Here is a 142,331-nt window from a genome sequence, read left to right as displayed (position 1 = left end):
CAGAGGCAGGCTTCCTTTAATCTTTGTGTGCTTATCAGGCCAAAAGCAAATGGAGCGTCCACAGAAAACGCTGAGACTGTAGAAAATCCCACGGAAAGGAAGGGAGAAAGAAACCAAAGAAGAGAATGAGCGACAATCTGGATCGGCCATCGTATTTTCCACCCGTTTTCTCTCATGCATGGAGATGCAGTACTCGTTATTTCACTTCCATGTCCCCATGTTAGTAACATCTGTTGCAGTAAGGACATCTTGCAGTAAAGAGTCTTGTGGCACTTTAAAAAAATCAAAACATTATTATTATTATTATTATTATTATTATTATTATTATTATTATTATTATTATTATTATTACCCCACCCATCTGGCTGGGTTTCCTCAGCCAAACTGGGCAGCTCCCAACAGATTATTAAAAACACAATAAAACATCAAATATTAAAAACTTCCCTGAACAGAATAAAATAAAAAATTCCTTCCAGTAGCACCTTAGAGACCAAGTAAGTTTGTTCTTGGTATGAGCGTACGTGTGCATGCACACTTCTTCAGATACCAATGCATGCACACGAAAGCTCATACCAAGAACAAACTTACTTGGTCTCTAAGGTGCTACTGGAAGGAATTTTTTATTTTATTTTGTTTTGACTATGGCAGACCAACACGGCTACCTACCTGTTCCCTGAACAGGGCTGCCTTCAGATGTCTTCTAAAAGTCAGGTAGTTGTTTATTTCCTTGACATCTGCTGGGAGGGCGTTCCACAGGGTGGGCGCCACCACCGAGAAGGCCCTCTGCCTGGTTCCCTGTAACCTCGCTTCTCACAGGGAGGGAACCACCAGAAGGCCCTCAGAGCTGGACCTCAGTGTCTGGGCTGAGTGATGGGGGTGAAGATGCTCCTTCAGGTACATTATGGCATAAGCTTTTGCGGACTAGAGTTCACTTGATCTGCGTGTGATGAAAAACTGAATAATTTGTTAGTTTTTTAAGTTGTTCTCTGTGCCAGTTTGATTCATTCGTTATCTGCTTTCCCCGAATTAATGTTAAAGGAGTGTGACATATGCAGAGGACAAAATGCTCCTCTTGGAGGGAGCGGTTTGAATCTAAACTGCTTCCTCCAGAGGCTTCCTTTAACCGTCAATCAGCTGATTGACAGTTACAGTGACCTCCTTTACATATCAGCAGATGTGAATGACCAAACATCATTATAATGTAAGGTTATTGGCAGGTGGGTGGTCCCACTCACCTGTCACAGTTGGTCTGTGGGGAAATTAGGGATATTGCGGACCAGGAATATTGACAAAGGAGTGTCTCAGATTTACCACCCAACAATTCCTTGTTGAGTATTGTCAACTAATTTTAGATGTGCTGAAACTTGCCATTCTGGGAGGTGGTTTCGGTCCTCCTTCTAGCAGATGTTAAGGTGAGATTCTGATGTGGAGGTAGCAGCACCAAGAAACTATTGCTAGTTTAACTGTCATGGCTTCTCCTAAAGAATTATGGGAATTCTAGTGTGGTGAGGCTGCTGATAACAAGGCTGCAGTTTCTTCAGAGAGAGGGAATGGTTTGTTGACCACTTCCAGTCTGTAGTTTACATATGACCAGTGCTTTTTTTCCTGGGGGGATGCAGGGGCACACATCCCCCTAAACATTTTGTGAATCTTTGTACTTTTGTCCATTTATTGTATTTATTTTCCATGATTTGAACTATAAAATGGTGATTTTCTTGAGTCAAAAGGAGAGTACCCCTAAACATTTTTATTTTTAAAAAAACAAAAAATAGCACTACATATGACTGCCCTGGTTACTCCACCTGGTACAAATCACAGCCAGGAGACTTGCGAGGAAGGTTTCAGCTCTGGCATTTCTCTCCTTCAAAAAAATAATATATATATATATAGATTAACCACAGCTCATAGACCCAGCACCTTTTTACCAGCTGGACACCACACTTCTTCTTGAGGGAGCAGAAAACAATAGCACTTTGTACCTGCCCATCACTACCCAGCATGCAAAGGGTTTCAGGTCAGGCTTTCTCCCATCACCTTCCTTAGTCACTTCTGGCCACAAGCCCATCTGCAAAACTGTGCGATTCGATTAGCGTCTACATGTTTTGGGCAAGAGAGAGCTACTGCAACATTTCACACCTGAGGGTGAAATATTTCTGAGTCGTTCTTTGCAGACACTCTCCCCAACCACTCCTCCCAAGGTGCATGGCCGTTTTCATCCTGTTTCTGAGGGCCTTGCAGGGCACCTGGGTTCTCCTGGAGCCGAGAGGTCTCTGGCTGATTAGGACCACTTCCCGGGCTCCATCTCTCCCTCTTTTCCAAAGAAGGTTGTTGTTTTCTAGTATCTATCCTTGAAAATCTGCCCCTACTGTTTCCTTTTGGAAAAAGCGATGGGGGATAACTTTGAACACTGTCACTGTTTCATAACTGCGAAACTGCCTTGGAAAAAAACAGGATATCCTGTTTTGTTTTTTTGCATGAGGTTGTGGTAGCCATTTTAGGTGCTGTGCTCTTGCACCCTTTCTTGCTGTGCTGCTGTCCCCCCCCCCCCAGCGCTTTTTCTGGGGCCACGATCTCACACATCAGCCCAAAAGGTGTGTTTTGGGCTGCCACAAGAGATCACACGCTGAAAAAAGCACTTGGGGGTGGCAGGTTGAGAGCACAACGTGGGTCACGTGATTCGCCCAGGAGCATGTCCCAGAAGACCCACGTCCCGGTTTCCGATCTGAAAAAGTTGGACAATATGCTGTTTGTTAGATTCCATAGTCTTCAAGGTGTCCAAGCTACTTACATTTAAAAAAAACATTGAGTGGTCATATATAGGGCTAGGTGATCCTACAAGTAAACAAGTACTAAGCTGTTAGGGACTTTATATACTAATCCTAACACATTGGACTTGGGTTACAAACACTTCGGGTTACAGACTCCGCTAACCCGGTAGTAGTACCTTGGGTCAATAACTTTACCTCAGGGTGAGAACAGAAATTGTGTGGCGGCAGCGGGAGGCCCCATTAGCTAAAGTGGTACCTCAGGTTAAGGACGGTTTCAGGTTAAGAACGGACCTCCAGAACGAATTAAGTTCTTAACCAGAGGTGCCACTGTAGCCTACTAGAACCAATAAGCGGGAATTGAAGAGAAGCAGATTTCTGGTAAACTGTGAAAGGATGAGCTGACAGCACGAGCTGTTTGATAGCAGAAAAGACTGCCTTGGGCTCATTTAATGTCCAGACTTTGGCTGTGTACACACCATATCTTTGAAGCTAGGGTCACCATACGTCTGGACATATCCGGGATTTGGCTGTCGGAAATAACATATGGACGGAATTTCCAAAAATCGGTACAAATGTCCGGGAAAAACTGGGCATAAGGCAACCCATATCGGAATTGTCGATTTTGGGGGGCGAATTTCCTTTAAAATAGCTTTAAAACTTCCAGTTTTTGGGAGATTTTGTAACAACTTTGCCCCCCCCCCCCAGCTCAACTTTTGTCTCCGGATTTTCACTTTTTGAAATACGGCAACCTGATTCGAAGCACACTCGAAACACATTATTTTGCTCAAATTCAATTCCCTGCAGCTCTTAACAAACTACAGTGCCCAGAATTCTGTGGCGGCGGGAAATGTTTCTCAAATGTGCTTTAAAAGTTTAGTGTGTGTGTAAGAAATGAGCCAGCCATATTTCAAGAGGTAGGAATCGGGAAACAAAAAGTTGTTGAGCTTTTTTAGGGCAATTGCCCCTTAGCCCCTCGGCCCGAGCCTGAACCAGAGCAGCCCGTGCAGACACACACACAAAAAATTTAAATCCCAAACCCAGGACATCAGCTTTAAAATATAAAATTCCTCCCAGATGGGCATGTAGGACTCCCAAAAGAGGACGTGTACAGGAATTCCAGGACGTATGGCAACCCTAATTTCTGTGTTCCTTGAGAAGGGAAGGGCAAATGAGCCAAGATTCCTGGATTCTGTGTTTGAAGCCTGATAAGGCCCAGAGTGACGCAGACTGATAAGACCCGGGGTGTGTGCGCGTGTGTGCAGATTGTATAGGATTAGAAAGCGGCACCATGACAGTGATACATTGGTGTCTCCTGGCCACCCCCCCCCCCCCCGCGTATTAATATGGCAGGGGGGCATCTGAGCAATATGTGAATAATTCAATAGCAGGTTCTCTCCCCGGACACCGAGCTGTGCTGCAGTCGTGCCAGATGGGCCGAGAGGGTTTTGAAACCCCGGTGGTGAATAATGAATGAATAAGCCCCTGATAATGAGGACGCCATCGGCCCCGTGGGAGGAGAGAAGGGGAGAGCAGGAGACAAAGGCAGATGAGGCAGTTGGTGCCTCTGAATCAGGGGGAATAATGAGGGAAAGCGAGGCCGCTCCTTCTTTCTCCCTTGCGCAAATCCTGCACCCAGCACCCTTCTCTCCGCCTAAGCCTGGGAACGAAATCAAGACTTGCTTCACCCAGAATCTGCTATAGCTGAGAAATGCTCGTTCCCAAGCAAAGAGAGTCACAGTCCGATCCTCTCAGAGGGTTGTGTCTGACTAAGGCAGGGGTCAGCAAACTTTTTCAGCAGGGGGCCAGTCCACTGTCCCTCAGACGTTGTGGAGGCCTGGACTATATTTTTTTGGGGGGGGGGATTCCTATTCCCCACAAATAACCCAGAGATGCATTTTAAATAAAAAGCATGCATTTTATGTTAAAAACACCAGGCAAGCCCCACAAATAACCCAGAGATGCATTTTAAATAAAAGGACACATTCTACTCATGTTAAAAACACCAGGCAAGCCCCACAAATAACCCAGAGATGCATTTTAAATAAAAGGACACATTCTACTCATGTTAAAAACACCAGGCAAGCCCCACAAATAACCCAGAGATGCATTTTAAATAAAAGGACACATTCTACTCATGTAAAAACACACTGATTCCCGGACCATGTGCGGGCCGGATTGAGAAGGTGATTGGGCCAGATCCGGTCCCTGGGCCTTAGTTTGCCTACCCATAGACTAAGCCAGTGTTCCCCAACCTTGGGCCTCCAGCTGTTTTTGGCCTACAACTCCCATCATCCCTGACCACTGGCCTTGCTAGCTAGGGATGATGGGAGCTGTAGTCCAAAAACAGCTGGAGGCCCAAGGTTGGGGAACACTGGACTAAGCTAAGGCTATGCAGAGACTGTACCTTTAAACCACATTCTTACCCACAAAGAATTCTGGACATTGTAGTCCATCCTTTGCAGAGTTACAATTCCCAGGTGCCCTTAACGAACTACAGTGCCCAGAACATATAGATCTTCAAAGCCTTTCCCAAGGCCCAAATTGAGAAGGATAGAATTTCACAAACATGGGGGCCATGGCAGAGAAGGCCCTGCCCCCTGTTCCTGCCCACCTAATTTCTCTCACATGAGCAGAGCCTCCAAGGCTGATCCCAAAGCGCAGGCAGGTGCTGAAGGTGATTCTTCTGGTATCCTGTCCCCATACCATTTAACGTCATCTAAGTGTCACCATGTGTAAATCAATGGTTTTTGATACTGGATCCGCCCCCAACTTACAGCTTCCCATGCCAACCCCTCACCTGACCTCCCAGGTTTTGACTCCCAAGCTCTTGAGTTTTAAGGTCTGAGTTCTGTTATTGTAGTTTAGTATGCAGACTGGGCCTTAGAGCTTTAGATTTCTGGCAAAGTTATGTGACTTTTCTTATATTTATACTGTATACATGCACAAAACAAAACCAGCTTTCAAACTGCTAGGTTGGAAGGAGCTGGGACCGAGCAACGGGAGCTCACCCCGCCGCGGGGATTCAAACCGCCGACCTTCCGATCGGCAAGCCCTCGGCTCAGTGGTTTACACCACAGTCTTATACACAGAAAATTACGGCAATTCTTTATTGTGGTTGATAAGTGCAAACTGTTTAATTATTATTTGCTGATGTGTAGTTTTACTGTTCACTGATTCTGATGGATTGTTGAATGTTGCTTTGTTTGATACAAGTTGTTTATTTTAAAGTTATTGTGACTTTTTATATTGGATCAGATTGTTATTGTTTGATGTTTTATTATGTTTTTATATGTGTTGGAAGCCGCCCAGAGTGGCTGGGGCAACCCAGCCAGATGGGCGGGGTATAAATAAATATTATTATTATCATTATCATTAGTATTATTAGTATTAGTATTATTAAATCAGCACTTTGAATTTCGCTTAGGATCACGGTGGTAAGCTTACACTCCAATCTACAGTATCTCTCTTTTTTTCTCTTCTATTATTATTACAGTGGTACCTTGGTTGTCGAAATTAATCCATTCTGGGAGTCCAGTTGACTCCCGAAACTGTTCAAAAACCAAGGCATGGCTTCTGATTGGCTGCAGCAGCTTCCTGCACTCAATCGGAAGCCACGTCGGACGTTTGGCTTCCAAAAAACGTTCGCAAACTGGAACACTTACTTCTGAGTTTGCGGTGTTCGGGAGCCAATTTGTTCGGGACCCAAGCCGTTCGGCAACCAAGGTACCACTGCATTATTATTTATTGAATTTATATATTGCCCTATGCCCGGAAGTCTCAGGGCGGTTCACAGAACAGAATCAGAATTGTTGTTGTTGTTGTTGTTCAGTCGTTCAGTCGTGTCCGACTCTTCGTGACCCCATGGACCAGAGCACGCCAGGCACGCCTATCCTTCACTGCCTCCCGCAGTTTGGCCAAACTCATGATAGTAGCTTCGAGAACACTGTCCAACCATCTCATCCTCTGTCGTCCCCTTCTCCTTGTGCCCTCCATCTTTCCCAACATCAGGGTCTTTTCCAGGGAATCTTCTCTTCTCATGAGGTGGCCAAAGTACTGAAGCCTCAACTTCAGGATCTGTCCTTCCAGTGAGCACTCAGGGCTGATTTCTTTGAGAATGGATAGGTTTGATCTTCTTGCAGTCCATGGGACTCTCAAGAGTCTCCTCCAGCACCATAATTCAAAAGCATCAATTCTTCGGCGACCAGCCTTCTTGATGGTCCAGCTCTTGCTTCCGTACATTACTACTGGGAAAACCATAGCTTTAACTATACGGACCTTTGTCGGCAAGGTGATGTCTTTGATTTTTAAGATGCTGTCTAGGTTTGTCATTGCTTTCCTCCCAAGAAGCAGGCGTCTTCTGATTTCGTGACTGCTGTCACCGTCTGCAGTGATCATGGAACCCAAGAAAGTGAAATCTCTCACTGCCTCCATTTCTTCCCCTTCTATTTGCCAGGAGGTGATGGGACCAGTGGCCATGATCTTAGGTTTTTTTGATGTTGAACTTCAGACCATATTTTGCGCTCTCCTCTTTCACCCTCATTAACCAAGGTGCCACTGTATTATTATTTATTGAATTTATATATTGCCCTATGCCCGGAAGTCTCAGGGCGGTTCACAGAACAGAATCAGAATATAAAGCCACAAAATATATAATCAAAATCAGAACCACACACACACACACTGCTGGAGTGGTTTGAGCAGCACAGACCATGCAATTTTGTTTTCCGTCTGTTGGAAAACCATTAAATGTACCTGACTTGTCTGCGTTTCTCAAGAAGCTGAATGTGTATGATTCATGGGGATTTGTTGGGGCCTGCAATAGCTCTAGCATTCAGCTATACCCAGGCAGAAAAACTGGACAAGCAAGAAACATGAGACTCAGATGAAATGGAATAAAATCAGAGACAGAAGGAAAACAACTAAGAATTTTGAAACGCTTTAAGAACTCAGGCCGTGTACACATCATCACACTTTCAAGTCCCTTTTAAACCACATCGCCCTCCTTCACAGAGCTACAGTTCTCAGCACCCACAAGAAACTACAGTTACCGGGATTCTTTGGCGGGGTGTCCTTTCAATGTATCTACTCAGAAGACCCACTAAATTAGGACTAAGCCCCACTGAACTCAATGGGGGTTTACTCTCAGGTAAGTGGAGCAGCTATAGCCTAATCTGAGCAACGTCTTCAACACAAATGCAAGAATGGGAGCCAGTTTCATGGAAACCAGTGAAATTTCCTTCCAAGGAAAAGTGCTCCATCTCCAGGTTGCAAGGTTTCAATTCTTTTTGCAAACGAAAATGTGAATTTCACTTCCAGTGATTTCAGTCAGGCCGGACAACAGCCTACCGGAATAGAAATTAATTTGCTCCTCAAAATTATAATTTGCAAATGTTGCTGATTCTCAGTCTGAATGATCAACTCTTGCGCTAGGTTTGCATGTCTTTGACACCCAGTTCTGCCTGAATTGCATATTTGACACCTGACAATAGGGGTTTGAAACTCGAGAGGAGGCATGCAATAGCAATTAGTATTTGACAGGGGTGATAGCTTGGGGGGGGGGGGGGAGGCAGTGCGTGCTGACATATCATAAACCAAACAACCGGCTAAGCATGATTTCTAGTTTAACAAGAGGACACACATTTCTAGTGGTTGTCAGAAGGGACACAAAAGTTGTTGAGCTTTTTAAAGTTTTCCCCAAAGTTGTTGAGCTGTTTTTAAGCAAATTTGACGGCCGAATCCTGGCAATGTCCGGAAAATTCCTTTGGTTTAGCCAGTGCTTTTTCCTGGGGGCACGCAGGGGTACGCATACCCCTAAACATTTTGTGAATATTTGTACTTTTTGTCCATTTACTGTATTTGTTTTTCCCAATTCAAACTATAAAATGGTGATTTTTTTCTTGAGTCAAAATGAGAGTACCAATAGATAGATAGATAGATAGATAGATAGATAGCAGTGGGTTTAGCAAAACCAGACTGAATTTTGCAAAGATATATTTTAAAGAAATGGCAGGGGGAAAATTAGTCAAAATAGAAAATATGCGGATATTCTTCATCTGGCTAATTTGATCCAGCTTTTCTTCTTCACACAGAATTTGAAATACCTTGGCGCGGAATTCTGATTTCTTTAGCGTGCAGTGTGAATACAAGAGCCATCAGATTGTCGTCCCATCTGCCTCCCCCTGTTCTGCCGTTTTCTTTGCTTGTCTGACTCCGCTTCTTCCTCCCCTCTCGCCCCCTCTCTCTGCAACTATATTTAACCACATGAAGCCTCCTGGAATCACAGTAGACAAAGCCCGTCCCTCTCCCAGAGGCGCCTGGGCTTTGATCCCTGCCAAACCTTGAACAAGAGGTCCAGTTAGTGACATCTAAGTGGCTGGGACAGAACAAAGCAGGAGGAGTGGGTGGGCTGCCTGGGCCAAGGCTTCCAGCAGAACTGTAGCAGGATGGTAGTAGTAGCAGCAGTGTCTCTTCTGCCTGGGGTGCTTTCTCCCTCTCCTCTCTCAGGAGATAATCTCCCTGGGAAATCAGAATCTCCCTTCTGCAGCCAGAAAAAAAAAAACTCTCCTGGCTGGCAACCCAGAGCCCAGACGGTTTGGGAGGGGCCGGGTCACGCGTTGTCACATTTATGCACTTAGAGAGACGGGCAGAGACGCCAGCGGGGAAACTAATGGGCATGACTGTAGCTGCGGCTCGGAGGTGTGCGTGTTCTGTCCTCCATCCCAAGGCCTCCCCGGCTGTTTCCAGCGCCCCACTGTATCAAGTTCTTCCGATGCTCTGTGCCACAACGATGCTTGCAACTGCTTGTACCCCAAATAACAGGCAGATTTAGAATATATAAAAAAATTCCTTCCAGTAACACCTTAGAGACCAACTGCTGCTCCAGGAGTGTGGTGGAGTCTCCTTCTTTGGAGGTCTTTAAGCGGAGGCTTGACAGCCATCTGTCAGGAATGCTTTGATGGTGTTTCCTGCTTGGCAGGGGGTTGGACTGGATGGCCCTTGTGGTCTCTTCCAACTCTATGATTCTATGAACTAAGTTTGTTATTGGTATGAGCTTTCGTGTGCATGCACACTACTTCAGATACACTGAAACGGAAGTCACCAGATTTAGACAACTCCTGCACTGGGTAGATTTAGGCAACTGGGAGCAGCAGAAGTTGCAGGTGCCATGTTTGGCCAGTTCTGTTTTGCAATTTAAAATACTCATTTTACATCCTTAAGATATCAGTGACTTCCCTTATTCTCTTTCCAAGGCTCATTTTACACATCATAAATCCCTGCGTATTTTACAAAAACTATTCCATTATTGCATCCATCAAAACTTGTTTACACTGTTGAATTTATCTTAATGCTGCCAGCGTTTCCAGCTGTACACAATTATTTCCCATATATTCAATAGACGTTTTCCAATCTTCTTTAAACGTATGTTCTTCTTGTTCTTTTATTCTATATGTTAAGTCTGCGAGTTGTGCATATTCTGTCAACTTAAGTTGCCATTCTTCTTTAGTTGGGACCTCGCTTGTTTTCCACTTTTGGGCTAACAAAACACGGGCCGCAGTGGTAGCATACATAAATAACCTTTTTTGGACACCTGGGAATTTCAGCCTGAGTTATCCCCAACAGAAAGGACTCTAGGGTTTTTTGGGAAAGTACTTTTAAACATTTCCCCCCCCCCCAATTCATTCCATAAATGAAAGAACGTTCCCTCCACCTCTTTGCATCTCCAGCACTTATCTGGTTCAGTCTTATACATCTTAGCAAACCTAAAAGGTAAAGGTAAAGGGACCCCTGACCATTAAGTCCAGTCGTGACCAACTCCGTGGTTGCGGTGCTCATCTCGCATTATTGGCTGAAGGAGCCGGCGTACAGCTTCCAGGTCATGTGGCCAGCATGACTAAGCCGCTTCTGGCGAACCAGAGCAGCGCACGGAAATGCCGTTTACCTTCCTGCTGCAGCGGTACCTATTTATCTACTTGCACTTTGACGTGCTTTCGAACTGCTAGGTTGGCAGGAGCAGGGACCGAGCAACGGGAGCTCACCCCGCCGCAGGGATTCGAGCTGCCGACCTTCTGATTGGCAACCCCTAAGCTATGTGGTTTAACCCACAGCGCCACCCGCAAGCCTACTCCGAGTTAAATACCATCTGTGAATCATTTTCAGGTACTGTAGTTCTCCTTCATGGCCAGTTACTGTCTTGCTCTCATTTTGGTGATGCCGCCTGTCGCTTTCCCCGATCCTGCGCTGTTGTTTCCCGCACAGTGCCAAGAACATAAGCAGCATCTGCCGGGCGCAGGCCAAAGGCCCATCTGGTCCAGCATCCTGTTCTCACAGTGGCCAGCCAGATGACTGGGGGAAGGCTGCTAGCAGGACCTGAGTACAATAGCACTCTCCCCACAAGGGATATTTCAGGAGCAAACCAGCCCTAAATCACTCAGAATAAGTGGGGTTAACTATTAGGGGGAAAAACCAGGATCTGCATAGGAGTGCCAGGCCTAATGAGCACGACATCTCTCCTTCTGCAGTTCTTCTCCATGAGGCAGTTGCTGAAACTGGGGGTCCCTGCCTCCCCACAGCTGCCTAAGTCCTCTACTCTCCTGGGTCTTTCCCATGCAAGCTGGTGTGCTTAACAACAACAACAACAACAACAACAACAACAACACACTTTATTATTTATACACCACCATCTGCTTTCCCCAGCCACACTGGGCGGCTCCCAACAGAATATTAAAAACACGATAAAACATCAAACATTAAAAACTTCCCTAAACAGGGCTGCCTTCAGATGTCTTCTAAAAGTCAGGTAGTTGTTTATTTCCTTGACATCTGATGGGAGGGTGTTCCACAGGGCGGGTGCCACTGCCAAGAAGGCCCCGCCAGAAGGCCTTTGTTTGTCTTTGCTTCTTCCACTTCATGCTTCTCCAGGTTCTGGGAGACCAGTGGGAAGGAGAGCATGTCACAGAAGGAGGGGGAATCACCCGTGACTCTTCACCAGCCTGACTCATCCCTGCCTCTTGGCCTCCCTCATCCTATTCTCCTGGTGCGGCTTCTAGCTCTGATTCTGAACTGCTCTCTGCCACACACTCCCCACCACTCAATAAGCCCTGTTACCGCTTCAGCTTCCAGCACCTCCTCCCAGTCTTCTCCCTCTGACCACTCATTGCCGCCCCACCACCACTCATAGAATCATAGAGTTGGTAGGGGACCCTAAGGGTCCTCTAGTCCAACCCCCCCTGTGATGCAAGAATCTCAGCTAAAGCATCCAAGACAGGTGGCCACCCAACCTCTGCTTTAAAACCTCCAAGGAAGGAGAGAAGGAAGGAGCTCTGAGCTTTCTTCTCTTGGGGGTTCCCAAGCTGGTCCTCCCATCAGATGGGAGGGGTACCTGGACAGTTGCTGCCAGTCAGTGTAGACAATACTGAGCAAGAGGGACCAATGGTCCGACTTAGCATAAGCACTTTTCCTAAGATGCAGCTGCCATTCTGGCCAGCTTCTGCACACAGAATTGTTGTGTGTGTGTGTGTGTGTGTGTGTGTGTGTGTAAGAAAGCAATCTTGTCCGTTGCTTTAGGCAGCAAAACGTCTTGGGCCAGCCCTGACTTTTGATCCATTGCTCTTGGAACAGCGTCCCTTGTGTGGCATTGTCGTGCTGCCCTCTCTCCGTCTACCTTCCCAAACCTAGAATTAGTCACACGCCCCCAAGCCAAACCCAAGCCAACAATGGCCTCCATTGTCCCTTCCACCCTCCTCCCCTTCCCTCTTGCAGACTTCTCCCACAGCCATCCCTTGGCAGTGCCCTCTGCAGGATGCTCCCCCCCCCCGCCATGGTTCTCTATGTGCCAAACGGTGCGGGTAAGGGAGGGGGCGTGCCAGGCTCAGAAGCTGGGCAAAGGAACGCCAGTCAGGGAGTGGCTGGTACAGGCCTAAGGCAAACGGGGCAATTTGCCATTCAAGTTAACACTCTTCGTGCTGGAGAACGTGTAAGGGGAGGGGGGATGGCTGGATCTGCCCATTTTGGGCCTCTCCATTTCTCATTTACCCCCCCCCCCAATCTTAAATCCAGGTTCTCCACATTTCAGCAGGAATCTCTGTGTTGTTGCGACTCGTGAAACTGCCCTACAAATGCAGTTTTCTCCCAATAAACTTACGTTTGCATGCAGTTTTGACTAATACGTATGTGCTCGCAAACAATTCCCTCCTAATGTAATGCATTATTTTTGGTATGTTATTTTCATGAATAGAAGCATTCCCCCCCCCCTGCACACTTCCTCCTAGTACATGCGCTTCTGCAGACGCTGGTCGGTTGCAGAATTGCATCGCAAGATTTGGGTAAGTGTGGATTTTCGAAGTTGGCGTTCCTTTGTTTTGGAAAGTGCGATGATTTGTGTAGGTTTGCCTTTAGATGGAAACTGAATCAGATCCCACCCCCATCACTAGTAGCAGGGCACCAACTCTGACCCAGGGCATGTCGTTCAAGGAGGGGGAGGGGCCATGACTGTGGAAAAGCATATGTTCTGCATGCAAAAAACAACCATAAAAAACAACAACAAAAACCCTGGGTTTGCTCTGTGGCACCCCCTTTTTAAAAGATCCAGGTAAGCAGAGATAGCTCAGTCCATAGAGCACGCGGCTCTTAATTTCAGGGTCATGGTTTTGAGGCCCACGTTGGCCAAAAGATTCCTGTACTGCATGGGGCTGGACTAGATGACCCCCATGGTCCCCTTAAACTGTACAATTCCTGTGATCTAAGATCTCTGCCTGAGACTGGGAAATGGTTGCAGTCAGAGGAGACGTCAGAGATAATGAGGGCCACATTCTTGCATGGCTTTAAAAGAGGACTAGACAATTTCAATGAAGAAAAAGTGACTTTCAGTGGTGTGTTGTGGTTAGAGTTGCTGGGCTGGGAGCCAGGAGACAAGGGTTCAAATCCTCACGCAGCTTGCAATGAAACTCACTGGGTGGCCTTGGGCTAGTCCCTGTCACATAAAAAGGTAAAGGGACCCCTGACCATTAGGTCCAGTCACGGATGACTCTGGGGTTGCGGCGCTCATCTCGCTTTATTGGCTGAGGGAGCCGGCGTACAGCTTCTGGGTCATGTGGCCAGCATGACTAAGCCGCTTCTGCATAGCAGTCAACTTTCAGATCTGAAAATAAGGGATCAGCAGCCTCACCTGACTGTCACATGGCAGTGGTGGGCGGAGCCAGAAGCAAAAGTGGGCGGAGCAGCTAGAACGCGCCTCGGCCATCGCTTTTGTGTGGCAGGCTGGCGCTCCAGCGTCGGCGCTGCGCCCATCCCATCTGCTCGCCGCTCCCTCGCCCGGCTGGCTCAGCGGAATGCTCCAAGCCCCGCCCGCCCGCCCCGTTGCACCCTGCACTGGGCTGGGCTTGTGGCGACCGCCGCAGGCAGGCAGGCAAGCAAGCAGTCCCTCCGGCTAGTAGAGGAGGGCAAAGCAGGCCAGCCCGCCCCCCCCCCGCCCGGCGAGAGGCGCACCCGGCCCCTGGAAGTGCTGCCGGTTTCAGCGCAGCAACCAGCCAGGGAGGAGAGAGAGAGAGAGCGCTTGGCCGGGCTGCTGACGGAGCACTCCCCCTAGCGGCTTCTCGCTCACTCTCCTGGCTCTCCTGCTCCGCTTGCAGCCGAGGGAAGCGCCGACGGCTTGTCTCTCCTCCCCCCGGGCATTCCCGGCCCTCCTCCACCTCCACACAACCCGGGAATATACGGGTTTTTGAGGCATCCGGGAGAGGAGCGGGAAACACCTGTAAAAACGGGGGAATCCCGGCCAATACGGGATACTTGACAGCTATGGCTTCTGGCAAACCAGAGCGGCGCACGGAAACGCCGTTTACCTTCCCACCGGAGCGGTACCTATTTATCTACTTGCACTTTGACGTGCTTTCAAACTGCTAGGTTGGCAGGAGCAGGGACTGAGCAATGGGAGCTCACCCCGTCGCAGGGATTTGAACCGCCGACCTTCTGATCAGCAAGCCCTGGGCTCTGTGGTTTAACCCACAGCGCCACCCGCATCCCTTGTCACAAAAACATCCACAAGCCTTTCTTTATAATGGATGTTCAGGAAGGAAAAGCACTCTGCACATGGTCTGAAACACTTTCCCTGCATTGAGCTTCACGTCTTCTACAGGTGGTTGTGTTGTAAACAAAATCTGCTCCCTTTCCCTTATGGGGTACCCTAGAGCCCTTATAGAGTCCTTAAGTGGGTTCCCTATTGGTAGGAGAAAATAGCAGAGGCCAACCAGAGAATATTGAGAAGCAAAGCAGCTAGTAAGCCTGATCTTTATTAAAGCTGTTGCAACAGGGTGCTCTCCCCACACGCAGGAGGGAGGAGGAGGAGGACCCCCGAACCACATAGACTTTTGAACTGCCCACCCTGGAGCCCAAGACCACCCCTCCATACATCATACATACATCACAGAAGGTGTGTAGCCCAAGACCCCCCCCCAATACATCATAAGTACATCAGAGAAATCTGAGTGTGTTGTTTTTTTATCCTGTTTGCCAGGTTACCTGATTGGATTACCTGGGCATCCTGGCCACTCTTTTGTTATGATAACTACTCAATTCCTGAATCCTGGTCGCAGGTCACTGGCTCACCCTATTCATATCTTAAATGTGCCCTTGAGACAGGATTTGTGAGCCAGGAGACAAGGGGGAGGTTCCTTTGACCTTGCAGAGAAATATTTGAGGTCATTTGGGAGAGACAAAATGGTTTCAGGGTTTTTCCTGTACTGATTCAGACTATGTGGTTTATATATTTATGTATGTGTTTGCCTGGTACATTTATTTTATACCTTAGACTTTTTACAATTCTCATAACAGTTGAAACAAAGGCCACTGTTGCCACCAGTTCATACTTCTGAGAGTGGGTGGCTTGGGGCAAGAGGGCATGAGAGAAAAGTTATGCCAATTGCTAGGAGTCTTGCCTTTTTTTCTGAGGAGGTTTCAAGCTGGCAGACCGTTCCCTTTCAGGAGAGAACGGGTTTTTTAAATTTTAATAATATTTATTAAAGATTTTCCTCCTTTACAAAAGCACATGCACTGCCTCTTTCTTAAGGTTGCGTTTTCTACAGAGCAGTTGCATTTGTTGTGAGACGTTGGTGTTTCCTTTTGATTAATGACATCGCAGCTTGCAGCAACCCAACTGGAACCAGCAGCTCTTATCTTTGGTGTCTGGGATTTGAAGAGGAGGAAGAGCCTGTCTGAAGATAAGAGCAGGGGGAGCCGCAGGTGCTGCACTGCTATGCAGCTGAGTTCCAGTCAATAACAGCCACTCGATTCGCCTTTACCCTTTTATACTTGTCTATCCAAGCCCTTGGGATACAAAAGCACCTCTAATTGCAAAATGAAAAGGAGAAAGAGAGAGAGAGAGAGAGAGAGAGAGAGAGAGAGAGAGAGAGAAAGAGAGAGAGTTTGTGTAACCTGTTTAGCTACAGTTTCAAAGTTTAAATCATTTCACATTAAAATTACAGGTAGGTAGCCGTGTTCGTCTGCCATAATCAAAACAAAATAAAAAATTAAAAAATTCCTTCCAGTAGCACCTTAGAGACCAACTAAGTTTGTTCTTGGTATGCCATCAAATGCCAACAGTGCCCTTCAGCTCTCTATATTGGACAAACAGGCCAAACCCTACGCCAAAGGATTGTTGTTGTTGTTGTTCAGTCGTTCAGTCATGTCCGACTCTTCGTGACCCCATGGACCAGAGCACGCCAGGCATGCCTATCTTTCACTGCCTCCCACAGTTTGGCCAAACTCATGCCAGTCGCTCTGAGAACACTGTCCAACCATCTCGTCCTCTGTCGTCCCCTTCTCCTTGTGCCCTCCATCTTTCCAACATCAGGGTCTTTTCCAGGGAGTCTTCTCCTCTCTTGAGGTGGCCAAAGTATTGGAGCCTCAACTTCAGGATCTGCCCTTCCAGTGAGCACTCAGGGCTGATTTCTTTAAGGATGGATAAGTTTGATCTTTTGGCAGTCCATGGGACTCTCAAGAGTCTCCTCCAGCACCATAATTCAAAAGCATCAATTCTTCGGCGATCAGTCTTCTTTATGGTCCAGCTCTCACGCCAAAGGATAAATGGACATAAATCTGACATCAGGAATCACAAGACAGAGAAACTAGCATGAGAACACTTCAATCTCCCAGGACATTCTATACAAGATCTCAAAGTAGCTGTCTTATTACAAAGGAATTTCAGAAATAGACTGGAAAGAGAAGTTGCTGAATTACCAAAGTCATTACCAAACTTAAAACCAAGGAGAGACCTGGTCTGAACAAAGACAATGGATTCTTATCTCATTATACATGACAAAGCTATCTTTAGCCATCTCACCCCTTGCTTTTTCTTATAAGACCAATTGCAGTCGTAAACAGTCGTCAACAGGTTTTCCACACCTATCAGCCAATCACCCATTCCCACCACCCTTCTGAGTAATACCCCTCCCCACTCTCTCACTATATATAAGGGTCTGGTGACTTCTGTTTCAGTGTATCTGAAGAAGTGTGCATGCACACGAAAGCTCATACCAAGAACAAACTTAGTTGGTCTCTAAGGTGCTACTGGAATGAATTTTTTAATTTTTAATTTTGTTTTCACATTAAAATGTCCAGTTGACTGTTTGCCCCAGACGGGTGGGTGAGGAATCCTGTGAACCGCAGCTTTTAAGAGTTTCTAGTCCTCATTGTTTAGGAGAAAATCATTACCAGCAGCTGTGTGCTGTGGAGCCTATCTATTTAAGGTTTTCCAAAATGCAAACGCATCTAACCACATGGTTCTCAAGGGCTGGTGTGGCAGGAGAGGACGGCAAGATTCAAGGACAATCAATAATATATTTCGGGGGGAAATAATAATATATTTCGGGAATAATTCATGTTCTTATGTAGCTGCATTTCCTGGGTGTCCTATGGTCGTATTATAAAGGAGCTGTGTTCTGTGTTATAAATCAAGCAGTGCTGGGAGTTGTTTCTTTTTGTTTTCCAATGTATTTCTTATCAATAAGAAATCTGGTGTGCCACGAGCAAATTTTTAACTTGAAGGTGTGGTCTGGAGGAAAAATGTTTGAGAACCACTGATCTAACCATTCACCCTGATTTCCTGTGGGGCATTTGCAAGTCTCCCCGTTAGTCATGCCTCCATCCCATATCTCAGTTGCTTTTAAAAGATGTCTGTTTTTTAAACACGGTTTTAACAATGAGTCTGTAAGTGACTGTGGAGGCCAATTCTGGATCCACACATCCTTCCACAGTGGGGACATAGGTTTCCGGGCGGGCGGGAGTTGATCACGGTGTGGATTTGCCAAGCGTGCCTTCCTCTTAGCGTGTTTCTCCCTTTCGTCCTGAGTTTGGGCGTCTTCAAAGCCCATTAGGGTAAAGGTAAATGGACTCCTGACCATTAGGTCCAGTTGCAGATGACTCTGGGGTTGCGGAGCACATCTCGCTCTATAGGCCGAGGGAGACGGCGTTTGTCCACAGACAGCTTCCAGGTCATGTGGCCAGCATGACAAAGCCGCTTCCGGCGAACCAGAGCAGCACACGGAAATGCCGTTTACCTTCCCGCCGGAGCGGTACCTATTTATCTACTTGCACTCTGATGTGCTTTCAAACTGCTAGGTGGGCAGGAGCTGGGACCGAGCAATGGGAGCTCACCCCGTCGCGGGGATTCGAACCGCCGACCTTCTGATCGGCAAGCCCTAGGCTCTGTGGTATTCTCCAATTGGAGCGCTCTCAGGCCAGAGTGTCCCATTTGTTGTTGTTTATACATTTTTGAGAGAGTCTTTTGTTGACCACCGGCATTACGCTTTCCATTTTTAAGTTCAGAATAGAGTAGTTGCTTTGGAAGACGATAATCGGGCATCCGAACAACATGACCAGTCCAACGAAGTTGATGTTGTCGAATGATTGCTTCGACACTGGTGATCTTTGCTTCTTCTAGTACACTGACATTGGTTCGCTTGTCTTCCCAAGCGATGCGTAAATTTTTTCGGAGATGCCGTTGATGGAATCTTTCGAGGAGTTTGAGATGGCGTTTATAAGCGGTCCATGTTTCACAAGCATACAGTGAGGTTGTGGTACTATAGCTTTTTAAACAAGCATTCGGATGTCCTGGTCCTCAAACACTCTGCACTTCAATACTATATGTCTGCTTCCTGCAATCTAACTGTTAGGACGCCAACAAGTTGGCGTGCTGTAGCGCAGCAGTCAGTCAGATAAGCCAAAGTCGAACAGTCCGGGTCAGAAGCCAGCCAAAGTCAGGTATCAGTATGGGGTCAGGAGAAGCCGAAGTCAGAACAGTCCAAGTCAGGAACCAGCCAAGTCGGTCAGGGAAAAGCCAGGAACCAGGAACAAGCCAAGGGTCAGGAACAAGCCAAGGGTCAGGAACAAGCCAGGAGCCAGGAACAAGCCGAGGACCAGGAACAAGCCGAGGACCAGGAACAAGCCAGGAGCCAGGAACAGAACGAGCAAGAGCAACCACGCACTCAGCATGTCAGTTGCAGGTGCTAGTGAAGGGAGGAGCTAGCCTTTGTTAAGTAGCTGGCCTGCAACCACGTCTCTTACGAGATGCAGCTGCCTCTAATTGTTCCCTGCGCCTCTCAGCTCTACGCTCTACAGCTGAGAAGGGAGGAGGGGAAGGGCTGTTTCTCTCCTCACAAGGGCCTGATTTTGGCTCGACTTCCTCCTCCTCCTGTTCTGGTCTTTCCCCCTCTCCATCTGACTCTTCCTCTTCCGAGGAGTGCCGCCACCAGTCTTCTCCAGGTATGAACTCCTCCACTTCCCCAGGTTCTTCCATGGGTGCAGCCTCACCAGGGGGGGCTTGCCACCACTCCTCCTCATCTGGCTCAACCCTGACACTAACAATGGCTATTAAACCAGTTCGCATTTTTGGTGTGGATAATGCCCATATATAGTCAATCCAATGTCTGTCTTCCTGCTCCTTCCACAATTTAATTGGTCTAACGGCCATTGTTCTGTAGACTCTACAGAAAGGCGAGGACCTTGCTGGGAGCCGACTGCCTGTCAGAGGCACTGGACCCTGGTTGCTTGATTCGACTCATTGAAGTCTCAACACAAAGGGGGCACATCCTGACCCTCAAGCTGCCCTCCCCCCCCCCCGCTCTCCCCCACCCCCAGCTTTTCATAGTGTTCTTGCTGGCAGACTAATTCTTCCAGGCAGGCTAGTCCCACCCATCCCCAGATTATTCTAAAGCACCATCCATGGGAATCTATTGATTCCTAAGAGTAGCTCAGCTGTGCTGTGTGCATGGACACGGGGAGTCAAAGTCCATTTATTTTTCCTTTAGGAGAGGCGGAAGAAAATGAGAGAATGATAATAATAATAATAATTCATTACTTATACCCCGCCCATCTGGCTGGGCATCCCCAGCCACTCTGGGCCTCCCAACAGAATATTAAAAACACGCTAAAACATCAAACATTAAATACTTCCCTAAACAGGGCTGCCTTCAGGTGTTTTCTAAACGTCAGATAGTTGTTTATTTTCTTGACATCTGGTGGGAAGGCGTTCCACAGGGCGGGTGCCACTACCGAGAAGGCCCTCTGCCTGGTTCCCTGTAACTTGGCTTCTCGCAGTGAGGGAACCACCAGAAGGCCCTCGGCGCTGGACCTCAGTGTCCGGGCTGAACCATGGGGCTGGAGATGCTCCTTCAGGTATACAGGACCAAGGCCGTTTAGGGCTTCAAAGGTCAGCACCAACACTTTGAATTGTGCTTGGAAACGTACTGGGAGCCAATGTAGGTCGTTGAGGACCAGTGTTATGTGGTCTCTGCGGCCACCCCCAGTCACCAGTCTAGCTGCCGCATTCTGGATTAGTTGTAGTTTTCGGGTCACCTTCAAAGCAGAAAACTAAGGCTGTGCACACACAAACACCCCCCCATGTTTTAGAGCACCCCCAAAGAATTCTGGGAACTGTAGTTTGTTAAAGGTATACACAACAGCTAGAGAGCAGTTGGGTGTGGAAAGTTCCATAGCTATAATCCCAAACCACAAGGAACCTTTGCAGTTCACCCCAGGACAAATGGAAAAGGAGGAAAGAGAGAAAGGCAACACACACAACCCAAGAGCCAAGGAAGGAGGAGACGTACCAACCTGTCTTGCCCAACCATTTGAGCAAGGCAGGTTGATACAGTTCCTCCCCCCTCCCCCTTCTCTTATCCCTTTTGTCATTTGTTTTCTTCCTAGCCAACGTTTCTTAGGTGTTTCCCCCTTAGCTTGAGTGGTATTCTGGCAAACGTAAGAATCAGCCCCCGGACTGATTCAGCTAACCAGACTTTCCTAAGCAGAAGCAACGCATTCCCAGAGCTTCCTAGTTTTGAACTTTATATCCCTCAGAGAAAGTCCTGCCATAGGTGGAGACATGCTGGGAACGTAGTGACTGATCAGCCTCTACAAAAGGGAAGGGGGAGGGCTTTTTATTTTGTTTGCATTTTAACGAGAAACTCCCCAATTCACACTTTTGAACCTGTGTGCAAACCGAAACGCAGCTAGCCTTCAAAAGTCATACTTCTCTGGATTATTTTTTTCAATGCAGTTCTCCAACCAAAGTTTACAAAAAATGCATATATTGAGGAAAGTGAGTGCAAAAAAACGAAAATGGCATACCTTACGGAAATGCATTGTACTATGAGAAACGGCGCATACCAACACGTGCTAATTAGGACAAATTTGCATAAAAATGCTGGAGACTTCCATATATATATATATATATATATATATATATATATATATATATAATAGCAAATTGCTGCAGAGACATTTAGAACCAAATTAAAGATGGGAAAAATGAGAAACCGAGAGAACCAAGCCTGGCTGTTCTGTCCATTCCTATCTGTCCATAACCTCCTGAAGTTTGTTGCTGTTCCTTATGCTGTAAGACAGCTGATCTTTCGACTCCACTTGCAGGCAGTATCTCTCTTAAAACCACAGACAAAGATATTTTCAGAAAGAGCACATCTGCCCAAGATCCTTTAACTAGAGAGATCGGAAGTCCAATCGGGGATTTTATAAGGCAAATCATTGCTCTCGCCTTTCTCCTGCAATCTCTCTTGAACCAGGCAGGCTCAGAATGTTTTGTTCATTTGGAAGGATGAGTCAGAAATACCAGGGCGCTGGGACAGCTACCATTCCTCACAAACACCGCCACCTAATTTTAACCCAGACCATAGTCTAGGGATAGGGAATCTGTGGCCAAGGGCGGGGCGGGGGGGATGCTCTGCCCCGGGTACCACCCGGGGGGGGGGGGTTTGACACTCGGGGATGCGCCCCGCCCCCTGCGATCGGCGCTGCTGGCGCATGTGGGGCGCAGCAACTCTTAAGGCTGCAGCGTGCGAATAACAGCACAGCGTCTATTCAGCTGTTTGCACACTGCAGCCTTAAAACTTGCCGTGCCGCCGCACAGAAGGGGTGCCGGCAGCTTGCGCCCGCCATCTTGGGTGGACTGCGCATGTCTGCACATGCGCAGTCCACTTGGGATGCTGCGTGCGCGCTAGGGAGCGGCACCCCGCCCCCAGGGGGGTGCCCCTGCGTTCGCCGCCCTGGGCAGCAAAGTGGCTCCCTACGCCCCTGTCTGTGGCCCTCCATGCACTGTTGGACTCCCAACTCTCACCAGCAGGGCCGTCTTTAGCATATGCGCCGTTGAGGTGCAAAGATCCGCCCAGCGCCCCAAAATTTAGTTTAGCCCCCAAATTAACTTTTATTATGCTTATGTCAGACACCACACTTACGCCTTAGGGCAGGGGGCAGAGGAGTTCGCCAACCACCCCTTTTTTGCCACGCCGGTGAGTAGAAGTGACCCTCAGCCCGCCAGCCCTGAAGCCGGCCAAGAGGTGCCTGTCTCAGGGTCCAGGAAGGGCAGGCAGCCGTGCACATTTCCCCTTCCCCGGCGCAGCTCTCCGTCGGCGCTTAAGCCGGCTCGTCAGAGCGCGGCGTCGGGGGAGCGAGAGAAGGAGGGTCCCTGGCTGGGAGGGGGGTGCATTGAGGAACTTCTCACCTTTGCGGGTCTGGGCGCCCTGGAGCAGGACCAGGAGGTGGACGAGGAGAGGGGCACCCCCCCCATGGAGGCTGCCCACAATGCGTCTTTGGTAAATGAGCGCACAAAGTCGAAATTCTTTTAGTGAAACAGTAGGTATACATTTCGGTAATGCCTCGGTATATATGTATTTTGTTTTCCTAGATTGATCAAAATTATTTATTCTTTCATAACAGGTAGATAGTGAAGAGCTTAGGCGGCTTCAGCGGTGGGCACCAGGTGCCCCCCAGAATTTGGTGCCCAAGTGCCCCGCACCCCTTACACCCCCGGGTAAGGAAAGCCCTGCTCATCAGGCCCAGCCAACATGCTCAGTGGTCAGGGATGATGGCAGCTGGGCAGTGCAACATCATCTAAAAGGCCAGTTTCTCCACCCAGGGCTTAATCCACACGATTCCTGACTTTGGGAACCTTTCATTATCAGACTGCTTGTTTGTCTAATGGCGCGGTGTCTCTCCAGCATCTCAGGCAGAGATATTTCCCATCAGTTGCTACCTAAAACCTTTAAACAAGAGATGCCAAGATAGGAACCTTGGACATGTACAAAACTACTGAGCTCCTGAGCGATGGCCTCTCCGCAAAGGGGATTAGACTTACTGTTGTTGGATAATCAGATAGGGCTGCTTCTCAGTTCACCTGAAGTGGCCCACTTGGCAGGGGCGTAGGAAGGGGGGCGTAGGGGGCGGTTTGCCCCAGGTGCCACTCTGTGTGTGTGTGTGACAAGATGGCCCCTGCCTCCCCCCAGCTGTAGAGCAGCTGAGGGTGCATGCAGTCCGTATGGGCGCCGCTTGTGCAGCGTCCATACGGGCTGCTGCTCTCGCATGCCATTCGTACGGGCGTCTGTACGGGCTGCCTCACACGGCAACCATACAGGCTGCTGCGTGTGTGCACTCTGTATGGGATGCCACATGTGTGCAGTCTGTACGTGCTACCGCACATGCGCACTCCGTACGGGCTGCCCTGCCCCGGGTGCCCGAGAGGGTTCCTCCGCCACTGCCACATGGAAGTGGCTGGGTCCTGCAAATCTGCTTTGAACCAGCAACAATCTGCACTTTGACCACCTTTCTCCATGTGGTCTGGTCACACTGGCTTGCCACAAACATTGAGTTGTCCGCTCTCAGAAACTTGGTGGCAGCTTTGATCTGACCCTCGGGGCATGCCTTAACATTTCTCAACCTGAGAAACATATCTGAACTTCTGCACGGGTATTTTAATCAGGGCCTGGGGCAGGAAACCCAAATTGCACTCCTCCTACCATGTGCTCTTGCGCAGCTCCTGCCCTTTCCAGTGTGTCTTGCTGTGCAAGAGGACGACCTGTGCTCTGTGTGGCCCAGAGCTATATTTGAAACACACTCTGCCGTCCTTAATGGCATCCGACATAGGAAGCTGCGTTCTACCAAGTCAGGCCACTGGACCATAAACCCCAGTGTTCTCTCTATGCTGACTGGCAGCAGTTCTCTGGGGTTTCAGACAGGGAACCCTCTTGTCATGGACTGGCTGGGGGGCAGAGGAGCAGTGGGAGGCACCAGTTGGGGAAACCCCAAGGGAAGAAGATTCAGAACCAGGAGATTGGGGGTGGGGACGACGAGTGATCAGAGGGAGGAGAAGAAGAAGACTGGGAGGAGGAGGAGGAGTCAGAAGCTGACAGAGGCTTAGTGAGCAGGAAGACGTGGCAGGGGAGAGCAGTCCAGAAGTGGCAGCTGGAGAGGAGATGGGCAAAGAGACAGAGATGAGTCAAGCTGCTGAACAAGCCAGGTGGCCTCCCCCCTCCTACTGTGACCAGCTCCCCTCCCCACTGGCCTCCCAGAACCAGTAGAGGTATGAAGCAGGCTGGAGCAAAGACAGACGCACCGGCATAGTCTCAGATTGCTTGGGAAGGCCCCAGGACAGGAGGAGCCTTAGGTTGTTGTGGGAGGGCAGAGACCAACAGTCCCTGCAACTGCCTCATAGGGGCAAGTTCTACCAGGACGAGTTGTTGTGCCCACTAGGCCTGGCCTCCTAAGTTGGCCTTCTTCCCTGCAAAAAATGAGTTCACTGGTGCCGTGTGCTTTATTACTGCTCCAGGTTCCCACGTTGCCACCCAGCTACAGCCCTTCCCTTAAACTAGCACGTCACAGAGAAATGCTTCGGAACATAGGAAGCTGCCTTATGCCGATTCAGTGCTGGTCCATGTAGCCCAGAGGCTCTCCAGGATTTCAGGGGTGCGTGTCTCTCCCAGCACCGACCTGGAGGTGCCGGGAACTGAACTTTGAACTCCCAGCCTGCAAAGTGAGTGCTCTGCCACTGAGCCACGGCCCTTCCTAAGAAACGTGGCTTGAGGCAGCCTCCTCCGCTTGCCTCCTAACAGGGCCGGCACATTCCCTTCGCCGCCTCCTCCCAGAGAACGGGAGAGCCCTGCTTCCAGGATCCCATGATGCTGCCTTCCTGAACTATGTGTGTAGACAGGCAGACAGCTCTGTTTCCTCTCCCCAGCCCCAAGGGGCTCCGTTGCCCCAGCTGGGCTCCAACTCCCCTCTCAGAAAACCCGTCAGCTACCTTCCACGGCTAACCCCACGCTCTCCCTTGAATATTCAGGCCCAGAGAGAGAGTCACCCTGGCCTTCCCCCACTTGCATTGAATGTGCTGGATTCCACCCTTGGGAACCCAGGGGGGTTCCGTCTCCCTGCCTCTCTCTCCCCCCCAAAACCCGCTGCGTAACCCACATGAAATTCCAGCTTCCGTGTGTCTCCCTCTCCCCTTCCAGCTGTTCTCTGAGTCATTTCAGCTAATCCAACAGGAGCCGTCTAGACCTGCCCTGCTCAAGCCTTTGCCGCTATTAGGCAAGTTGTTTAGGGTTGATGTTTTACCTGCCTGGGCCTGCAGCAGCCAATGCCTGGGTGGCAGACAGCAGGCAGGCAATCTGAAAAGGACCCGGAGGAGCTCAAAATCTCTCCTTGAGAGCCTATTATTCGAAGGCCATACCTAGATGTGTCACATGGCAGGTCCAGGATTGCATCACAGGGGGAACAGGTTTTGCCTTTGTTTAAAAGCTTCCCAGTGGGGAGGGCAGGCTGGATCAGGGCTGTAAAGTGGAAGGAGAATTCAGTTAACCCTTTGCGCCGGCTCTTTGCTCCCAATTCTTCTGTTTCAGTGTATCTGAAGAAGTGTGCATGCACACGAAAGCTCATACCAAGAACAAACTCAGCTGGTCTCTAAGGTGCTACAGGAAAGAATTTTCTATTTTGTTTCGACTATGGCAGACCAACACGGCTACCCACCTGTAATTTAAATTATGACACACACAAACACAAAGCTGGTCTTAGCTGCAGATGGTAGTGCATATGAGACTTTCGCTCCATCTGCACTATGCATTTAAAGCGGTATGATACCACTTTAAACAGTCATGGCTTCCTGGGAACTGTAGTTTGTTAAGGGGGCAGAAAATTGTTGGGAGAGATCTACAGTTCCTAGAGTTCCCTGGGAAGAGGGATTGATAGCTCAGTCAGTAGAGCATGAGACTTTTGATCTCGGGGTTGTGGGTTTGATCCCCATGTTGGGCAAAAGATTCCTGCATTGCAGGGGGTGGATGAGATGAACTCTCATGGTCCCTTGCAACTCTACAATTCTATGATTCCATAAAACACTCTGGCAATTGCAGCTCTGTGAGGGGAATAGGTGTCTCCAAGCAACTCTTAACAACAGCGGAGGAGGAAGCCACTCAGGCGCCTGGGGTGGCACGCTCAGGGGCGGCGTAAGGGCTGGGCAAGCCGCCCACAGGGGCAGGGTACACCGTGGGGCCTCCAGAATCTGCCCGCCTCCTCCCGCTCAGCCGACTTTACAACTGGGGGTGGGGGGAGGCAGCGGTTGGACCATTTGGGTAGCGCGGAGAGACGCATGGCTCAGGCGTGCTGCAGGCCCTGCAGTGAGTGCCGCCCGGCATTTTGTGAGCCCCCCTCAGTGGTGACACCCGGGGCGGACCACACACCCCGCACCCCCTTCCTCCACCCTTGCTTCACAAAGCACAGTCCCCATGATGCTTTGGGGGAAGCCATGGGTGTTCATCTAGTCCACTGTAGTCCAACCAATTGCAATGCAGGAATCTCAACACGCAGTCTCCCATCCAATTTGGAACCATACCGGACTCTGCTTAGCTTTGCAAACATTCCAGGTGTTTTCTTGCGGCTACCACTAGGAGGTAAGGGCTGTATTAGTGGTCTGTGGACCTGATTCAGCCCATGGGGCTGCCAGCACCTAAATGCTATTTGGTGGTGGAGGAAGATTGCAGAACACTAGCAGGAGGGCTCAGCACCAGCTGGAATAATAATAATAATAATAATAATAATAATAATACCCCACCCATCTGACTGGGTTACCCCAGCCACTCTGGGCGGCTTACAGCATGGCACTGAGCCAAATGGGAAAGTTGAGATCACGCTGCCTAACACGGGACAGAGATGTAGAGCAACTCTCCCTTCCTTTGGTTTCCAGCAACATACAATATGCAAAAATGTCCCCCTCCCCTTCGAGCAATAATGTGGTAACACTGGAGAAGAACTGCAGAACAAAACAGAACAAAGCATATATGCTTCAGCCTAACTCCACTGGTTATAAGCTGTTACTGCATCGCTGGGGTCCAGATCCCTTCATTGCGAGAAGTGATGTTACAGGGAACCAGGCAGAGAGAGCCTTCTCTGTAGTGGCGCCCGCCCTGTGGAACGCCCTCCCATCGGATGTCAAGGAAACAAACAACTATCTTTTAGAAGACATCTGAAGGCAGCCCAGTTTAGGGAAGTTTTTAATGTTTGGTCTTGTATCGTGTTTTTAATATCCTGTTGGGAGCCACCCAGAGTGGCTGGGGAAACCCAGCTAGATGGGCAGGGTAGAAATAAATTAATGATGATGATGAAATGTGGCAAAATGCAGCCGCGAAGAGAACCCCTAGTCTGGAAGGGCCCTTTTTCTGTGTCCTTGTGATTCTTGATGTTGCCAAACCTGAACCTGCCCGTCTGCACAGAAAACCCTTGCCTTGCTACTTGTCCCATCCCTCAAGGTCTCGGTCTTCTTCTTGTTTACAACAGTCTTTCTGATTCTTGGAAAATCACTGCCCATGTTCTCCTTAATCCTCCTTCACGCGAGGCTACACCTGCCCCGTTTCTTCAGCTTTTCCTCCAGCGTTAAATCATGCATTCCAAACCAGCAATCATCTATGCTGCTCTCCTCCGAATCTTTTCCGGTTTTTTAAGGGCCAAATTAGACATGACACAGGAGATCTGTGCAGACAGGACCTCTCTCTCGCCTGCTCTTTAATTTAAAAGTAGCTGAGCGGCAGAGAAAAGCAAAGGCCTTGCTGAAATGCTAACTGCTCCCTTTGTCTTACCCAAATCTTGGGGAATTTACTCAAGCATACCAGCAAAAGCACATAAGGATAGCCGGCTGGATCAGGCCCCATCTAGTCCAGCATCCTGTTCTCACAGTAGCCAACCAGATGCAACTTCAGGTAGTGCGATTAAAGTGGATTTTGGGTGCTCTGCCTTGCACAACAAACCCATTCTGCGCCCCCCGCCCAGAACTTTTTGCAATAGAGAAAGTAATGGCAAAATGCACCAGAAGTTTTTAATATTTGATGTTCTGGTGTGTTTTTGTAAATTCTGTTGGAAGCTGCCCAGAGTGGCTGGGGCAACCCAATCAGACGGGCTGGATAGCTCAGTTTGTTAGAATTGGTGCCGATAAAGCCACGGTTGCAGGTTCGATTCCCGGATGGTACAGCTGCATATTCCTGGATTGCAGGCAGTTGGACTAGACGACCCCCCAGGGTCCTTTCCAGCTCTACAATCCTATGATTCTATGATTATTATTATTACTAGAAAGCATGGGGCGGCAATCATTTGACACAATGTCCTATAATCTCCCTGCAAAACTGTCACGGCAAATGTGCTGCAGTAAATAACCAGTGCTGTCTAACCTCCTGCAAACTTTGTGCAGCAGAGATCAGGGTGAATCCTCAGATAAACTGGTTCTATGGAAGTGTCCCGAGTGCTCTGAACCCTGCGCACGTTGGGGCAGGCTTTGAAGTGGACAGCAAACAGCAGTTATTCAGAGACACAAACCGCTCCCTTCCTTTATGCGGTACTAGCAGTGAGAGATTTCACTTTCTTGGGTTCCATGATCACTGCAGATGGTGACAGCAGTCACGAAATCAGAAGACGCCTGCTTCTTGGGAGAAAAGCAATGACAAACCTAGACAGCATCTTAAAAAGCAAAGACATCACCTTGCCGACAAAGGTTCGTATAGTTAAAGCTATGGTTTTCCCAGTAGTGATGTACGGAAGTGAGAGCTGGACCATAAAGAAGGCTGATCGCCGTAGAATTGATGCTTTTGAATTATGGTGCTGGAGGAGACTCTTGAGAGTCCCGTGGACTGCAAGAAGATCAAACCTATCCATTCTCAAAGAAATCAGCCCTGAGTGCTCACTAGAAGGACAGATCCTGAAGTTGAGGCTCCTGTACTTTGGCCACCTCATGAGAAGAGAAGACTCCCTGGAAAAGACCCTGATGTTGGGAAAGATGGAGGGCACAAGGAGAAGGGGACGACAGAGGATGAGATGGTTGGACAGTGTTCTCGAAGCGACTGGCATGAGTTTGGCCAAACTGCGGGAGGCAGTGAAGGATAGGCGTGCCTGGCGTGCTCTGGTCCATGGGGTCACGAAGAGTCGGACACGACTGAACGACTGAACGACAACAACAAGCATTCCCTGCTAGAAATTCCTAGAGTACCCTGGCAGGAACCTCCCTTTCCCTCTCCTTAAGAGCTCTCAAAGCAACTCGCAGCATAAAACCATGCAAACAGGATCGTAAAAATAATCAATCGATCATACATCTCAAGTCGTCATGAAATGCAATAAATAGTGGTAAAAAAAAAGCAGTAAAAGCATCCAGCGAGCGGCAGGAAAGCAAAAAATAAGACCACCTCAATTCCCAACAGGGAGGCCTTATGCCATAGTAAGTCATTCTGTTGGTCCCTCTTACTGAGATCATCTGTATGTCAGGCTCTTCATAAGTTCTTAAAAGAAGATCAGACAACATCATGGGGGCAAAGGCTATCGATGACTAACAGCCATGATGGTTACGTTAGAGGCAGTGAGCTTCTGTAGGATTCCCAAATATCAAAAAGTAAAAACGAGGACACCCCGGAAGTTGTTTTTACAAAAATGCCCCCCCCCCCAAGAAACCTGTGATTTATCAATTGACTTGCCTCCAAGATCTAAGACAAAGCAATTTCGCCTTTCAGAAATTACTCCCGGACGTCAATTGCACCTTTGAAATCCTGGTAATGTCCGGGGAAATCTGGACATATGGCAGTCCTAGTTTCTGAATGCCACAGGGGAAGACGGCTCTTGTGCTCGGGCCCAGCTTGCTGCTTTCTCACAGGATGCTGGACTGGATGGGTCTCTGGCCTGATTCAGAAGGCTCTTCTCATGTTCTTATGTCAAGGTCAGATAGCAATGGTGCAGTCAGAGGCATTTGGGTGTCCCTCCCCTCCTGCTGCGTTATGAGGATCTCCCTCTCTCCTATTATGGCTATCCAAATTGTGAGCCAAAGGGGTCTATTCCCTCAATGTCTTCAGGGCCAGCCCACCCATAAGGCAAGGTCAGGCGACCACCGCCTCGGGCAGCAGGATCTGCAGGGGCAGCAGATCCTGCCTCCAAGAAATGCCAAGGAATGCATTGCCTGCTGCATCCAACTTCTCTGCCAACTAATATTCTGCTCTGGTCAGACCTCACCTGGAATACTGTGTACAGTTCTGGGCACCACAGTTCAAGAAGGATACTGACAAGCTGGAACGTGTCCAGAGGAGGGCAACCAAAATGGTCAAAGGCCTGGAAACGATGCCTTATGAGGAACGGCTTAGGGAGCTGGGTATGTTTAGCCTGGAGAAGATAAGGTTAAGGGGTGATCTGATAGCCATGTTCAAATATATAAAAGGATGTCATATAGAGGAGGGCGAAAGGTTGTTTTCTGCTGCTCCAGAGAAGCGGACACGGGGCAATGGATTCAAACTACAAGAAAGAAGATTCCACCTAAACATTAGGAAGAACTTCCTGACAGTGAGAGCTGTTCGACAGTGGAATTTGCTGCCAAGGAGTGTGGTGGAGTCTCCTTCTTTGGAGGTCTTTAAGCAGAGGCTTGACAGCCATCTGTCAGGCATGCTTTGATGGTGTTTCCTGCTTGGCAGGGGGTTGGACTGGATGGCCCTTGTGGTCTCTTCCAACTCTTCTATGATTCTATGATTCTATGATAATCAGGATGAATGCTTAATACACACCCATGGAAGCACCCATAGAGTGATTTAAAATAAAAATACCCTCTTTCCTAATTTGAACCAGGGCTTCTTGGGACATATCTGCAGAACCTCTCTCAGTGCTACGGCACAGCTCTAAAAGATGTGACTTAATTGCAACCGCGCACACAGGAGAAAGTTCTGTGGCTCCTTGTAGACTTACAGATTTATTGGGGCATAAACGTTTGTAGACTAGATCCCACTTCATCTGATGGTGCGAAAGCATATGTCACAATAAATCTGTTCGTTTTTAAGACGCCACAGCCCTTTCTCCCTCTCTCCTCTCGTGTGTGTGTGTGTGTGTGTTTTGTTGTAACAGACAAACGCGGCTACTCTTCTGGTTGTAATAAGAGCGGCTGTGAGAATATGGAGGTGAAGAGAGGGAGGAGATCAGCACCCACCAATTAAGAGCAGGGACCTTCCATGCCCTGGCATTTAGATCTGCTCCCCAGGTTTCCCTTCAAAAACTTGGCTGGCTCCTAAGTTCTGCAAAATGCCCCCCCCATACATAAAATGAAATAACTCGCTTCCACATGTATTAATCGGTTTCTCATTCTGGCTCGTCCATAATCAAAGGGGAAACCTTTGATCCTGGGAAATGGTTTTCTATTGTCACGCTCTGCCCTTGTGTCAGCTTTCACTCTCAGCAGTTCTGTAATTTCCAGTCCGGAGAGAGGGGGTGCATTGTGGAAAGCCCACAGGCAGCACAGAAGCAGGATCTAAGTCATTCCTGAAGCCAGGAAATCCTGGGTTTGATAATGGCATGATTCACACACACCCCTCCGCTGCAATGTCCAGGAAAGTTGAGGACACCACCAAATACCTTGGATGGCCTCTAGTGTCACATATCTTTCTCAAAACAAATCCTGGAGTTGTGATATTTAGAACTCTTCTCACTCTTCCCTGCTCAGTAATTTTCACCTTTTCAGATCCAACCTACTGGGATCCATTTGGGGACCTCCTCCATCTCCTTCGTGCATTTGCAAGGTGATAATGTTGCTATTGCAACCTACCTTAGATCAGGTTGCAAGCCAGCTGTGCAAGGATGGGGCACCTGTGGATTCTACTTCTGACCCACCAGCAAGGTTAGCTGCTGATACCCTACCCTACACTTTCAGGGGTGCCAACATGAATAAAAACATTTTTTTGGGACTTGGGAGGAGGCTGGTAAGTGCCACCTTCGTACACTGTTGTGCCATGTTAGAAAGCGAGAGCCGCCGTGGTGTCACAGTTCTTCAAGATCTCGATGAGTGACCTTGAGTTGCCACTCTCCCTTAGTCTACCTTCCTCAAAAGCTTGTTGTGAGGATAAAATTGGGGACGGGGGGGGGAGCCTGAGCTCCTTGGAGGAAGGACAGTGTTGTTTATTCAAAGGAAATAATTATCATTCTATTATACAAAGTTCGTTACATATTAATAAATAATAATAACACTCCCACAACAAATTACCTGTGGTTCAAACAACCACATACATATCTCTGCCTGTGTTTTCATTTTCTTCCTCCGTTTCCCACCGTCTCAAATTCTAGAGGCTAGAGGACCCTGGGGGATCCCTTCCGACTTTACATTTCTATGATTCTATAAAAGCACCTCCTGCCTCTTGTTTTTTTTTTTTTCCTCCACAGCAGCGCCACGCATGCCATGGCATAGCAAACAGCTACAATAAAAGAAAAAAGATCTGGAACACTGATTGCTGCAGAGAAACTTTCCTCTCCCTCCTGAGCAGGCTGGAGAAGTGGCGCTTTAAGAACACTTGGCTTTATCTTATCTCTCACAAAGAAATTACAGAGAGATCCTTCCCAGGCTGCCCTTTTCTATCCAGACAAAAAGCCAGAGGGAGGAGAGACCTTTGCCCGACGACTTTCGGAGCTCAGCTTCGCCTTGGGGTACAGCAGCCCAGGAGGAGCCGCTGCTGCCTCCAACCCCACCCCCCTCTCTCCTCTTTTGCAGGCGCAATCCAAGCGCCACCAAACTAGGCGAGGGGGGCCTCTCTTGGGAGAGAGAGAGAGAAAAAAAAACTGGCCGCCAACAGCTGAGCAAAAAAGGCGTGAGTTAATTTCAGAGAGGCTGGCGCGGTGGCGATGCGAAGCGAGAGGGGGCCGGGCAGGAGAGGTGGGTGTAAGAAAGGAAAGGAAAGGAAAGAGGAGGGAGAGAAGGAGGGAGGGAAGTGCGCGCGTTGCAACGCCTCCTGAGCCAGCCGGCCGCTGGCATCAGCCGAGTCCCCGCCCCGCCAAGGACGGCCAAGGCGGGGAGGGGAAAAGAGACAGCGCTATGCAAATCGGGCTGGATGAGATCAGCCGGGAGCAACTGGCTGTGCAACTTCGGAGCAGGACTCTTTTTTCCCCCCTCGCCAGTTGCAAGACGGCTCGGCTCCGGCTCGCGCTTTTGCGCACGGCAGACGCGCCTTCTCTCCGCGCCCTGGTTCCCGGCTGGATTATTCCTTTTACCAAGTGAGCTCCGGGCTGGAATTTCTATCTTTCTGTCTTGGCGGAGTTAATTCTCTCTTTTCTTTCCGCCGCATTTTACCCGGTTCTGTAACCGGGTGGATTTAAGCGCTGTTTGAGTTTGAAGAGGAGAATCGAGAAAAGGTAATCCTCTCCACTCCCGTGCGCCTTTTCCTTTTCCTTCCTTTTGTAACCTTGAGCCAGCGTTGAAAGTGAGACGAACCCGGGCGAGGCAGGAGGAGTCTATAAAGCAATGAAAACAAACTGGGGCTTCCCAGTTCCTGGTCAGGGCTTGGCTTCAAGCCAGACTCACCTGCCGCCTGCTTGCTTTGTATACATACGTGTCAAGAGAAGTGGATTTGAGGCGTAGCGGGGTGTCCTCTGGAGTCTTGAGCTTAGGCTGTGTTGGGGCTCCCCAGCGCTTAGCAACAGAAGCTCCTCGGCGTCAGGTTTAACCCTTGGAACGAAGAAGAGTGTCCCTGATCATGGGCAGAGTGCCTTTCCCTCACCGTTAAGGGCTGCGGCAGACATCGCGAATGGGCTGCGCTTTTGTGTGGCAATTAGCATGCAACCCATCTCGTCCTACTCACAATTGTGTGTGCACCACTGAATGCGCAGTGACTCGCGCATGTATAATAGGTGTTCGTTCTCGAGTTCCTTTTGCTTAATTTTCCCCTGCTCTCAATTGTACACTGCTCTTGAGGTCTTTCGGAAGAGAGTCGGCAGTGTGGTGTAGTGGTTAGAGTGTGGGACTAGGCTCTGGGCCGCACCTGTTCATGTTGTTGGGGGATTTGCACAAAGAGAGCCGGTGTGTTGGAGTGGTTAGAGTGCTGGTCTCGGACTTGGGGAACCAGGGTTTGAGTCCACCTACCTCACAGGATGACATGGAGAGAGGAGAACCAGGTAGGAAGCCTTGAAGGAAAGGTGGGAGAGAAATGTAGTAATGCATACTGAAATTCCTGCTGGCATTAGTATACAGATATATATTTACATCTAACCACAGATGATTCAGAGATTGCACGCTAGTTTGTAGATGTGAGTGCTTTCGGTATGGAAGGGTTTGTTGTTGTTGTTGTTGTTGTTGTTGTTGTTACCTGTGCCTCATCCCAAGGCAACCCCAGCTAGGTTATCTTCCCCCTGCCTCCCCCCCCATGGTTTTATGGGATTAGGGAAAAACAGGTTTCCAAACACCCCCTACCCAGTACCTTTTATCTGAGACGTCATTTCTGATCTGTGTTTCCCACAATGTGCATCTTGTAAAAACCGAGATCAGATTCCACCCTTTGATTGATTTCCCTCCTCCCCACCCCTTTCATCTGGATTTTCTGACCAAGAGGCTTTACGGCTAGGGGGCCTGAAACTCCAGCATGTGCAAAGTTGCCCTTTCATTTCCCATTTTTTCAGCCGTGACGCCAGCTGCTTTTCGAAAGGCAGGTGGGTTTTGAGCTTTCCTGCTGCTTGCCGATGGATGCACACAGAGAGAGAACAGCTCTTAACCTTTCTCTCTACAGTAGTTCCAAGCAGGGAAAAAGAAGTGGCTCTCTTTGGGTCTGGGCGTCCGAGAAATGCCAGGATTCTAACAGCGACAAATAATTCCTTGTCGTTTTAATGCAGCAACCGTGGACTTGAGTTTAGAAACCAAGACTATTGCTGTACTATAATGCATCGGGGTTGCAATGCTAGCGTCGTTGTGTGAGAATTATTATGGTGATTATTCAGGGAGAGCACTCTTGAGCACTGTGCATACAGCCAAGCATTACTATTTTTATTAACAGGGTTGGGGTTTATCACAACGAGGCAGATTTCTGATGTTTTAAAACCCCCTTGTCCTGTAATCACCCTGTTTAATGAGGCAGCAGCAGTAGCCAGAAGCCCCACTTGGATGAAAAGGGGGTTCGAACCGCCAGTGGGGATATTGGCTGGTATCCAACATTTGTCATGCTCAGTGTTCGAAATTCGCCAGGCACGTTTTGCAACTGGCATGGGTCCAATCGCAACTGCATGGAGATCTGTGAATGCCAGGTTGGCGACGGGCCTCTCCATCTGGCTGGCCCCTCCAGTTTTCTTAAGCAGGTAAGCAGAGTTGCTTATTTCTTGCTTTTATATTCCACCTTTTCCTCCAAGGAGTACATGGTTCACTCCCTCTCTCCCCATCTTGGTTAATCTCTACAACGACCCCTTGAAGTAGGTTAAGAGGCTGTGACTGGACCAAGGTCACCCACTTAGGTCACCCTCCCAGGTCCTAGTATGACACTCTCTTCTTCTTTCTTTGGCGATCACTCGTAGCCGAGTAAGATTGTCTTCCATAAACACGGTTTTAACAGTGATTCCGTAAAGTGACTGTGGAGGCCAATTCTGGATCCACATGTCCTTCCAGTGGGGGCATAGGTTTCCGGACGGGAGTTGATCACGGTGTGGATTTGCCAAGCGTGCCTTCCTCTTAGCACGTTTCTCCCTTGCGTCCTGGGTTCGAGTGTCTTCAAAGCCCATGACACCTTTGGTAAAGGCTGTTCTCCAATTGGAGTGCTCTCAGGCAAGTGTTTCCCAATTGTCGGTGTTTATACAGTCATACCTTGGGTTGCATTTTTTCGGGTTGCGAACGCGGCAAACCCGGAAGAAGAAGAAGAAGAAGAAGAAGAAGAAGAAGAAGAAGAGTTTGGATTTGATATCCTGCTTTATCACTACCCGAAAGAGTCTCAAAGCGGCTAACATTCTCCTTTCCCTTCCTCCCCCACAACAAACACTCTGTGAGGTGAGTGGGGCTGAGAGACTTCAGAGAAGTGTGACTAGCCCAAGGTCACCCAGCAGCTGCATGTGGAGGAGTGGAGATGTGAACCCGGTTCCCCAGATAATGAGTCTACCGCTTTTAACCACTACACCACACTGGCTCTCGTGTTTACTTCTGGGTTTTGCCAGGTGAGCATGCGCAGAAGCGTTCTGCGCGGTTTGTGCATGCGCAGAAACATTCTGCGTGGTTCGCGCATGCGCAGAAGTGCTCTGTCGCGCTTTCGCGCATGTGCAAAAGCACCGCTCGGGTTGCAGACTTTTCGGGGTGCAAATAGCACCCCGGAACGGATCGGGTCCGTAACCCGAGGTACCACTGTACTACATTTTTTAAAAAAATTGCCTTGAGACAGTCTTTAAACCTCTTTTGTTGACCACCAGTATTACGCTTTCCATTTTTAAATTCGGAATAGAGTAGTTGCTTTGGAAGATGATGATCGGGCATCCGCACAACATGACCAGTCCAACGAAGTTGATGTTGAAGAATGATTGCTTCAACACTGGTGATCTTTGCTTCTTCCAGTACACTGGCATTAGTTCCCCTGTCTGAGATCACCCTCCCAGGTCCTAGTTTGACACACTAACCACCACACGACACTGGCTTCCTAGAGTACTTCCACTATGGGCAACTATATAAATTAAGCAGGTAAACAAATACAGGGAAAGCAAAATGTCACTTGAAGAAGCATCTGGAATTATTTCCTTGGAAGCTTGAATTTGTTTTATTCTGGTTGGTTTCATTTGATGTTTTTAATGTGCTGAAAACTGCGTTGAGATTTTGTCTTTAAAACATAAAGCGGTATAGAAATAAAATACTGACAATTTCATTCGGAAAGAAGATGGTGCTTAGACATTCTGTGGTGGTGACCCTAACCTAGGTTTAAGGTGCCATTTGGCGATTAGCATCAATCTGAAGATCTAACACTGGCAGGGAAGACCCACTAACATGAATAGTGAAGAGAAACTTTGGGTGCATTCATTTCAGGGTAAAACTTAGTTGGGTCTCTGTGTGCAGAAGCAGAGGGCGGTCATTCTTTGTGATGGATCGATTTGGGGTAAAAGGGGACAGGTGCGTGTTGCAAACAGTATTTAATTAGCCAAAGGACAGGGATCTCAGAGAAGGGTTGGGGAATCCATAACAGAGCACTTTCTTGGCTCAAGGTTGCGGGTTCAATTCCCAACACTTCCGGTAGGGCTGGGGAGATCCTGGGCAGCTTCTGCTGCCAGTTAGAGTAGACGACACTGAGCTGGTCAGACTCAAGAGAAGCTTTGTGGATTCCTTGCTGTCTCAGGCTCTGTCACCCAATTGTTCTCTCAGTGGACAGTTGAATGCCTTTGGGAAAGGCCGCAGCATAGGGCATGGAGGCAGAAGCACTGCCACAAGTGTTGCTTCCCAGCAACTGAAATTTGTTGCAGTGCCTTTTCTGCATGCGCTCCGGCCATCTGCACCACATGTTCAGGGTGGGGAAGGCTTTTCCAGGAGGGCAAACGGGTCACTCTCCCCACCAACCTCAAGTCCTCTTCAAGTCCGCATCCACCTGGCTGCCTTTTGACCTACATCCAAGGGGGCGAATGAAACCGCCTGCCAGCTTCTTCCTCCCTCTGGACCTCAGCAGGGAGGAGGATTGGGGCAAAGCCAGCACTCCTTGGCTCGGCCTGCCGTTGGCTGCAGCTGCACATCCTGCGTGGGCTCCCAGCAACACCCCACCTTACCTGTCTGAATGACACCAGCCGGTGAGGGCCGTTGCTTACACAGCCAAAACGACACCACCCAAGCACATGGGGGTGTCAGTAGGAGACCCAGGGGAACCCTGAGGTTTGTAGAAGTACAATTTTTTATTATTATTATTTTGAGGGGTGGGGTTCTAAAGTGGGGGGGGAAGGGGGGAAACAACCCAATGCATACTAAGTGTGATGCTGTTGATTTGTGGTGGTTTTCCTTATTTATTTATTTATTTAGGTTTCTGGACTGCCCTTCCCCAGAGGTGGTCACCAGGCAGTTTAATAATAATAATAATAATAATAATAATAAATTGATGATGATGATAATAAATAAATAAATAAATAAATAAAACTTTATTATTTATACTCTGCCCCTCTGACTGGGTTTCCCCAGCCACTCTGGGTGGGGAATACAGTGGTACCTCGGGTTACAAACACCTCAGGTTACAAACACTTCGGGTTACAGACTCCACTAACCCAGAAGTAGTACCTCAGGATGAGAACAGAAATCGTGCTCCGGTAGTGTGGCAGAAGCAGGAGGCCCCATTAACTAAAGTGGTACCTCAGGTTAAGAACAGTTTCAGGTTAAGAACGGACCTCCGGAAGGAATTAAGTTCGTAACCAGAGGCACCACTGCATATCATAAAACAGAAAGCTTAAAATAATTCTCATGAGGTACATAATTAACTACATCCCAGAAATGACTAGCCAATCAGCTTCTAAAAAAACCAGTGGAAAAGGGGGTGTTTGTGAGATGGTGTGTTTTTAACCTCGTGTATTTTCTTTTTCCTCTGAGCTTTTGGAACTTAATTTGGAGAGTAGCACTCTGGCTTCTTTTCATGGGATGGGATTTGTAGTCCTGGCTTGTTGTTGTCGTTTAGCTGTGTTTTCAGTCTTTTATTTGAATTGTCCGTGTTTTTAGGTTTCATTGTTGCATTTTTAACTTATTTTGGCACTAGTTGCTTTGAGTTGCCTTCTAAGAAGAGTGACAAACAAAGAAAATAAGTAAATAAATAGTAGAATCTAAAGTTAGGGCAAGACACCCTTCAGTTTGGAGGTCATTCCACAGACAAGGCCTCAGGCTCAAATTCCCATTAAACTAGGAGGTTCACTGAGAGGCCATGAGGCAGTCAATCTGTCTCTAGATAGCCTACCCCACAGGCTTATTGGGAGGATAAAAGTGGTTGGAGCGAAGCACCTTGTGTTTCGACCTGAACTCCTTCCAAGAAAGGCAGAATATAATAATATTCATAATCGCCATCTGCTATATATTTTGGAAAGTTGCTTGTTCACTATTTGTAGGGACGCCTCTTTTAAAAATATCTTAACCACGTTTTGCACGATGGCTCCTGAGAACAAGGAGCGGGTTTGCTTCTGTGCTTGGATACGGTTGGGCACCATTTTGAATCAAGATGGCGGACGGAAGCTTTCCGAACACTGGGTTTTTTTTTATTTATGTATTAGAATTCCCAGATAACTGTGGGTTCGAGGATGCTAGGAATAAATAAGTGGGACGTGGAAGAAAATGTTGCAGTGTGCTTCCTGTTCAGGGTTCCAGCTTACCGCAAGTGCCCATTTCCAGGACACTCCATTTATCTCCATTTCCTGTACTTCTGTGTCCACTGAGCATGCTCAGTTTGAATCGGGCTGTTTTGGGGGCTTCCTTTCTTTTTATTTCCCCCTCCCCCCCACTTCCTGTAGATTTCTGTGTACCTTTGCTAATCTAGGGGCTTTTGCGAGCTTGTGGATATCTTTCCCTTGTGCCTAAGATAGAGCTGATTTTGGCTACACAAGGACCAGCGCTTGGAGAGTGAGCTCGCTATTAGCGATAATCCTCCCGGCTCTTGTTTCGTGATCGCACCAGCGGTGGAGCCTTCAGTTCTGGTTTCTGTTTAGGGAGATTTTGCAGATAAGCAGCTGAGGCTGCAATTTGTCAAAGGCCGCACGCTACATGTGTAAATGAACAAGGCGGAATGGCATTAGCAATGCTCTCTGACCGCCTGACTCTCACATGTACACTCATTAGAGAGATGCGGCCGATCCCAGTTCCCTGACAATTGCACCTGTAAATACTCGCTTGCAAACATTTTTTTTTTGTCTACCCTCACATTACATTCTCATATGCAGACATAAAACATTTTATGAACACATCTTAAAAATGCCAATGCCTGAAGGGACTCTGAGTTCCTATTCCTTTTTTTTAAAGCAATTTTTTTTTGCCCCACTCTTCAGTCCAAAAAGGCTCCCAGAAGACAGAGAAGACAGTCTCTGCCCTCGGAATCTAAAAGGCACGACACAAAAGGAAACGGGGATGGGGAGGGAAAAGGAAAACAAGTAAGCACAAGCACCAGTTAAGCTAGTAATTATAATGGATCTACTGGAGCGGAGGAGATGCTGGCGCTTGTCTCTCAGCAGAACCAGTGGAAACAGCCACCACTTTCCGTATCTCCCTTTGCTGCAGCCTTTGTTCCCTTTTTCATTTACAGTCAGTATTATTATTGTTTGTTATTTAATCAAAGTGAAAAGACCCCCTGCCCCAAGGAGTTTACAATCTGCGCCTGGACCATGGGGAGATTGGGAACATGAAAGGAGGGGGAAATTGCCCAAAGAAGAAAGGTAGAGGACAAAGCAACAAGATTTCCAGCATTCCTGGGCAGTTTGCTCCCTGCTGCAACGTTATGGCATACCTCTCTCTGTAACTGTAATATGCAATAGTTAACTAAGCTGACATGTTAATAAAGGCAACATATCATTGATGGAGCACTCCACACGTTCAGGCGCCGCTGCCAATAATCACTCCTTGCGGGATGTGGTGGCTGAATCAGCAGTCTCTTAGATGGAAACCTGTAGGGAGCGGAGGTGAAGTTGTCTGGGGCAGTGTAAAATGATGAACACGGCAAAAGGACATTAAGAACGTTCTCTGACAACCCAATATTCTCATGTCCGTCGGGGCACATTAATCGACCCTTAGCGCAAGCTTATCTCCCGTCGAAGTGTGGTTGCTTTAGGAAAGATTCAGGTTTGAACACAAGCAGTTCTGCTGTGCTGCAGAACTGTGACTCTTTAAGTGGCTTGCAATGCAAGTTTCTAGTCCTTAACACGGTTAAGAAGACAAGCTTGGGAGCGGGGCCCAGAGCGAAGGCAGGCAGTAGGATGGCTTCGGCATGCGGCTCTCCGTGATCTGGAAGAGCAAAATAAGCAACTTGATCCTGTGTTTTTGTGCTCAGTAGATTTATGTGAGCGTAGGTTGGCCTAATCAAGAATCTTCGCAATGTAAAAGAGCAAGGAGCAAGCCTTTAAAAAAAAATTAAAAATGAAAGCTGTACATTTGTAGGAGTCTAAAAGAATGCCCCTATAGTCACTTCCCACAAATGGTGGCAACTACCACATTAACTCTGGAGTGTTATACATCTTGATGGCAGAACTACAGTCGTACCTTGGAAATCGAACAGCCTAGTTCTCGAATGTTTTGGCTCCCGAACAATCGAAACCCGGAAGTGACTGTTCCGGTTTTCGAACATTCTTTTGGAAGTGGAACATCCTACAGGGCTTCCGCGGCTTCCGATTGGCTGCAGGAAAATCAGAAGCTGCGCTTTAGTTTTCCAGAACTGATTCCATTTGACTTCCAAGGTACGACTATACAGTATTCGTTTGGTTATTAGCATTTCTAAACCACTTAGTATTTAAAAGATCTCTAAGCGGCAGAGAGAAACCCAGCGTAAATGCAGTGGGTGGCATCGAGCTAACTTGTCGTCCCATCAACACAAGGATTTTCACTTGTGTAACGGAACTCCCCCCCCACTCTTCTCCCCGTGCATATCCCGTGCCCCCCCCCCCAAATTCTGCTCCAGAGGGTGGGTGAGCCCCAGAATAGATTTTGGGAGAAGGGAGGGGAGCTCTTTTGCAAAGGCTAAAGTCCTTGTGCTAATGGAATGTGCTACTTGGAAACCACCCAATAAATCAGTATAATAAAAACAAGAGATAACAAACGTAAAAGGAGCAAAGCAGCATCCTGAAAAGAGATTTTTTTAAAAAGCTTTCATTTAGTAATACTCAGCGAAAGCCTGGGCAGAACAAGATGTCTGTACAAGATGTTTGGAAGCAAGTGATGGATGTTGCTTCACATATGGCAGAGGGGATGGCAAACGGTGATGGTGGAAAATGCCCATTTTCGGGTTGCTATTCTGTGAACTATTTGAGTTCAGTGGGAATTACTCTGAGCTAAATGAGAATAGCTGAGACATGGGTGGCACTGTGGTCTAAACTACCAAGCCTCTTGGGCTTGCTGATCAGAAGGTCAGCGGTTTGAAACCCCGTGACGGAGTGAGCTCCCGTTGCTCGGTCCCAGCTCCTGCCCACCTAGCAGTTCGAAAGCACGTCAAAGTGCAAGTAGATAAATAGGTACCGCTCCAGCGGGAAGGTAAATGGCGTTTCCGTGCGCTGCTCTGGTTTCGCCAGAAGCGGCTTAGTCATGCTGGCCACATGACCCGGAAGCTGTACGCCGGCTCCCTCGGCCAGTAACGTGAGATGAGCGCCGCAACCCCAGAGTCGTCGTCGACGGGACCTAATGGTCAGGGGTCTCTTTACCTTTTAATGTGACGGACTAGCCCAAGGCTACCCAGCGAACTTCATTGCAGGCTGCGTGAGGATTGGAACCCTTGTCTCCCGGCTCCCAGCCCAGCATTTCTAACCACTACACATCACTGGCTCGGCCACTCGAACTGCTAGGTGGGCAGGAGCTGGGACTGAGCAACGGGAGCTCACCCTGTCGCGGGGATTCGAACCGCCGACCTTCTGATCGGCAAGCCCTAGGCTCAGTGGTTTAACCCACAGTGCCACCCGCTTCCTGGGGTCCCTTTACCTTTGCCTTTAAATGAGAATAGGGTTGCAGTCTAAATAGCTTTTTAAAAATGCATCTGTGAAGGATCACAGAAATCCATCCTCCATGTTCAGAGATGGTCTACCCCTGGCCACCATATGTTAAGGATTTTTTTTTTTTAAGGAATGGGAAGGATATCCTCATAGTGCCCTGCGTGTGACCTTCCCATCTGGCTGGCCACTGTCAGCTGATAAAATATTTGAGATTAGTGGACTCTTGGCTTGACCTAGCACGACAATCCTCATGTTCTGGGGAGGAAACTGAGGCTCAGTGTAATTTGAGAGGACTTTGGCCTGAGGACAGCATGCTGGTTATTATATTACCCTGGACACAATCATCAGCTGAACACAGTCATCGTCCCCCCCAAATGCTCAGGCCAAGGTTTTTTCTTTTTTTCCATTTACCTAACTGCAAAAGTCCATTTTTTAAAGTGGATTTGTTGTGCTAAGGTGGCAGAATGCTTTTATCCAGGGGTCAGCAAACTTTTTCAGCAGGGGGCCGGTCCACTGTCCCTCAGACCTTGTGGGGGGCCGGACTATATTTTGGAAGAAAAAAAAGAACGAATTCTTATGCCCCACAAATAACCCAGAGATGCATTTTAAATAAAAGGACACATTCTACTCATGTAAAAACACGCTGATTCCCTGACCGTCCGTGGGCCGGATTTAGAAGGTGATTGGGCCAGATCTGACCCCCGGGCCTTAGTTTGCCTACCTATGCTTTAATCCTTTCTAATTCAGGTATGTGCGTGAATTTCTCCTGCAAAATACTGACTAGCGGACCCCTCCAAACTTGCCGGTTTTGGCAGACGTATTCCACAATATGTCACTGATGCAACAGCAGGATGCCAGTGGTTGGGTTTATACTGGACCATCCATGTACCCCCCCCCCCCCACACACTTTTAGTTGTGCTGCAGTGCTTCCTATGTTTTGCCACACTGTTGCCATCTGGGAGGGCACTTTTGTGCTTCAGTGCATGACGAAAGCAACCCCCCCCCAAACCCAGGCAAAACCCACACACTCAGAGCATTTGCGTTATGATCAGTATTTTAGCAGGAAGTTTGGGGACATGCCCCGATTGGAAATGAAGCAGTATGTATGCCTCAAAACCATTGCATGTGCAAAACAGTATCAAAAGCTGTTCTAAACCTTTGCACGCACATAACCACGAAACACGAACAACCACCCTGATATCATCATTGAGCACAAATAATAATAATAATAATAATAATAATAATAATAATAATAATAATAATAATTTATTTATACCCCGCCCATCTGGCTGGGCCTCCCCAGCCACTCTGGGCGGCTTCCAACACAATATTAAAATACAATAATTCATCAGATATTAAAAGCTTCCCTAAACAGGGCTGCCTTAAGATGTCTTCTAAAAATCTGGTAGTTGTTGTTCTCTTTGACATCTGGTGGGAGGGAGTTCCACAGGGCGGGTGCCACTACCAAGAAGGCCCTCTGCCTGGTTCCCTGTAGCTTGGCTTCTCGTAATGAGGGAACCACCAGAAGGCCCTCGGCACTGGACCTCAGTGTCCGTGTAGATCGATGGGGGTGGAGATGCTCCTTCAGATATACCGGTAATCATGATTGCACAAGGATGAGGATGTCTGGAGGGGCAGCCTTTGTCTTAAGCTTGTGTATAAACCAGGCATGTCCAAAGTCCGTTTCGGGGGCCTAATCCGCCTCGCTGGTCGGTTTAATCTGGCCCCTGTGGCTGTTTATTTCCTGGGTTAAAATCCTAAAAAAATACCCTAACAACTTCAATCCTAAAAAAGGTCAGCAAATTTGGTCGGCCTCCACGGCCCTTCACTTCCTCAAATCTGGCCCCTCTTTGAAAAAAGTTTGGCCACCACTGGATAAACCACTTAAAACAGCCTGTGTATGGTTATTGCACGCTGTGGTTTTTTTCTTCTGTCCTGTCTGGATACTTTCCACACAGCATTGGCCACTAAAAAGCAACAGGTACCACTGTGTTGTGTGGTACATGTTGCTTTTTAGTATGGTGTAGTGCGGGAGGCAGTGGAGGATAGGGGTGCCTGGCGTGCTCTGGTCCATGGGGTCACGAAGAGTCGGACATGACTGAACGACTGAACAACAAGTGTGGAGCCAGTGTGGTGTAGTGGTTAAGAGCCCTAGACTCGTAATCTGGGGAACCGGGTTCGCGTCTCCGCTCCTCCACATGCAGCTGCTGGGTGACCTTGGGCTAGTCACACTTCTCTGAAGTCTCTCAGCCCCACTCACCTCACAGAGTGTTTGTTATGGGGGAGGAAGGGAAAGGAGAATGTTAGCCGCTTTGAGACTCCTTAGGTAGTGATAAAGCGGGACATCAAATCCAAACTCTTCTACTTCTTCTTCTTCTGTCATCATAGAACCTCTTTGCACCAGGCGGAGAAATCATGCAGAGACTGGTTTTTACGATTACGACGGGAAGCCCGCTCATAGAAACTTCTTAAAGTTGGTACCCGTATGAGAAAAACATGCTTCCTGAGGCAGGGATCTGATTTTTAAAATTTATTTCTCGCATCACATTGCCAAGTGTTATGTGCAATGCAGCAAATATATTAAATATTTAATTTTACGGTGCACACTGGGGCAGGAGGACATTAGCTGAGTGGGAGAGCATCTGCTTTGCATGCAGAAGGTCCAGGTTCAATCCCCATCGTTTCCACGTGTGGCTGGGAGGGATCTCTTCAGGAAAGGCTGGAGAGCCACTGCCAGCTATAGAAAAGACTAGGCAAGCCAGTGGTCTGGCTCAGTATAAGTCAGTTTCCAGTCTTATGCTTTTACATATGGAAAGTCCTAGGCTAGCAGTTGATGGGAAAGACCTTTCTCTGCCAGAGACTCTTGGAGATCTGCTGCCAGTCAGAGCAGAGCAATGCCAGGCTAAAGTAGCTTCCTGGATAGCGTTGCTGCTTTGACCAGTGTGCTGGCCTGTTATCGGTCTTTTCTTAGATTTGCTAAGACAGTTCATAGTTCCGTGCTGGGTTGGGGGATTTGCAGCCCTCCGGGTGTATCTGGTAACCACGGCTCCCATCATCCCTAACCAGTTGTGGTACCAGGTTATCAGCTGGGTGGGTAGCTGTGCCCTGAAGAGTTATGTGGAAGAGTAAATGTAGCTTTTCTCTCCTTTTCTCATAACCCCTGCATGACCACCTTCACCTTGCTGAGATTCTTTCTTCTGCAATGCAATTAAATACCCAGGGGCTGCTGTGCCCTCTTTTGCATCTCCTCACGCCATGTGGCATTCTTTTCATTACTACAGCTGTTGTGCTGTGCGTGGGTTGGGTTTCGTCACATGCTGTGGGTTTGGTCTGCAAGGGATATTGCTGGGCTGTTTGTTTTTTGGCCATTTTTAAGAAAGAGATGGGACTTCTTTGGCGTCTGGGGAAATCACGGATTGCATCCAGTTCTGCCGTTTGTCTCCTTCGGCGTATTCGGAGAGGTAGACTGCGTCCGGATCTGGAAAAAGAAACGACACCGGTCAACTGATGGCTAGATAAAGCCTCCAGTTTCAGAGGCAGTCTACCTCTGAATATGCCAAAAGAGACTTCACAACGGAAAAGGGCTTAATGAATCTCACCCTCTCTCGAAGCAACGCTTGATTTTCAGCGAAAGGCTCCAGAATTCTCTCTTCTACCACCCACCCAATCTCATTTTTATTATCAGAGGATGTTTATTTTGACATAAAGGGTGGTATTCAATGCTAGTCCTACTCAGAGTAGACCTACTGAAGTTACTAGATGTGCCTAAAACATCTTTCTTAGTTTTAGTGAGTTGTCCCTGAGTAGTTGGAGGCAATGCCATGGGGATACACCATATTTTTCTCTCTCCACTCTTTGGTCAGGGTCCTGTGCCCTTAAGGACTGTGTAACGGGCAAAAAATCAGGTACAGCTTCCCCCATTGCTGCATGCTCGTGTGAGGAACTACTGCACCTGTTGAATGTTGGCCTGATGCCTGCAGAAAAAGGCCACCGTACTCACATGGTGTCTTGTCTCCCACGATCTTACGTGGTGGGAGTAAAATTTAGTAAGGGACTGGGAAGTATTTTTGCTTAGTAGTAAAAATGCTGTGGAGAGGCGGCTGTAGAAAAACGATCGTCATGGGGACAACAAGCAAGTAGTTGATTTGGTTAGCGTTCCTGGTCCCCAAACTTCCAGTTACTGTATAGTCAAAGAAAACAAAGTTAAACATAAGAAACGTGAAAACGCCACTTGATGATTTTTTGGGTGTTCACGCCCAGCCCTTTTCACTATTTGCTTAAAGACCAGTTTTCAGGATTTGCTTCCAGGTTAAGTATGGGCAGGATTGTAGTTTGAGGCCTTGAGTTCCCCAGCACCTATCCTTTGAGCCAGAGGTAGAGTCCCCCCTCCCTCCTTTGAAACTATAATTAATAAAAGGCTATTCATTCATTGTCACATTTTTCTCCCGTTTTAAGATGATTCCCATAATGGATGTGTCCTTTTTCACTAAGAGGACTTGGTACCTTTTGGCATGGATATAGTTAGAGATTTATGCATCTTTCTGAAGTTCTGTTGATCTGGCACTATTAAAGAGCATAATGCTCTTCAGTGTTTTTCAAAAAAATCTATTCTGAAAGTTTGCCCTCTTGGTAACTGCCCAGATTGGAGAAATTTGAATTTTGATAGAGACAAAAGTAAGTTTCTGTACTTAGGCAGGAATAACCAGATGCACAAATACAGGATGGGTTGACAGCTCTACATGTGAAAAGGATCTGGGGGTCATAGGTAAAGGTAAAGGGACCCCTGACCGTTAGGTCCAGTCGCGGATGACTCTGGGGTTGCGGCGCTCATCTTGCTTTACTGGCCGAGGGTGCTGGCATACAGCTTCCGGGTCATGTGGCCAGCATGACTAAGCCACTTCTGGCGAAGCAGAGCAGCGCATGGAAATGCCGTTTACCTTCCTGCTGGAGCGGTACCTATTTATCTACTTGCACTTGACATGCTTTCGAATTGCTAGGTTGGCAGGAGCAGGGACCGAGCAACGGGAGCTCACCCCGTCACGGGGATTCGAACCGCCGACCTTCTGATCAGCAAGCCCTAGGCTCTGTGGTTTAGACCATGGCGCCACCCTCGTCATAGTAGACCACAAACGTAACGTGACTCAACAGTGTGATGCAGCAGCAAAAGTAGCTAATGCTACTCTAGGTTGCGTCAATAGGAGTATATTGTCCAGATCAAACAATAGTCTCGCTCTATTCTGCCTTGGTCAGACCACACCTGGAATACTGTGTCCAGTTCTGGGCACCACAATTTAAGAAGGATGTTGACAAGCTGGAACATGTGCAGAGGAAGGCAACCAGGGTCCTGGAAACAGCCTTACGGAGGAACAGTTGAGGGAGTTGGAGAAGAGAAGACCGAGAGGTGAAATGACAACCATCTTCAAATCATCTGAAGGGCTGTCACCTGGAAGTCTGGAGCAAGCTTGTTTTCTCCTGCTCTGGAGGGTAGGATCCAAGCCATTCAAATTACAAGGACTCAACATTAGGAAGGACTTTCTGACATTAAAAGCAATTTGTCAGTGGAACAGACTCCCTCAGAAGGTGGCAGCCTCTTATTCAACGGATGTTTTTAAGTAGAGTTTGGATAGCCCTTTTTTCAGGGATTCTTTAGTTGTGATTCCTGCATTGCAGGGGGTTGGACTAGATGACCCTCGGGTCCCTTCCAATTCTATGTATTTTATTTTGGTGCTTGTAAACTGCCTTGGAAGCCCCACTGAAGGGGCAGCATATGCATCCTTTAAACCCCCCCCCCCCACAAAAAAACTAGGAATCTAACCAATGCCTAGCACACGGGAAAGAAAGTATTAAAGCCATTAAAAGGAAATGAGCTAATAAAAAGCATGTTTGTAGGGGGGATCTCTTAAGTGGTTATGGCTTAAGTTTAGGGAATCCTGCTTTCGGAGGAGGCTGGTGCAGATAATCCCTCCGGCCGCTTTCCAAATTTATGAATCATGTAGACGCACTGGCTGGAGCCGTGCATGATGGGAGGAGCGGGGGCTGGAGTTTGGGTCTTGGCACGAGGGGCCTCGTCCTAGCAAGAGAGCTGGATGCTCGCCAAAAAAGGTGCAGTGGAGAATATGCGAACACCAAAAACACTAAAAAAGAAAGGGTGATGTAATTGACAATCGCCTAAAAATAACCGTGCAAGAATTAACATAAGGTCCGTTTATATCGCAGACTCTACGCTGCGCATTGCAATGTTGTTGTTGTTTTTTTTTGCAGAAAATAGAAAAGCAAAGTTGCCATTTTAACGTGTACTACCAAATATCTCGAAACGCAAAACACTTGTCTCTGATGAGAAACAACTACTGCCACCTGTTGCACAGCAGTACTGACCCATTGGAACACTGCGACTGCGTTCGGAAATAATGCTAAACCAGAGTTTATTGTCATGGGGATGAGCCGCCAAGAGTCTTTACTCTCCCTCCTCTCCTTCCTTCACATGTGGGGGGAGGAAATTAGAAGCTTCCAATTGAGATTAGCTTGCTGTTTATGAGTGCAAACCACAGTTTGCTGGGTTCAGGCACAATGGTGAGCTCTGACTAGCAGTCGATTGCAACTACAGTCCTACCTTGGTTCTCAAACGCCTTGTGACTCGAACATTTTGGCTCCTGAACGTCGCAAACCCGGAAATGACTGTTCCGGTTTGTGAACGTTCTTTGGAACCCGAACGTCCAATGCGGGTTCTGCGGCTTCCAATTGGCTGCAGGAAGTTCCTGCAGCCAATCGGAAGCTGTGCCTTGGTTTTTGAATGTTTTCGGAAGTCAAACAAGACTTCCAGAACTGATTCCATTTGAGAACTAAGATACGACCGTAGACGCTTCTGATTTCCCCTTACAGATGAAGGAAGGCGAGGAAGCAGTGCATAAGCTCAGGGTTTATGCCTGCTCTCTGCGCATAATGTTGACATATGATTTAATTTTGCCTCTGAAAGCAGCCAGTATGTATCTGGCAATAACATCAAGAATTTGTATGGGTCAGCACAATGCAGTAACTCCCCCTCCCGAAGTATGTGTTTGCAATATTGAGGATTCGTATTCCATGTAAACGTCTGCAATTTTAAATTATTCTGTTTATTAGATGCTCGAATCCTGTGTTGGCATTTGCAAGGGAGAAGCGGAGTATATGGGTGCTTAACCCTTGCTCTACTCCCTTCCATTTCCCTTGGCAACCACTCCCCCCCCCCAAATCTAAACTGCTAGACTGTGATCTGGGTGTTGTGTAATAATCAGCCAGTAATCTGTTTTAATTTTCATGTGGCTTTTACTGTTTTACTGTTGTTGTTGTTGTTGACGACCACTTTGGTTTTTTTATATATATAATGAAATTGCCGTATGCAAATTATTATTTTTATAAATAAAAAGACTGCTTTTAAAGTTAATCTAATTTAACAAGATTTGTATAAACCTTGTATGAGCAGATTTTGCATTAACAAAAATACCTTGAAAGTGGTTTACAAAAACCAGTATGAAATACACGTGAGAAAATATTGAATCAGACTTTGAAATCTAATAGACGTAAAATCTACCAAAATATAGATAAACCGGGCGCTCTTGAAGCTAACATATATAATAAAATCACATGACTGCGTAGGCTCGCTTCAACAAAAAAGTTTTGAATAGCTGCCAACAGAACAGCAAAAGGCACCAGGCTGATATCAATGGGTAGGGAGTTCCGGGGATGCTTCTGCCATACTAAGGAATTGATTCTTTTCAGGTGTGCAACAAACATCACCTGGCACATGATTACCAATGCAGAGGACCCCCCCTCTGCTCTGCCTCATCACCCATACTTCCAGTTTTGCACATGGGAGAGGAGCAGATGATTGGGAAATCCATGATTCTCGTGACTTCTGCTTGTAGGTGTGCGCACCAAATATCCCTGCCTTATGTGCATTCTGGAGAACTTTCTTCGGTGTTAAATGTATCCATCCCAAACTCACCTGGTGGTTTTAGGCAAAGTGCTGTCACAGCCGCTGTACCACATAATGCCACATAGGAGTAAAAACTGTTATTGTTTTGCAGTTAAAAACATTTGTTGTAGTAGTACAGCCGTACCTTGGATCCCAAACGCCTTGCGAGTGGAAAGTTTCGACTCCCGAACGGCGCAACCCCGGAAGTGAATGTTCTGGTTTGCGAAAGCTTTTTGGAACCCGAGTGACTGACATGGCTTCCGATTGGCTGCAGGAGCTTCCTTTTTAAAAAAATTTTTTATTAAACAACAAAATCATACACACATACACAGCCAATAGGAAACCGCGCCTTGGTTTCTGAAAGTTTTGGAAGTTGAACAGACTTCCGGGACAGATTCTGTTCGACTTCCAAGGTACCACTGTACAGGTTACATACGCTTCAGGTTACAAACTCCGCTAACCCAGAAATAACGCTTCAGGTTAAGAACTTTGCTTCAGGATAAGAACAGAAATCGTGCTCTGGCGGCGCAGCGGCAGCGGGAGGCCCCATTAGCTAAATTGGTGCTTCAGGTTAAGAACAGTTTCAGGTTAAGAACGGACCTCCAGAACGAATTAAGTACGTAACCAGAGGTACCACTGTAGTAGCATTTATTTACATCTAACATGTATCTTTCCCCCAAACAGCTGAAGGTGGTGTCCAAGAGTCTCCGACTCCTCACAACAGTCTTATGAGGTAGGTTAGGCTGAGAGATGGGGACTGGTGCCACCCAGTGAGCTTCATGGCTGGGTGGGAGATTTGAACCCGGGCCCTAGTCCAACACTCTAACCACAACCCCACAGTGGCTGTTGCAGGGCTTAGGGAAGGCCACCGGACAGGGACAGGACAGCAGTTGCCATTTGCTTGCCTGCTCCATTCATATGTAAAAGGCACAGGATTTTAGCCTTTTGAAAGGGATGAACGGGTAAAGGGGGAGCTAAACTTCCCTCCCGCAGCCTTAACTTCCCTTCTCAGCTCACTTCCAGTTCGAGAGGCAGACTGGCAAAAAAACAACAACAGGAGGGTAAAGAGTTCAGGCAGTGGATTTTGGTGAGGTAAAGCGAGGCAGGGAGCATAGATGTCAAGTCTCCCTTTTTTGCGGGAAACTCCCTTATTCCAAGCCGTTTCCCGCAGCTATCCCTCATTGTTGATATCCCTTAAATTTCCCTTATTTCCGGGAAGGAGAGTTGGAGTCCGGGGACTCCTTGGGTCCCTGCCTTTCTCAGCCCTGCCTGCCTGCCTGCCTGCCTACCTGACAGGACTGTTGTGGGGATTAAATGAGGACTAGGACCAGGGAGCTCCTTGGAGAAAAAGGTGGAATATAAATACCTAATAACAAACAGACAGACAGATATATAAAGAAGATAAAATAGACGAATGTTTCTTGGCAACAGGTGCTCAGATTAAGCATTGCTGCCCCTAACTGGAGGCAGAGCAGAGCCAACCTGGCCAGAAGCCATCAGTGGTCCTCTCCTCCTGCATGAATTTGCCTAATCCTTTTCTAAAGCCATCCAAGTTGGTGGCCATCGCTGCTCCCTGTGGCAGGGAGTTCCAGAGGTTAACCGTGTGCTGCGTGAATAAGTGCTTTCTTTTCTCTGCCCTGATTTCTCTTTCCTGGGAGCTCTTTCCTGGTGTAAATTAATTTGTAGCCTGGGGGGGGGGGGATTACCGCGGCGTGGACTGTCCCTGAGAACCGTAGACTGTCCCCCGGACAGGTGAGGGTGCTGATCCCTTATTTTCAAATCCGAAACTTGACAGCTATGGCAGGGAGGGTTTAGTTCCCCTGGCTTGCATGCCCTTATAGATGCTAAAATTAGACCTACCCACCTGCTTTGAAAACATGAGCCGGGCTGTCAAGTGAGGAAGCAAATACGTTCCCGCCATTGTGTCTCGCCGAGCCCTGAGATATGTTGAAGTGCTTTGAGCAACCCTAAATAATTGTGCTGTTATCCCCACTCGCTATTAACATCCAGCTGCAAAATGTGGGTATTTTGTCCAGGGCTAGTGGGGGCTTTTGCTTTCTGTTGTTGCGTGAATTTCGTTTCGAATTCTCGACAGGGATATGAGCGTCAAGGCGAACAGGTGGAGAGATCCATTGCGGGGTGGGGGGGGGGAGGGAATTGTTTCCTGTGGGCTTTATCTCTGAAGCTTCCAAATCCAGGCCCCTAATCCGACCCCTTCCCCTATTTGAAGCTAGACAGCGTCACGGTGTGAAATTCTGGGCAGTCCAAAAATGGAGTTACGAATAAACAGGATGCTGGAGCTACCTTCGCTGTAGGGCAGCAAAGGCCACCCTATGATTAGAAGGGAGCATTGCTCGGCGGTGACGCAGAAGTCACGTAATCCCACGTGGATCCCCTTATTGAATTGCTTTTCTTTTCTAAAACCGATCTCCAGGGAACGGCAGCGGTGTTAGTCATACTCAAGAGTAGACCCGTTGAAAGTAATGAACACAACTAACTTAGGCCCATTAATTACACAGGGTCTAACCAGGGTGGATTTGATTCAAATCAGTTTAAATCACAATTTAAATCACTAGTCAGTAAGACTTGATTTAAATCTTCTTCTACTTTTTAACAGAAACACTCATTCTTGCTGGTATAATCTTAATATTTACAACCAGACGAAGGTTTCATTTTTTGGAATAATAAATTTTCAGAGTAGTTTTTACAGTTAAAAGGTAAAGGGCCCCTGACCATCAGGTCTAGTCGTGTCTGACTCTGGGGTTGCGGTGCTCATCTCGCTCTATAGGCTGAGGGAGCCGGCGTTTGTCCACAGACAGCTTTCCGGGTCATGTGGGTAGCATGACTAAACTGCATCTGGCGCAATGGAACACTGTGATGGAAGCCAGAGCGCATGGAAATGATGTTTACCTTCCCGCCGCAGCGGTACCTATTTATCTATTTGCGCTGGCATGCTTTCGAACTGCTAGGTTGACAGGAGCTGGGACAGAGCAACGGGAGCTCACCCCATTGCGGGGATTCGAACCGCCAACCTTCCGATCGGCGAGCCCAAGAGGCTCAGCGGTTTAGACCACAGCGCCACCCGTGTCCCTGCTAATAAAGCAGAAAGAGCCACCGACACAAATACATTTTTACGTTAGGAACATTTCAAACAGCAAATGGGACTTACTGCACTGCAGTATAATTTGTACTGCTCAAGTGCAGCTGGCTCAGACCCCATATATTGGAATGAAGTGGATTGCTTCTCCTCTGGGTTTTACAATTTGTGCCGCGAGCCAAGATCTTAGGAACATTTATCAAACCAAATGAAGAGAAGATGAAAGAATTGGATGGAAAGGGCGATCTAATTAAACAGATGATACATATGAGCATCTAAATGCTGATTGGCGGATACTTTCACGAGGCCGGATCATGAGATATCATGTCATAATTTCAAATTCACTTCCAGCTCAGTTTTTTTTTTAAAGTATTCACTGGCTGACTCCTGGTTGACCTTGCTATACTGCAAGGAACAGAAGGAGACCACCCAAAAGTGCCCTGTGTGTGTGTGTGTGTGTGTGTGTGTGGAGGGTTAGTATCAAAGAGCACTTCCAGATTACCTGAATGAACATTTAATCTGATTTGCTTGCAGGGAGATTAGATGACTGTTGCATCAAAGCAGGTGTTATCTCACACTTTCCACTGCCACTTTCCTTATTGCAAAGCCCGGTCTTTTGGGGAAGCGGGTTTGTTGTGCGAGACCTCCCAATCGATTATAATTTTGCAACCTGAATTTGCCAGGATGTGGCTGAATCTCACTGGAAGATAGCGACAGTGAGAGCTGTTCGGCAGTGGAATTTGCTGCCAAGGAGTGTGGTGGAGTCTCCTTCTTTGGAGGTCTTTAAGCGGAGGCTTGACAGCCATCTGTCAGGAATGCTTTGATGGTGTTTCCTGCTTGGCAGGGGGTTGGACTGGATGGCCCTTGTGGTCTCTTCCAACTCTATGATTCTATGACAGTCTTGAAGCAGTTAAGATTGACAACTTTCTTACAGGCCCGTCTCCTGTGACTTTAACACTAACCTGTATATTATTATTATTTATCATTATTATCAGTTTCACAATAGAATGATTGGGGGGGGCGGAGGGTGTCCCCCGAGCATCTATATTGGGACTAATGCTTTTTTACATGTTCATAAATGGTGGAGATTGGGGATAACAGACATGGTATCCTCTGCTGGTGTGTACTACAACTCTCATAATTTCTGAACGTTAGCTGTGTTGTCTGGAGCTGATGGCTGGAGTCTGGAAACATCTGCAGAGCATCACATTTGTTACCTGCGAGCCATAAACTGGTTGCATTTGCTGATGATATCAAAGCTAGCAGATTTTGAAATTTGAAAGGAACAGCTTTTCCCACCTTCAAATAAATGGGTGCATTAAAAATAAGGGTCTGGTGAATTCTGTTTCAGTGTATCTGAAGAAGTGTGCATGCACATGAAAGCTCATACCAAGAACAAACTTGGTCTCTAAGGTGCTACTGGAAGGATTTTTTTATTTTTTATTTTGTTTTGACTATGACAGACCAACACGGCTACCTAAAAATTGAAATGTAGGTGAATTGTCGTGAGTCCTGTGTGCTTCATGTTTCTGGGTGCAAATCTGTGGTTTTAGGAATGGAAATCTGAGCTGTTCACAATACCTGTTTTTTGTGTTTCATGGTGAAACGCAAAATCCCAGAATGGAATCTGAACTTTGCAGTTGGAAATTGCACGTGACTTGACATTCCAGCAGTTGCGAGCTTCTGAAATGTGTGGCTTGCATCTGTCCTTCTGAATGCACCCATTCCTGGTTCATTTTAGCTAGAAAATGATCTGACCTTTTTGCTATAAGGGGTATTTTCATAGCCTTGTTTAATTCTTTCATCCATCCTTGTTTTCCTTCTGGGGAATGTTGTTTGCTTATGCAGTTAAGCCTGTTGCTAGAGATTGGCTTCTCTCTGTATGCGTGAAAGCTGAAGGGCAAAAGTCTAGAAAGGGAGTGGTGAGTTATGTTAAGTGGAGGTTTTTGTGTTTGAATATTGGAGAGGAGACAAGCATTTTCATTCTCTCAGCAATTTCAGTATATCTAAGAACAGAGGCGTAGGAAGGTCAGGTGGTACCCGGTGCGGAAAATTTCTTCTCCCCCCCCTGCAAAAATGGTTTTACGTTATTTCATATTTTCTTACAAAGGAATAATAACAAGTAATAATAATAAAAAACTTTTATTTATATCCCGCCCTCCCCGGCCAAAATCGGGCTCAGGGTGGCTAACATCAGATACATAACATTGGTATAAAATCAAACAATAATTAAATTACCTCCTAAAAACATCTCAGAATCAAATTAAAGTCTAATTAGATGGCTTTCCACAGGGTTAGGGTTGGGAACAGTAAGTGCTCCACTGAACTGAAATTTCAGCCTTCACGACATAGGAAAACAGCCAAGTAAACAGCTATTTTGGTGGAGGAGGGTCAAGATATTAACCGATATGCATGAAATTTCATATATAGCTATATAATCCCTAGTAAGATAAGACTTTTGGAGCAGGCATTTAAAAAAAAAAGTTTTTTATGAACCGCCCTAGTAGGGCAGTAATTGTTCCTCGATAATTTGTCACCCCCTCCATTATGGAACCTGGAGCGATCCACCCCGTTGCTACGCCCCTGCCTAAGAATTTGGCAAAAAAAAAAAAAAAAAATTAAATGCAGAGAGTTGGGTTTGGAGGAGTGTGAAGCTGCCTTTTCTTGGACCAGCAGTCTCCAGAACGGACATACAGTGGTACCTTGGTTCTCAAATGCCTTGGTTCTCAAACAACTCGGAACCCAAACACTTCAAACTCGGAAGTAAGTGTTCTGGTTTGCGAACTTTTTTCAGAAGCCAAATGTGCTCCGTTTTGGGTGTTGCACTTTCGTTTTGAGTGCCACACTTCCATTTTGAGTGTTTTGCTATTTACTTTGCGTTTTCGTTTCTGCGGCTCTTTTTTTCTTTTGTTTTTGTGACTTGAGTGGAACCTAGTTCTGCTACGGACTGATTGATTGTGTGACTGCAGTACATTGTTTATTGCTTTCGTTTTATGGCTCAGTGGTCCCTTTAGATAGTAAAATTCATGTTAAGTTGCTGTTTTAGGGGTTGTTTTTAAAAGTCTGGAACGGATTAATCCATTTTGCATTACTTTCTATGGGAAAGCACGCCTTGGTTTTGAAACGCTTTGGTTTTGGAACGGACTTCCGAAACGGATTAAGTTTGAGAACCAAGGTACCACTGTAATCAGTCCAGACTGGAAAAATGGTAGGGAAAGCTGATTGTCCCCCTGCTGTTGATACAGCTGACCACTCCGTTGTTCAAAGTGAAAGGATGCCCCCCTCCCCAACCATACTTTTTAATAGCCTGGCTGTGGATGTGGAACAATAAGGGCTTGCCTAATGGGCCATTCAGCTGGTCTGCATTTAAAATTTCCTTGGAATGCAAGTCACATTCTGCCCAAGCTGGGGTCTGGAGCCAGTTTTGCTCACCCTCACCCAGAGGACGTGAGACTTCATGGAAAGTTGGTGCTCTGGAGGGGGGAGGAGGAGGAGGAGGGATGGGTGGTTCTGTCAATTTTGGTTCTTCTCAGCTTCTCGTCTTTCCAATGTTTAGCTTACCGCACTTCCACATCGGTTTGCAATATATTTTCTTAGGGCCTTGTGAAAATTCCACACCGGTTTGTGAAATTCTTTCTTTAAACACCTTCTGAAAATGAGTGAACAAGCAAATAAATAGTACAGTATATGCATTTTTCTACATGTTAATGCAGCTGGGGACTGTACTTGGTGGGGCAACACAGCCAGATTGGGGGGGTAAAAATAAAAGAATAATAATAATTCAGGGTAATTCAGGGAAGTGCCAATTTTAAAGTACAGTGGTACCTCAGGTTACAAACTTCTTGGGTTGCAAAGTATTCAGGTTACAGACTCCATTACCCTGGAAGTAGTACCTTGGGTTAAGAACTTTACCTCAGGATGAGAACAGAAATCGCACGGCGGCAGCAGCGGGAGGCCCCATTAGCTAAAGTGGTACCTCAGGTTAAGAACGGTTTCAGGTTAAGAACGGACCTCCGGAACGAATTAAGTTCGTAACCAGAGGTACCACTGTATGGCCTTTTTGTTTGTGTTTGGTCTACGAACACTTAGGGACGTGCAAGCTGAATCAAATCTCTCCCCCATCCCTAAGAAAGAGACAGGCAGCCTTTTTTGGGGTGGGTGGGGGAGCATGGAAGGGGGAAGAGTGGGAGATAAATTTAATAAATAAAACCAGAGATTAAAGGGCCTGGGCCTCCGTCGCAGCCTCCGATCGCTTCCCTTGAGCAGGGACCCACGATGACGTCCGGCTCTATAGCCTGTTTAATATAATGGTTAATTCTCTGCTGGCAGGGAGTCAGGACTGTAGGGCATCCACAGAGCTTTGCAGCTCTCCACAGCAGGCCAGTTAAGCTGGGCTGGCACTGGGATCCCAGCTGCCGGGCATTCTTGCCTACATAGCTGGGATTCCTTGCCTTCCTTACCCCTTCAGCGCATTTTGCGGGTTTTTTTTCCCTTTCTTTCTCCAGGAGGCCCTGGGGGATCTCTGGGTTGCAGGGGGTTAAAAACCAGCTGGGCGACATGAGGACACCCTCAGCTGCTGACAGGAGCTGGAGGTGGAGTGGGGTGGGCAAGGGGGGACAGCAGCAGCAGCACCCCAATTTGTTATCTGACGGACGTCCCTGCAGGGGATCCCCTTTAATCCCTCCGAGGCTTAATATGAGCCAGAGTTTAGCCCCATAACATGTTTTTAATGTTTAGAGTTCAGCCCAAGGCCACCATTTCAGGTTTAAGTAGATTTCAGTGGCGGGTTGGTGGGGAGACTCATAGCAAAGTTCAGTGGCCTGCTCTCGGGTATATATTTGTGGTTTCTCTGCACGGTTCAATTTCCCCCTCCTTATCAGTAATAATGGCGATCGTGATATAATAGATAGAATCATCCTCAACAACAAAAACAACAACAACAACAACAACAACATTCTACTTCTTCTCCAACCTGCTCTTGGACATATTCACAGCTTTTACACTGTTCTAAAAATGTTATTATTATTACTACAGTGGAACCTCGGAAGCTGAACGCTTTTGAACTCGAACGTTTCCGCTCCTGAGCGATCGAAACCCAGAAGTGATTGTTCCGGTTTCCGAACAATTTCCGGAAGCTGAACATCTGCCATGGCTCCCGTGGCTTCCAATTGGCCGCAGGACGCTCCTGCAGCCAATCAGAAGCTGCGCCTTGGTTTTCGAACTGTTCCGGGAGTCAAACGGACTCCAGGAACGAATTAAATTTGAAAACCAAGGTACGCCTGTATTATTAACACTTCTTTCATTTAGGACACTTATAACTCCAGATTCTCTATTTCCCCCCCCTTGCAATTTATCTTCACAACAACCCTGTGAGGTAGCTTAGGTTGGGCACAGTGATGGTTGCTAGCCCAAACTTCAAGCAATGAACTTCAGAGCTGATTCAGGATTTTTGTTGTTTGTTTGTTGGGGTTTCTGCCTTACAGTTTTCAGCGTTATAGGTTCTCCAGAGAAGAATCACATTAAGGACAGTGTTCTGCCTCCTGCTTCCTCTGAAATCTGGAATGGAGAACCTGTGGCTGCTTCCAACTCCCATCAGCTCCATGGTAAAGGACGATGGAAGTTGAAGTCCAGCAATACACCCCTGCTTTAAACAGACTCATTCCTTTCCAGCCTTAGGGCCTAGTGAAACAACACTAAAGGAAAGCATTTTTTGTACATGGGATGAGTGCATCTCCCTCACTACTTGATACCATTGCATATCCGGGATCATTTGTTATTTGTTTGCATGTTTATTAGGGTCGCCATATGCCCAGAATTTCCCGGACATAGTCGGAGTATGGCAGTCGGAAGCAGTGTCCAGGTGGAAATTGCTGACATGTCTGTGGGAAATATGGCAACCCATGTCAGAAGTCTAGATTTTGCCGAAGTTCCTTAAAAACAGCTCAAAAACTTTATTATTTTTTTAAATTTTGCAAAATAAAAATGAGAAGCTCAACAACTTTGGCAAAAAAGAAATAAAGCTCAACAATGTTTGTGTCGGGATTTTCACTTTTTGAAATATGGGAACCCTAATGTTTATAAACCACATTTCCGTATAATACACTGCAAGGCGGCATCCAACCGAGAAACACAAAGGGCTGCGTTAAAAACAACAAGAATGGCAGGTGTCAGTTTAACCTGAGGGAAACGAAAGGTGTGAGTGGCTTCTTGGCTGGGGGGGCACCCCAAAGTTTCCCATAGCCCCTCAACCCCCTCCTGATTCATACCCATGGGAGACGTCCCATAGAATCGTAGAACTGAGGCTCATCTGGTCCAACATGTTCAAACTATTTGCCTTACTAACCCAGATTTGTCTATATGTACTGGTATTTGCTCTCCAGGGTTTGGGACAGGATCTTTCCCTCCAGGTCTGAGACCTTCTGCATGCAAACATCTGCCCCACTGTGTGCTATAATAGGTCCATTTTTTTAAATGGGGGCGGTCGTTGTAGAAGGTCTGAAAATTTCCCGGCCCTGGAGTGTGGCAGTTTCTTTGATTCTTCTCCTAGATATGGGATTCTTCCTCCCCGTTGAATCCGAAGAGGGGTGTCCCCGATCAATGCCTTGATTCATCCCCCTTTTCCCTTTCACTTTGTCACCCCCTCGCCTCACGGCCTGTCAGCTGCTGTTTACTAGCCTTAGATCAAGGCAGCTGTTGGGACATTCCAGCAAAGGATTGTGGGAGCAGCTGGCCTACAGCCCTTTCACCCCCACCCACCCCCCACTTCACCCACCACCCCCAACCTACTGGTCAAGAAACAGTGGGGCGGGGTGGGAGTGCGGCCTAGGTTCCTAGGAAACAGATTTGGATTCTGTTTCTTTGGGACGCTGCGCCGAGTTAGTGGAGTGTTTATTTGGAACATTTTCCCCTCACAATAGGAGAACGTCTTATGAGGGAACGCTCTTTGAAATGCCCCGTGTCTTGTAGAGTGTGCATACTCTGATAATTAAGCAATTCAAGTCACTCATTAACTGGGAATGATTTGGCCTCTGCCTTTGAGCCAGTTGCCCACACGTTTGGGGATAGTGCATTTCCAGAAACAGAGGCACTGATGGTGCTTCAGAATGGCTTGTTTATTGAGCATTCATCCTGATTCATTTGCAGGAAGAGATTAGACGACCGTTCGCTATTTTTCGTTCTGATTTTGTGTGTGTGTGGGGGGGGAGTTAGATGATGTTGCATCAAAGCAAGTGTCAACGGGCCTTGTGTCTCGCTGCCTTTCCCCCTTCCCACTATTGCGAAAAGTCTGAATTTTGGGTGGGTGGGTTTGTTGCGTGAGACCTCCCAGTCAGCCATAATTGCACAACCTGAATCTGCTAAGTCTGTAATTCGAAACAGTGTCAGCCTCAGGCCTGTCTGGATCCCACAGCGCTGAGGACTTAAAACTGACCAGCGGTGGTAAAATCCATATGTGTTTGTGTGTGTTAATTCTTTGCCTCAAAGCTTTCGCAATCTGGATCCTTCTCCCTCCAGAGATGATTCTTTTCCTGAGGAGGAAAGTCCCCATTTTGCGGGAGTTACCTGGCCCGCACCCAATTGCATGTCTAGGATAGTCAGATGAACATGTCATACAAACTGTGTAGAAATATTGGTTCTGAAGCAAGTGTTTCGAACTGCCCTTTGGGGGCTGAGGCACACGGAGCCCAAAAATGCCTACTCAGATATATTTGAATTTTGATTTAGATAGATAGATAGATAGATAGATAGATAGATAGATAGATAGATAGATTATAGAGTGCAGTGACTTCTATAGCCAAAAACAGCACCACATAGGCAAACATGGGGTGGGGAGATGTAGAAACAGACCCCAAGAAGTACAATAAATATTTAGGGAGAAAGAAGCTACCTCAGGATGGGACCCTCAGAAGAAAGACCATTGAAGACTGAGCATGCTAAGTGTCCACAGAAAGTCATTGAGAAGAAGAAGAAAAAGATAGATAAACTGGTGGAATGGGAATGAAATGAAGTATCCTAGAATGGGACATAGCTGACTGGCGGGTACCCTGAACTGGAGTGCCCCGCATTGCCTCATTTTGTTTTGCTTGTCATCACTTTTACGTTGAAACGGCTTGATCGGGGCCTCTGTCAGAGGTCCAGTTGTATTACTCAAGAGCCCTCAAACTGCTCATGACGTAAATCAATAGGGTTGGGGTACCCACCAGTTGATGAATCAAATGTTGTCAATTGACTGTCCTTTAATGACCACGGTCAACTATTATCAAATAATCTGAGGCTGCCGTTGGGCAGGTGCTGCTCCAGCGTTTTAATTTCATTGCTTAATTGCATCTGACAGCACATGCGGTAGGGGTGTGTTTGTGTGTGCGCTGGCTCTTTCCTCCCCAGTTTCCTGCAGATTCGTCTTGCTCTGCACTATTAGCACAAAACTAGATGTTACTAGCAAAAATGTGTGTTTCTGAATCCCAATGCTTTGTTGCTGGCGGCTGGTGGGGGAAGGACCTGTTTAGAGCAGAGATGAGGATGGAGAGTGGGGAGACAGTGGGGTTTGTGGTCTGGGGAGGGAGTGCTGGCTTAGGAGAGGCCTGGGGGACATTTCCTTCTTCCTGTGCATGGTCTGAAAAAAGACACATTGGGTGGAAGCCTTGCTGAAGCTAAGTACCTGGGTGAATATCCACCAGGGAGCGCAAGGCTGACTTGGACAATGGGAGAAATCAGCAGCCTATAAATGCAATTAAAACCCCCCACAACCAATTGGCTCACGAAACACTTCCTCTTATCTTGGGTTCCAGGTATATACTTACCCTTGCAAATACGGAGTGGGGGAAATGGCAGGTGGAGACAGAGCTAAGTGCTGTTTTCTCCCCACCCATTCTAAACTGCTCCCCAGAATTGCTTTTCACAATCAAAGCAACAATTGGGACTTAAAAGTATTTGTTTTCATGGAATACCTGCTTTGGCCCTTTGCCATTTTATAGCTGCTATTTTGCACGTTTCATTTCTGTAATTATACCTTTTTTTTTTCCAAAACGTGTCTCCTTGGTCTGCCCTGGAAGCTCCAAGATAATAACCAATATCACTCTGACCTCAGCCAGTCCCCCACTTATCTGAAGAAGTGTGCATGCACACGAAAGCTCATACCAAGAACAAACTCAGTTGGTCTCTAAGGTGCTACTGGAAAGAATTTTCTATTTTGTTTAGTCCCCCACTTGTTTGCCTTTTTACTTAAAACTCCTCCAGGGGGTGGTACTAGCTGCCAGCTTCCTCCTCTGTAGTCTCAGTGTTGCATTTGTAGAAATCAACAGGTTTGAGGATGGGACACACCTAGAATTAGTTGACTCCTGTCTGTCCTCTAGCCACCTTACCTGTCCCAATGGGCACCAGCCAACGCTGCCTTAAACCATGGTTTGTCATTGGCTTACAACTCATGGCTTGCTAGGTACATTCAGCTACGTTTTACGTGGGTGGCGCTGTGGTCTAAACCACTGAGCCTCTTGGGCTTGCCGATCAGAAGGTCAGCGGTTCGAATCCCACGACGGGGTGAGCTCCCGTTGCTCTGTCCCAGCTCCTGCCAACCTAGCAGTTTGAAAGCACACCAGTGCAAGTAGATAAATAGGTACCACTCTGGTGCGAAGGTAAACAGCGTCTTCGTGCGCTCTGGCTTCCGTCATGGTGTCTCGTTGCACCAGAAGTGGTTTAGTCATGCTGGCTACATGACCCGGAAAGCTGCCTGTGGACAAATGCCGGCTCCCTCGGCCTGAAAAGCGAGATGAGCACCGCAACCCCATAGTTGCCTTTGACTGGACTTAACCGTCCAGAGGTCCTTTACCTTTACTTAGAGCAGGCTCATTGAAATTAACGGTTACAGTCAAGTTAGGTTCATTGATTTCAGTGGGTCTCCTCTAACGGAAACTCAGTTGAGTGCCACCCGATGAGTCTGGATTTGGACATCACACAAAGCCAAGCTTAATTGTGGCTTCTTGGTTTGTTTCTCTTGCAGAGTGAAACAGGAGCGAACGGGCAGCGTACTGCTAATTCGCAATGAACAATGGTCAGACAGCAGCCCCAGTTCTAATAAATAGTGGCATTGTTTGACTCCATTGAACATATCTCCTCAATAGCTGACCTAAGTCACCAACTGAGTTATTTATTTTTTTATAGTCTGGTCAGACACTCGTTCCTGTAAATCAGCCTTGGGGTCTCCCAAATGCACCGAGTTCGCTCAACCACAAATTTGGCATCTGGCCTTTCTGCCTGTGATAATCACGTGTTTTTGCTGCTGTCAGTGTGTCAGCGCCAGTCCCTTCTGGCCTGAATAGGGAAGCCAGGACAATGGCAGGATACTGGTGACTCCTGAGCATGGAATGTGTGCTATTCACTAGCACAGAGAAAGTGCCTGACCCTGGGAAGAGGAGGAGGAGGAGGGTTGCCCATTCATGTTGAGTCACCTTGGTGTTGTACTCTGCTATCTGTGTGAGACCCGCATGTGGTTAACTGCTGTTATCTACTTTTTTTTTTTTTTTGCAAACAAGGCATGAAGACTCAACTGTCGGTGTAATAATTGCAGAGCCCAGATAGCATGGTGGGACTCGCAGCACTTTGCTTGCTGCTCTCAGCGTCTCTTGGTGCCTCGGAGTTGGAAGAGCACTTTGATCCAGGTGAGTTGGATCCAGGTGAGAAAGGCTGTGGCCTGTTGGTTGAGGAAGAGTTTGGATTTGATATCCCGCTAACAAAGCGGCTAACATTCTCCTTCCCCTTCCTCCCCCCCAACAAACACTCTGTGAGGTGAGTGGGGCTGAGAGACTTCAGAGAAGCGTGACTAGCCCAAGGTCACCCAGCAGCTGCATGTGGAGGAGCGGGGACGCGAACCCGGTTCACCAGATTATGAGTCCACCGCTCTTAACCACTACAGCACACTGGAGGGTTCCTTGGTGAGGTGCTGAAATGTGGTTCGGAAGGAGCACCGAGCTTACGGGATTTTCTTGGGCAGAAGTGATGGAGATATGAAGGGCGGGCGAGAGGGCAAGGCCAAGTTTAAGATGTAGAGCGAAGCAAGGAAAAAGGAACTTAGGGCAAGGTTTTTAGGGGGCTGTTGCCAAACTGCCATCTGGTGGACCTTTCTTCTACGTTGGTTAATCCCCAACATAGTTTTGTCCGATTCTTCTATATCTTATTCCCGATGCACAGATGTGAGAGCCGTTGGTTGCTCATGAAACCAAAATGGTGCCATCTTTGCACATGAGAGGGAGGAGAAAACTCTGGAAGCAGCCTAATGGGGAACGAGCACCCTCTGTGGCCATGGAATGTTGAGGGGGGGGGTAGACAAAATGGAGTATCTCGGAGAAGGGCATGGCTGGCCGAATGGAACAGTAAATAGGAGCACTCTACACTGCAACATTTTGTTGCAGCTTCCACTCGTAAGGATAATATCTATCTATCCATCATCTATCTATCTCTATCTATCTATCTATCTATCTATCTATCTATCTATCTATCTATCATCTTATCTGTTTCCTGCAGGTCAGGAGTGGGGAACCTGTGGCCCTCCAGATGTTGTTGGACTCCAGTTCCTATCGGCCCCAGCCAGCCTGGCAAATGGACAGGGATGACGGCCGTCGTAGTCCAATGACACCTGAAGGGCCAAAAGTTCCCCACCCTCTCTGCACGTGAAATAACCTTCATCTTCACATCTTGCAGCAGTGGATTCTACATAGGATTTCCATATTGTGCAAGGAAGTCCTCCTCCTTGCTGTTGTTGTCTGTTCTGAATTACCTGTTTCATTCTGTGCCCCAAAATTCTAGCATCACCAGAGGAGATTTAAGAAATTAAAATAGAACCTCTAGTCGTTTTCTCCACACCATTCATAATATTACCAACTTCTAACATATCACATTTTAATTTGGGGGGGGGGGTGTAAACTGAAAATCCCCAAGTGCTTTAGCCCTTCCCTCAAAGGGACTGTGCTTCAGGCCAGCCTTATTATTTTGGTTAGCTTACCCTTTTCTGCCCCTTTCACCAACCCTGTGATTTCCCATTTGAAATGGAGCATCAGCACAGCATATAGGATTCCAAAATGGGACTACATTATACATAATATATGAAGGGGAGTATTGTGATGCTGGGAGTTTTATCGTCTCTGTCTTCCCTCATCACCCCTAGCATGGAATTTGCCCTTCTGGCTATATTCCAGAGTATCACAAAGTGTTCCAGACAACAGAACATTGAGCTGAAAGCTTGCAGAACATTAACAGAATGTTAAAACTTAGTGTGTCTCGAGAAAAGGACATAGCTGGGGCGTCCATCCCTTGTGTGTGAAATTAGAGCACCCTCTGGTGGAAGTCGTTGACATCCGGTACTGAGTGTTCTGCTTTCTGTAGGTAGGACAGTAAAAAAAGGTAAAGGACCCCTGGACGGTTAAGTCCAGTCAAAAGCGACTATGGGGTTGCGGTGCTCATCTCGCTTTCAGGCCGAGGGAGCCTGTGTTTGTCCACAGACAGCTTTCCAGGTCGTGCAGCCAGCATGACTAAACCGCTTCTGGCACAACGGAACACCGTAACGGAAGCCAGAGCGCACGGAAACGCCGTTTACCTTCCCGCCAGAGCGGTACCAACTGAACCTCAGGAGGCTTGACACCTCAGAGGATCTCAGTGACTGAGATGGAGCATATGGAAACAGGAAGTCCCTAAGGTACTTTGAGCCCAAGTTGTTTAGGGCTTTGTGGATTAACACAAGCACCTTGAAACAGGCCTGGTAGCAAACAGACAGACAAAATGAGTTTCGATATACAGGGCTCAACCCTGTGAAAGTTTACTCAGATGTAAGTCTCACCTTTTTCTTAGCGGGGCATATTCCCAGGATACACAGGATAAACTGAGAATATAGACTGAGAGAACAGCTTAATTCAACACAGGATGGTGCTAGAATGTGGCTGGCATGTTTTTATGGTGGCGGCCATCTTTTTCTGCCATACCCCCCCCACCCCCCAATTTTCAGTATCTATGCAAGCCTGCCTTCTGGGGTTGTCAGGCCTTGTTATAAGAGGGGACATGTTAAGAAGGGAATATGGTAGTGCATGGTGTAGAGAAAGTGGATAGGAATAGGTTCTCCTCTCACTTGTCTCATAATACTAGCGCTTGGGGCTATACAATGAAGCTGAATATTGGAAGTTCCAGGACGGACAAAAGGAAGTGTTTCTTCACACAGAACAGGGTTAAGCTATGGAACTCACTCCCACAAGAAGCAGTGATGGGCACCAGCTTGGAGCTCTGCTGCGTTGGTGCCGATCGTTCATTTCATAGTCATCTGGTTGCCCACTGTAGGGGGCAAAGGATTCTGGTATAGATGGGTCCCTTTGTCCTGATCTGGCAGAGTTCTTCTTACATTCTCAAGTCTCATTAAAAGCATTCCATCCTAGGTTAACTTGCAACCCATTGATTTCAATGTGACATATTATAATTGATGTTATGCGGATCAGGCCAGTATTAAAGGTAAAAGTACCCCTGACCGATATGTCCAGTCACGGATGACTCTGGGGTTGCGGAGCTCATCTCGCTTTATTGGCCAAGGGAGCCGGCGTTTGTCCATAGACAGCTTCTGGGTCATGTGGCCAGAATGACTAAGCCGCTTCTGGCGAAACCAGAGCAGCGCACGGAAACGCCGTTTACCTTCCCGCCGGAGCGGTCCCTATTTATCTACTTGCTTTTGAACGGCTAGGTTGGCAGGGGCATAATTGGTTTCATGCGGATCAGGCCAGTATTAATAGCTCATAATTTTTGCAGAGGGGTGTGTGTAACTGGGGATGTAAAAGTGTCGTATTTGCTCTTCATTCTCTCACTTCCTTCCCCCTTTGCAGCTAAGTGCCGCTATGCATTGGGCATGCAGGATCGCACCATCCCGGATGAGGCCCTCTCAGCCTCCAGCTCGTGGTCTGACTCGACGGCCGCCAAACACAGCAGGTGATGATGGCCTTTGAAATGTAAAATCTGTAACTCTCCCCCCCCCCCCGCCCTGCGGTTGTACAATACATCGCAGTTGTACACCCCCTTCATAGACCTGATGATGGCTTTTGACCTGGTCAGCTGGAAAGGGCTCTTCTTGTGCTAAGGGGAATTAGATGTGATTTGTGAAATCTGCCCTTGCCCAAATACAGGTTCATTAACATATCTGCCTTTCTGTCTTGTCCCTTTTCTTGCTCTCCAGGTTGGCGTTGAGCGAGGGAGATGGAGCCTGGTGCCCTGCAGGGCCCGTCTACCCAAACGATGCAGAGTACTTGGAGATAGACCTGCGGCGGCTGCACTTCTTAACCTTGGTGGGCACGCAGGGTCGCCATGCTAGCGGACACGGCAAAGAGTTTGCCCGCTCATACCGGCTACACTACAGCCGGGACGGTCACCGCTGGATGCCTTGGCGTGACCGGTGGGGCAACGAGGTAAGCGAGGGGCGGGGCTGAAGTGAGCGCAGGTGAAGGCAGCCAATGGGAGGCGGGGAGGCGGGGCTAGCGGAATGCGTGGCATTCACAGATTCCACAGCGGTCCCGCTCGTGAGGTCAAATGTTAGGCTAAGTTGCGATGTCATTGCTTGAAAAAATATCATCAGACGGCTACGAAATGTGGAATCGCAAATATGAGGTATATTTGTATGATGGCGCAAATTTGGTGAATTGCAGAGGCTTTATTATTCTGTATTTTAAAAAATCTTTAGCAGGTAAAGATTTCATTTTTCAATGATCCAAATTTAGATGGATTTTCATAAAATAATCTTAATTGCCAGGCACCCTTAACGTTGTTTTACGGCATAGACTGAAACATTTAGAGAAGCATTTAGAGAGGCACTTAAAGTAGTTGCCAAGGGATGGGAGGTTCCAGGTGTTTTATCAGGGCTTGCTTTCGAGGCTTACAGAGCCCATTGGTAATCTTTAGCGCCAACAAAGTCTTGTTCTTACTCAGGTGGAGAACCTGTTTCTGTTCTGCCCTGCTTCAGACTGCAGGTGGAATGTGCCTTTTCTCAGTAGCAGATGGCATAGGGGTGGTATTGCTGCTTACTTGCATCAGTTACTTACTTGCATCGCCGGAAGTCAAGGGGGCGAGGTGAGACAGTGGTGCACAGTCGTCACTGTGCAAACACACCTGCAGAGCCAATCTGGCACTCCTGCTGGTGCATTCGCACTACACCAACCTCACCTCCGCCTTGCCCCTACCTCTCTGCCTCCCGGTAAGGAGAAGCGATGCATCTGACTGGAGGTCAACTGAGCAGCAATGTCTCACCTACGCTGCCCGCTACTGAGAAAGGCATATTTCATCATGGGGAACCCCCACCCCACCTGCATTCTGAAGGGGGGCAGGACCAGAAACCGGTTTTGCAGCCAGCCTCTCCACAAAAAGGGAATCCTGCACATGGGAAGACAGCATGTCAAGGAGAAGGCTGGGCTAGAACCCTTCTGGATGACTTTTAGTTTTCTGTTTGGATGGAGTTTTTTGCTCTCTGAAGTGGGAGAGCCCAGAAACAGGTTAACATCTCTTTGAGGACTGGCTCTATGTCTAATAAATAGAGAGGACCTTTCCTAGCATGGCAGGCCGATCTCTTTGCTTATGTGCTACTTCCTGTCAGGATCTGGGGGTCAAACAGCCAGCTGGCTAGCCCCCAGCTGGATTGTCTCCTTCCAGCCGTTAAGCTGCAATGATCCCTCAACCTCTGGTGCGACATAAATCAGTGACCCAAGTCTGCTGACATGGGCACACGTTACTTAGCAGAGCAAATTGCGCAACGAAAGAGGCTTGAGGCTTGTAAAGACATGCTAGCAAACCACGGATTTATTATCATAAATCAGAAACAAAGAAACATGTCGTTTCCCTCCTTCTGTCTTTTCCGAGAGAGATAGTAAAGCAAAAGCAGCAACAACACAACGGAAGTTCCGCTTGTGCCAGCAAAACAGTGCTGGAATGTAAACAGACATGTGACATGTAACAATCCCATGTCTGTAACTAAAGGTGGAATGGAAAATGCACCGCACGTTGCCTAAACCAGAGATGGCTAGTGTGACTCCCTCCAGTTGTTTCTGGACTATAGCTGTTGTCATCCCTGATGGATTGGGCTGATGGAAGTCTTGAGTTCAGCACCACCCGGAAGGCCACAGGTTGCCCATCTCCGGCTTTAAAAACTCCACCAATGTCTTTACTCAAATGCCAAAACTCAGAATTGCCATTGCCTGTGCAGGTTCCCGAGCAATGACAGAAAAGTAACTTCCTGCCCCTTAGGTGATTTCAGGAAATGAAAATACAGAAGAAGTGGTGCTGAAGGACCTGGGCCCCCCGGTTATTGCCCGTTACGTCCGCTTCTACCCACGTGCGGACCGAGTCATGAGTGTCTGCCTGCGCGTGGAGCTGTATGGCTGCATCTGGAAAGGTGAGCCAGCTGATTTTTTTTTTTTTTTTGGTCCTTGATGCAACAACACAGTCCAGCTCATTTCCTGGACTCACATGCATATGCAGAGCTGGTGTGAAGTGATGGTTAAAGCAGCCTTCTTCAACCTTGAGTCCCCTAGATGTTTTTGGACTACAACTCCCATCATCCCAACCCTTTGACCAGGCTTGCTGGGGCTGATGGGAGTTGTAGTTCAAGGGAAATATCTGGATGGCATCAGGTTTGATGGGATTAGGTTGATAGACCAACCGTCTGACTCAACAAAAGGCTCCTTTGTATGTTCCTGTTTTCCTCACCCCTTTTCTGTACGCATGCCCTTGGGGTTTGCTCCACATACCCAAAAGCCTTTGCTGTGCTTGAAGCTTGATCCTCCTGAGGCCTTTCATCAGCTTAGCTTGAGGTCTTCTTCTGAATGTGTTTTGTTTCCTTCCACCAGATGGACTTCAGTCGTACACGGCTCCTCTTGGCCAGGTCATGCCTCTAGTTCCAGAACCAGTCTACCTGAATGACTCCACTTACGATGGGCACAGCGTCAGCAAGTGAGTGAGTGAACATCCCCGCCCCCCCTGTTGTTGAATTCTGGGCTTGGGTGGCCCTAAAAGCACGGTAATCCCAGCCTGAAACTTCAGCTTCAAAGGGTGGGTTCAGATGACCAGGTTAGACACATGACAGCTGCAGACATCACATGATGCATCTGGTTATTTGAAGATTTCATCACCTGTCAGTTCACTGGGTTATGTTAGACTGATCAGCCTTCCTTCAACCTGGTGGTCTTCAGATGGTTTTGACTACAACTCCCATCAGCCCTTACTAGTGTGGCCAATGGCCAGGGATTATAGAGTTGCAGCGATTATAGAGTTGCAGAACAGCTTAGGGAGCTGGGTATGTTTAGCCTGGAGAAGAGAAGGTTAAGGGGTGATATGATAGCCATGTTCAAATATATAAAAGGATGTCATATAGAGGAGGGAGAAAGGTTGTTTTCTGCTGCTCCAGAGAAGCGGACCCGGAGCAATAGATTCAAACTACAAGAAAGAAGATTCCACCTAAACATTAGGAAGAACTTCCTGACAATAAGAGCTGTTTGACAGTGGAATTTGCTGCCAAGGAGTGTGGTGGAGTCTCCTTCTTTGGAGGTCTTTAAGCGGAGGCTTGACAGCCATCTGTCAGGAATGCTTTGATGGTGTTTCCTGCTTGGCAGGGGGTTGGACTGGATGGCCCTTGTGGTCTCTTCCAACTCTGTGATTCTATGAAAATGTGTTCAGACATTTTGTTCATCTCCTGAGAAAACAGGAAGGTAACTTCTGTTTGGTCAGCTTGTGAATGGCGCTGCAAGCCGATTGTGTGACTCCACCCAGAGAGAGTTTCTCATTGCGTAATAGTTGTGGAGTTCAAATAGCCGGGAGCTCAGGGTATCATCTGGGGCAAATCTCAGCCTGGGTTGCCTTTTTATAAAACAGAAGTGAGATAGGACTATAACAGGATTTGTGCTGGGAAAAATGCAGACATGAGCAACAAGAACATTAACAGAAGGAGGGCCCAGCATTAGGTGGGTGACCCATAGTGATAGATAACTGTATGAGAAAAAGGAAAGAAGATTGGGGCTGAGTGAGAGAAGAAAACTAAATAATGGTGTCTAAAAATTATTAGCTTCATATTGGCTACCTGCCTTATTAAAACCTTCTGCCACACCAGCCAAATGCTGAAAATATTGAGGAACTTTCTAAACACTATAGCCATGCTGCGGCAGCCAAGTTTTCTATGTTCTTGATCCTGTAGTGTAGCTGTGGCATCGAAAGACCTGTAGCCACAAGGAAGGCAGAACTGTGTGGGTCTTTCCCATGACATGGGGCCTTTTCTCTCCTGCACAGCCAGCCTCACCTGTCCAGTTCTGGAGGAGCTTGAGTCTCACAGGTAAAGCAGGCAGCAAGTCAAAAACACATCAGAGGAGAGTGAGAGCATTGATAAGGACCTTGGGCAGTTCCAGGTTAACCCTACTGGCTGAAGCATCCTCCTCCCAGTATCTGCTTTAGGATTATACTTTGGCCAACAGGGTCCCCCTTGGAGCTGTCCAAGGTACCATTCTCATCTGCTTTCTCCCTTGACTTGCCTTCGTTGGACACCACCTGCTTTCCCTGTGAGCCTCAAGCTGCCACAGAAGATGTTGTCTCAGCAGGGAGCTAGAGCCAACCAAAGCCTCATGTAGGCTGCCAAGACCTGGAGCGCATTCAGCTCTGGAGGAACCGACTGGGCGGTTAAAGAGCCCTTGCTTATTTTGCAGTCTTTGACTCCTGGAAGGCTGGGAAGCTGGAGACACTCAGGGGACTCGTTCTCTGATCACAGGTTGGTGGAAGGGCTGCTGTGTCTTCCAGCCAGCCAGGTGGGCTCCAGATAATGAAGCACTGACAGCTCCTTCCCTGCACCCAGGAATCAGGCTTAATCTTGTTTGTATCGTATTTCTCCACCTGCTAGATCCCTGTGTTGCTGATCATTGGTCATATGGTTGCAGGTCTTTAAATTCAAAAATAATAATAATAATAATAATAATAATAATGATGATAATAATAATAATAATAATAATAATAATAATAATAATAATAATTTTATTATTCATACCCCGCCCATCTGGCTGGGTTTCCCCAGCCACTCTGGGCAGCTTCCAACAGAATATTAAAATACAATAGTCTATTAAACATTAAAAATATCCCTAAACAGGGCTGCCTTCAGATGTCTTCTAAAAGTCTGGTAGTTCTTTTTCTCTTTGACATCTGGTGGGAGGGCGTTCCACAGGATGGGTGCCATTACCGAGAAGGCTCTCTGCTTGGTTCCCTGTAACTTGGCTTCTCGCAGCGAGGGAACCACCAGAAGGCCCTCGGCGCTGGATCTCAGTGTCCGGGCTGAACGATGGGGGTGGAGACGCTCCTTCAGGTATACTGGACCGAGGCCGTTTAGGGCTTTAAAGGTCAGCACCGACACTTTGAATTGTCCTCGGAAACGTACTATGTCAATATTGTAGAACGAACACATAGAAATGCACTCTCCTTCACACTAGTGCAATGTTTAAGGGGCGCCTTGGTTCAACACAAGGGCCCAGTGTTTTCTTTTTTTCCTTAGTGACTCCCTTGCAATTCTATTCTATTCCATTCTAACCACAGCTTGCATTTTGGGGGCCTTGGCCAGCTGACCGATGGGGTGGTTGGCCTGGACGATTTCACCCACAACAAAGAGCTGCGCGTCTGGCCAGGTTACGACTACGTAGGCTGGAGGAACAGCTCTTTCCCCAAGGGCTTCGTCGAGATGGAGTTTGAGTTTGACCAGCTCAGAGCCTTCACTTACATGAAGGTAAGCGAGTGTCACGGTTGGAGTCAGGTGCGGGTCAGCAACAACAACAACAAAATAAGTCACTTGAGACCAGTGCAGTTAATTCTTGATTCGAAGAAGTAAAACTCAGCTCGGGCCTAGTGGTCTCAGCAACTCTATCCAGGAGGTCTTGCCCCAATGAAGCAGTTGCCAGGAATGAAGGAGAGGGGAGCTGGTTGCAGCAGTAGCGGGAGACACCCTATATTCTCCAGCGGCCTGTCTCCCCTCCAGCCTCTGCTTCAGCCTCAGAGTCGGAGTCTGAACTGCTCTCTGCCACAGCCTCTTCCTGTTCACTAAACCCTGTCGCCTCTCCTGCTGCTGACATCTCCCCCTTCCAGTCTGCTCCCTCTTCTCCATCTAACCACCCATCGTCATCCCACCAGCCTCCTTCTGTAGTTTTCAGATAGACGCGCTTTCTAACCTGGCCTTTAACGCTTGGAAACTGTGTAATAGAAGCCCACCTTCCTCCGGTGACAAATAACGGAAACCTGTAACATGAACAGCTTTTTAAGCCCTGTTCCTTCCGTACAGGCACAGGCGCTGAGTTGTGCCCAATGTGTGTGGGGTTGGGTGGGGGGCTGACCTCACGCGATGTGCATTGTGTGTGACATCACGTGTGTTGTCATGGGCATTGCACGCTGCTTGCGTGATGACTGTCGCATCAGGATAAGCCGACCAGGCCTCCTTCTGATGCGACATTCACGCACCGGTCTGCACACCGTCTTCCCACACTTCATGGCCCGGGGCGGCTTCCCGCCAGGCCTCCTCTGTCCCCTCAAGATTGCAGGGGTTTGTTGTTCCTAACAAACATGGGTGTGTGTGTGTGTGTGGCTGTAGAGGCTTCAGGCCCGTAGAGTCGGACCACCTGCTCACAGGGGAGGGTTGTGGAAGGCCTCTGAGACTCATGGCCCTGTGAGATCTCATGGGAGCCTCCTGGAGGCCTCGCATGACCCAGAGCCCTGTAAGCAAGGCAAAAGGCTTAGAAGTGTTTTTTTTGTGCAGGCAAAACCCCGTGGGACACCCCACAAAATCTCTCGAGAGGCTCCAAAGCCTGAAAAGTTAAGGGTCTCCCTTTCTATTTATTTATTTATTCACGGTCCGTGTAAGCTTGCGACCGCGCGAGTAAAATGAGCATTTGGTTGCGATCGACCTATACACAATGATGGGGATGGCAGGGGAATAAGCTTGCTTCGAAATGGCCTCTCCTTTTGTCACCGCACCTCTAACCCTCTTCTTTTCCACCCGCTGCCCCAATCCAACCTCCCCACCCAACCCCAGGTCCACTGCAATAACATGCACACGCACGGGGTGAGCGTCTTCCGGCAGGTGGACTGCCTCTTCAAGCGCAGCCTGGCCACGGCCTGGGAGCCCACACCTGTCTCGCAACAACTCGCCGTGGACGTGAAGGATCCCAGCGCCCGGTCCCTCACGGTGGACCTGGGAGAGCGGCTCGGCAAGTTCGTCCAGTGCCACTTCCACTTTGCCGGCGAGTGGATGCTCTTCAGCGAAGTTGGCTTTCTCTCTGGTGAGTTGGGGTTGGTTGGCTGGGCTGCAGAGCCATGCAGGTGGAGAGCAGAAGAGGCTGATTCAGGGTTTGAACCCTGGTCTCCCAGGTCCTGGGCCCAGCGCTCTAATTGCTATGCCACAGTTGTTGTTCCAGTTATTTGCCGTATCCACTCCTTTCGTCACTTGGTTTCCTTTTCCTTCCAGAAGTTGTGGATGACCCCTCCTTCTCTGCCTCAAGCCGCCGCCCTCCAGTGATCGCTCTGCCTCAGCCCTCGGGCCACGACGCTCCCATCTCCCCGGCTCTGGGTTCTGCGCAGAGCGAAAAAGCCAACATTGGCTCAAACCTCACGCTCCAAGGTGAGTAGCGCTCAAACCTGAGAGCAAAGCTACCTAAGGAATAATTTCGCCCAAAATTCCACCTGTTTCAAAATGGCGGCACTTGGAGGCCATAAATGGACTTTATTATTATTATTCTCTGTTTCTTTTTTAAGATCTGGAAAGTCAAGGGGAACCAAAATCAGGGCAGCCCATTGCAAAGGACGACAACAGCAACACCTCCATCCTGATTGGGTGCCTGGTGGCCATCATCCTTCTCCTATTGGTTGTTATCTTCCTCATCCTCTGGCGGCAATATTGGCAGAAGATCTTGGGGAAGGTAAGCTGGGCTGCAAAACGGGGAAGATGATGCAATGGGTGGCCATGGTTTTGATGGCCCCAAATTAAGGTGGTCTTACCGCTTCGGAGCGGGCAACTTAAAAATCTGCATCCGCTTAAGTACATTTAAGACTTTCGTTAACTCAGGCCAACTTCCGCTGGCTAAGACACATCCCATTGCATTGACTGGAAATAGAATCTTACTTTTAGATATACTGCTATAAAGGTTTGTTTTTAAAGCATGTAGAATTAAGGATCGCTCCCCTGTTGAGGAGCCCACCCGCTGCGTCTCTTCATGATTCACTGATCAGGGTAGGGCCTCTCAGTGGGAAAAGGTGGCTTTGGATGCAGTAGGGCACCTCCAGTTAAAAGGATATCAACTAGAATTTGCTCTGCCTGAGACCCTGTAGAGCCCCTTATTCTCACAACAATCCTGCGGAGTAGGTTGGGCTGAGTGATAGTGCCTGCCCCAAAACCAGCCCGTTAGCTTCATGGCCATGGGCCTGTGTATGCCGAACCCTTGTCCGGAATGACACTGGCTTTCTTAGGTCTGCTGCGATTCTGGGGTGCACCTTTAAAGCCCTATGCGGCTTAGGACCCTCATACCTAAGGGACCGCCTCTCCTGGTATGTCCCAGGTAGGACCTTAAGGTCCTCAAATAATAATTTGTTGGAGGTCCCGAGCCACAAGGATGCTAGGTTGGCTTCAACTAGGGCCAGGGCCTTCTCAGTACTGGCCCTGACTCGGTGGAACAGTCTGTCACAAGAGACCAGGGCCCTGCGGGATTTGGCATCTTTCCACAGGGCCTGCAAGACGGAGCTGTTCCACCTAGCCTTTGGGTTGGTTTTAGTTTAACCCTGATGTTTCGTTCTTTTGGTGTGATTGGTGGGCTACTTAAAAATGAGGCTGCAGTTTAGATTTTATTTTATTTTATTTTATTTTATTTTATTTTAATAATTTTTATTAATCAAAATACAAACTTACATATACATACACATAAAGTTTAGATTTAATTTTAAATTGTATTTTAATCTGTATTTTAATGAATTGTTTTATGTTTTTGTTGTGATTTTATTGGTGTTAGCCTCCCTGAGCCCGGCTTGGCGGGGAAGGGCAGGGTATAAATAAAATATTATTATTATTATTATTAGTAGTAGTAGTAGTAGTAGTAGTAGTAGTAGTATTATAGGGCACCCTTAAAAGGCTACAAGGGGCCTCTTGGGCCCAGCTAACAGCCTACCTGAATGGGAAACAGCTTCAAAATGTGCCCAGCACTCCCCTCCAATGTGCAGAGGAAGATTGGTTATGGAGTGCAAATGAACATTGACCATGGAGGGCACTTAGGACTGACCACGGAGAGCAAATGAACAGGATTGTCATTATTTATTGAATGTATGACTGTGAGGGGTGGGGGTGGGAATGTCTTCTGGGGCAGCTTGTCTGCCATTACCAGTCTCCTCATAAAGCAACCGCTGATAAATTTCTGAGGGACCCAGCTTGGGATCCACCACTAGGTAGGCCGAGAGAGAGCCAATAGTTCTGGAATGATCTGAGGCGGGGGGGGGGGGGCCGGAGAATCTGTGGGGTTAAAGTCCCAGGGGAGGGTCTGAAGACACAGAAAGTCAGCACCTTGCGGAAGCTAAACAAGTTTGAATTGGGTCAGTGCCTGGTGAGCAGCCACCTGGGGCACACATCGGACGACGCCATTACAGGAAGGCAAGGTATAAATGTAAGAAAATAAAGAGCTGCAGGCCGAGACTCCCCTCGATTTCTTGAAGGAGAATTGGGCGAATTAATGCCTTGAGGGCCTGAGCAGCGTGAGGCTCGCTGTGTATATCCACTTTGGCCATGGCCTCTCGGGCGACTGATTCTCCCTTGCCCCATAGGCGCAACGCCGCATCTCAGACGACGACCTCACCGTCCACCTCTCGGCGCCAAGCGACACCATCGTCATCAACAACACGATGGGCTCCCACCGGCACTCGAACCGCTACGAGCGCATCCACTCGGGGGAGACGGAGTACCAGGAGCCCAACAGGGCCCGCATGAAACTGCCGGATCTGCCCCACAGCGCTGAGAACTCTGGTGAGGGGCCGGTTGTTGGATTTTGGGGGAGGGCGGAGCTGATCCAAAACAGGGGGAGGGGGAACGTGGTGGTTTTGCAGAAGAGAAGGCCGAAGCTATTGAGGGGAGCAGGGAGAGAATGGTTGAACCATTGGGAGAGGCTTTTGTAGGGGTGGCAGTAGACGGGAACATCTGCGTCTGAGGGTCAGAGCAACCCAAATCCCTCATGGACACCTAGGTAAGTGGTAATAGCTAAGGAGCACATAGAAAACCTCCACAGGATCTTAGTACCATTGGCCTATCTAGACCAGCATTGTCTACCCTGACCGGAGTGTCCTGCCACTGAGCTGTGGCCCTTTGCCCAGATCATAAGGCGTTTTTTCCCTGCCTCTCTTCTTTTCGCTTGTTTAAGTGAACATTCTTGTTCTTGGGATGTTGAATTCTCAGCCCAGCACCGAATCCCAAACTTCTGCAGTATGTTTGCGGGAAACTCAGAGCGGGCTCGGCCCAGCCGTGTGGGAGGTGTGGGAGACTGCTCGCCTCGCTCTGTGCTGAAAGGGACCACGGTTGCTTAGGAAGAATCTTGAGCTTCTGTCAAAGCACCAAAGTCTCAGTAAGAAGGGGAAGGGCCGCATCTGAGGGGCAGAGTGCGTGCCCCACAGTTTAGAAGGTCCCCGGCGTCTGCAGATAGGGTGGTGAGAGACCCCCTGTCTGAAACCTTGGGGGGGTTGTTGCCCGTCAGCTTAGAAAATACATGTACTGAGTCATATATAACTGGTGTAAATCTGGCTGCTACGAACACCTTGGGAAGATGTGCAAACCAGGTGAAAGATTTCGTATTGGCGAATAACCGTTTAATTAGGAAAGTGGTTGGCTTCGATCCTTTCGACTCGTTGGGGGTCCTAACCAACCGCAGAGGAGGGTAAAAACAACAACAACAACTAAAACTTCCCCCCTCAATTTCCGTCTTTTCTCTCAGTAAAGAGGTTGATTATTCTGTGATGTTTCAGCCCTGCCTACCCGCTTGCAGGGGCGTCGCAGGGGAGGGGCGGTACGCCCCCTAGCGACAGGGGAGGGTGGGGGTGACAAGCGGCGGGTGGGGGTGACAAGCGGCGGCCCCTCCCACCACTCCCCACGCGCCGCCACTCCCTCCTTAACCCCGGAGCAGCAGCGCACGGCCCGCCTCCAGCCAGTGGCGAAAAAAGCCGCTGAAAGAGGGGGCTTTCCCCCTTTCAGCGGCTTTTTTCGCTGCTCCGCTCCCTGCCTGCTGGGCTCAGGGAGCGGAGCCCGGGGGGAAAGGACAGGGGCAGGCCAGCGAGGGGAATGACACCCCCCTCGCTGGCCCAACCCCTCTCCTTTCCCCGGGACGGCTCCGCTCACGGAGCGTTGCGGTAGAGGGGCGGGTCAACTGGCCCGCGCGGAGGCGTCGTTCCGTGCGCATGCGTCATGACGTCATGCGCACGGAGCGACGCCCCGCCCCCATGGGTGCCGCTTGGCTTGCCGCCCCCAGCAGCCCAGCGGCTAGCTACGCCCCTGCCCGCTTGCTCCTGTTGTGCAAAGAGTGTTGTTAAAACAGCATTTGGGGGGGGGGGGGTTCATGTGTGTGCGCGTGCAATTAGCCTCCAAGTGGAAGGAATGAGAGAAAAATGAAAGTGGATTTAAACTGACCTAGCACAGTGAAACTACTTATTTAACAATGTAGAGTAAAGGTAAAGGTAAAGGGACCCCTGGCCATTAGGTCCAGTCGTGTCTGACTCTGGGGTTGCGGCACTCATCTTGTTTTACTGGCTGAGGGAGCCGGCGTACAGCTTCCGAGTCATGTGGCCATCATGACAAAGCCGCTTCTGGCGAACCAGGGCAGCGCACGGAAATGCCGTTTACCTTCCCACCGGAGCGGTACCTATTTATCTACTTGCACTTTGACGTGCTTTCGAACTGCTAGGTTGGCAGGAGCAGGGACCGAGCAACGGGAGCTCACCCTATCGCAGGGATTCGAACCGCCGGCCTTTTGATCGGCAAGCCCTAGGCTCTGTGGTTTTACCCACAGCGCCATCCGTGTCCCTTACTCAATAAAAGGGCCTGGGAAAAAATTAAGTGTTTTTTACCTAGCACAAAGAAGGTATTAAATTCCAAAGCAGGGGTGTCTGCATTGGGAATGCCCTTTGAGGCATCTCTTATTGTACTCATAAGCTGACCTGGGAAAAGCGAGTCCTCCCATTACTTGTGACCCAAATAGGTGGGTTGTTGTTGTTTTTTAACAATCTAGGAGGGTTGTAATGTATTTCTGTTTTTCCGAGTTATCATTTTAGGTGCCTGCATATTGATTTATTGAATTTATATCTTACCTAGGATTGCGAACAGATACACAATTTGAAAATGAAAACGTTCTAGAACAGTCTTAAAACAATAACAGTTAAGAACATCGAAAAGCAGTTACTGTTAAAAACCTTTTGAAACCACTTGCAGGTTGTTGTTGTTGTTTTATATTAAAATTATTATTTTTTAAAAATCAAATTCTTCCACCCGGCGGTTTCAGGGCTTTTCAGTAACAGTAATCTTCAGCCATCAAGTGCTTGGGGAAACAGGAACGTTTTCAAATTCCTCCTGAAAGTTAATAAAGATGGAGACACTTTATGATACCGTGAAGAGATATTTATGTTGGGAACAAGCCAGAACTACCACTTTGTGGTTAAAAGGAAAGGGGGCCGTTAATATTTTATTTTTATTTCCCATTAGAGAGACAAAATGCCTTTAATAAACAACGACAAAGCATGCCTTTCAAACATGGATTAAAATTCACCACATCGTTAAATGAGAGCTTTACTGACTAGTTTCCCAACTGAAGTGTGCAGCTTCATTGTGAAATATAGGCAGTACTGCCAGCCACTATAATTCTGTAATGCATTTAGACAACTCTTTTACTGGTGGAACACACTGCTAATCTTATGGAAGGGTCTCTTGGGGTTCAGTTCAGCAATTCCGGCAGGCATTGGCTCAGATTGCGCAGCCCCTGCGATTAACTCTCATAATAATAGAGCAGCTCTCAAATTGTGTGGGTTTTCTTAGGATGTCTGGAAGGCCGGACAGAGGGAGAAAGGGGTGAGGGTGTCCAAGGCTTGTGGGAAGGAGATGCAAGAACCAAGTAGATGAGCCCAACGTCGTCACAAACTTTTAGGGTTTTTTTTTTGGTGGTGGTGGTGGGGAATTTGCTTGCATGTGTCAATACAATATGCTGTATTTTGCTGGGCTTTTGCTGTGAACTGATAGCAAGCTGTGAATGTCTGGGTGGCATTCAAGGAAGGAAAGAAGGAAGCAGAGTGGTTTTAAAAGTAGCCAGGAATCAATGGGCCAATCTATATGTCCAGCAAAAACATCACAAGGGCCTTCCTGGACTATACCGATTCATATATTAGAACCGTGGGGTAGCTTTTATAATGCTTCATAGCATCAAAGGAGCCCCTTGCAAGTAGAGAACTAGCACACTAAGAAGAAGGCTGGGCTTCTCTCCTTATGCGCTAGTTGTCTGCCTGCAAGGAAGAACCTTTTGCATGAATGAGCATCTGATAACGTGACATTGCCTGTGGTTGTGAGTGGTGCAGTCTAGGAAGGACTACGTCATTTTGACGGGCGTTTAGCTTTGCTCAGTGCTTTTTCCATTATCCTGAGAGAGGGGAAAACGGGAGAGGAGAACTGGGAAAGGAAGCAAAAGGAACATCTAAACAAATGAAAAATGTGAAGAGGGAGGGAGAATGAGGAACCTGCATGTTCTCCACTCATTTGCAACTGTGGCTGTCCCTTCCCACCATTACTGCATTTTGTTCTGCGCCCCCATCCCATAGTCGCTGTGTGTTCAACACATACACACGCCACCCTGCAGAGGATCCCACATTTCTGCCATCTACCCAGAGATTAGTTACGGTTGTAGCCCGAGGCCTAGTTTACAGAAACAAGAGCCAAGTTGAAGAAGCTCTTCTTGGACTACACCACTTCAGGTTGACGGAGGGGAGGATCACTTGGCAAAAGTGCTCTCCCGGAGCGTGGCATGAAACCCCTGAAGGATGGTTAGTCCAGGACCCTTCTCCTTGACATTTGGCTTCTTCCACCTCTCATATCAGATGGGATATTTCCCAGCCCAACCGGGAGATGACAGGAATAGAACCTGGGACCTTCTCTACCGCTGAGTTTAAAGCCCTCTGGGTTCGTGATTCGAAAAACAGGAACCAGAAAACTCCTGGCTTCCTTCCAAGGGCTTAGAGTGAGCTAGTGCAGGAGGGCTGGGCAAGACTCCTTCCTTCTCTCCGAAGCGCTAATGATGGCGTGTCCCCATTATTATATTACACGTCATTTGGTGTCTGTGTCTCTGGCTGTTGTGTTTGGGACGAGAGCGCCCCGGCAAGGGAACAGGGAATCCCTAAAGCGCTGCCTCTTCTCTGTGTCACGCCTTCCCTTCCGTGTGCGTCCTTCCATCCGTCTGTCCGTTCCTCATCCGTCCCGTTTGTTTTCTCCGCCCGCCCTCCCCGTTCTCCCGACAGCTCTGCTGCTCAGCAACCCGGCTTACCACCTCTTCCTGGCCACTTATGCCCAGCCAATGGGAAGGCCTGCTTTCCCGCCACCCAACCGGGTTAAGCCAGTCAACACCAATGGTAAGGAGGGCGGCCACGCCCGTGTGGCGCGACGGGGGAAAACCTGGGTGGCCACATTCCAAGCTGAGAACCTTCTGCCTACTGCCATTTCTCCCCCCTCTCCTGCCAGGGGGCGCTGTCTGTCTCCATCTCTCTTCCCACCCCACCCCCCCTCCCCACACACCATGTCTGTCCCCAGTTCATTTCCCTCTTGTCTATCCTGTGCATGGCTAACCTCTCTCTCTCTGGCTCTGACAACGTTGCAACTTTCCGCTTTGCAGGTTCTGCGACGCAGCAGCTTCTGGGGTGGCTGGAGGGGGCGAGGATTTGCGCAGGGTTCCCTCTGCCCAGAGCCGAGATCCAACTGGCTCTTGAGTTTTACACGGCTGCTGGGTCCCTGCAAAAAGCAGCCACCCTCAGGGCGGGGCAAATAATCTCACCGCGTTAGCTAGGCGAAGGGGACTCGCTCCATGTTTCCTTACCCCTGCCTTTCCTTCCCACAGCGTGTGGCGCTGACTACATGGAACCGGAAACCGCAGGAAGTCAGCCGGGCTTCCAGAACAACGTTCCGCATTACGCCGAAGCCGACATCATCAACTTGCAAGGGGTGACCGGCGGGAACACCTACGCGGTCCCGGCTATCGCGGTGGACGCCCTCGCCGGCAAGGACATGGCGCTGGGCGAGTTCCCCCGGGAGAGGCTCGTCTTCAAGGAGAAGCTGGGCGAAGGGCAGTTTGGCGAGGTGAGTCCATCTGTAGGTGTAGAAGGTTTTTTTTTAAAAAAAAAACAACAAAAACACGAAGGCTGCTGTCAGGAAACCCCCCTCCCCACGGCAGGTAGCGTCCCGGGATCGTATGGAGTACAGGGACCCTCCCCTGCTGTTTACCAGCTCGTCCTCCCCCCCCCTGCCGGAAGTGACTATTCTTCCAGTGGGGAGGGGGAGTCAGCGGCAGGAAGGCGGTGCAGGGGCTCTGTGAGGATCGCAGAGCCTCAGCGCCGAGGAGATAGCGGGGAACAGGGTCAGGTTCCCACGCTCCGAGGTTGCAGGCAGGAAGTACGTGGAAGGGGGAGGCGGCGGTTCAGGATCCCGCACCTTTCTTGCTGGACAAAGAACTGGAAGGGTTCATTCCTGGACTCTGCAGAGGGATGAGATGGACGTTTGATCTTTTGCTCCACTGTATATAGCTGTGCACAATAAAGAACTTAGTTTTAGAAGTTCTGCGTTTGGCGCTTTACTCATGAGCAACCACTGAACGTCCTTACAGCTGCTGTGGACGATTGTTTCGGAGGGAAGGCGGGATGGACTTTTAAAGAAACAAAACAGTAGAGCACAAGGGGAAGGAACGCAGGAAATGTACCTTTCACTGAGGAAGACTTCTGGTGGACCAACTCTGCATTGCCTCTGTTAGGGGCAGCCAAAGTGGTGCTCTCCACAGCCTGTCGAATTTTCAGCTCCCGTCATCCCCATGTGAACTACAGGACCACCTCTCCCCATATTATTATTATTTATTGAATTTATATACCCGGAGGTCTCAGGGCGGTTCACAGAAAAGATCAGAATAAAAACAACAACCTAATAACTGTCCCCACCCCCCGCGAAAAGAACCACCACAGACCCCGCAATGGTCACCTGAGGCCCTTCTTTGTGCCAGTGGCGGACTTCAGGCTCTCAAATTTCAGCGGTGCCCTGTGTGGCACCATAATTTGGTGCCTCCTCCCCACCTCCCCACTCCATTCTAGGCGCCTGCAGTGTGGCACCCAATGCCACCCCGAATCTGTCTCTGTGTGCCCCTTCCAGGGGGAGGTCTGGAGGGTGGCAACACAAGAACGGGCCTTTTAAGTGGTGGCTCCCTGCTTGTGAAATGCACTATCCAGGGAAGCTCACCTGGTGCTGTCGTTACTTAACTTTAGGCACCTCTTCTCCTCCTTAGTTAGTCAGCCTATAATTAAGTGCGTCGCCAAGGCTCAATAGCTCTTAGCGGGCAGTTTTCTTTTGTGGGGATCCGTTCATCAACCTCTGCTTCTTAGTTTACGCGTACTTTCCATAGGGCTTTAAAAATGTCAGACGAGAACATGCTAAGTGATGCTGAGGTTTTGCACTTGGAAGACTTCCCATCTGCTCAGGGCAAAACTGTTTCGCAAAGCTCCTCTGTTTATAACCTGCACCACGTGCTGAAGCAAGAGTAAATAATAAGCTGAGGGCCTAGGTAAAAACAAGGCCAGGAAAGACGTAACAGTTGAGAGCCTGGGAAGCTGGGGCCCCCCAAGGGTAGAGATGGCCTGGGCTCTCCAGGCGTGGCTGGATTACAACCCCCATCGTACCTGAGCATTGGTGATGCTGACTGGGGCTGATCTTGAGAGCCACAAATTCCCTGCACTTGTGGCAGATTTCCAGAAGTCTTTGGTTTCTGACCCCTTTTTATGTTTTATTTGGAAAGGATGATGGGTGCTGTGAAGCCCAAAGCGGGTGCGTGGGACATTTTGTTTTGTTTTTGCTTAAGGTAAAAATATCTGGTCAAAGGGTGGAGCCACAGGTCAATGGGTGGAGCCACAGGTCAGTAGGTGGGGCCATAAGTCAGATGTGGACCTTGGCGAGTTTAGGCCACAAGGGGGTGGAGCTTAATTGATCAAGGGAATGGGGTCAATGGAGGGGGGGGACCCCTCACAAACATGGGCGGTTTTCACAAACTTACCTGATTACCAAACTTGAGCTAAAATACTGAATGGGCGCCCAACTGTTGGCAAGTGCGTTTTCACGTGAAGCGTGGGAATGTCACAACCGGCCCTGCTTGCTTTGTGATGGAGCGACCAAGTGATGGAGAAAGGGGGCGGGGGGGGGGGAGAAGACGCTGGTTTCTTATTCTCTTCCTTCCCCCCCAGAGTCACCAGGTTTGTTTTTTTCCTTTAAAAGGTCCACTTGTGTGAAGTGGAAAACCCGCAGGACCTTCCGAGCCTGGAGTTCCCTTTTAATGTGCGCAAGGGGCGCCCTCTGCTGGTGGCTGTGAAGATTCTACGCTCTGACGCCACTAAGAATGCCAGGTAAGTGTACAAACCTCTCTGCCTGTGTGTGTGTGTGTGTGTGTGTGTGTGTGTGTGTAGTTTGGTAGCCTGATCCTCCATAAAATTTGCCCAGCCTTCATCATCATCATCATTTTTAATTTATATACCGTCTTTCTATCTTACAATACTCAAGGCAGTTTACAAGCTGAAGGAACAAAAAATGTACATCTTATAATAACAATTTAATGCAATACAAAAATGTGATAATGAAACCATCCAAGTTGGTGGCTGCCACCTGCCTCCTGTGGGGGCGAGTTCCACAGTTTAACTCAGGCATAGGCAGACTCTGCCCTCTGGGTGTTTTGGGACTACAACTCCCATGATCCTTAGCTAACGGGACCATTGGTCGGGGATGATGGGAATTATAGTCCCAAATCATCTGGAGGGCTGAGTTTGCCTATGCCTGGTTTAACTGAACGGGCAGGCCCTCTTCTGGAAGAGATTTATCTAACTTCATGTTCAAAACATCTGCTAATGGGATCTCTGCAGTCCTGGTTCCTATCAGAAGAAGAAGAAGAAGAGTTTGGATTTGATATCCCACTTTGAGGAGTCTCAAAGCAGCTATCATTCTCCTTTCCCTTCCTCCCCCACAACAAACACTCTGTGAGGTGAGTGGGGCTGAGAGACTTCAGAGAAGTGTGACTAGCCCAAGGTCACCCAGCAGCTGCATGTGGAGGAGCGGGGACGCAAACCTGGTTCCCCAGATTATGAGTCTACCGCTCTTAACCACTACACCACGCTGGCTTGAGTATTCCCCTCTGTTCTCTATATCTTTATTCACCTGCTTCCAGTTTTGTTCTGACCTGCCTTTGAGCAGGGGCTGGTGTGATTTAAGGGATGCGATTGTCCCTGGCTGGGCTGCAGGCCCTGAGTTAGGCAGGGACCTAACAGCTAGAGTCAGCCCCATTCCTGTGATCCCCATTATCTCACCTCCTCTGCTTGAAACCAGCCTGGGAGATGCTCTGAGTGTCACAAGTGCTGAGACAGCACTTCCCAAACGTTTCTGGATTTTGTCAGTTGCCTAATTTGTACCAGTTTGCAGAATGATTGCCAACTGCCAGGTTTCGTCAACCATCCTTTTTTTTTTTTTTTGCACCTTCATCTTTCGATCTGCAGATCGATGCAGAGCCCTTTTGTTTGTTTATCCCTTACACAACCTCTTCTTCTTGCCTGTCAAGGAACGATTTCCTGAAGGAGGTGAAGATCATGTCTCGCCTGAAGGACCTCAACATCGTCCGGCTCCTGGGCGTTTGCGTGAGAGACGACCCCCTGTGCATGATCACGGAGTACATGGAGAACGGAGACCTCAACCAGTTCCTCAGCGGACATGAGATGGAAGACAAGCTGGGCGGGAGCCCCAGTGGGAAGCCGACAATCGGGTACCGACTCCAAGCTGAGATGGCTCAGTCAGTAGAGCATGAGATGCACAATCTCAGGGTCGTGGGTTCGAGCCCCACGTTGGGCAAAAAGATTCCTGCATCGCAGGGGGTTGGACTAGATGACCCTCGTGGTCCCTTCCAACTCTGTGATTCCATGGCAGCAGAATCCAACCCATTTTGCCTTGGAAGTCCCGCCCTGATGGCGTCGGTCGTCAGGTGTGCATTTTAGGTGCAGCAGCTATTTTTGGGCCGTTTCCGAGGCAAGAGGTTAACAGAGACTACCCTTTCAGAATTTCCCCCCAGCACTTGCTTCTGCATTTAAGAGGGCCGTTACTGTTTTTAAGTGGTAGAAAAGTATTGCGTTTGGCAAGCCAGTGCCTAAACAGTGTAGCTTGAGGATTCATGAACAAGGCTTTGCAGCTGAGCCTTTTAAAAGCAGCTACCCGAGTCTTTAATTTCAAAGGATGAATTTCAATTTTGAACTCTCTTGTTCTCCCCACCCTGCTCCCCGGCCAAGACCTACCAAAGTAAAAAGTAATGGGCCAGCCAGCAAAGAGTGAGCTTGTGATGTTCCTCTGGATTCATAATTCACTAAAATCTTGAGGGGGTGGTGGAAATCTACCCCATTCAATAGTTGCGTTCCCTGGAGGCCAGCACTTTACAGAGCCACCCCAGTGCCTGATGGGAATATCCCTTGCATCTCTTCGGTCTCAGGGTCTCAGTGTTCCTGATGTGCCTCTCTCTCTCTCTCTGCTACTTAGCTATCCTACCCTGGTCCACGTGGGGGCCCAGATTGCCTCAGGAATGGCGTTCCTTGCCTCCCTCAACTTCGTTCACCGGGATCTGGCGACGCGGAACTGCCTGGTGGGCGAAGGCTTCACCATCAAGATCGCCGACTTCGGCATGAGCCGGAACCTCTACGCCGGGGACTATTACCGCATCCAGGGCCGGGCAGTGCTGCCGATCCGCTGGATGGCTTGGGAGTGCATCCTCATGGTGAGAGCACCGCTTTATAAAGCGGGGGGAGGGAGCCTGTGACCTGCTGGATGTTGCTGGGCTACAACTCAACCCAACAAGATCCGGAGAGAGCCAAAGGTTTTCCCCACACCTGCTTTGAGGGTCGTCTTATAATGATCTGCCTCTTCCCTTTCCATTTGCCTCGCCTCTCTTAGTTGCCATTTTCCCTGTTCAAAATGGAGCCGCTTTTGGTGGCCAGAAAAAAACAACCGAGAGTTTGATGTGTTAAATGCACTGTGCGTTTAAAGCGATACCACACCCCCTTTTTAAAAAGGCACGGCTTCCCTCAAAGTATACCCTGGGGGAACTGCCGTTTGTTAAGGGTGCTGAGACTTGTGGTGGGGCTCCTGTTTCCCTCAAAGAACTTCAGTTCTCAGAGTGGTGGTCAGGAGTGAGCCGTTAGTAAACCACACTTGTGCAAGTTGGAGTTAACGCTTAATTCTGTTGGAAGCCTGACTCTTCTTCCCCTTATTCCTCCCACCCTCCTGGTCCAACTTCTGCCTCTGTGATTCTGCCACTGGATCTCCCAGCTCACTATCTATCTATCTATCTATCTATCTATCTATCTATTTATTTAATATAATTTTTATTAAGTTTTCTAATTTACATTTAAAAATACTCATTTAAACAACCTTAAATCAATGACTTCCCTCCTTCTCTTTCCGTGGTTCATTTTGCATACCATACATCCCTGCATATTTTACATGAACGAAACCATTCAGTAATCAATTGTTACATCCATTAAAACTTATTTATGCTTTTGAATTTTATCTTGATGCTGCCAGCGTTTTAAAATGAACACTATTTTCACCCATATATCCAGTAAACATTTTCCAGTCTTCTTTAAACGTACATTCTTCTTGTTCTTTTATACTGTATGTTAAATCTGCAAGCTGCGCATATTCCACCAGTTTAAGTTGCCACTATTCTTTGATTGGGATCTCGCTCGTTTTACATTTTTGAGCTAACAAAACACGGGCCGCAGTAGTGGCATACATAGTCTTTTTTGACACCTGGGAATTTGCCAACAAACAGGACTCTGAGTCCTCCCAGCTCACTATTCCCTGTTACCTCTTCAACTTCCGCCACCTCCTCCTCCCTCTGGCCACTCATCGTCGTCCCACCGCCAATCCCCTGGCTCTTGAGTCTTCTTTCCTTGGGGGTTCCCTAGCAGGTTCCTCCTACCATTCCTCTGCAATCCAACATGGCAGTGGTTTAACAGCCAGTGCCTCTTCCCAGGGAACTCTGGGAACTGTAACTCTGCAAGGGGAACAACCCCTCAGCACCTTTAACAAACTACAGTTCCCAGGATCCTTTGCAGGGAGCCATTACTGTTTTAAAGTGGCGCGACGCTGTTTTGACTGTGAAGATAGTTCTTCCAAGTGCTTGAGGACGAAGGCAGAGAGTGAGGGATGAACAGGGCGGGGACTGCCAGGACCACCAACGAGTATATGTGGCCTCTGTTATTCACCCTCCGGCTCTGTTCCCTTCAGGGCAAGTTCACCACAGCCAGCGACGTCTGGGCGTTTGGCGTCACACTTTGGGAGGTGCTTATGCTGTGCCAGGAGCAGCCCTATAGCCAGCTCACCGACGAAGCAGTCATTGAGAATGCCGGCGAGTTCTTCCGGCACCAGGGCAAGCAGGTAACAGCAACTGGGGAGCCTGGCCCAGAGGCAATTACTTCTCCAGGAATCTGTGCCGCTGGGGTGGGTGGAAGGCAGATCAGGAGCTATGAGAAGATTTTGGGGTCTCTGTTTTCTTTTGTGTTACCCTTTTTTTTTGCGAGAGAGTGCATTCTGAGCATCGCCAGTTTTCTTTCAGTAAAATGGGTTATTTTCTTTCGCTGCAGCGGTTTGTTAGATTTCCAAATGTGCCCCTGGGCCACAAAAGGGTTTAGGTTTCTCCTGCACCAAGGATTTCTGACTCCCGGTTGTTTAGCCATAGCAACAACGACGCCAGCGAAAGCTTTCTGAACTTCCTTCTGCATGAGGCTGCTGAGTTTAGAGAATGCTTGGGGCTAGAACCACAAATGTTCTTTTTGTGTGTGACAGGATGTGGGGATTTCTTCATGCTGGTCACATGCACAGCCCAGGTCCTGTTACAGTGGTACCCCGTGTTATGCACGTGACCCATTCCGGATCGTGCTACGTAACACGAATGCCCCCCCAAAGAAAAAAACCCGGAAGTAGCGCGATTTGAGCGCTTCTGCGCATGCGCGAAGTGCACAGAAGCGTTCTGCGCATCCGGGGATCGTGCGTGGGTTGCACACGCTCCGGAAACGCTTCTGGGTTGCAGGCGTTCTTAACTCAAACGTCCACAACCCGGGGTTCCACTGTATTTACATCTTCCTGAGTATGTGCTTAGAACAGAGGTCAGCAAACTTTTTCAGCAGGTGGCTGGTCCACTGTCCCTCAGACCTTTTGGGGGGACCGGACTATATTTTGAAAAAAAATATGAACAAATTCCTATGCCCCACAAATAACCCAGAGATGCATTTTAAATACAGTGGTGCCCCGCTAGACGAATGCCTCGCTAGACGAATGCCTCGCTAGACGAAGGCATTCGTCTAGCGGAAGGCTGCCCCGCTAGACGAAAAAGTCTATGGGGCTGCCTCGCAAGACGAAAAATTTTCGTCTTTTTTTTCCCCGTTTTGCGGAGCACGGCTGTCATTGCCGCTCCGCAAGACGAAAAACCCGCTAGACGAAAATTTTCGCAGAACGAATTATTTTCGTCTAGCGGGGCACCACTGTAAAAGCACACATTCTACTCATGTAAAAACATGCTGATTCCCAGACAGTCCGCAGGCCAGATTTAGAAGGCGATTGGGCCGCATCTGGCCCCCTGGCCTTAGTTTGGGGACCCCTGGCCTAGAAGCTCCTGTCCCTTAATGCTGTAAACCTCCCCCCCCACCACACCCAGTCACTAGCCGTTCCCTTTTAATCCAGAGCTCCTCCTCTCAATCCACTGGGACCCTCCCCCAAATTGAACTCCTCCCATGGGCCCAATTTCTCACCCCCCCCAACCTGCCCCTCCAGTTCTCCGAGCTCCTCCCATTCCTCCTGGGTCACATGACTTGCCTTGTAACCCCCCCTTTCCCCCCTCCCTTCCCAGGTCTATCTCTCTCGTCCACCTGCCTGCCCGCTGGCTGTCTACGAGATGATGCTGAGGTGCTGGGCGCGAGAGGCCAAGGACCGCCCCCCTTTCCAACATCTGCACCGCTTCCTGGCTGAAGATGCCCTCAATATGGTGTGAACCGGATTGGTGCCGGCCAGCGGAGATTATGTTTAAGGACTCTGGTTGCGCCACAGAGACTGCTGAGGGAGGAGGCAGGATGGAGCTCAAGAGGGCGTCAGGCTCTGGGGTGCCTGCGGGGGGCATCTTCTCTGCCCATCCTTGACTCAGCCTTGGTTGGTCCACCCATTGCTCTCCATCCACTCCTCAATATGACATTCTCTCTCTCTCTCTCCTCCCCCATTTCTCCATCACCCCCCTTCTGCTAATCTTTAACAGTCTCTCGAACCTCTCATGATTCAGCACTGCCATACATTTCCAACACATTTCCCCTTCTCTGTTTTCTGGCCTACCTATTCACATACATACCCAATTCTCTTCTCGTCCTGGTCCTTCTTTCTATCTAATGCAATTCTACTTGTGATTCAACCGATCTGCCTTAATCTGAACAAACTTCACCAGTACCCACATGTTGACTGTGTTTCCACTGCATTCGTTTCATCCACAGGCCTTTTCTGTTATTCCCAGTGTGGTGTAGTGGTTAAGAGCGGTAGACTCGTAATATGGTGAACCGGGTTCGCGTCTCCACTCCTCCACATGCAGCTGCTGGGTGACCTTGAGCTAGTCACACTTCTCTGAAGTCTCTCAGCCTCACTCACCTCACAGAGTGTTTGTTGTGGGGGAGGAAGGGAAAGGAGAATGTTAGCTGCTTTGAGACTTCTCAGGGTAGTTATAAAGCAGGATATCAAATCCAAACTACCCCTCCTCCTCCTCCTCCTCTTCCTTCTTCCTCCTTCCTCCTTCCTCCTTTCTCCTTTCTCCTTTCTCCTTTCTCCTTTCTCCTTTCTTCTTCCCCTGTATATCCAGGTTCTCAAAGTGTGAGTTGAGCCTCCCACTAAGGCAGCAGGGATTGTTGTTGTTGTTGTTGTTGTTGTTGTTGTTGTTGGGGTCTGCTAGAAGGCCCTCCCTAACCTCATTTTTTCAACGCTACGCCAGGTTACAACAAGTCTTCTGATTGGCCAAGGAGACAGAATGCTCGTCCACTCGCTTCCATCTGGGCACTTCCATGCTAGGCACAGTGTCCCTGCAGCTACGACAGATGGCTTGAGTGTATGAACTTGGAAGACCAGGATTCAGGTCTTATTGCAGCCATAAATTCACTAGGTGGCCTTAATTAACCCTGTTCCCTCAGCTGCACACCCTGAAGGTGTGTGTGTAATGATACAAGCCTACTTTACAGGTTTCCTGTGGCGATTATTGAGATAAAGCTATGTAGGAAACTTCTGAACACCCCCCAAAACTAGGAATGAATTCCATTCGGAACTTCATTCTCTTGGGCCAATGTGACAGTGCTGTGATTATGAAGCATTTTCAGTGGAGCAGCACCTCTTCCCCTGAGGACCATGAAACACTAGGATCCCACTGTCCAAGGTCACAGAGCGAGGTTTAGGAGTCTCAGGCAGGTGTAGCCTTCCCCACCTGACCAGCTACGATATGGGCAACTTTATAGACCTCCAGCTGTGGATCCTCATTGACTCTCTCTGCCTCTGTGTGTAGGTGACTGCCCCTCAATACAGCCCATCATGCCAGATGAGTTAGAAAGAGATGTGCCTATGTTTTAATACGATCGTGTGTGTGTGTGTGTGTTATTTCAGGAGCGGCTGGAGAAGCCATGTCCAAAATCCCGTTTTTGATGCAGAAGCTTGGTGGATGCTTCCGTCCTCAGACATTTGCACATAGCAGTAGGCAGGAAACCGCATGCAAGGGTCTCTTAGAATCGTGGAATTATAAGTTGGAGGGGGGGTCATCTTTTCCGCTGCAATACGGGAATCTTTTGCGCAACTTGGGGCTCAAACCCACGACCCTGAGATTAAGAGTCTCGTGCTCTGCTGACTGTGCATATTCCAGCTATCTTGGGAACAAATGGTTAGTGGTAGTTAGGAGGAGCCTGAAGGGGGAAACAAAAAGTTTTCCGCACCACCACAACATTGCTTTATGGAGGCTCAGTATTTTACCCTTTGAGAACTTTGTGTCTCTGTTCTCTTTCCTCCCCATTCATACTCTTTCCCCAGAGAGTGTGACTCTCTTACCTGCCATCCCTTCCTGAAAAAGTTGGGGGGTGGGTGACTCCACACTTGGGGGGGGACTACATTTCTGCCTTTGAGTTTCATTCACAACTGGACCGACACTGGCTGAACCAAGAAGGACCCTTTGTTCTGAGCACACTGGGATTAACTGAGCACTGGATGTTTGGAGAGGCTGGAAGAAACGATTTCGAGGGTACTTCGCTAATCCATTGTAGCTGGGAGAACCCAGTAGTACTAGCTGCTCTTTAGGGGTAAGTGGGGTGGGAGCGAGGGGGGAGGATACCTCTTGGTCTTGCCCACTTCGATGAGGAAAAGAGGCAGGAGAGCAGGCTGGCAAGATCTGGCGAGTCTTTGGGCTGGGTGCAATCATGGCCCGACCTCAAAAAGGGAATTGATCCTGGGTTTCCAAAAGGGCTGGTTTTCTGTTCTCCCATAGCCACATGCCACAGATCAATGCCATGCCCGGCTCTCCTCTCTCATGAATTCATTTCCCCTTTCTTTCCTGGAGACTTGAGGTGACATGATTGTAGATACTGTACTGCATGAAGCAGTGGCGAAGGGATGCACTTTTCCAAAGCAAGCAGAGGTGCTGGGGGAACCGATAGATCCCCCCCCCCTTTCTCTCTGCGATTCAATTGTGGAGACTCCCCCAAGAACGTAGCCTGGAAATCAGCACCACGGTTGTGCTCAACGGATCTGTCGGCATAGAAGCCTGTGCTTTGATCTGTGCTAGATCAGGGGGTGTCCCTACACAGGAAGTTCCTCTTAACAGGTAACCCATGCAATAAGCTTTGCCAATGCCCCGTTTAGTGGGAAGGAGAGGGAAATAATGGTTTTTCTTCCTTCCAAGTGTTGTTGGGTTTCCTAATTAAAGTTAAAAGTAACATTTTCTGTCGACTAAGAGCGGTTCCGTTTCATCAAGCATCTTTCAAAATTTAAAGCTTGTTTTTGAATAGATAGTTGCAGAGAACATTTAAGTTAGGGGGTTGGGAGATTATCAAAGCAGTAACCAAGAGAATACAAAGATGGCAATTAAATCTGCCAAGCACTGTCCTTCAGAAACGATGCCGGGGCAGTGCAAGCCAATGTCTGTTCGCTCAACGTTCCACTTAGTTCACTGGGGCAAACGCCCAGGTCCATTTGCAGGGGGTTTGCAGCATAAACCCCACCCCATTGTTTTCAATGGGATATACACCACAATCCTAAAAAATGTTCAATCAGGAAGGAAGTCCCAATAAGTTGAAGGGGGTTTTCTTTCAAGTGAACGCACAGGATTGCAGCCTTAGTCATGACTTGCTTCTGCCTAACGAGGACAAACTCATTTTTTTTAATTACTTATTTTCAGTGGTGTGAAACGACTCATCATAACTAGATGTATATTTCTATTTCAAGAAATTTCAGGGGCACGTTATGCCCGGCGTTACTTCTCTGATTTGTTGCCTCTACGCAATCTTGTCGAATGCCTTTTTTGTGTGCGTTTCCCGGGGGAATACTTGTAGCTGTTTGCGTCTTGTTTGTACTGTGCATCAGGATGTGTATATATTTGAAAAGCAGGAGAAAAAGACAGAATTTTTACACTAATATATAGATGTTTGGGGGTGGTCTTTTTTATTTTATTAGTCCTTTCCATTTATGTGGTGAATAAAGCGCTTTGCATTTTGTACAGTTCTTTTGTCAGAGTTTGTCTTTGAATCAGGGTGGGGTTGAGGGAGGGGAATGCGGTCAAATTGGGAAGAGTGGTGCAAGCGTGGCCCATCATGAGTCAGTGAAGAGTGGCAGTACTTTGACCACTGTGCCCTCTCACTTATGGTGGGCCATCGCTCAGAACACCCACCTTGCATGGTTCAATCCTTAGCAATTGCAGGGAAAGCTAAACCTCTGGAGAGCTGCTTTTGTTGTTTAGTAATGTCCGACTCTTCGTGATCCCATGGACCAGAGCACGCCAGGCACTCCTGTCTTCCACTGCCTCCCACAGCTTGGTCATGTTGGTAGCTTCAAGAACACTGTCCAACCATCTCATCCTCTGTCGCCCCCTTCTCCTTGTGCCCTCAATATTTCCCAACATCAGGGTCTTTTCCAGGGAGTCTTCTCTTCTCATGAGGTGGCCAAAGTACTGGAGCCTCAACTTCAGGATCTGTCCTTCTAGTGAGCACTCAGGGCTGATTTCCTTCAGAATGGATAGGTTTGATCCTCTTGCAGTCCATGGGACTCTCAAGAGTCTCCTCCAGCACCATAATTCAAAAGCATCGATTCTTCCGTGATCGGCCTTCTTTATGGTCCAGCTCTCACTATCTGAAGAAGTGTGCATGCACACGAAAGCTCATACCAAGAACAAACTTAGTTGGTCTCTAAGGTGCTACTGGAAGGATTTTTTAAATTTTTTAATTTTGTTCTCACCAGCAAGCCACTGCAGTATCCCCGCCAAGGAAACTCCATGGACAAAGACAACAGGAGAGCTGCTAGTCAGTGCCAAGGAAGGCAGCTTCCTAGTGCCATCTCAAAGGCACCATTATTATGTCCAGTGCCACAGCAGCAAGGCAGGGGTGAAGGACGATGTGATGAATGAATTGAAATGCAGTATTTGGTAGATCAACCGTGTCAACATCTCACTTATTAGCCATTACTTTACCACGTGGCTAGATCTATGTAAGGGACGCAGGTGGTGCTGTGGGTTAAACCACAGAGCCTAGAACTTGCTGATCAGAACGTCGGCGTTTCGAAAGCACAACAAAGTGCAAGTAGATAAATAGGTACCGCTCCGGCGGGAAGGTAAACAGCGTTTCCGTGCGCTGCTCTGGTTCACCAGAAATGGCTTTGTCATGCTGGCCACATGACCCAGAAGCTGTACGCCAGCTCCCTCGGCCAGTAACGCGAGATGAGCGCCGCAACCCCAGAGTCGGACACGTCTGGACCTAATGGTCAGGGGTCCCTTTACCTTTACCTATATGTAGGAAAAGATACCTAGTTAACTCTCACAGGAGGGAGGTGAAGGTTAGGCCCGCCTTTCCTTTTATTTAGAACCTAGAATGTCCCATCCTCATCATTTAAGCTTCAATGGTGCATGTGCTTGATCAGGGGTAGGCAACCTAAGGCCTGGGGGCCAGATGTGGCCCAATCGCCTTCTCAATCCGGCCCGTTAACTGTTCAGGAATCTGCGTGTTTTTACATGAGTAGAATGTGCCTTTTTATTTAAAATGCATCTCTGGGTTATTTGTGGGGCATAGGAATTTGTCCCCCCCCCCCAAAAAAAATATAATCTGGCCCCCCACATGGTCTGAGGGACGGTGGACCGGCCCCCAGCTGAAAAAAGTTGCTGACCCCTGTGTTTGATTGAAGATGGTCCTCTTAAAGGATGAACGAAGAGTTTCTCCAAATCGGCCTTCTTTGGGCTTGGGTAACTGCTTTTTCTTAATCTGGAGAAAGCTCTCTCTGGATTCCGAATAAAACCAAAGCCTTGACACATTCCCCATGGCACCAGGAGCCCAATGGGATATGAATCCCTCTCCCTTGCAATCATAACCCCACCCCACCCCAATCTTTTTAAATGGCTGCTGTGCCGGTGCCAATAGTTTCTGGTGCTGGTTTGCCAGAGAAGGGAGCAGCTACACCAGGACTCTTTTGAGACATTGCTACAGCAGTGGTCCATGTGGCGTGGATGCTAAGAAATGTGCTCTGGAAATACCATGTTTTCCAGCCTCCCGGGTGCCTTCAATGCCACAAAGGCCGCATTTCGAGTGCCAAGAAGGGGGAGAAGCAGGGGTCTTCCTTCGTGCAGCGGCTGGGTAAATAATGGGTGCACAACAGGGAAAGGGGTTATTTTCTAGCTTGGGTTACAAATACACTCTCAGAGTTCCTCCAGATGGTTGTTGTTTTGTGGGAGGGATACCAGGAACTTGGGCCAATTAAAGGGTATTTAAGAGCTCTTTCGCGCTAGCACAACGGATCCACTTTAAAAAGATTCCACCCGCCCCCCATTAAGAGAGTGATGTGAGGGGAGGCATTGAAAAGCGTGGAGTGATTAGATCACTGGGAAGACTTAAAAATGCCCCACAAGCAAATCGGGATGAGTGCTCATTGTCAAACAGCCTCCACATAAATGTGTCAGAAGAAATGCTCAATAAAGAAGATAAGCTTTGTGCAGCAAAGAAGCATAATATAATAATAATAATAATAATAATAATAATAATAATAATAATAATAATAATAATTTATTTGTACCCTGCCCATCTGGCTGGGTCTCCCCAGCCACTCTGGGTGGCTTCCATCAAATATTAAAATACGTTTAAAATATTACAGATTAAAAACTTCCCTAAACAGGGCTGCCTTCAGTTATTTTCTGAATGTCAGGTAGTTGTTTATTCCCTTGACCTCTGATGGGAGGGCATTCCACAGGGCGGGTGCCACTACCAAGAAGGCCCTCTGCCCTGAGCTATACATTTTCGTGCTCTTTTATGAACATGCCGAACTGGTAGTCTGAACCATTCGCTATTAACTTCAAAAGGAAAGTCTCAGGATATTTTATTTTATTTTATTAGAAGGAAAGCATTTATTTAAGTGATGGGGAAGGGGGGGAAATACATCCCAACACTGAAGACAAGAGCCATTAACATCCATTTGAATTTAGCTATATAATTTCAGGCATGGAATATCAACTCAAGGCACCTTTGTGCTGGTTACTAGAAGTCTGAATCGGGGACCAACTCTGCACAGCTAAACTTTTCCCAGCAAGTATACTGCAAGTGAGTTCTAAAACTTGATACTCCAATACAAGAATATAGTATTTTGCAGGGGGAAGTTTGTTAACTCTACTGTATAATCTGCCTTAGGTACTCAGGCTGATAATCACCACTTTTTCTTTTTTCTTTTTAAAGGGGGAAAATGGAAGACACACAGCATTCGCAATGAGCCAGACACACTCCTAACTCAAGTTTGTCACATACAAACCGTCTTTTTGCAAACCTGGGTAGCTACAAGTTTTTTTGGACCATGCTGGGGCTGGAATCCAAAACATGAACCTGGCCTGTGGGACTTATGAGGGATGGTTGAAGGAGCTGTTTAGGGGTGGTTGAAGGAGCTGGTTGTTTAGGTTGGAAAAGAGGAGACTGAGAGGAGATATCGCCATCTTCAAATACAGTGGTACCTCGGGTTACATACGCTTCAGGTTACAGACTCCGCTAACCCAGAAATAACGCTTCAGGTTAAGAACTTTGCTTCAGGATAAGAACAGAAATCGTGCTCTGGTGGCGCGGCGGCAGCGGGAGGCCCCATTAGCTAAAGTGGTGCTTCAGGTTAAGAACCATTTTCAGGTTAAGAACGGACCTCCGGAACGAATTAAGTACTTAACCAGAGGGACGACTGTATCTCAAGAGCTGTCACCTGGGAGAGGGAACAAGCTTGTTTTCTCCTGCTCTGGAGGGTACGACCTGAACCAATGGCTTCAGATTACAAGAAAGGAGACTGTGACTAAATATCAAGAAGAACGTTCCAACAGTTAAGAGCTGTTTCGGCAGTGGAACAGACTACCTCTGGAAGCTGTGGACTCTCTTTCCTCGGAGGTTTGTAAGCAGAGGTTGTGCGGCCATCTGCAGGGATGCTTTAGCTGAGATCCCTTCATTACAGGGGGTTTGGACTAGAGGACCATTTCTTTTTAGGAGAACCATTTCTTTCCACAAATAAGAGAGAGCAGGGAAAATGCATCTTCTGGAAAGTAATGAAACTGCCAGGCTTTTGTTGTTGCCTAGTACTTGAAATGCACACAATTGCATTAAAAACAAAACAAATGGAAACTACTGCCCAATTAATCAGAGGCACATTCTAAAGTCCAAAGGTTTTGAAATCGTCTCACCTACATCGACCAGCTAAATGTATGCGGCTTGGACACACCAAAGCAGGCCAGTGGACCAGAGCAAAGTTCTCCCTCGAGTCCCGTGTCCTCCTTCCCACAGCGGCTTTTGCAAGAGCGCATGAACTCCAGCAACCGACCGAGGCTGAGAGATAAGGGCAATGAATGAAACCACACCCCCAAACAAGGTCGCTTCTCTTGATACGTCCTTCTTTCGGCGTCCACTGGCAGCCACCTCTGACAGAAACAACTATTTGTCCTGGGGGCCCTTGGCTGAACCCCGGCCCCTACCACGCCCTCGCCCTCCGTGTTGCTTATTCTGAGAGCCCTTGTTTCCAGAGGCTTCGCCCCCTTTGTTGTGGGTTGGGGGCCTCTTTGCAGGTGTTTGCTCTTGTCCTGACCCTGCCTGCCCTGAGGCACGAGCCTCGTTCTTTGCATATCCACCTCCGCTTTGATCTGCACTGGACTGGGTCTTCTGCTTATTGGGCCAACCCCCTCTTCCTCTTCGCCCCGAACCGTGAGCCTCCCTTGGTTTGGGCGGCTCTGTCATTGAGGACCCCCCACCCGCTTGTTCCGGCTTGCCCTGCCCTCCCTGCCCCGGGACGTGGGCTTCTCTGGGCTTCCGTGGCTCGTTCCTTCGGGGCATCCAGTGATGCTGAAGCAAAGCGCTGCCTCCGCCGGGTTGGGATGTCTGTGTGTTCGGATGATACCCTCTGCCTTGTCCCCTCCGGGGGCCAAAAGGTTGGCTACGTGGCCCTCTCCTGCCTTGAAACGCACAACGGCCCAGCCTGTTAGGAGATGTCCACCCATGTGCAGGCCCAAACAACCCTCCGAAAGGAAAGGGCGGAAAAGAACCAAAAGAGGGTGTCTGTTGGAAGTTGCGAAAGTACGAGCTGCGCTGTGATTGACACGGTGCTTCAGCTATGGTGGGCGTCTCGGTGGGGCCAGTGCTTCGCCAAGGTGCTTCTTTGGGTAAGGAATCGCTGTCTTCCAGCTGGGGCATGTCTTTCTCTGGAGTTGGAGAGCGGCAAGGCGAGTCTGGGGCAAAGGTCTCCCCGATACTGATGCTTCTCAGCATCTCCTTCCAGGAATCAAAATTCAGCAACTCTTCCAGCTCTTCAAGAGCTGGATCTACAGGCACAATGGCCCGCTCCTCATCTTCTCCTTCTGCGCCCTGGGCTTCAGCTCCTTCGTAAGTTTCTTCTTCATCAGTGACATCTCTACCGGCCTTGCCTTCGCTCAGATTTTCACCAGTATCTTCATCTTGGTTGCCTTCCTCCTTGATTTCCTCTTCCTGGACTCTGCAGAGAGGAGAGACCACAGTTCCATATATTTGCATGTAATAATAATAACAATAACAATAACAATAACAATAACAATAACAATAACAATAACAATAACAATAACAATAACAATAATAATAATAATAATAATAATAATAATAATAATATATTTCTACCCGGCCCATCTGGGCGGCTCCCAACATAATATTAAAAACACAATAAAACATCAAACCTTAAAAGCTTCCCTAAACAGAGCTGCCTTCAGATGTCTTCTAAAACTCAGATAGTTGTTCATTTCTTTGACATCTGATGGGAGGGTGGGCGCCACTACCGAGAAGGCCCTCTGCCTGATTCCCTGTACCTTCACCTCTCGCAGGAAGGATACTGCCAGAAGGCCCTCGGCGCTGGACCTCAGTGTCCGGGCTGGACAATGGGGGGTGGAGATGCTCCTTCAGGTGTACTGGGCTGAGGCAATTTAGGGCTTTAAAGGTCAGCACTGACACTTTGAACTGTGCTCGGAAAGGTACAAAAAGTTGAGTTTTCAGCTCCCCAGAAAGTTCAACTAAAAAGGGTTTAGCGGAGCAGGTCAGGAAACAACCTCTGAGATTCTGCCACTGCCTGACCCACAGGTTGACGAGAAGAGCCACAAGGCATTTTCCTGCACCTTCCTACAGGGAATAGATATATAACACAAGGCATGTGGGAATGGGAAGAAGAAGGAGGAGGAGAAGAGTTTGGATTTGATATCCCGCTTTATCACTACCTGAAGGAATCTCAAAGCGGCTAACATTCTCCTTTCCCTTCCCCCCCCCCACAACAAACACTCTGTGAGATGAGTGGGGCCAAAAGACTTCAAAGAAGTGTGACTAGCCCAAGGTCACCCAGCAGCTGCATGTGGAGGAGCGGAGACGCGAACCCGGTTCCCCAAATTACGAGTCTACCGCTCTTAACCACTACAAAACACTGGGAAGGTGCTCAGCTGTTGCCCTGCTGCTCTGCAGTTCCCAAGCGCACAGACAAACGGGTGAAGATGGAGGAGGAATCTGTTTGGTCTGCTTTTTTTTTTGGGGCAGCATCAGCAGCAGACCAACCCAATTCAGCAGTCATTAGGAACACAGGGAGTCGTGTCTATCCACCTAGCTCTCCCCCCCCCTGGTCTCCCAGAACCAGTAGAGGAATGAGAAGGGTGGAGGTGAGGATGACCACACAGCTGCAGCCACTGATTATGTGGATGGGGGGAACCCTGGAGAGGAGGTGGGGACTTTCAGTCTCAGCAACTTACTTGCATGGCAGCAGACCGCCAGAAGGGAGCTGCTCTGCTCGTTAGGTCTGAAACTCAACCAAGTCTGTGGAGGTTGTGCTTTTGCTAATAAAGAATTAACTCCATCTTTGAACTGTGTGATTACTGACTGGCACGCAGGTTCCTGTGACAGGTATTGAACTAGGTGGCCCAATGAGATAAGGCAACTTCCTGTACAGTCGTACCTTGGACCTTGAACACCTTGGCTGCCGAACAAATTGCCTCCCGAACGCAGTGTTCCGGTTTGCAAATGTTCTTTCAGAAGCCAAACGTCCGATGGGGCTTCCGCAGCTTCCTATTGGCTGCGGGAGCTTCCTGCAGCCAATTGGAAGCCGCACCTTGGTATCCGAACGTTTTGGAAGTCGAATGGACTTCCAGAACGGATTCCATTCGACATCTGAGATACGACTGTATTCCTAATTGGCTAAATAGATGGAATAAATTGTGCAGCCCTGTTATCTTGGGAGGGAATGAGCTCTCTTTTATTGAGGAGAGGATGAACAAACCTCCTGTCAGGGATACCTTGGTTGTATCCTGCATTGCCAATCCTGCGCTGAGCAGGGGTGGCTGGACCAGATTGACGCCCAAGGTCCCTTCCAATTCTATGGCCTATAAATCCAGAATGTAATCTGCATTCAAAAGCATATGCAGACATAAAACACTGCAGGAGAAAGAGTTTGGAGGGGAGGCATGGGACTGCTGATCAACAGGAACAATTGTTAAAGTTGTCAGAGTTTGACCAGCCTATATAGCGGTTGGTGGAGTCCCAATGGAATCCATAAAACTTATAGGCGAGCGTTTGGTAACCCTTCAAGTCCTCACACATGGAGGCAATAGGATCAGAGCCAATGTCTATATACAGAGCAATGCAGATACTCACCTTCCTGTCAGTTCCTTGACTCCCTGGAGGGAAAAATAAACAAACAAGGTTGGAACTGCCTGCCAAAGCAAGTTTGCATAGCTTCAGCCAACAGGGGTGGCCAACTCCCAAGATACTGCAATCTATCTACTCATAGAGTTATAAACTGGCAGTGATCTACCCCCTTTTTGGAGGTTCAGGTCAAAGTTGTTGAGCTTTTTTTAGGGGAACCAAAGTTCTTGAGATCTACCTCAGCTGTCCAGTGATGTGATCTACCGGTAGATCACGATCTACCTGTTGGACGTGCCTGAACTAGACCATCAAGCCCTCTTTACAGAACAGTCAACCCAAATTCATCAATCTGGTGGCAGGGAAGATTAGGGAACAATGAACTGTCAGAAGGTGCTAACCCCCGGTTAATAATGTCAAGTTAACTGTAAGGGGTCACATCACACTCCTAAACCACTTTAACAGTCATGACTTTCCCCAAAGAATCTTGGGAACTGTAGTTTTTTAAAGGTGCTGGGCTCTGTAGATGATAGATAGATAGATAGATACAGTGGTGCCTCGCTAGACGAAAATAATTCGTTCTGCGAGTGTCTTCGTCTAGCGATTTTTTCATCTAGCGAAGCATCAATACAAGTAGCGGTTTTCGCGACGAAAAAAAATTCGTCTTGCGGGGCAGCCTTCCGCTAGCGAATGCCTTTCGTCTAGCGAGTTTTTCGTCTAGCGAGGCATTCATCTAGCGGGGCACCACTGTAGATAGATAGACAGACTTAAATATTTATAAACCACACTTCCATAGAAAATATAGCAGTTAGAACATAATACACCTATGTCAATAGAAAACTGGTTGCAGAAAATTTCGGGTTCCAGAGGGCCTTCTGAACAGTATCATTTCTAAACGATGTCTCAAAGAGAGCAGGGATGGATCCTGACAGACTTCTATAGGCAAGGAATTCCACACAGAAGCTTCTGTCCTGGGTAAAGGCTGGCCAAATTTCAGGGGAGTGGGGGACCACCAAAAGTGCCCCATCAGAACAGTGATCAAAGTGGAGCGTAAGGAACCAGGCGGTCCTTAAGGTATATTAGCCCCATGTTGTTTTTAGGGATTTGTGAACTGACACAATAAATCTGAACCTGGTTTGGTAGCTAATCCATATCGAAAGGCAGCCGCCGCCCCCTGTCAAAATGGCCTGGGGGTGGGTGGGGAAGGTAGCTGGGTCCAGTTCCCTACCCCAGCCCTAAACGCAAGCAGTTTCCTTAAATGAAAACATCTGGAACAGGGGCAAGACACTGGCAACTGCACACCTGTTATTCAATCTTTAAAAAGGGACTGGGAAGCACCAAGACTCACCTTCAGAAAGGCAAATTCATTGGTTTCCTCCAAGGTAGCTTTGATCCCTGATATGGTCTCTGTGTGAGCTGAGCTGAACGCTTTCAGATATTCCAGTCTTCTCTCCATTTCTGTCTGGTTCTCCTCCTTCATCTGCCTAACCGTCTCCATCATGTTCTGCTCTCTCTCGTTGAGGATTTCACGCAGTTCCTCGAACTCAATGAAGATGCAGCCACACAGGTGTTGAATGAGATTCTACAGCGAATCACAGAGAGCTGAAATTAAGCTTACGGCTGACAGGCCTTTTGTTCACAGATAACAAGCTGTCCGAATCAGTTGCCCAATTTGTGGCATGGAGAAGGTCCTAACCTCAGCCCCAGCATCTCCAGGGACTAGTACGACGGACCCCTTTCCAAAATCCTGGAGAGCTACTGCCGGTCAATGTTGACATTAGCAAGCTAGATGTTCCAATGGTCTGACTCAGTATATGGCAGTTTCCTGCATTCCTAAACACCAGCGCTGAGTTAAGCAAACCATAGTTAAGGAAGAGTGCTAGCTGGGTTCACATGCAACACCAAGCCATAGTTAAAACAAGCCAAGATTTATAAGCCAACTACCATGGCTTCAGATTGTGGTTTGCTGTAATTATGTTGCTGAGCAGCGTTCAAACATAACACTAAGCCATGGTTTACATCACGTATAAACAACACAAGAATCACAAGACAGAGAAACCAGTAGGAGAACACTTCAATCTCCCAGGACATTCTATACAAGATCTCAAAGTAGCTGTCTTATTACAAAGGAATTTCAGAAATAGATTGGAAAGAGAAGTTGCTGAATTGCAACTAATTACCAAACTTAAAACCATGGAGAGACCTGGTCTGCATCGAGACTTTGGATTCTAATCTCATTATACATGATAAAGCTATTTTTAGCCATCTCACCCCTTGCTTTTTCCTGTAAGACCAATTGCAGTCGTTAACAGTCGTCAACAGGTTTTCCACACCTATCAGCCAATCACTCTTTCCCACCACCCTTCTGAGTAATACCCCTCCCCACCCTCTCACTATATATAAGGGTCTGGCGACTTCTATTTCAGTGTATCTGAAAAAGTGTGCATGCACACAAAAGCTCATACCAAGAACAAACTTAGTTGGTCTCTAAGGTGCTACTGGAAGGAATTTTTTTATTTTTTATTTTGTTTTGACTATGGCATACCAACACGGCTACCTACCTGTAACTAAGCCCATCATATTCTTGTTTCCCTTTAAAATTTACCTCCAGTTCTTCCATGGCCTCCTGCTGTTGAGACTGATTATTTATGGCCCACTTCACCCCATGCTCCAGGGGTTCCAGAGATGCTTTCAGTTTATCCTGAATAAATACACAAATGAAATTGGGAATACACAAACAACCATGCAAAAGATCTGGAGAGAGAAATGAATAGACGCAAGCAAAAGGTTACTGGTCTCTTCCCCCTCCCACCTCCCTGTTCTAACATGCTCTTTCTGGGAAGGACTCAAAGGTTGTAACACTAAGCAACCTTACGACACGGCACCTTGGATTCAGTGGGCTTTATTTTGGCAGAAACATGCTTGAATCATGCCCCCTGCCTTTTACAAGACTGGTTGACGCACACCTGTCCATTCACTGGTGTCTACAGCAACAGTACCAAATCATGACCCACATCATGCATGAATGAACCATCACAGATTGAATGCCACAGATTGCATCTCAGAAAATATTTATCTTTAGAGTTCATACACACATTCAGGGTTAAACAACAGGTAATGCAGGGGAGCTGTTTGTGAGGGAGGGGGGAGAGAGGGAGAGAGAGAGAGATTCTCTCTCCCCCCCCCCAGACTGTTGCTATTTTCAAATGGGATTCCATTATATGTTGTTGTTCAGTCGTGTCCGACTCTTCGTGACCCCATGGACCAGAGCATGCCAGGCACGCCTATCCTTCACTGCCTCCCACAATTTGGCCAAACTCATGTTAGTAGCTTCAAGAACACTGTCCAACCATCTCATCCTCTGTCTTCCCCTTCTCCTTGTGCCCTCCATCTTTCCCAACATCAGGGTCTTTCCCAGGGAGTCTTCTCTTCTCATGAGGTGGCCAAAGTACATTATATACTGGCAAATTTAGGCTGCACGGTTGCAGCTGACTGGGTAGTTTAGTGCAACAAAACCCACTTCCCCCAGAGACTGGACTTTTTGGCATAAGAGAAGTGACAGGAAGATGCCCCAAGAAGTGTGGGATATTGGATAATACTTGCTGGATGCAATGAAGTCTAACCTTCCCACAAACAAAACAGGATGAATACATACTTAAATGGCCAAGATTATCTCACCTCCCAGAAAACAAATCTGGGTGAATGCTCAACCAACTAGTTGTTTGGAAATGCCCAGGGAAATCGGTGCTGGAGTGGAATTATTGACTTCCCCACCCACAGCAGACACCCCCCCCCAACCCAAATCACCCCCTCCAAGCTGCCCTAAGGGAGAGGGGGAGACGGGTACCCATATTGCTTTCTTGCATCACCCAAGATATTGGAAGCAACACCCCAACTCCCCTTCTTTGAAACAGCCTTGCAAATAATCCCACAAAGTGCAACATCCTTCAAAAATGGTTTGTGTTTTTTTAAGTCTGCTGGGGGCTGACAGAGGAGGGAGAGCTCTGTTCCTCCTGCATTACTCTGTTGGGTGAAGAGAAAGGGGCTTCCCACCAATGGCAGCCCAGCTGATTTCTACCTAGGGGGGCAGAGGAAGGACACAGGGCTGGGAAGGGCAGAAGTGGGGCATCTGTCTTGCACACACCAAGTCCCAGGTTCGATCCCCAGCATCTCCAGGTAGGGCCGGGAACAAACGCCTGCCTGAAAGGGGGTTGGACTAGATGACCCTTGGGTCCCTTCCAACACTACACTTCTATGAAATCCTGGCCGCCACTGCCAATACTTAGATGGACTAATTATCTGACTCTGTATAAGGCAGCTTCTTTTGCTCCTTTGCCAGGGCACTCACTCGCCTTCATGAAATTCCTCATCACCTAGAACAGAAGAACGTGATGGGAGTTCCAGTGGCCGATCTCCCACGTCACTCAGAGCTGGGAACCTCAGCTATAAGATTATCGAGTGCATGGAAATCACGTGGTACAAAATCAAATGATGCGCCTGTATAAACTAGGCTTTTACTCCTGGTGTTCATAGGTGCCACACGCATTTCAAACTGTGATACTGATGAATTGGGAAAATAAAAATGCGTCTCCCTTCTATGATTGGATTGAAGACTTATACAAACTCGCAACAACCTGCGTATAAACGCAGACTTGCCACGGAAAAACTCAATGATATTTGGAATCCATTCTCACCAATACTGTAATAGGTTAAGATCTGGTGAAGTACAATAACAACCTTGTAAAATATTCAGTTTGGGGGTTTTTCCACCTCCCCCCCCCTTTGTTTTCCCTTCTGCACGGGTTCCGTTTCTCTGTTTCTCTTTTTTGGTTTGCGTCTCACCATGTTTGGTGCGCATATAGTTATGTACTTTTTGAACTTTCGATAAAGACGTTACAAAAAGAAAATTGTGATTCTTATTAAAGCACATACGGAGAGGGTCCTCACTGGTTTTTCAACACACCACGGGGCTCGGTTGCTCCTAAGTTAGAGAATGGGTTTGGAACATTTTCTTTAACTCATTATATATCATTTCCCAGGAAGCCTTTACCACTTTGCAAGTCCACCACATATGATAAAAGAAAATGTTTAAAAATACTTTTGTTTTTAAAAAAACCCCAAAAGCCTTTCTATTGGGTATAGTGGGGGAAGAGATACCAAGAGAAGATAAAAGACTATTCATGAATGCAACAATTGCGGCAAGAATTCTCCTAGCCCAAAAACAACAAGAAGTACCAACAAAAGAGGAGTGGCAGATCAAAATGATGGGACTTTGTGAAACTGGCGAAGCTGACAGGAAGAATTTGAAACCAGCACGATCAAGTATTTTATGAAGACAGGAGTAAATTTATACAATATTTGAAAGTTTACTAAAACAAAATAAAATAAAAAATTCCTTCCAGTAGCACCTTAGAGACCAACTAAGTTTGTTCTTGGTATGAGCTTTTGTGTGCATGCACACCTCTTCAGATACCAAGAACAGACTTAGTTGGTCTCTAAGGTGCTACTGGAAGGAATTTTTTATTTTATTTTGTTTTGACTATGGCAGACCAACATGGCTACCTACCTGTAACTGAAAGTTTACTGTAAGCAGTTAACATCACTAGCAGACTCTGAAGACTTGTGATGATTAACTTTCTCCCTGTTTATCTTAATTTAAATTCAACTTTTTTGTTTTGTAATGAGTGATCTAGAACTGGAAAAAGTACAAAACGCAACAACATAAAGGTTAATTTTGAAAGCCATGAGGCAGGTAGGGTGGGGTGGGGGAGTCAATGGGCTCTATAGAGCCAGAGTGGACAATATTGATGTGAACATATATTATATTAAAGTGGACAATATTGATGTGAACATATATTATTAAATGCAATATATATATATATATATATATATATATATATATATATATATAAAAAATAAATAGAGAGAGGTTTGGAGAAGGCACTTTGGGGCTTGAATGTTGCGCCGCACCATAAAATCCAGCCGGGATACAGCAAACCAACACACAATATCTATTGTGTTTGCATACGTGGACAACTGCACTCAGACTTCGAAGCCTTGGTTCTATTTGTTTATCCACCCTGCACCATTCTGCTGCCAGAGAGATAAAACTTACGGCTATCTCAGAGGGAGGGTGTGTAGCTCTCCGATAAGAACATAGGCTGTGCAGGCATGACGAGTCCCAAGGTCGACCCCTGGCAGTTCCAGTTACAAGATTGCATCAGGATATTCATTAAGTAAGTGGTGGCAGGAACAGGACCTCACAGATTTCACTGGGACTGCAGCACACGAGGAGAGGAGATTTGCCCATCTCCATCTGTTAGGTCTGCTGGTGGCAACTGTGGGAAATCCCATGCCTAGTTTGGTGCTCAAATGCTGGGCAAAATATGAAGCACTGGGGTCTAGAATGCCCAAGTTTGTATGAATGTTCACATGTTACATTTAATGAGTGCACAATTTGTGTGCACAGATAGTTGAACTGTTGACAATTACCTGTGCGCAGTCTGTGTATGCAGCAATGGAGCTATATAAATCGCCATGTGTACATGCTCTCACATAAACACCCGTAATGCGTGAACAAACCTCCAGTAGAACAATTTAATACAGTCGTACCTTGGAAGTCAAATGGAATCTGTTCCGGATGTCCATTCGACTTCAAAGACATTCTGAAACCAAAGTGCGGTTTCTGATTGGCTACAGGAAGCTCCTGCAGCCAATCAGAAGCCCCTTCGGATGTCCGGGTTCCAAAGAACGTTTGCAAACTGGAACACTCGCTTCTGGGTTTGCGGCCTTCGGGAGCCAAAACGTCTGAGTATCAAGGTGTTCAGGATCCAAGGTACGACTGTATGGTCAAATCCCTACTAACTCTTCGATCTTTGATGTTATATATTTTGCCTTCTGCGACAAACCCCACCCCTCAATTACTAAAATTGTGTCCAAAAGGGTACAGGGGTGAAAGCCAACCCCCCTCCACTCGGTTCGCCTCAAATACAAACCCCTCTTACTTCAAGGACTTATTAGTAATGAGCGTCTTTTTCCAGCTTTCGTGGCCTGGTATCCTCAATACTCTGGGTTACTTAAATGGACAACCTCTTAACTCTTGCCTACAGTAAAGGGCCTCCCTCAGCTCGGATCCCCACTTTATTGATTTGCCTCAACACTCTGGCAACTTCGTGGCACTCTAGGTTTTCCCCATCTAACGCTTTTCTGTATGACTCTAGGACACAAACTATCACCTCCCTTTCCTCAGGTAAGTTTTGCCCTTTCTTGAGTCCACACCTCTGTGAGCTTTGGTACCCTGCTGGACCAATAATGATGATTCCTCCTTGGCACCAAAAAGAACTGAACTTTATTTTCTTGAGAACACAGTTGATTTAAAGATTCATGCTTTCACAATCTTAGTTATAGTAACACAGAAACATCTATCAAACTATAAGGTAAAGGTAAAGGGACCCCTGACCATTAGGTCCAGTCATGTCTGATTCTGGGGTTGCGGCGCTCATCTCGCTTTACTGGCCGAGGGAGCCGGCGTACAGCTTCCGGGTCATGTGGCCAGCATGACAAAGCCGCTTCTGGCACACCAGAGCAGCGCACGGAAACGCCGTTTACCTTCCCGCCAGAGCGGTACCTATTTATCTACTTGCACTTTGACGTGCTTTCGAACTGCTAGGTGGGCAGAAGCAGGGACCGAGCAATGGGAGCTCGCCCCGTTGCGGGGATTCGAACTACCGACCTTCTGATCAGCAAGCCTTAGGTTCTGTGGTTTAAACTAATCCTAACCTAAACCACCACTATCCTGGCCCCACACCCTTCTTCTTCCCTGTCTCCACACACACCCTCCCTCTTCTCAACTGTCAAAAACGGCTGTTCCCTCCTTTTAAACCGGGAACCGACCTGCCCCCAAAGGCTGAGCTGTCAGTTAAGTTGAAGGTGGATTAACTCCTTCTGAGCTGGGAGGTAATAACTCCTCCACCCTAGGGCCAATCCGTCACACCTTCTCTAAGCGGCTAATGGCCGATTCGAATTAAAATGTCATTAAAAACAAGCAAAAGCAAAGAAAATGAAACCCTAACAAAAATTAGAGAAGGGGCCTTAATACGTTTAAGAGCAGAAGAGCAGAATCTCCCAGGATGGTTCATTTGTGTACCCAGGCACGCTTACTTCTGAAATATAATTTGCCCCATGGCTAGGTAGGGACAAGGTGTAACGGATCAGCCCTTAGGCTGGGTATGGTCAGGAGCCCAGCGTATTAGGAGTTAACACCCACTCTATGTGACTGGCAGCTCACTCGCAGGAGGCGGGGCTTTTCGCCCTTTTAAAGGGGGAAATGGCAGTTGGTCAGGAGGGTTAGAGGGTGAGAGGGTTGGAGAGAGATCGGGCGGGGTTAGGCTTTGGGGAATGGGAGGAAAGGTCTTTACCAATGCTATGTTGTAACAAAGCTGAATTACATGAGAAGAAGATTTGTAACAGTAATAACCCTGGACATCCATGTTTTCAAGTTACCTCAATAAAGTTAAATGTGTTTCAACGTTCGTTGACTCTGGCAGTGTATCAGTGCCTTAAGAGGTGTGACTAAGAGGAGAGAACAAAGTTTTCCTGTGGAAGAGGAAACGGTTTGCTTATTCTCCTGTCATACAGAGGGCTGGACAGTGAAGCCAAAGGTGCCACGCAGTTGCCAAAAAGGTGAGGCAAACTGCAGTAGTTGGGAACCCGGGGAGGGAGATCCCATAGGTGGCAAGAGGTTTTCGAACGTGAAGCACTGAGGTACCCCAGAGACATCTCCCATATGAACACTTTAGGATTCATTCTAGTCGTCAGTGAAACCTAGGGAGAGACACAGTTGGGGAAGTATCGAAAGGGAGGGATCGGGAATAAGGATCCCTCACACAAGGCATGGATATACTTGAGAAGGGCAGAAGTGGGACACAGCTGCTACACTAACTTCCTGGTAGGTGGGTCGCTGCTGCTTACCAGGACGGACAGGCGAGGCAGTGGAGAAGTTGGCACAGTGCAAACTGGAGCACAAAGTAACTCCGCTGGTGCATTCACACTGTACTGACATCCAAGGCTGCCTTGCCCCTATCCCATCCCAGCAGAATAGCAGGTTTCGTGTGTGACAGGACCACGGGTTCAGTTAGGAAGCTGCCTTATCCCGAGTCACGCCATTGCTCCAGCTAGCTCAGCACTGCCGGCACTGACTGGCAGAAGCTCTTGGGGGTTTCAGGCAGGAGTCTCTCCCAGCCCTACCTAGAGATGGTGGGGATTGAACATGGGACCTTCTGTGGGCAAAGCGGATGCTCTAACCCAGGGTTTATCAACCTTGGCTCCCCAGTTGTTGTGGGACTGCAACTCCCATCGTACCTAGCTAGCAGGATTAGTGGTCAGGGATGATGGGAGTTGTAGTCCAACAACAGCTGGGGACCCAAGGCTGAGAAACACTGCTCTAACCACTGAGCGACGACCCTTCCCCAAAGGAAAACAAATGCCCGAGCTGAGCATGTGCTCAGAGGAATTCAGTTCCCTAATTCTATGAGCAGGTTGCCTACCCACCAAGAAAACACGGATGGAAAGAAGATAAAGTCCCTACCAGAGAAGAATGGGAGATCAAGTTGAAGGATTATGCCGAAATGACTAAAATGACCGGAAGAATCAGAAATCAGGAAGACCAAAATTTTAACAATGGGGAAAATTTATAACTTATCTTAAAAGATCACTGTAAACTAGTTAAAATTGTTAGTAGGATTGGATTATCACTTGTAGTTTAATGGTGAATTTTGGATACAATGGAAAGATAGAAGATTTGGATTATTATAAAAGACGCAGGAGGAAAGGAGAGGAGAAGTCAAAGAGATCCCTTGGAATCTTGTTTTTATGTTTTATGTTGGACACGTGGCCGTAAAATTTTAATCTGAAAAAACGAATAAATAAATTTCGAAAAAAGAAAAGAAAGAAAACACAGCCCCTCTTTTCTACCTGGTTCCGGCTGGTGAAACTTGGGCGTTCTAAGACAGAGCAAAGTGGATCCCAACAACCTTAGATCTGCGGCCACCTACCAGCCCACAGAAACTCAAGCACCCTCAGGCTCCTTACCTGATAACCCGTGACAGCATTCTTGATAGGCAAAAAGCTATGGCCCTGGTGCTGAGGCAGGTCCCGGCAGATCACACAGACAGGGGCCTCATCCTGGCTGCAGAAGAGCTTGAGAGGCTCTTCGTGGTCCTCGCAAAAGTACGAGCTCCCGGTCCCACCCGACGGGGGGCCCTGCTCCAGCCGGAGGAGCCGGGCCTTCTCAGACAAGTTGGCCAGGACTCTGTTGCGGGCGGCATCCTTCAGGTCGAAGGGATCCCGGCACTCGGGGCACGTTCCCTGGTGCTGCCCCTTGGGGACGACGCAGCTCTCCAAGCAGGAGAGGCAGAAGTTGTGCCCGCAGACCAGCATGCGGGGGTCCTGGAAGATGGAGAGGCAGACAGGGCACAGCAGGTCTTCGGCAATGCTGGAGACTTCGCGGACCGAGGTCATGGCAGCAGCTGCTCCGGGGATCGGTTGCTACTTGCAGGAAAGGATCAGCTTCCTAAGGGAGAGGACATGCAGGTTTAAGGAACGTAGAGGGGGAATCACAGGGTGAACTTGTAAAAGGGAGTCCTTGCAGCACCCCACAATCGCCTAACCTTGGCTCCCGTACGTTCAGGTCAGGGGTCACAAGTAGGAGACTTTAGCCAGGAGATCGAAGCAAAACAGCGGCTAGTAGGCCTGATCTTTATTGTTGCAACAAGACTTCGCACTACCACATAAACGAAGCAGAGAGAAGCCCCGAACAAAGGATAGCTCCCCTTTTTAAGAAAATGCCTCAAATTACCCATAACCCCCTTAGTAAAACATCATACATTTGTCATAACTATGTCATGAATTGGGAAGGCTCTTCTGGCAGAAACTTGAGCACCAGGCTTGTCCTGTCCTTCATATGATCTTCACCTTCCAATCTTTAGGTGAAACAAAGTATTTACATTTTCCTGTTTCCCCAACCAAGTTAAGCACACTCTTTGTCTTGTCCGAGACCCCAATCCACTTGGAATGATGACGTGTCTAGCACTCAGGATCAGCGGTGGAGCAATCTGATCAGGCACCTGGGGTGGCGTGTGCCCTGCGCCCAAGGGCTGGGCCAGTTGCCCACGAGGGCGGGGCAAGCCAGGGCGAGCCGGGGCAGGTTGCTCCGTGGGGTCTCCAAGGAGTCTACCTGCCTCTTCCCACTCAGCTGCCCTACAGCTGAGGGGGAGGTGGCGGGCGGACCGTTTGGGGCAGTGCGGAGCCTGTGGCCGCCCAAGCCACAGTGTCACTCCCAGGAGAGATGCGTGGCTCAGGCGCACTGCAAGCCCTGTAGTGAATGCCACCCAACATTTTGTCACCCCCTCACTGGTGACACCCAGGGCAGCCCACCCCCACCACCCTCTTCCTCCGCCTCTGGCCAGGAAGCCAGCGATTACCACCCAGGCAATGGGGACCCTTCAGGGATTATGGCTCCCCCATCCCATATCCCAAGCTCCTCCCCTGCTAGCCATTTCCCTTCTGAGTAGAAAAACGTTGGAATGATGTCAATCCGTCACTGGAGTGTTTTTATATGAATCTCCAAAGCTTTCCCATTGAGCCAGTTGGGGGTCACATGAAAGAGACTTCAGCCAGGAGATCACAAGCAAAACAGTGGATAGTGGCCAGTGTTGGAGGAAGCTGCTCGAGCGCCTGCGGTGGCGCGCCCAGGGGCAGGCCGAGCCACCCATAGGGGCAGGGTGCGCAGAGCGGGGCCTCCAGAGTCTGCCTGCCTCCTCCCACTCAGCCGCCCTACAGTTAGGGGGGAGGCAGCGGGCAGACTGTTTGGGCAGTGCGGAGCCTGCCCGTGCCCAAGCCACCGCGTGGCTCGGGCGCAATGCAGGCCCCGCGGTGAGTGCCGCTCGGCATTTTGTCATCCCCCTCAGTGGTGACTGTGGGATATGTCAGTTAAATCCAACATTCTAAGAGAGGACTAACTTCCTCTCTGTGACAGTTTGGTCCGTTGGTCGGTTAGGCTGCTGCTGATAGAAGTGTTAAGTAGTAGGACTCACTAATATCTAATATATAGTTTATAACTTTTGAAACCTAAGTATGTACTCAATGAATCTTGACAGTAAACTAGCTTGTTTTGTTATCATTCAGATTCATATGTATTTATTTTAAGTGGGATAAAAGCGATTAACAACCAAGAAGGTAGGAAGGAAGGAAGGTAGAAGACATAATTATTAAAAACGACTCAAACGAGTCAGCAATCTGCTTGCTGCTGTGTAAAATTTAAATAAGGAAACATTTAACCCTGCTATATTATATATAAACCGTCCCTGCCAGTAGGCATGCTCTTTATTGATCAATTCATTTATCAGTGCATGGCTATATTTGGTAATGTGCAGAAGCAGCTCTTTGCCTCGTAATGGCTGGGGGGGGGGTTTGAGGGTGGGGAGGTCTCTCAAACCTCCTTTCAATTTCCCGGTAACAAACTCTAAAAGGCAAAGAAGCAACAACTGGAAAGGCAGCATTTCTGACGTTTCCTCCACACGACTGTTTGGCGATGGCTCCTCTGCTCCCGAACACTGCCTAGAAGTGAACGCAGGGGCTGAAGAGCGGACCCCCCCCCCTGTAAAAAAAACACAAGAAAGCTGCAGAAAACATCCCCCCTCCCCCAGCAGGTGGGGTGATTACCGGTAGATAGGAAACAGAAAGGGGAAACAGGACCATGAGACTGGGTTCACAAGCCAAGCATTAAAAAGCGGTCACCTGCTGGCTGAGGGGGTGGGGAGGGTGCGAAGAAAGCCAAGCTGCCTCCAGGAGAAGGTGGTAAAGGAAAGGGTGGCCCAAGTGCGGGGAGGGAGGCGTTTTGCAGCGCCAAAAAGCCTAAAAGGGAGAAAGAAAAGCAAAGTCTAGGCTAGCCAGCAGCAGCAGCAGCAGCAGCAGCAGCACCACCACCACCACATACCCACTCAGAGGAGAGTTCTGGAGCGCCCAGGCCAACGGGCCAAGGTTTCCCCTCTCTCTCTGCTCAGCTGCCCCAAATAGCCGGGCCTCAAAGGCAGCTGTGGGAAACCGTCACACGCTGGGATTGGAAAGAGCTGCTGGCCGTCTCAAGTCAGCCTGAGGAAGTGTGACTGTGCGGTGTTGGGAGGCCTCGAGGCACCACCCTCTTCCTCGTGCTTATTGGCTGGGGCAGGACTTGGGGCCGGAGGAAGCAAGCAAGCAGGCAGGCAGACACACACACACACACACACACACACACACACACACACACACAGTCTTTTTTTAATGCTCTTTCTTTATGTGACGACTCCAATGCCTGTTACAGGTAGGTAGCCGTGTTGGACTGCCATAGTCAAAACAAAACAAAATAAAAAAATTCCTTCCAGTAGCACCTTAGTAAAGGTAAAGGGACCCCTGACCATTAGGTCCAGTCGTGTCCGACTCTGGGGTTGCGGCGCTCATCTCGCTTTACTGGCTGAGGGAGCCAGTGTACAGCTTCCGGGTCATGTGGCCAGCATGACTAAGCCGCTTCTGGCGAACCAGAGCAGCTCACGGAAACGCCGTTTACCTTCCCGCCAGTGGTACCTATTTATCTACTTGCACTTTTGACGTGCTTTCGAACTGCTAGTTGGGCAGGAGCCGGGACCGAGCAACGGGAGCTCACCCCGTCGTGGGGATTCGAACCACCGACCTTCTGATCAGTAAGCCCTAGGCTCTGTGCCAACTAATTTTGTTCTTGGTATGAGCTTTCGTGTGCGTGCACACTTCTTCAGACTTCAATGCCTGTTGCTCTATGCAGGGGAACCCCCCCCCCCATGTTATTATAGTCGCTTTGAAACACTTCAGTAGTAAAAAGCGACAAATGCAACAAATAAGCACCTTAACTTTGTTATAAGAAAATATGTATTAATATCGATAAAGGTCAATCACTTCCTTCTTTATCATACTTTAATTATGTATGTGCTTATGTACTTGTACTTTCTACCAACTTGCATCTTTTCTGCGAATGCAGCTCTCCTTAAGTCTTTTAAACACTTTTGTAAATGTATCCACACTTTTTTTTGGATATATCTGTATAGGAATAGGAATAGGAATAGGAATAGGAATAGGAATAATTTATTATTGGCCAAGTACATTTTCCAACATACCGGTACTTGGAATTTGTTTCGGCTACATTGCAATGTAAACATACAGACACTGTTCCTCTCACAATACAAAGAAGTAAAGAAACCCCACCCATATTTTACCTCCCCTTAAGCTATACAACTACGAATTTAGCAATTTAATGGCACAAGGGAAAAAACTATTCTTGTGCCTGGCCGATTTTGTATATGAAGTCCTGTATAAATCGAAAGCTACGTGTAGCTCCCTGATCCTGCACAATAACAGCTCAAGCACTAATACAGCGCCACAGCTCTACCTACAGGGTCCACAGTGATATGACACCAATTTATAAATGCAACTGTTTATTTCAATGAGTCATTCACAAACTGTCACAGGAACATGTTACGTTTAATTCGTAAGGCGTCAGGGAACATCAACATAAGCTCCAGATTTACCCAAAGCCCATAGTCATTATTCCTGCAAGGAAACGCTTCAAGCAGAACCACCCAGCTTCACTCTGTAATAATAAAATCACAAAAGACAGACATCAGTAGGATGGACGGAATGGGCTGAGAAATACCGATAACTGTCACCCACAACCTTCCACTCTTTTGTGAACACCAGTTAAGAACTTTGCATGTAAACAAAGTGTTACTAACTATAATAACTGTACTTCACCAAAACACTTTTTTTAAATCTCTCTTTATTCTTTTAAAAAAGTACACAAATACAAATACACATATACACAAACACAAACACACAAAATAGACATATATACATACTACTATCCTTTTCTTATTTACAAACAAATTCTTGCACCTCCAATTATCCTCATTGCATTTTAAACTATTATATTTATTTCGCGTACAGTTATAGATTTCATTTACAAATCATATTTTTCCATCCTTAAGTCTCTATTACTTTAAAGGTTCAGTCTGCATCTGCCATTAGGATTCCACTTATACCACTATTCCTTAAGTATTCTTTGAATATCCTCCACTCTTTCCATACTTCTTGGGTCATCTGTTTCCTAACTTTACTTGTTGTTTTTCACCAAAACACTTCTCACAACTACTCACCTTTAATCCCAGTGATCGCCCCTCCAGTGACGTACTCCGCTGTGCTGTGAGAAAGTATAAAAATCCGGGTCTTCTTTTGTTTGGGGTTCTCTTTCCTTCATACCACATTGGTACAAAGTACATAAACACATACATTATTCAAGTATGTATGATAAAGGAGGAAGGGATTGACCTTTATTGATATTAATACATATTTTCTTATACAGTGGTACCTCGGGTTGCAGACGCTTCAGGTTACAGACTCCGCTAACCCAGAAATAGTACCTTGGGTTCAGAACTTTACCTCAGGATGAGAACAGAAATCGTGCTCTGGTGGCGCAGCGGGAGGCCCCATTAGCTAAAGTGGTACCTTAGGTTAAGAACAGTTTCAGGTTAAGAACGGACCTCCAGAACGAATTAAGTTCTTAACCTGAGGTACCACAGCAACAACTTCATCAGTTAAGTGGCTTCTTGCGAAAAGGTTTCAAAGCAACTTGCAGCATTTTAAAAAGCATGTTTTAAAGGTCTCGTGTTTGACCAATATTCAGTGGGGTTTTTTCTGGAAGTAGTCAAGGGTACGCAGTACTGATACCTCCTTCCCCCCCCCCCAGTGGCGGAGAAAGCTGCTCGGGCGCCTGGGGTGGCACGGCCAGGGGCAGGGCGAGCCTCCCATAGGGGCGGGGGTGCACTGTGGGGCCTCCAGCTGAGGGAGAGGTGGTGGGCGGACCGTTTCGGCAGTGCGGAACCTGCACATGCCCAAGCCACGCGTCTCTCCAGGGAGAGATGGGGGCTCAGGCGCTCTGCAGGCTTCGCAGTGAGTGCCGCCCATCATTTTGTCACCCCCCCTCAGTGGTGACACCCAGGATGGCCTGCACCCAACGCACCCCTGTTCCTCTGCCCCCATTTTTTTTTTAAATATGGCATTTGCTGTAACCATGGTGAGTACTGGCACCTTGTTTTCCTATTAAAAAAAAGAGCACTGCATATAATAACATTTTAATCCCCCTTTTGCTCGAAGCACAGGGTGGTGTACAAAAGTCTCTCCCCTCCGATTTTATCGTCCCAAACAACCTTGTGAGGTGGGCTAGGTGCTCTGCCCCCTGTTATTTAGTGACAGCAAATCTGTATTAGTATTAGGTAGAAGGAATAACAACGCTGCCCCTTTAAGGAAAGGTAGTGCCTTCCCTCCCCCCCCTTTTTTTAGACCCCAAGGCAGGCTGGAAAATGTAGGCACAGCAATAGTCTACTTTCTATTGGCTCCCTTCCTTCTTTGTAATCTAGTGGCAGTCTAGTTATGGCAAACCCAAGAAGAGGGAACTCACTTCGTCCTTACAGAGCTCCACAGAAGCTTCTAACCATCTGTAGAGATGTTCAGCTGTTACACAAGGCAACGTTAACCATGTCACTCAGGGGTTGGGGATTCCACACCCAACCCCCCCCCCCCCAAAAAAACCTCAGTAGAGCTGCCACCACCCTTTTAACAAATCACTGCCAGTTTCAAGCAGTGAGGGCAAAAAGGGATAAAGCCTCCGGCTTCTCTAAACTGCACTGTCCCGTTTACTTGGCGTAGTCACGGGAAAACCCGCAAATCAGTAGGGAATAATAATAATAATAATAATATTTATTATTTGTACCCCGTCCATCTGGCTGGATTTCCCCAGCCACTCTGGGCGGCTTCCAACAGAAATCAAATACAAAAATATCACAATAGGGAATGAGCAATCAGGCACCAGAATTAGCTTTGCAGTCAAGAGGGATAAAACACAGACAGACAAAACGTCCTTTCTTAAGGTTTATTAAAAAGAAAGAACTTTTAAACTAAACATTGGTTACATAGCTCTCAAGAGTAAGGTTACAAGAATATAAAATAAAAACGATATACATTAAGGCTAGCTGATAACATACTGACAAACCAGAACTTATGAGAAAAGAGCCCGTCTCCCGTAGGCAAGGGCACATGGCGAGGAATCCCGGAGTTCAAAGAGATGACTGATAGCCCTCAGGCTAGCAGCAATGGCTAATAGCAATTTGCATTACAAAACGTTACAAGTTTATAGCATTTACCCCCACGTGGAGTATCTGGAATAGACCAATCCACATAAATGACTAATTGGGGGCTAAACCAATCAAAGAATAAAAACAAAATTAAAAATTAAAAAATTCCTTCCAGTAGCACCTTAGAGACCAACTAAGTTTGTTCTTGGTATGAGCTTTTGTGTGCATGCACACTTCATACACTGAAACGGAAGTCACCAGATCCTTAAATATAGTGAGGGAGTGGGGAGGGGTATTACTCAGAAGGGTGGTGGGAATGGGTGATCAGCTGATAGGTGTGGAAAACCTGTAGACGACTGTTAACACTGGAATTTGGTCTTATAGGGAAAGGCAAGGAATCTGGTGACTTCCTTTTCAGTGTATCTGAAGAAGTGTGCATGCACACGAAAGCTCATACCAAGAGCCAACTTAGTTGGTCTCTAAGGTGCTACTGGAAGGAATTTTTTTATCTTATTTTGTTTTGACTATGGCAGACCAACACAGCTACCTATCTGTAACTGGAACCAAAGAATAAAAGTCATTCGTCTTTCAGATGTCAAAGAATCAGACAGCTGCAGATGGTTTACAGCCAAAGTGGGTGACCAAAGAAGTTCCTCCCTTTTCTTCCCAGGCTGGCGGACTTTATCAGTGGGCTAAAACAGCTATCTCTTGACACAGCTGAGATCATGGCCCCATTCAGCCTGTAAATCACACAGACTACTCCCCACACAGCTTGGCAGAAATAACATTCCTAATTAAAGAGGCCCAGCACATTCCAGTATACTGACCACTTAGCCCACCTCCCAGCGTTCATTGCAACAGAATCACGAATTTTAGAATATAGTATTCACTACTTCACTACACCCCCTCTCCTAAGATGAAAATTGGGGTTTTAAGGCCCCACATTTTCATCACTACTATGTACACAAGAGGTAGTAACAGATACAATATCAAATTGATGTTACACCACATAAGGTTAACCTGGTCCTGACTGAAATCACATTCAAAAGGAACTAAAACAGGAAAAGCTCCCTAGCTGGTTGTTACTTTAAGTGAGACACATTCAAAGCATCAAAAGGATCATCAACCAGTTTGAGCTCCTCTAAGAAATCACTGGGAACAGTTGGAACAAATTCCTGGCTAGGAGAAACAGCTAACACTTGGGCCGACACAGGCTTCATATACAATTTCAGGGAGTTAGCATGATACTCTCTAGGTGTTTGGGTGCAACTCCTTTCACTCAACTAAATACCACACAGAGCTGAGTGTGGCTCTAATCTCACCAGGACCGACCCATTTTGTTGCTAATTTATGAGGACGGGTAGGTCTTAACAACAACACCTTATCCCCCACTTCAAAGCTCTTCTCCACTGCCTTGGAATCATAAAACACGCTTCTGCTCTTCCCTCACCCCTTCCAGATTTTCCTGAGCCAAAGACCAAAGGTCAGACAATGACTGTTTCAAGTTGGCAAAATAAGCGCTCACTGAAGGAAGTCTAAAACTATCCTCTCACTACAGTCCCATTCCTTCCGGAGCATGGACAGGGGTGAATTGAGCAACCGTCCAAAGACAAGTTGGTTTGGGGCAAACCCCAAACTCCTTTGAAGAGAGTCATTATAAGCCGCCGCCACTGGGGCAAATCTTGGTCCCAGCTATTCTCATGGACTAAAGCACGTTTTCGTAGCATCTGAACCAATGTCTTCTGTACGCGTTCTGTCAAACCATTACCTTGATGTTGGTAAGCAATAATGGCTTTATGACACACACCCATTAACTTTAAAGTCTGCTGAACTAGTTGTGACACGAAGTTCGAACCCAAGTCCGAAACCAATATTTTTGGAACCCCTAAGGAACAGAAAGCAGACATTAGGGCTTTTTGCCACATTCTGAGCTGACCCATTTGAAAGGGCCATTGCCCACGCATATCTTGTAGAGCAGGCATGTCCAACAGGTAGATCGTGATCTACCGGTAGATCACTGGATGTCTGCGGTAGATCACTGGTAGATCGTTGGCTCCCCCCAAAGAAGCTGAACAACTGTGGCTTCCCTAAAAAAAAGCTCAACATTTTACCTCCTCCCTGAAAAAACTCCACAACTTTGACCCAACCCCCCCCATGGGCCTTCCTCCTTCCTAAAAAAAAGCTCAGCAACTTTGACCTGAAACCCCCAAAAGGGGGTAGATCACTGCCAGTTTTTAACTCTGAGTAGATGGCAGTCTCTTGGGAGTTGGCCACCCCTGTTGTAGAGTAATCAGAGTACAGAAATAAACCTTCCCAATGCGCGTCCTAGGCAAAGGTCCCACCAAATTCACTCCCCATTTTGCAAAGACTTCTGCATTCAAAGGCACACTCTGGAGAGTGTGGGGAGGGCTATCCCTGATACACACCAGGCCAATAAAAGTAACGATCCAAGATGCCCAATAAGCCCACCCGAATGAGCCAGATCTAACACCTTAGGGCGACTGGCCTCTGGAACAACCAATGGCAAAATAGACTCTTTATCTTGAATCTTCTTGGGCCAGTATTGTCTATATAAAAGTCTGTCCTTGTACAGGAACCGAAGCTTCCTTTCTCCCCTGGGAACAGTCCCGGCTGCTTCATGACATGCCTGCAGGGTAGGATCGTCCTGCTGTTCCTGCTTTAACACTTGACAATCTCCTATCCCAATGGAAGTTTCAAATTCCCCCTCAGTGGCTGGAGAAGGCAAGGTGGATAAGCCCTCCCCCTCTCCTGAAGGAGCAACAGTTTCTAATTCCCTCATAGTGTCTGGGGCAAATAGACCCCCTCCCTCTCCATGGAGGACTAGCAGTTTCTAATTCCCCTGCAGCTTTTAGGGTGGGCAAGGCAGACGGGGAAGGTAAGGCAGACTGCCCCCCTCCCTCCCCCCCGGGCTGGGGAGGGAGGGAGGGGGGCAGTCTGCCTTACCTTCCCCAAACGCTGTAGGGAAACTAGAAACTGCTGGCCCTCCAGGGGAGGGAGGGGGGCTCGCTGTCTCCCTTGCCTACCCTAAAAGCTGCAGGGGAATTAGAAACTGCTAGTCCTCCAGGAGAGGGAGGGGATCTATTTGCCCAACTTCAATAGCAGTGTCTTGATGCCATAAGGAGAGATTTTCAACGAGTGGGTTGAATCTGCTCTGGCAAAACCAAAGCCCTGGAGATACTGGTGATATCCGATCCTGTATCTCGAAAGGAGCTCACACGAATGTTGATCATCCGGATAGGTGCTGTAAACTGCATCTTTTCCCAGTTCACGTGGGGTGCCGTCACAGTAGTTCCCGGAACCTCAGCTGCCCTCACATCAGGAACACTGGTCACAACTGGTGATGATACAGCGGCTGGCGTTGGTACTGCAACTGACGGTGTGGAAATCCTCCCACTAGGCGACACAGCCCCGCTCTTCTCCTCCGCAACATTACTACTTTCAGCAGCTGCCCGCTGTATTTCGGCATCCCAGTCCTCCCTTGGCTGCTGTACGGCTCGCACCGCAGGAGTAGAAGTGGCTACTGGAGCACGCTTAGCCAAAAGTAACGGGCAAACCGATTTTTTATGTCCCGGCCGTTTGCAGAAAAAGCAAAGTCCAGACGAGGGCGGTACCTTAGTTTTATCCCTTCCACTTGGTGCCGGACTCTTTGAAACAGAGGAGGCTTTTGACTCCGAGTCCTTAGGCTGAAAGGCAGGCTTCCCACCAGCTCCAGGGGTTGAAACTCGCCTCCCTACTGGCTGATGCTTCGGCATCAAATGGGGCCGATTCTGCCTAAAATTCTCTGCTAGTTGAGCAGCCTCCTCACAAGTAGTAGGCGACTTGTCAGCCACCAAGATCGAGAGTTCTGCTGGCAAGTTCAGATAGAATTGTTCAAGAACCAGGAGCTGTTTTAATTCTGCCAAGGTCTGCACCCTTTCTGAGGATAGCCACAAGTCAAAGTTCTGCGCCATTCTGGCAGCGGCTAACAAAAAACTCTCATCAGGGTCAAGTTTCTCCACCTCTCTGAACGCTCTGCGGTACGATTCCGCATTAAGGCCAAATCTCTGTGCTGCAAGTTCGCGGAAACGCTCATAATTCATAACTTGCGTTGGAGGCAGCTGTCCCATCAAATCCTCCAAGTCCCCACTCACAAGAGCACGTAACAAAATCATGTACAGTCTTAAGGGGACACCTAGCTCTTTGCAAGTAAGCTCAAAAAGAGTAAGGTAACTCAAGACATCCGTGGGTGCTTGGTACTTAGGAAAAAACCTTAAATCGAAGTCTTTCAAAGAATACTCACGAGGAGCGCGCGATTCAGCTCCACCTCGAGGTTCAGGGTCTTGGCGATAGCCAGGAAAATACTGCAACCCCCCGGGGCGCCTGGCTCCCTCCGCGTATTCTCGCAGTTCACGAGCGCGGGGCACCTGGCTTCCCATCTCAGCATGCTGGCACGTCTGCCTTCTCGGGGCCCCCGGCTCCATGGACGACGCAACCCCTCTGGGACTGGCTGATGGATAAGGAACAGGCTGATCTCTTTCCCGGTCCTGCAGTCCTCTTTCCTTAGAGCAAGCCTGCTCCACCCGGACAGCGTCTTCTCTTAAACGTGTCAGGTCTTGATCAACATCCTGCAGTGGCGGCTCCAACCGTAGCTGGCCTCGCCCAATGCTGATGTTACTTTCCAGGGGCCGTCTTGGCGACTCTCGATAACCCCGTCCCTCCGGACTGGCCATCCGTCGTCCTTCGCTCAGCTGAGATTGCTCCCCCTCCTGTATCTCGCGAGCCCAGTAGCCTCCCCTCGCACCGTCTCTCACCCATTCAAAATTCCGACGTGGTGGCGCCTCCATCTCCCCCTGCCGGACTACTGGCTCTGAAGCTGTAGGATGAACTGCTTTAGGACACAACGACGTGGCGGTCACCTCTACTAAGCCATGGGATTGCAGTTGCTGCGTCCACCGCTCAGGAGCTGACCGGAGACACTCCGAAGCTTCCGCCTCTTGGTCCCGGCGTCCCGCTCCACCTTGCACATCCCTCTCTTTGGCTGTATCGGTGTCACCCCCCTCGTCGTCCACAGTTCTTGCAGTCAGCAACCTGGGGGAAGTGGCCCCCCCTGGAGCTCCCTGGACTGACTTTTCCAAAGGCTTCTGCAACTGGAAGGAAGGGGCAGCAACCCCCTTCCATCCCCATTCTCCTGTAGACTGGAGCAATTCCCTGGGATCATATCCTCCCGCCATTCCTAACTCACTAATCCAAAATTAAAAAAAAACACCTGTAACCTTCTTGAGAAGTATGTTTTAAAAATCACAAGTTTTAATTACCTCTTGACTGACAAAGTCTTGTCCCACCACGCTGCCACCATGTAGAGATGTTCAGCTGTTACACAAGGCAACGTTAACCACGTCACCCAGGGGTTGGGGACTCCACACCCAAAACCCCCCGAAAAAACCTCAGTAGAGCTGCCACCACCCTTTTAACAAATCACTGCCAGTTTCAAGCACGAGGGCAAAAAGGGATAAAGCCTCCGGCTTCTCTAAACTGCACAGTCCCGTTTCCTTGGCGCAGTCAAGGGAAAACCCCCAAATCAGTAGGGAACTAGCGATCAGGCACCAGAATTAGCTTTGCAGTCAAGAGGGATAAAACACAGACAAAACGTCCTTTCTTAAGGTTTATTAAAAAGAAAGAACTTTTAAACTAAACATTGGTTACACAGTTCTCAAGAGTAAGGTTACAAGAATATAAAATAAAAACGATGTACATTATGGCTAGCTGATAACATACTCACAAACCAGAACTTAAGAGAAAAGAGCCCGTCTCCCGTAGGCAAGGGCACATGGCGAAGAATCCCGGAGTTCAAAGAGATGACTGACAGCCCTCAGGCTAGCAGCAATGGCCAATAGCAATTTGGATTACAAAACGTTACACGTTTATAGCACATACCCCCACGCGGAGTGTCTTGAATAGACCAATCCACGTAAATGGCTAATTGGGGGCTAAACCAATCAAAGAACAGAAGTCATTCCTCTTTCAGGTGTCAAAGAATCAGACAGCTGCAGATGGTTTACAGCCAAAGTGGATGACCAAAGAAGTTCCTCCCTTTTCTTCCCAAGCTGGCGGGAGTTTATCAGTGGGCAAAAACAGATAACTCTTGACACAGCTGAGATCATGGCCCCATTCAGCCTGTAAATCACACAGACTACTTCCCACACCGCTTGGCAGAAATAACATTCCTAAGAGGCCCAGCACATTCCAGTATACTGACCACTTAGCCCACCTCCCAACAGAACCAAGAATTTTAGGATATACTACACTACACCATCTAGATTCAGAGCCATAGAACAACCTATTGGAATGTGGGCAATATTTCTACATGTGCCATGATTATCTTCAATAAATCTATGTATGAGAGCTTTGTGGAGTTTTGTGGAATACTATGCAGAAAGAGAGAGAAATCTCCTAGATGGAACAACTAGACTACCCTCCCAAGAATATCGTTGAGGTCAGATAGCTGTAAGGAGGACGTTCTGAAAATCTCTTGAAGAGACTTACTGGCTGATGCACAGGATGAAGAAGAAATTATTCTCACGAATTCCCCTCCTTCATGTTACTGCCCTACTGCCAATTTTAATTTAGTCCCGTTTTCATATTGTGTGGTCTTCTCCACCTTCCAGGGTCTCGGCACTTCTTCTGACCTATATGATGCCCCCACTTTATTACATCGTAAGTGACAGCTGTGGGTTACCTGCTATGGACATGGAAGACTACACACCCCGCTCCCTGAGATTGGGCGAGTAGCTCTGATGTCACGGAATGTTGCTGCCTGTTATAATTGCTGCAATGTAGAGCAACGCTGTCGGCAAAAGAATGCTTTTCAGAATCTCGAGACACATTCTGTTTTGTTTTGCGGTACAATTTGGAGGATCTCTGGGTTGTTGTTGTTGTTGTTTGCATTTTAAGCACAATAAACACTGAGAGACCCCCCCCCCCCCCGCTTCTTCTGCAAAAGGCCAGTGTGCACACTGGAGACAGAAAGGGACTATTGACAGGAAGAACGTTGGCAAAGATACCGTATTTTAGTGAACTGAAGGTTCACAGTGGATCAAAGAGCCAGACCCCATTGGTCCATCTCATTCAGCATTATCTACACACTGACTGTCCAGGATTTTCAGACCAGGTGCTCTCCCAGCCCTACCCAGAAATGCTGGACAACGAGTCTGCAAAGCAGATGGTCTGCAGCTCTCCCCAAAGGCACCAGCCAAATCTCCGACTGAGGATTCACTCTGTTACCTCCGCACACTGCTGCTGCCAAACCCTCAAACTATCCTGCTCCCGTTCCTGTGTCACTTGTCATTTAAAAGGACCCTCTCCCTGCTGCTGAGGCGGCTTGCCAATTCCCGCATCCCAACCCATCTTCATATGCTTGGGACATCTCCCAAGATCCCCCACCCCCCAATTCTCTGTGCGCTGTGTAAAGGGCACTGGTGCAGTATGGTTTCTCCTCCTCCTCCTCCAACCTGGAAGGGGAAAGTGCTGACTCAGTTTTGCTGGAGCGCTGGCAGTTTTGCAGAGGCCAGAATTCTTGCATCATCAGCATCGCAGCCTGTAGAAGTGAGCCCTGCTGCAATAATATGCAGGACCTGAAGTCTCCCCTCCCCATCCCTGCACTTGGATGCAAAGGGGAAGGCAGGCTGGGGAGGGGGAAAGGGGTTAAGGAGGACAAAGGCAAGCCCATGCAGAGGATAAGGGGAAACCTAGGCTAATTCAGGAGGAGAGGTCCTAACCTGATCCTAATCCAGCAGCAAATAGCCCCGGGAGAAGACTGGGAAACAGCAGGGAAGGACATTTCAGCTAAAAGGGTAAGATAGAGTTTTATGCTCTTTGCAACTAGGCAGTCTGCTTTGTAGGGGAGAAGGGGAGTCTGAAAGCTCCTGAGAAGACTTTGATGTAGTCCTAGGCTGCATACACATAATTCATTTAAGGCAGACACACACTCCAAGATCCTGGGAACGATAGTTTTTGAGGGTGCTGGGAATTGTAGCTCAGGGTATGTGTTAAACCACAGTTCCCAGGATTTTTGGGGTGTGCTTTTAAAAAAAAAGTATGGTGTTTATGCAGCCCTGAAGACATTGGGAAGCAAGTCTGTGGGGCTTCTCTGACTAAACTTGCTTAGGAATGTTTCAGGATAAGCTTCGAAAATAAACTTGAACCCAGTGTGAATGGTGACACTCGCAGAGGAAAACCGCTGGCCAGGTATGACGTTTTGGGATGGAAGAGCTCTTGAATTTTGAAACATAAAACTTCATATATTTATAGTAAGCTCTGAAGAAAAGTGTGTTCCTTGAATCAGCATAGAGTGCGTTATGATTTGTTAATCATTGGCTGTTTGTTCTAATATACGCTACTAAAATAACAAAAGGGTTTTAAAACCCTTACTAGCAGGTGAACTAAAGAACGGGGGTCAAACAGGATTGTTTGCAGCTGTGTGACTTTTAGGTCTTGTGAGATTATTATGGTCTGGGGTATTGTAGAAGAGCAATACTGTATGTAGGTCAAATCTTGTGTAAGTTTCTAGCTCACTATAAACATTTCCAGACAATCTGTTTATTCAGCATTTGTCCTGGGTTTGTTTGCAGGGAGGTTAGATGATGTTGGCTATTTAATAGGCATTCATACAGTTGGTTTGTAGGGAGATTAGACGATGTTGCTTCACAGCATGTGCTATTCCACACTTTCCAGTGCATTTCCCTGTCACTTTCCTTACTGCAAAAAGTCCAATTTTGTGGGGAGGTGGACTTGTTGTGCAAGATCTTCTAATGTGCTATAATTGCGCAAACTGAATTTGCCGGTATGTGATTAAATCCAACCCCTAGATAGCAACAGTCCTGAATAGCTTTAAGGCAAAATTCCCCTCCAAATAAAGGTCAGCTGAACAGACGGGGATATCTGGGTATATACAGGGAAACTACACATTGTAACCCAGTTTTCTACATCATCTTTTATTTTAAATCATCATCATCACCATCATTAATAAACAGGAAAAGTTACAGGTAGGTAGCAGTGTTGGTCTGCCGTAGTTGAAACAAAATTAAAAAATTTAAAAATTCCTTCCAGTAGCACCTTAGAGACCAACTAAGTTTGTTCTTGGTATGAGCTTTCGTGTGCATGTACACTTCTTCAGATACACTGAAACAGAACTCACCAGACCCTTATATATAGTGAGAGGGTGGGGAGGGGTATTACTCAGAAGGGTGGTGGGAATGGGCGATTGGCTGATAGGTGTGGAAAACCTGTTGACGACTGTTAACGACTGCAATTGGTCTTACAGGAAAAAGCAAGGGGTGAGATGGCTAAAGATAGCTTTGTCATGTATAATGAGAAATGTCTCTATTCCAATCTATGTCCAATGTCTCTATTCAGACCAGGTCTCTCCATGGTTTTAAGTTTGGTAATAAGTTGCAATTCAGCAGCTTCTCTTTCCAGTCTATTTCTGAAATTCCTTTGTAATAAGACAGGTACCGGTACTTTGAGATCTTGTATAGAATGTCCTGCGAGATTGAAGTGTTCTCCTGCTGGTTTCTCTGTCTTGTGATTCCTGATGCCAGATTTATATCCATTTACCCTTTGGCATAGGAAAAGGTCGTTGATGGTTCTGTTGAAAGAAACATCGCAAAGAAAAAAGCTTGACTGAAAGCCTGAAAGTAAAAGAAGCTTTGCGATCACCTTGTGTGGGAAAAATAATACATTTTGGCTCAGCAGAGAGAAAAGTCCACCAAAGTCCACCAAGCCAATAGGTACAGGCCAGGCCATACCAAGGAGAAGTTGGTAGCTGTGCCGGCCTCTCTCTTTTCAACATGGCGTCCGTGAAAGAGGTATCCAGCTTCACTGAGGACCTGCTGTGCCCCATCTGCCTCTCCATCTTCCGAGACCCGCACATGCTGGAGTGCGGCCACAGCTTCTGCGCCCCGTGCTTGGAGCCCTGCATCCCCAAGGGCCAGAGGCGCGGGCTGTGCCCCGAGTGCCGGCGGCCATTTGCTTTGCGCCGCATGGCCATCAACCGAGCCCTCTGCAGCCTGGCCGAGAAGGCCCGCCTTCTCAAGCTGGACGAAGGTCCCCAGGTCGGCGGGACCGGAGGCTGGTACTTCTGCGAGGAGCACGAGGAGCCGCTCAAGCTCTTCTGCAGCCAGGACGAGGGGCCCGTCTGCGTGATCTGCCGCGACTTGCCTCAGCATCGTGGGCACGACTTCCTGCCCATCAAAAACGCGGTTCAGGCCTATCAGGTGAGAGAGGCGGCTTGTTATTCAGCAATGGGCCGGAGGCTAAGTAACAACAACAACAGCCTCCATACACGTATTAGGAATCTGTTTCCAGAGCTTATAAGTCAGAGGGCTTTCAACGAGAGGACTTTTCCCGGAGGTGCCATTTTAATAATTTAATTTTCATTTAGGGTGGACATTCAGTCAGCGGTGGAGCAAGCCGATTGGGTGCCTGAGGCGGCGTATGTGCTCTGCGGCCAGGGGCAGGGCCAGCCACCCATGGGGTGGGGTGACCCAGGGCAGGACGCTCTGTGGGGCCTCTGAGAAGTCTGCCTGTCTCCTCCCACTCAGCTGCCCTACAGCTAGGGGGAGGCAGCGGGCAGACTGTTTGGGGCAGCACGGAGCCAGGAGAGACGGATGGCTTAGGAGCGCTGCGGGACCTGCAGTGAGTGCCACCCAGCATTTTGTCACCCCCCCCCCCCCAGTAGTGACACCCGGGGTGGCCAGCCCCCACCGCACCCCCTTCCTCTGCCCCTGCATTCAGTCACTCTGTGGAGCCTTCTTCTATAGCAAGTCCTCCAGATATTGCTGGACTCGAGTTCCCATCACCCCCAGGCAGCCTGGCAAATTCTAAGGGATGATGGGAGTAGGAGTTCCAGCAACATCTGGAAGATGACATATTATTAGTCACCCTTGAACCAAAGTAGCTGAATGTCCCCTCTCCCCTGAGACGATGTTGCTTCACAGCACGTGTCATCAAACACTTTCCAGTGCATTTCCCCGTCACTTTCCTTAACGCAAGAAGTCCAATTTTGTGGGGAGGTGGGCTTGTTGTGCAAGACCTTCCAGGGTACTATAATTGTGCAAACTTAATTTGCTGGTATCTGATTAAATCCAAACCCAAGATAGCAACAGTCCTGAAGTGCTTTATAAGAAACAACTTGGACAGAATAATTGTACCCATCTATCACGATGCTCCTGTCATTTTAGAAATGTAAAAGAGGTCCTAGAGAAATGGACTTAGGGTTGTCCAGCCTTCCTGAGCTGCCTTCCCAGCATGCTTTTCCTAATGCTATTGCACATAGTGAAACGTTTTGCATATTTATTTCTAAATGGTAGGTATTTTTTGAAGTTCACTTTTAGGAAAATCATGGCTGCTAAATGTGGTGCTCCCAAATATGTGAATATGCATAAGGGGTCCACTTCTTTAGTCCATCTCTAAGCCTAAGCATTCTTTTCCTACTTCAACACAAACCATCTTCATATGTTCAGTTACAGGTAGGTAGCCGTGTTGGTCTGCCATAGTCAAAACAAAATAAAAAAATAAAAAAATTCCTTCCAGTAGCACCTTAGAGACCAACTAAGTTTGTTCTTGGTATGAGCTTTCGTGTGCATGCACACTTCTTCAGATACAATCAGATAATATTTATATATTATCTTCATATGGGGAGACCTTCAGAGGGGTGATGTTTCTGTATGGCATTTCCTCCACTCAGCCCTTTCCCCTTTTAAAAGAATGCTATGCTAGCTTAAATTGCATCGGGAGTTTTCTCTTTTGCTCCAGGACCAGCTGAAGGCATCTCTAGAGCCTCTGGAGGAAGGTCTCAGGCGGTTGAAGATGAGCCAGTGTCGCCAGCAGGAGAACATTATAGAATTGAAGGTGCAGGCAGAATTGTTGGGTTTTATGATGGGGCCGCTGAACTTTCCAGGCTTGTTGTTGTTGTTGTTGTTGTTTAGTCGTGTCTAACTCTTCGTGACCCCATGGACCAGAGCACGCCAAGCACTCCTGTCTTCCACTGCCTCCCGCGGTTTGGTCAGACTAATGTTGGTAGCTTTGAGAACACTGTCCAACCATCTCATCCTCTGTCGTCCCCTTCTCCTTGTGCCCTCCATCTTTCCCAACATCAGGGTCTTTTCCAGGGAGTCTTCTCTTCTCATGAGGTGGCCAAAGTATTGGAGCCTCAACTTCAGGATATATCCTTCCAGTGAGCACTCAGGGCTGATTTCCTTTAGAATGGACAGGTTTGATCTTCTTGCAGTCCATGGGACTCTCAAGAGTCTCCTCCAGCACCATAATTCAAAAATTTCCAGGTTACAGAATGCCAAACTGAACCTATCCGTTTCCTGGTCATCTTCTGGTCTGCTTTTGTAGTTACAAGTGATGACCGTCTCTTAATCGACACCTGATATTTAAACATTTAGTCTTTGATCAATGACCTTCAGACTACTGAAGCCTCCACACTCAGAGAATAATAAGTCTGCTCTGAAGAAGATAACTGTCTGGTCACGTGTTCTTTGTGAAACACAACACAGGAGAGCCAGCTGAGTCTATTCAGCTAAATGAAGACTCTTTGCTTCTCTCTTTATAGGTTATAATATGCACAAGTGAGGGTGATCTCAGCTTGGCCTGCAATGCTTGGAAACACTTTGGTGTTCTGGGGCGCCACCCATCCTGCAGCTCACAGGAATGTGGAGCAAGGGTTGTGGATCGCTCACATTATGATGACCAACCACCACATCCTAAGTGGTTCTATGCATTACATGTCCAATGGGAATCCATGTTCATTGAACTCCATCATGGCCTTCAGCCCTGACCATCAATAAACTACCTTTGAAGGTGACTCGGAAACTACAACTAATCCAGAATGTGGCAGCTAGGCTGGTGACTGGGAACGGCCGCTGAGACCATATAACACAGGCCCTGAAAGAACTACATTGGCTCCCAGTACGTTTCTGAGCACAGTTTAAAGTGTTGGTGCTGACCTTTAAAGCCCTAAACGGCCTTGGGCCAGTATACCTGAAGGAGCATCTCCACCCCCCATTGTTCTGCACTGAGGTCCAGCTCCGAGGGCCTTCTGGCAGTTCCCTCCCTGCGAGAAGCAAAGCTACAGGGAACCAGGCAGAGGGCCTTCACAGTAGTGGCACCCGCCCTGTGGAACGCCCTCCCATCCGATGTCAAGGAAATAAACAAGTATCTGACTTTTAGAAGACATTTGAAGGCAGACCTGTTTAGGAAAGTTTTTAATGTTTGATGTTTTGTCACATTATTATTATTATTATTATTATTATTATTATTATTATTATTATTCTGGGAGCAGCCCAGAGTGGATGGGGAAGCCCAGCCAGATGGGCGGGGTATAAATAATAACAATTATTATAAATTATTATTATTATTATTGGTTATCCTAGCAGCAGGAAAAAAGGCTGCTTATTTTCATGTATGTCCTTTTTGGGAAAACGGGCCAGTCTTGGAAGTTAGGATGGACCTGGCAGGACCATTATTATGGATTTATGAGGCTAACAATCAATTGCCTGGATGAATGATTTATCACAGAGGGGTGCATAGATCCGATTAATAGGTAGAGGGTCTAAGGGAGAAGTGGATTCTAGAGCAGGGCTATGGGGAACCTCAGGCCTGGGGGGCCATATGTGACCTCCCTCTCACCCCCAGGACTCTTCCCCAGGCAACACACCCTGCACTAGCCCTTCTTTGCTCCATGGGTGTTTTTTGCCTGGCTGGAATATGCTCTTGAGCTCTCCTCCTGCTTCTTACTTCACCTGGCTGGAGGATAAAGAGGGATCTATGTGAAGAAAATATCCTACTATATTATGGAAGTTTCCCAGAAGGGAATGTGGCCTTTGGGTAGAGGAGGAAGTTCTTCACCCCTGTTGTTCTAGAGGATTGGTAGGTTATGTTATTGGGAGAGAACAGAGTCCCGTTCACCATTCCCATTGGAGCAGAGCAGAAGCCTTCGGGTGCGAGTGATACACCTCTCCCCTTCCAGACCTGCTCCGAGTCCTTGTCTGACCACGTCTCTGGGGAATTCGTGAAGATGCACCAGCTGCTGAGCGACAGAGAGCTGGGTTTAAAGGAGGCCCTGGAAAATCAGCGAGAGAAGAACTTGGCTCAGATGGAAACCAAGCTGAAGGAACTGAACTGGAAGGTGGCCTCTTGGTCGGAGACCCTCTGCCGGGTGCGGGCAGGACTGGAATGCAAGGACCAAATCAGTTTCCTCAAGGTGAGAGTAAACTAAGCCTAGCAGGACAGCTTACTCTATGATCTTAACCCCTTCATGCATTAATTAGATGTAAGCATGTTGGTTATATGAGGCTGGTTATCCCACAGGGTGTGTGTACTGTGGTTTTCTATTAAAAAACATAGTTGATATAGCCCTTAAGCAGCTCGTATTAAGTAGTTGGTCCCTTACCTTTCTCGCCCTGATCTGGGATCCATGCGAAGGTCACCTCCGGGCTTGATTATTGTAACTCGCTTTACGCTGGGCTGCCCTTGAATCTGACCCAGAAACTCCACCGTGTGCAGAATGCCACGCCAAGGCTCCTTACGGGGTCCTTGCCGCAGGATCACATTCATCCAGTGTTTTACCAGCTGCACTGGCTCCCGGTGGAGTACAGGGTCAGGTTCAAGGTGCTGGTTTTGACCTTTAAAGCCCTATGCGGCCTAGGACCCTCATACCTATGGGACCGCCTCTCCTGGTATGCCCCACGGAGGACCTTAAGGTCCATAAATAACAACACTTTGGAAGTCCCGAGCCTTGAGGTTAGATTGGTCTCAACTAGGGTCAGGGTCTTTTCAGCACTGGCCCCAACTTGGTGGAACACTGTGTCACAAGAGACCAGGGCCCTGCAGGATTTGACATCTTTCCTCAGGGCCTGCAAGATGGAGCTGTTCCACCTGGTCTTCGGCTTAGACTCACTCTGACCCCTTATATGGGATTTGGCATATAAATTTCCCCTTGGCTTTTTTGCTGGCCCATGTAGGACCAGCATGGATAGCTGGCTCGGGTGAAGATCTGATGTTTCCTCCTTTTATGGTCTTGATTTATGGGCTACTACTAAAATGAGGCTGCATTTTAAACTGTATTTTAAGCTGTATTTTAATTAACTGTTTTTGTTTTTTTCCTATTACGTTTTATTGCAATTTATATTTGGTGTTAGCCGCCCTGAGCCCGGCCCTGGCCAGGGAGGGTGGGGTATAAATAAAAATTTATATATTATTAAAATCACAGGGGCCCCTGCCAGTAAAAAAAGGGACCACCTTAGGAAAGAGCCCTTTTCAGATGTTTCTTTCACCTCACTCCTTTCTAATTTTTCCCCACACTTAGGAGGCAAAAGAGTTGCTGGAGAGGTAAGTCATGCCGTGCCCTTTCTCATTTATAATAAGCAATTGCAGGGGTGGGGGGTATTACTAGGGACTTAAAAGATATGGGGCATGGGTCCGCAGACATAAATCTCCATAAATGTGCATGTGCTGATTTATAGATAAAGGTAAAGGGACCCCTGACGATTAGGTCCAGTTGTGGACGACTCTGGGGTTGCGGTGCTCATCTCGCTTTACTGGCCGAGGGAACCGGCGTACAACTTCCGGGTCATGTGACCAGCATGACTAAGCTGCTTCTGGTGAACCGGAGCAGCGCATGGAAACGCCGTTTACCTTTCCGCCAGAGCGGTACCTATTTATCTACTTGCACTTTGACGTGCTTTCGAACTGCTAGGTTGGCAGGAGCAGGGACCGAGCAACGGGAGCTCACCCCGTTGCAGGGATTCAAACTGCCGACATTCTGATTGGTAAGCCCTAGGCTCTGTGGTTTAACCCACAGCGCCACCCGCATCCCTCATGATTTATACCGTATTTCTTGCTCCATAAGACGCACTTTTTTCCTCCTAAAAAGTAAGGGGAAATACCTGTGCGTCTTATGGGGCGAATGGTGGTCCCTGGAGCTGAATTGCCCAGGGGCCAAAAGCAGATTGTGCTTTTTATTTTACAAAGAGAAAAGGGAGTGTTGAAAGGACCCGCTCAGCAGCTGATCAGCAAGAGATCCTGAGAGAGATAAGAGTCCTGGCTCCCTTTCAGCCCCGCCCTCCTTTGTTGAATGTGCTGCAGAGGGAGGTTGTTTGTTTCCCCAGGACATGTGACTGGCTGATTAGATTATCTGTCTGGAAACAGTAGAAATGGCTCCCTTTCCTCAAGATTTTTCAGAAATGTGAGTTAAACCCCATAAAAATGGGGCTTTTCCTCTTTGCTTTTCCCCCTTTGCAAAAGGAGCTTTGCTTTTCCCCCTTTGCAAAAAAAGCTGCAAAACCTTTAGCTGATCCTCAAAAAAGGCCTTTTGCCTTTGCAAAAGCAGCAGCAAAACCTTTAGCTGATCCTCCAACCCCCCCCCCCAAACCCCAGGGCTTTTCCCTTTGCAAAAAAAGCTGCAAAACTTTTAGCTGATTCTCAAAAAAGGCCTTTTGCCTTTGCAAAAACAGCAGCAAAACCTTTAGCTGATCCTCCCAAACCCCCCCCCAAACCCCAGGGCTTTTCCCTTTGCAAAAAAGCTGCAAAACTTTTAGCTGATCCTCAAAAACAAAACAAAACCAAAACAAAACAGGGCTTTTAGAGGAGGAAAACCAGAAAAATATTTTTTTTTCTTGTTTCCTCCTCTAAAAATGAGGTGCGCCCTATGGTCCGGAGCGTCCTATGGAGCGAAAAATACGGTAGATAAGCGACCACAAAAGAAGCAGCCTGGGTTGCTCTTGTACCTTCTTTAAACAACAACTCCCTCTGCAGAAATCACACAAAGCTTCTGCCAGCGTAGAGATTAAGGCTGGAGAACTGGGGGCCTTCCAAAAGTTGTTGTTGTTGTTGTTGTTGTTGTTGTTGTTGTTGTTGTTATCTCCCACAGGGTCCGCACAGAGCAAGGAGCCCAGGTTGACGAGGAAGAGGAAATCGAAGCTGAGGCAGTGGAAGACGTTTTGGGAGCCAGCAGTGAAGACACAGACGAGTGTGAGAATGAGACTGATGAAGGGCTGGCGAGAGATGAGGGGGATGCAGATGAGGAAGAGGAGGAGGAGGAGGAAGAGGAGGAGGAGGAAGAAGAGGAGGAGGAGGAAGAGGAGGAAGAAGAAGATCGAGTGCGAGAGATGGCCGCAGAGGAAGACGATGAAGATGGAGTGGTTCCTGTGGACTTGAATCTGGGCGAGTTCAAGGGCCCTCTGCAGTTCTACGCCTGGAAAGAGCTCTTGGGTGCCGTGCATCCAGGTAAAGTGTTTCCTGCTGCATTCTGGGAAATGGGGCTTTCAGTTCAAGTGTATTTGAAAATCCCAAAGTGGCAGCTATATTATGCTCTTCCTTCCTGTTATCTGGAAGTTCTGGCTCATTAGTCAGGATACAGTGAACAGGAATAGGTTTTGGTAGGCCTCATCCCTGACCTCCACATGTTCAACTGGCAAGAGCCAGTGTGGTGTAGTGGTTAAGAGTGGTAGACTCGTAATCTGGTGAACCAGGTTCGCGTCTCCGCTCCTCCACATGCAGCTGCTGGGTGACCTTGGGCCAGTCACACTTCTCTGAAGTCTCTCAGCCCCACTCACCTCACAGAGTGTTTGTTGTGGGGGAGGAAGGGAAAGGAGAATGTTCTTCTTCTTTTGTGAGCAACCCCTGATGTGTGGTTCCGGGACCTGCAAACAACAACAACAACCAGGCTTCCCCGGTCCTGGAAAGTCTATGTATATTTTGGCCTGTTTGTGTGACCAACCCAATGCTCATAAGACATGGAGGATGCCACTGCGATCTCTCTCCCCTCATTCCTGCCACATGGGTTCATTATACTCTGATGGTGCAGGGCTTCCCACCCCTGATCTTGGTGTGAAAATAAAACCAGATCCTGGTGCCTCTTTGTGTAATGATGGTCAAAAAGTTGATGAGACCAGGAAGCTGGAATAAGAGGGAATGTTTAGGTGAATCATTGGTAGGGGATCTGTTTTATGTGCAGAACAGCCCCAATTCTATCTCTAGCCTCTCCTGGTAGGACTGAAAATGCCCCTTGTCTGAAACCCTGAAGAGCCGCTGCTAGTCCGTGCAGAATGTATTGAGCTAGATGGACCCAGTGGTCTGACTCAGTATATAATACAGCTTCCTGTGTGTCTAATAATGGTGGAGCTAACTCTGCAGGTAGGATTGGTATTTCGCCCCAGAATAAGATCACGGCGCCTGCCACCCAGCAAATAAAACCCCCAAGATCTTTTGGAACTAAGTCTAGACTACAATATCATGACAAAGGCATCATCAGATACAGACGAATGTGATCTGCTGTTTGGGCACGCAATGCACAGTCTTGTACTCTGCTTCTAATTCTTTTCAGAGCACATTTGAACTGCTGACTTCAAAATTGTTCTGTGGCAATAAGTTCCGCAGGCCAACTATGCGGAAGATGTCCCATTCTTTTAATTTCAAAACTGCCCTGAGCAGGGCTGGATTTAGGTTTGATGAGGCCCTAAGCTACTGAAGGTAATGGGGCCCTTTATATGTCCAGCTGTCCTTTGTACATTTTGGAAATGTACATTGTGGCGTTCCGCTTAAGCCACTTTGCGTGAGTTCAGTGAAAGACAAGACAAGGTCTTGACCAGCAAGCCTGACTGGGAGACAAGAGAGGTTGTTGTTGTTGTTGTTCAGTCGTTCAGTCGTGTCTGACTCTTCGTGACCCCATGGACCAGAGCACGCCAGGCACGCCTATCCTTCACTGCCTCTCGCAGTTTGGCCAAACTCATGTTAGTAGCTTCGAGAACACTGTCCAACCATCTCATCCTCTGTCGTCCCCTTCTCCTTGTGCCCTCCATCTTTCCCAACATCAGGGTCTTTTCTAGGGAGTCTTCTCTTCTCATGAGGTGGCCAAAGTACTGGAGCCTCAACTTCAGGGTCTGTCCTTCTAGTGAGCACTCAGGGCTGATTCTAGTGAGCACTCAGGCTGACAAGAGAGGAGCAAAAGTTTAAATAAATAAAAAGAGAGAGAGAGAGGAGCAAAAGCTTTTCTCTCTCTCTCACCCAGGCACTTTTATTCACACATAAACCCACCTTACAGAATTCAAACGAGCCAATGACAATCGTCCAGTGCAACCCCCCCCAAAACCCACGAGGGTAGGATGAGAACAAAGACTTTTTGAACCTTGCAGAACTGTTTCCCCACCCCCCCACCCCAGGAACTACTGTAACTTCCCTAGCTACAGGTCTATTAGCATTCCAAAGATCAGGTAGAAGAAAGGACAGAAGATTGATAGGAGGAAATGAAGGGTAAACATCCTTGGCAGGTCCCTGCCATATTGACGCTACCCAGGCCTCCAGGATTTTAGCCAAAGGGACAGATGCTATGAGGTTATCAAAGGGATGCATTCTTACCAGCTGGTTGTAAATTAAACAGCAACACTTAACTAAAAGAGAGAGGTGACTATCCCCGTCTCACTGTAATGGAGGGCAAAGGCAGCCAATAGGAACAGCCAGTTTCTTGCCGATTTCAGGTCATGTAGAATTGGTCATTAAGAAATCATATCTTGAATATAGACCAGCAAGGAACGTTTACACTCAGCACAATCACATATGGATATCGGAATGTGTTTGGCTCACTTGCACGTCTAAGATAATGTATCACTTCTCATCTAATTCTACATGAATACCACAATACATCCAGTCCCCACCTTTAAATTTGTGGGGGCCCCCCAAGAGAGTGGGGCCCTAAGCTATAGCTTGTTTATTTTTTTTAATAAAAATTTATTGGATTTTCCAAATTAAACCAATTACAACCCATACAAAACAACACAATACACCAACACACAAAAACAACACAATTATTCTTAAAAATCCTTCACTTCTTCCAAATCTTACTTGGGACCTCCTCTCGCCCTCCCTTGTGCGTTCATTTCGAATCTTCTTTAGTAACTTTGTAACATTGTAAAATCTAAATCCTTATAACTAATCTTAATCTTACAATTATAATCAACAAATCTTATATCATAAAACTTATTTTTAACAAATAAAACATCATATTTCAAATCTTAACTTCTTATATCCTTTCTTCTCTTAACTCAGTAAAACTGTTACTCTTATTACTTCTAATTCTAACTTCAAAAGTATTATAATTAACTCATTTCCCTGAAATCTAAATATTACTTCCATTTCTTCCATTCTCCAAATCCTTTTGCTCTCTGACGTCGGAGTACCATGGTTAGCCTTCCTATTCAAACTCCTAAATCCCTTTAACCCACCCCCCTCCTCACCATCTTCCCCCCTCCCATTTCAATCCCCCACAAGTCTTCCCCCCAACATTTTCCCAGTCCAGATTTTCCTTCTCCCACAGCAATACAGTTCCCTTCTTCCAGAATGTCACCTTTTCCTTGATACATGCAAACCAAAACATTGTCACAAAATAGCTTAACTCCACTCTTCAATTCAAATTGTATCTCCCAGAGCTGTTGTTCAAACATTTCTGGGCTGCCACCCCAGAAAGCCGTTATACAGTCTCGGTTGCCAGTTTCGGACCTCTCACATCCTAAGCTATAGCTTGTTTAGCTTATACGTAAATCCGGCACTGGTCCTGAGATCTACAGGTATAGGGTATATAGGTCAATTCTGTGTCCAGGGCAGCTGTCTACCAACTTCATCTAGTATGCAGGCTGAGATCCTACCTGCAGCAGACTGTCTCACCAGAGTGGTGCCTGCTCTGGTTATCTCCCTTTTGGGCTACTGCAATGCGCTCTACATGGGGCTACCTTTCAAGGTGACTCGGAAACTACAACTAATCCAGAATGCGGCAGCTAGACTGGTGACTGGGAGTGGCCGCCGGGACCACATAACACCGCTCCTGAAAGACCTACATTGGCTCCCAGTATGTTTCCGGGCACAAAGGTGCTGACCTTTAAAGCCCTAAATGGCCTTGGCCCAGTATACCTGAAGGAGCGTCTCCACCCCCATCGTTCAGCCCGGACACTGAGGTCCAGCTCTGAGGGCCTTCTGGCAGTTCCCTCACTGCGAGAAGTGAGGTTACAGGGAACCAGGCAGAGGGCCTTCTCGGTGGCGGCGCCCGCCCTGTGGAATGCCCTCCCATCAGATGTCAAGGAAATAAACAACTATCTGACTTTTAGAAGACATCTGAAGGCAGCCCTGTTTAGGGAAGTGTTTAATGTTTGATGTTTTATTGTGTTCTTAATATTCCGTTGGGAGTCGCAAAGAGTGGCTGGGGAAACCCAGCCAGATGTGCAGGGTATAAAAATTATTATTATTATTATTAAATAAATAAATTAAAACAATTCCCCGCTCTTGTCCTTTTCTTCCTCAGTCCCTGCGTGCATCACTTTGGACTGCAATTCTGCTCACCCCAGCCTGGTCCTTGTGGAGGAAGCCACCGGGGTCAAGTTCAGCCCGGGGCGACGCTTCTGGCGAAGGAAACCTGAGCGCTTCACCTCTAGCCCTTGTGTCGTGGGCCGGAAGGGCTTCACCACAGGCCGGTACTACTGGGAGGTGCGTGTCGGGGACAGCGCGGGCTGGGTGATTGGGGCGGCCAAGAAGTCGGTGAAACGCAAGAAGCGCCTGAACTTCCAGCCCAAGGAAGGCGTGTGGGCCATTGAGCTGCGGGCCGGGGAGTACCGAGCCCTGAGCGAGCCGCGGACCCTGCTCTCGGTCTGCGGGAGGATGGATAAGGTGGGGGTCTACCTGGACTTTGAAGGGGGCCAGCTCTCCTTCTACAACAGCAGCAGCATGAACCACCTCTACACGTTCCAAGTATCCTTCCACGAAGAGCTGCTTCCTTTCCTCAGCACCCAGGGCAGCCACCCGCTCTCTGTGTGGGACCTGGAGCTCTGAGTTGCTGAAGAGCTTCCAGAGATGGGTGGGATCCCATCGCAGAACCACCAAACTCAGTCTGCCGATCATGAGCTTTTGGCAATAAAACGACGGAAAGAGCCGGAAAGAGCGAGGCAACACCCGCTGCGAGGCAACGCAGTCTAATTTCTCCTGAAACGAATCCGAATGAATCTGAATGAATCACATAGTTTAGGGCATGTCATTTTAAGGGGCAAAGCTTAATTTCTGCAAATTTCTTCTGCAAGCGGTATTTTTGTGAGGAAATTCAAATCTGCTATTTTATTTTTATTTTTAAATGACCGGACAACATTTAGCCTGGTAAGTTTGATGAAGAAGCATATGAACTGCTTTCGGAAAACCAAAGAATTTTAATTTTAATTTTACCTTATGAAAATGCCATCTAATGCTAAATAATAATGACAATAATAAATATAAATAAAAAAATCATATACAATATAACTGCAAGGACTTGCTCTGCTTTTCATTTGGACCACATCAGCGAAGGTGAGAGGGAGGGTTTGTCATCGGGGCAGCCCAGGACCTCCATACATACATGCTTGCGCCCCAGAGAGGTCACTTCGGGGTTGCTA

At 47.9% G+C, this 142,331-nt stretch overlaps 3 protein-coding genes across 5 annotated transcripts; 2 read left to right on the top strand and 1 right to left on the bottom strand.

Moving 5' to 3' along the window:
* The first annotated feature begins 33,458 nt into the window (after positions 1–33,458).
* DDR1 (discoidin domain receptor tyrosine kinase 1) lies at positions 33,459–91,835 on the top strand. 3 transcript variants are annotated; one of them, XM_033141589.1, is made up of 18 exons: positions 33,459–33,710; positions 64,519–64,659; positions 67,840–67,942; positions 68,187–68,415; positions 70,241–70,388; positions 70,843–70,945; positions 73,559–73,745; positions 75,042–75,288; positions 75,474–75,626; positions 75,761–75,924; positions 77,810–78,008; positions 82,520–82,630; positions 83,113–83,351; positions 85,521–85,648; positions 86,848–87,048; positions 87,810–88,044; positions 89,559–89,708; positions 91,177–91,835. In XM_033141589.1, exons 2-18 carry the CDS (start codon positions 64,566–64,568, stop codon positions 91,315–91,317), a joined length of 2,832 nt encoding a protein of 943 aa, XP_032997480.1. In that variant the 5' UTR covers positions 33,459–33,710; positions 64,519–64,565; the 3' UTR covers positions 91,318–91,835. The 3 variants fall into 3 exon arrangements, with proteins under 3 accessions (XP_032997480.1, XP_032997481.1, XP_032997483.1); XM_033141590.1 differs by having other exon boundaries at positions 64,519–64,644; positions 91,177–91,834; XM_033141592.1 differs by lacking the exon at positions 82,520–82,630 and having other exon boundaries at positions 91,177–91,834.
* Positions 91,836–99,370: 7,535 nt separating this feature from the next.
* On the bottom strand, positions 99,371–113,256 carry LOC117042389 (E3 ubiquitin-protein ligase TRIM58-like). Its single transcript, XM_033141935.1, has 5 exons — positions 112,766–113,256; positions 105,282–105,377; positions 104,025–104,258; positions 102,689–102,711; positions 99,371–100,526 (listed from the first exon to the last, which is right to left on the bottom strand). The coding sequence occupies exons 1-5, from the start codon at positions 113,192–113,194 to the stop codon at positions 99,476–99,478; spliced, it is 1,833 nt and encodes a 610-aa protein (XP_032997826.1). The 5' UTR covers positions 113,195–113,256; the 3' UTR covers positions 99,371–99,475.
* A 14,269-nt stretch (positions 113,257–127,525) lies between these two features.
* On the top strand, positions 127,526–141,802 carry LOC117042108 (nuclear factor 7, brain-like). The gene is made up of 7 exons (XM_033141586.1): positions 127,526–127,715; positions 129,490–130,136; positions 131,677–131,772; positions 133,898–134,131; positions 135,236–135,258; positions 136,799–137,154; positions 141,218–141,802. Exons 2-7 carry the CDS (start codon positions 129,711–129,713, stop codon positions 141,739–141,741), a joined length of 1,659 nt encoding a protein of 552 aa, XP_032997477.1. The 5' UTR covers positions 127,526–127,715; positions 129,490–129,710; the 3' UTR covers positions 141,742–141,802.
* The last annotated feature ends 529 nt before the right edge of the window (positions 141,803–142,331 follow it).

This window comes from Lacerta agilis, chromosome 2, assembly GCF_009819535.1.
Source record: "Lacerta agilis isolate rLacAgi1 chromosome 2, rLacAgi1.pri, whole genome shotgun sequence".
NCBI classification, from domain to species: Eukaryota; Metazoa; Chordata; class Lepidosauria; order Squamata; family Lacertidae; genus Lacerta; species Lacerta agilis.
Note: the sequence above shows the minus strand (reverse complement) of the source record. Positions and strands in the feature narration are given on the sequence as shown.

What these genes read in the sequence shown, in the direction of transcription:
- DDR1 (XM_033141589.1), top strand. Translation starts at nt 64,566, where the DNA reads ATGGTGGGACTCGCAGCACTTTGCTTGCTGCTCTCAGCGTCTCTTGGT. An exon ending in TAAGCCAGTCAACACCAATG is followed by an intron (nt 82,631 to 83,112) that starts GTAAGGAGGGCG and finishes TCCTTCCCACAG; the next exon opens with CGTGTGGCGCTGACTACATG. An exon ending in AGTGGGAAGCCGACAATCGG is followed by an intron (nt 87,049 to 87,809) that starts GTACCGACTCCA and finishes TCTGCTACTTAG; the next exon opens with CTATCCTACCCTGGTCCACG.
- LOC117042108 (XM_033141586.1), top strand. Translation starts at nt 129,711, where the DNA reads ATGGCGTCCGTGAAAGAGGTATCCAGCTTCACTGAGGACCTGCTGTGC. An exon ending in ACGCGGTTCAGGCCTATCAG is followed by an intron (nt 130,137 to 131,676) that starts GTGAGAGAGGCG and finishes CTTTTGCTCCAG; the next exon opens with GACCAGCTGAAGGCATCTCT. An exon ending in GCAAAAGAGTTGCTGGAGAG is followed by an intron (nt 135,259 to 136,798) that starts GTAAGTCATGCC and finishes TATCTCCCACAG; the next exon opens with GGTCCGCACAGAGCAAGGAG.
- LOC117042389 (XM_033141935.1), bottom strand. Translation starts at nt 113,194, where the DNA reads ATGACCTCGGTCCGCGAAGTCTCCAGCATTGCCGAAGACCTGCTGTGC. An exon ending in AGGCCATGGAAGAACTGGAG is followed by an intron (nt 104,259 to 105,281) that starts GTAAATTTTAAA and finishes GATTCGCTGTAG; the next exon opens with AATCTCATTCAACACCTGTG. An exon ending in GTCAAGGAACTGACAGGAAG is followed by an intron (nt 100,527 to 102,688) that starts GTGAGTATCTGC and finishes TCCTCTCTGCAG; the next exon opens with AGTCCAGGAAGAGGAAATCA.